At 42.6% G+C, this 101,510-nt stretch overlaps 5 protein-coding genes and 1 long non-coding RNA gene across 18 annotated transcripts; 4 read left to right on the top strand and 2 right to left on the bottom strand.

Moving 5' to 3' along the window:
• The first annotated feature begins 268 nt into the window (after window positions 1–268).
• On the top strand, window positions 269–31,877 carry LOC111856781 (rho GTPase-activating protein 27-like). Of its 7 annotated transcripts, XM_072712399.1 has the most exons (20): window positions 269–708; window positions 2,375–2,405; window positions 3,192–4,138; window positions 20,788–21,228; window positions 22,587–22,781; window positions 23,879–23,959; window positions 24,210–24,329; window positions 24,755–24,844; window positions 25,001–25,063; window positions 26,453–26,514; window positions 26,720–26,807; window positions 27,533–27,634; window positions 27,855–27,953; window positions 28,260–28,308; window positions 28,473–28,592; window positions 28,883–28,981; window positions 29,258–29,335; window positions 29,749–29,880; window positions 30,527–30,632; window positions 30,830–31,877. In XM_072712399.1, exons 3-20 carry the CDS (start codon window positions 3,245–3,247, stop codon window positions 30,996–30,998), a joined length of 2,988 nt encoding a protein of 995 aa, XP_072568500.1. In that variant the 5' UTR covers window positions 269–708; window positions 2,375–2,405; window positions 3,192–3,244; the 3' UTR covers window positions 30,999–31,877. The 7 variants fall into 7 exon arrangements, with proteins under 7 accessions (XP_072568500.1, XP_023692765.1, XP_072568502.1 ...); XM_023836997.2 differs by lacking the exon at window positions 2,375–2,405 and having other exon boundaries at window positions 270–708; XM_072712400.1 differs by lacking the exon at window positions 2,375–2,405 and having other exon boundaries at window positions 271–708; window positions 24,758–24,844.
• Window positions 31,878–35,860: 3,983 nt separating this feature from the next.
• LOC111856791 (cytochrome c oxidase assembly factor 3 homolog, mitochondrial) lies at window positions 35,861–37,701 on the top strand. 3 transcript variants are annotated; one of them, XM_023837034.2, is made up of 3 exons: window positions 35,861–36,052; window positions 36,643–36,841; window positions 37,155–37,701. In XM_023837034.2, exons 2-3 carry the CDS (start codon window positions 36,643–36,645, stop codon window positions 37,256–37,258), a joined length of 303 nt encoding a protein of 100 aa, XP_023692802.1. In that variant the 5' UTR covers window positions 35,861–36,052; the 3' UTR covers window positions 37,259–37,701. The 3 variants fall into 3 exon arrangements, with proteins under 3 accessions (XP_023692802.1, XP_023692800.1, XP_023692801.1); XM_023837032.2 differs by lacking the exon at window positions 35,861–36,052 and adding an exon at window positions 36,078–36,243; XM_023837033.2 differs by lacking the exon at window positions 35,861–36,052 and having other exon boundaries at window positions 36,551–36,841.
• Window positions 37,702–38,495: 794 nt separating this feature from the next.
• wnk4a (WNK lysine deficient protein kinase 4a) lies at window positions 38,496–88,411 on the bottom strand. Of its 5 annotated transcripts, XM_023837028.2 has the most exons (20): window positions 86,097–87,326; window positions 66,077–66,249; window positions 64,692–64,912; window positions 64,151–64,308; window positions 56,913–57,001; window positions 56,005–56,224; window positions 53,269–53,644; window positions 52,286–52,440; window positions 51,710–51,777; window positions 49,796–49,931; window positions 49,098–49,214; window positions 47,978–48,142; window positions 46,309–46,363; window positions 45,898–46,029; window positions 43,760–44,526; window positions 43,446–43,539; window positions 41,870–42,344; window positions 41,431–41,636; window positions 40,753–40,847; window positions 38,496–40,615 (listed from the first exon to the last, which is right to left on the bottom strand). In XM_023837028.2, the coding sequence occupies exons 1-20, from the start codon at window positions 86,685–86,687 to the stop codon at window positions 40,613–40,615; spliced, it is 4,296 nt and encodes a 1,431-aa protein (XP_023692796.2). In that variant the 5' UTR covers window positions 86,688–87,326; the 3' UTR covers window positions 38,496–40,612. The 5 variants fall into 5 exon arrangements, with proteins under 5 accessions (XP_023692796.2, XP_072568506.1, XP_023692795.2 ...); XM_072712405.1 differs by lacking the exon at window positions 86,097–87,326 and adding an exon at window positions 88,086–88,411 and having other exon boundaries at window positions 38,496–40,847; XM_023837027.2 differs by having other exon boundaries at window positions 38,496–40,847; window positions 45,898–46,026.
• On the top strand, window positions 87,303–90,382 carry LOC111856792 (uncharacterized). Its single transcript, XR_002841228.2, has 3 exons — window positions 87,303–87,426; window positions 88,954–89,032; window positions 90,019–90,382. It is a non-coding gene; the product is annotated as an uncharacterized lncRNA (long non-coding RNA).
• A 1,171-nt stretch (window positions 90,383–91,553) lies between these two features.
• On the bottom strand, window positions 91,554–95,912 carry vps25 (vacuolar protein sorting 25 homolog). Its single transcript, XM_023837031.1, has 6 exons — window positions 95,758–95,912; window positions 95,096–95,241; window positions 94,245–94,298; window positions 93,957–94,045; window positions 92,422–92,497; window positions 91,554–92,195 (listed from the first exon to the last, which is right to left on the bottom strand). The coding sequence occupies exons 1-6, from the start codon at window positions 95,802–95,804 to the stop codon at window positions 92,083–92,085; spliced, it is 525 nt and encodes a 174-aa protein (XP_023692799.1). The 5' UTR covers window positions 95,805–95,912; the 3' UTR covers window positions 91,554–92,082.
• A 42-nt stretch (window positions 95,913–95,954) lies between these two features.
• Window positions 95,955–99,319, top strand: cntd1 (cyclin N-terminal domain containing 1). The gene is made up of 7 exons (XM_023837030.2): window positions 95,955–96,307; window positions 96,486–96,561; window positions 96,693–96,846; window positions 96,957–97,119; window positions 98,133–98,277; window positions 98,393–98,489; window positions 98,944–99,319. The coding sequence occupies exons 1-7, from the start codon at window positions 96,103–96,105 to the stop codon at window positions 99,076–99,078; spliced, it is 975 nt and encodes a 324-aa protein (XP_023692798.2). The 5' UTR covers window positions 95,955–96,102; the 3' UTR covers window positions 99,079–99,319.
• Window positions 99,320–101,510: the final 2,191 nt, after the last annotated feature.

Consider the following 101,510-nt stretch of genomic DNA (forward strand, 5'->3'; position numbering starts at 1 on the left):
GATTCCATGAAAGGCTTGTAAAGTCCTTCCAGAACACTAGTAACATATAAAAATAGACGCACGGAGGCTCTCCATTACTTACTAACACTGTCACAGATCCCCTCACCGTATTTTATAATATTGAAATAATTGCTCTGGTTACCAATTATGCCGTTTAAGAATTAGTCAATAGGAAAGACTGGGAAACGCAAGCGGATAGAACCTGCTTGGGCTGTAGTCACCTTCCGTTCCCTCCTAAGTCCCATGTGTGTCTCTTTGCCCTGCCGTTGCTGTGGTCTGAAGCCTCTCTCCACACATGAGAACAGGAAATGAGCGCAGTGTCAGGCAGGCAGGCTCAAACGTGCGCTCACACCAGACACCGGCAAGAAAACAACCGTGTACATCAGCACACGGGCCCTGAAAGAGTCACCACGGCAGATCAGTGAGTTTGGGTGGATGGGGGGGGGGGAGATAAAGAAAGGAAATAAAGAAGAAGAGAAAGAATCAAGGAAACAGGAATGTAGTTAGTCAAGGGAGAAGGTACTGAGAGAGAGAGAAGAGAGAGAGAGAGAGAGAGAGAGAGGAACCAGTGGCAGTACTCTGGGATTCTATTACAAAACTGGCAAGAGACCCTACACTGCAATGATAGAGCAGTCACCTCGCTCAAGATTCCAGACACACTACTCCGGTTGCTCCATGTACCTCCTATTTACCTCCTCTGTTCTCCAGGTAGCTATTTACTTTACTCTTTCTCTCACATTTGTTGTCTGTTGGATTTGCTGAATATGTTATGTTTATAATTACACGCATTCCTTGCAGTATAGCAAAGGTTCAATTGACAGCACTATTGTCCCAAACAGACAAGCGATATACTAAAGAGTGATTATGGGGGGGCTTTTCAGAAGGAGCGCAGCTGTGATGGATGTGATCTGCAGCGTTGCTGTTGACATTCTGTGACTATGGTCCCTCTGCTGGATTTGAAAGGCAGACATTTAGCTCCATAACACACCACTGTTCTCATCTACCATCTGTGGCAAGCCTTGTGAAACTGGTACTGTCAGTTATATTGAGGTTTAGGACAGATTCTTTGACAGATACAGAAAAGCAGTGACCAGGCCTCTTGATGTCTGTCAAACCACCCTGTATTTTGTCAGACCAGAAGGATGCCATGATTAAAAAAATGGAATGACTGAAAGACTGTGGGTATAAATTAGAGGGGAAAAAAGAGAAGTCATGAAAAGAGAACAAATTGTGGACCTATTATATGTTGACACTATTCTGTAATTCAGTTTCAGATAATTATTAAATTGTTATGTTTCCATTAAAATGGGTTGTCTTGCTCACATTCTGATTGAATTGTAAGAATTTAAATTTAAAAATACAAAAGTATACTCTGCTTAATCAGACATCTGATTTCTTGCAGCTGGGTTACTGATTTCACAGGGACTAAACTGATGTTCAGTGTTAAAAGAAAACTCAGTTTCCCTTGCTGTGGTACGATTTGTTCAGAGTGCTTTTTCAAGGCTTCGACAGATGGAAGCCTTAGAGTGCAATCACAACCCGTTTCTAATCACGGATGTCCTGTCAGGAAAACAGACAGCAAAGATTAAAAGTTCAAAAGAGGAGGGAAAAGTGTTTTCTATATCCAAATAGTGTGAGACGAATCATGGCCCTCACTTTGCTGATTTTCAACTTGGAGTTAAAAAAACTAAAACTGACTTAAATGAGACCTATTTAAGCTTGTAGCAGGTGTGGCATTTTCTGGAAGGGTTATATTGGAATGATATTTGAATACTGATGTTTCATCGCATGAGAAGTACAGTTTTGTCCAGCTGTGGGAAAAAGACCTGGGTCTATTTTGACTATGTTCATTGCATTGGTACCTGAGGAAAGTTCCCTTGATATCATCTTTAACTGACAAACTGCAGCAGACGTATCAGCTCAGCATGGCCCCTTCACCACAGTTTTACATTTCCAGCTGCTCTTCTTCGAACAGAATCAAACAGTTCCATCTTTTATTATCCTTAATGCGATGAGCTCCCCGGTCTTTACTGAAATCAGTCGTTCACAGGCTGTTTTGGCAGGAGGAGAAAAACAATAAATGATGGAAAAGAGGATGAGATATGTACATATAGCACATTTATATGTGTAACGGCATTTTCATTTTTAAAATCAATGTTCATCCATTGAAACATAACCATATGGCATGGCATGAAATCCATGACGAAAGGGGCCCAGTTTAGTCTCAAAGTCAAAACCCAAATGTTCGTAATATAAGCTTACACCGCGCTAGCGTTATGCTAATATTATGCTCTTGGTGAAGGTTTGTTGCAAAATCATAACAGAGCCTTGCCTATTGGCTGAGATGTCTATCTGCCATGTTCTTCTCTTGCAGAAGGCCATATATGGAGAACTGAGATTACAGGGTGAGACAGAAGCGATGTTCACCTCAGAATTGACAGGGGCTTCCTGTGCCCTGGGTTTTTCTTTATTTTTTGAGCCTCCCGTCTTTTCCGCGCTTGCTTGTGCAGTGGCCTATGAGGCTGTGTTGCTTCCTGCCACAGCCGACATACACACACATAAAACCGACCCAGACATAAGAAGGCCAGACTTAGCTGAGAAACACACAAATCAGTTCTGGGGAATCACTGAAATGGCGCAAGTGCCAGTTAAGTAGATCATAGGTGGTCTTGACATACTGCATAACTCTGAAGCACGTCTGAATAGATGCATCTTACTAACTACGCATTTCAACAGATGTTGAGTTAATTCAGTTCTCGGTATTGAGATTCATTGGTGGTTTTACAGAGTTGACATGGAATTGCCGAGGAATGGAAGAGCTTGATTGGTTTGCTCATTAATCATTTTAATAATATTATGTCACTGTAACCCTGTCAACAAGCATTTCATGATACTCAGTAATGACAATGTAACAAATTAATCAGGCATAAAGGAGAAGGTGCAGAAGTCACCAGCAGTACAGGACAGTCATTTTACTGGGCTCATGGATGACAAATTGCCATAAGTCAGAAATTCCAAGCTAAACAGGGCCATCTATCTGCCATATAGGGTCACTGCAAGTTATTTTCTTTAGCCGGTTGAGTGGATTCTAACGTTATAAACACAGCATTTAAAGTGTGATTAGGGAAGGAACATAGCTATTTTTTGGCACAGGGCAGCTTCTCACGTTGTTTTTCCTCTTTAATTTACAGCTATGACGTGTCTGAAGCCGTGATTGTTTCAAGGCAATATCATAGTGGGCAAAATGTCCACTACATCCAGCCAGGAACTGGTGCTGGTGGAATATGAGTATGAATATACAGCCAGAGATGGCACGGTAGTATCCATCAGGCCAAACGAGCGATACATCTTACTTTGCAAAACCAGCAACCACTGGTGGCAGGTTTGCAAGGACAAGAACACCAAACCCTTCTATGTCCCAGCCCAGTATGTCAAGGAGATCCCCTCCAGCCTTCCATCACCACTGGACAGTACCCCCTTTGCTGGCCGGGTAACCCAGGAGGAAAAGAAGATGCATGCGGATGGGCTTGAGTGGAAGCTTAATGACGTCAGTATGCGAGTACACCCGTCTACAGACTCCGGCGTGAAACCCGAGATACGCATGTCAACGTTTGGCATCCCCCAAGATATCCATGACTTAGCACGCAGTCTTAAAGACCCCAGGGTCAGTGAGAGAGGAGCCGCAATCTCCTCTAAAGACAGTCTGCAGCACACGAAGAGACATAGTTTCACCCTGGATGTTTTACCCGGCTCCCAGCCAGCGGCAGATGACTGTCGGAATCTTCCCCTAAAGCCCCGGGTGCCCAGTTTCAACCCAGCAGACCCAGTTGTAAGATTCATACAGGCAAATCTGCCAGATCCAACCATTTGTAAAGATGCTGAGCAGAAAGGACATGAGAAGCAGACAGAATCGCCAGCAGAGGACAGCCAACGGTCTGATTTATGGCAGAACACTGAGAATGTTTATGAATCAATAATGGACTCTGTGGGCCCTGAATTAAAGACCCCAAAGCAGACTGAAAAGGACCCTCCTGCAACTCCCAGCCCAGCGTCTGATCCAGTTTCCATTCCAGCTTTGATTCCAGTTTCTGCTCCCGTTTCAGCTCTCTTACAAGTTCCAGGCCCTGCTTTTGCACAGGTAAAGCCCATCGATCTGTTTTCACCAGCTGCTTGCCTAATAAGTGTAAAAAACACATGCATCTTTCTGTTTGCCACAGAGTGTCTGCTATTAACAGGTACAGGCAGGGCTGTCATTCAGTCAAAGTGCAAGTACAGAAATGAGAATATTAGCCTGCTGGCTAGTAAAAAATTGCACGACAGACTGCATTTTTTTACTGAACCGGTCCAGTTAGCTAGCCCAAGGGCGTAACTTTGGCTGGAACATTGTGGGGGTTGAGGTCTCCACCCATTACGGGGGAAACATGATTATTGGGGGGGCTGTATTAGCTGGTTTTGATTTATTGGGGGGGCTACAACCCCCCCCCCCCCCCCATCCCCCCAATAATTTACGCCCATGAGCTAGCCCAGTTAGCGAACAGCAAAAGTTCACTCAATATAGGTATAGAAACATTTCCTTAGGAGAAAAACAACCCGTTGTATCTGTGAGACAGGCTACCATGTTTGTCACAATGCTAAGGCACCAGAGAAGAAGCAGACCAAACAGTGACCTTGGGGGTTCAGGCAGGACAACATTTGCAGCATATCTACCGGTTCAAAAATAAGGCTGAGAGCTTGTATACCTGCTGATATACAGACAAACGTGTCAATGGCAAGACTTTTCTGTGACAAAATGTTTTGATCTAGGAAAAAAAACTAAATAGGCTACATTTTTAAATACAATGCTTATGGAAAAATATATATTTTGCTTAGAATGTCTATCAAAATTCACCATGGTGCTGAGCCTTGCTTGTGTTAACTGGTTTCATTCTCACCTCATAATTTCTTTATATATACCAGTCTTTCCCAATCCGGTCCTTAAGGACCCACAGATGGTCCACATATTTGCTCCCTCCCAGGTTCCAGTAGGAGCAAAAAAGTGGACTGTCTGTGGGTCCCTGAATACCGGCTTGGGAAACACTGCAATAAACAGTAAATCATTAACTTCTAATAACAGGCGAAGTTTAAGAGGGTATAACAATGTGTCATCGTCCCGGGGGGTGTACCCCAGCCCCGCCCCCAACCCCCCATCCCCCCCCCCCCCCCCCGACCCTGTCAGGTTGGAAGATGGATGTATAGATGGATCACAGCGTGTGTATGTAGACATGTAACAAAATTACTGCAGGTTTAAAACAGACATAAGAGTCATTCAATTACACTTGAATGTTCTTCTGTTGTACACAGGAGGGCGCTGTTTGCCTTTTTTTTAGAAAAGTGTACTTCCTTAACGGAAGATTAGCGATTATCTTAGATCACATTCAGTTTAGTTGTCATTGCGCCAAGTACTTCGAGAACGAAATGGAGTTTGGCATGCAATCCGAAAGTGTAAAATAGTGCAAAATTCCTATAAACTGCTGTACAATATATACATGCGTGATAAGTAAATAGAAATATAAACATCTAGGCAGCGGCATACACGGTGTGGTATGAGTGAGTTTGGATTAAGGTGAGATATATCATGAACTGAATTATTATATTAATATATACTAACTGCTTATAATCAATCAGGCCTGCCCACAGTCATTACAGCAATAATTATATGCACATCATGCTCGCATTTGTATACATAGCATGGGTGCGACGATTCTCCAAATCCACGGTTCGGTTCATACCTCATTTTTTTGTCTTTTTGGGGGTGAGGTGGGGTGGGTGAATGAGAAAACAACAGTGAAAAAATTAAATGAACGGGATCCTGAAACAGGGCAAACTCGACCGTATCGCTTTATTAAACAGGTGTAGTGTGGAGACAGACAAGAGAGAGAACAGGAACAAGTTAGAAACAAGCGACTACACTGAAAAACCATAAAAACTGTTGTTTGTTCAAAGTGTTTCGTCTCATTCCAATAGTTTAAAATTATTAGTTTAAATGTAACTCTCTTATTTATGTTTATCGTTGAACCTTTTTTACAGGTTAAACTGAATAAATTATTTACATTGGGGTAAAAAAGTATTTTGTGTAATCGATAAATGTAAATATTTTAACATTTTTTTCCGTGTACAAATATTTGTAATCGACTGTACATAAAACAAGTCCGAAGTCACATAGAACCGCAAAAACAAAGCATTTTCACATAATAATAATACATTTTCTTTCTCTTCCCCCGTTAGCCAGCCTTATTATTGGGTGGGCCAGACCCACCGTGGCCAGATCGATGTAATGTGTAATATTTACAAAATATACAGCTTCCCCGAACTTTAAATAGAATAATAATTTCGTGACTTACATGTGTTATAGTGTTAATTGTGAAATGAAAATGGGAAATAATGGGAGCTCACCAGGATGCACACTTGGGATTGGGTTGGGGGGTATTGCGCATGCGTCTTCTCGAACCACTATATGAGATGGTAAACGTTTATATCGTGGTCTTTGAACTCGGTTTCTGAACTGATACATCTTTAGTATATAGGTCTGGACCATTCTAGAGTCAGGTACCTTAATTATCTCTCCATTTTTGACATAAGGCACAGGCTACATCATGCTGAAAGATGGCTGCCCCGTCAGGAAATGTAACGATGAAATTTCATACATATATGGTGATGTAACTACAGCCCATTGAAAACGTGACTAATGAAAGGATATTGTTGGCTTTCCGCAATGAAACTGAAAATCAGATTCTAAAAAAATGACTACTTTTTTCAATTAATTTGCACAAGGGTGTACAGTAACAGTTATTGACAACTAGCATGCAATTGTTTTACATCTGCAGAGATGCATCTGATGGATTGCAAAATGCATGCAAAATGCATACACTGTTCAGCCATAACATCAAAACCATGGACAGATGAAGTTAATAACATTTGATTAGCTTGTTACAATGGCACCTGTCAAGGTGTCATAAAGTAAGGGAACAGGCAGTACTTGAAGTTGATGTGTTGAAAGCAAGAAAAATAGTCAAATGTAAGGATCTAAGCGACTCTGACAAGGGCCAAATTGTGATGGCTAGATGACTGGGTCAGAATATCTCCAAAACGGCAGGTATTGTGGGGTGTTTCCAGTATGCAGTGGTCAGTACCTACCAGAAGTGGTCCAAGGTTCATTGATGCATCTGGGGAGTGAGGGCTCGCCTGTCTGGTCCGATACCACAGGAGAGCTACTGTAGCACAAATTGCTGAAGAAGTTAATACTGACTACAATATAAAGGTGTCAGAGCACACAATGCATTGCAGCTTGCTGTGTATGAGGCTGCGTAGCTGCAGACTGGTCAGAGGGTCCATGCTGACCCCTGTCCTCCACCAAAAGTGCCAACAATGGGCATGTGACCATCAGAACTGGACCATGGAGCAATGGGAGAAGGTGGCCTGGTCTTATGAATGACATTTTATGTTATATAATGTGGATGACCAGGTGTGTGTACGTCGTTTACCTGGGGAGGAGGTGGCACCAGGATAGATTATGGGAAGATGGCAGGCTGGCAGGGGCAGTGTGATGCTCTGGGCAATGTTCTGCTGAGAAACCTTGGTTTCTGGCATTCATGTGGATGTCACTTTGGCATGTATCACCTACCTAAACATTGTTGCAGACCAAGTGCGCCTCTTCATGGCAACAATATCCCTCGACAGCAGGACCCTTTTTTAGCAGGATAATGTCAACAATGTTCATGAATGGTTTGATCGAGCATCTGTGGGATGTGCTGGACTAACAAGTCCTTGCGACCTTCAGCAGGATCTGCTGTTAGCATCTTGGTGCCAAACACCACAGGACACCTTCAGAGGTCTTGTGGAGTCCATGCCTTGACAGATCAGAGCTGTTTTGGCAGCACAAGAGGGGCCTACACAATATTATGCAGGGGGTTTTAATGATATGGCTGATGTATGGTGTATGTACTTTTAATCTCCATTTGAAACCTTCAGTTCTCTGCTGAAATTACTTGTGTGGTTAGGAAGCAGTCTTTATAATTTTCCTGTTAGGCAGAAAATTTGATTAGATGAATAGATAGGGGTGAGCAAAGGCATAGGTTTGGTTGCAACATTGGTAGGGACCAAATAGACCCCAAACCCCTGGGTACCTGCCCTGTTTCCTAGGAGAGGTTCACTGGGACTGGTAATATACAATACCAATTAAAAGTGTGGACACACCTACCCATAGAAATGTTTATTTGTACTATTCTCTACATTTTAGAATAATTTTAAAGACATCAAAATATATAAAATATCATATATGGAATTATGTATTGACCAAAAATATATTTGTTAGGGGAGGTGGGGGCAGCTCTGTGAGATGGGACTGAGAAGGTTGCTGGTTCAAATCCCTGGGTCGGCAGAGTGATTTCACGACTGTGCCCTTGAGCAAGGCCCTTAACCCCAATTACTCCAGGGACTGGCTGACCCTATTGTCTCCCCTACGCCGGTTCCATGAGGTGGCCTCCTGGGATGCTTTCCCAGTGGTCCTGAAGGAGTTCCCGCACATGCTGAGCACTCATTGGCCGCTTTTCTTTCAGTGTCTGGTCAAACTCCTCCAAAACCACTTCTACTGTGACCACGTCATGTGATGTCACTCTATCACTCCTTCGTAGGCACCTTGGCACTGCCAAATAAATAAACAAACAAACAAATGCAGAAATAAATAGTTCATATTATTATTATTATTATTATTATTATTATGTGGCAGACAAAACAGTAAGTCTTCTAGAGGGGTACCTGTCCACTGCTACACTGGCCACAATTTTCATTCTGGCTGCAACTAGAGCTCTGCCAGTTTGTATGAATCACTTTAGTCAAATAGTTTTATACTTAAAGCAAATCAACCCTCTTGCTTCCTTTGGGTCAAGGAGGAGTCACAAGAAACGGTGGTCCTGTTCTTGCAGCGTGCCTGAACATCATGCAGACACTTCAGAGATAACCATGGCAATTCAGAAAATGAGCAGTCAGATACTATTTACTTAAAAGAAGCAGTTCTTTTTCTCCTACAACCAAAACCCTTCTAAACAAACATCTACTGAATGTTCCTGTTTAGGGGCGGGTTTATATCACAGTCCAATGTCTCTACAGGGCTCTTATCCTTGAGATGGATCTGAAGGGGTCCGGGCTGCAGGGGAAACAAGTCAAGGCTCAATTAAAATGTTTACTGGCAGGTTCTTGTCTCAGAGAGAACACTCTAATATGCTAGACGGTCCAGGAAGACAGGAAGGAAAACCAGGCAAAGCTTTAATTGGTCACCAAATTGTCCCTGGCTCTCTTGTGCTGAAGTTATAGAGACGCTGAGAAGTGACATGGATAATCTGTGTCTTATTGATAATATGCAGTCCATGGATTTTATTAATTCTGCTTGTGCCTGGGCCGTGGTCATCGCTAAGGAATGATTCAGGGTGAGTCTTCTGATCTTGCATTGTATCCCGTTGACTGCACACCTCTCCTGGAACAGGAATCTAGTGAGGTAGAACAACTGAATCTCCTCTCATGATTGTAACTGACAGGTCCTTATAATACATTCAACTGCATTCTTAAGTGGAGGCATTTTTTGTGTTTTTCGTAGGCCAGTATGGATTCCAGGGGTATTGTATTACACCACCAGATCAGTAAGAGGAGAACTAAAGTATATACAGACAAAATAGACAATAAATACAGAAAATTAAATCCCATTCCCATTAAAATCTTATTTTCTGATTACTGTTGATAATGATAAAAATTCAAATACATGAATAAATAAGCACAGGCATGCTCTGTGCAAGGACAAGCTCAGGGTAACCAGCCTCACAAAGGTCTACGGGCCTTGAGTTCACAATCGAGAATGAAGCCATGAGGTTTGTGTATCAGGATCAGTGAAACAATGCAATTGCTGACACCAAATATTAGCCCGGGACGTTGTTGCATAGAATTTATTGTCCACTGACAGTCCTAATGCACAATCCGGATGATTGTGAATATCAGCCTTCTGGGAGGCCTCCCTTCAAATGAATGTATCAACAAGTAGCTCCTAGTGGATATGAAATGACAAGCAAAATGTGTTTTGGTGATATATTACAGGAGTGCATAAAATACTCCTTCAGCAATGCAGTGTATTAAGCAAATCCTGGTTTAAATATGCAATGGACAACTCCTGTCTGAACTGTATCCTCTTCAGACACCATTTTCAATGCTTGTGAATGTATAATCTACAAAGGGTTAGTAATGGATTATGTCTAAGGATGCACTGAACATAATAAAACCATACTCATTATATTGTTTGTAATGAGAGGAAGCTACATTTCCTCACTGACCTGGCATAATGTACAAATGTAATTTCTAAGAAGTCTCTTTTAAGTGCTAAGCCTGTATGAGTTGTGTTTTTGTCACACTTTGTCTAGTGTTTCTAAAGGCTCTTTCTGGTGACTGCATAACTGCAGACTGTCCTTCATGGTCTCCTTGGGCTGTCTGAAAGTATAGTGCGGTTCTGCCATAGATATTTTAATGACTTCCTGCCAAACTTTTCCTGTGAAAAGGCGTAGTGTGACTGCACTACCAAACGAGTGTTAGACCTTTGACCTTTCTCTAATTTAAAATGTAAAATGTAGTTAAATTTTAAACACAAGTCAAGAAGTATCCCCACAAAGCCCTTTCTGTTCCTCGTGTATGTTTCATTACCGTAAAATAGTGAAATCCGCCTATATATTTTGAACTGATAACTTCCTTATTTCAGTCACCCTGAGATGAAGACCTTCAGTGTTTACAAAATGTGCCACTTGTTATTGTTATGTACAGTTACATTTATTGTTCTTCATTTGTTATATGTTTATGGTTAGATACTGTATAAGAACGCCTTTGTGTGTCAAGTTATTCCTGTCGACCAACAAGTGTGTATGGCATCTACATGAGGTTATAGCAGTAGTCTAAATAAATTTCTGCATTTCCTTAATTGGAAAATAGTAAAGCAAATAATGTTCTGAATTATTCCGCGATGTTCAGAGCCCTTTACAACAGGGCTTGGACCCCCCCCCCCCCATTTTTTTGTTGCTTTTCTCGTGAATCGTTATTAAAATGGGATACTTTCTTAAAAAAATGTTTTATGGAAAAATTTGCGGAATCTTCTGTCTTGGATCCCAACTCGATAGCATTAGAAATACATTAACGCTCCTTGAAAACTATATAGAAGAGAAAATAAAGCATTACTAAACACATACAGTAGGCTAACTGCAAAGGTTAACTGTCCCATTTTGCCAGGTGTCCCATTTTAAGAATACTCACCATACCAGTGACATCGTTGGGTGTACATTACACTGGGCGTCTAGCATAATTGCGCATTCAGGTTTCCCTCTTCCTTAAAAAGGGCAAATATTAATTACAAATGATGAATTGTATGTTAAGTGTGACAAACACAGGCAGAACTGTGTTGTTGGACGACGAGCACCAGGGAGGTAATGAGTTAACGCGGCCGCGAAGCGCATAACCACTCCCAAAAGGTTCACATACACCAAGTACCTGGTGAGCAAGACGCGGCGTAGGGAATAAGTCCGGCGCAGTATCGGTTTCCTTTTTGGGTCCTTGGTCCCAGCAAGTTTGATCGCGACTGCAGCCGGACTTGGACTCAGATGGACACTGCTAGCATTCAGAGAAGCACAACTGTACTTATCCCAAAAGGTAGGACACCGCTTCAACTTCTCATAAATCAGAATGTAAAGAAAGGCACAGAAGGACATAATCGTGCGTAGAAATGACACCTGTTGCAGTTACTCTACTTGTGTAATACACCAGTATCGGAACGCCGTAACTTTAGGTAACTTTGAAATGCGTTGTTTTGATTTGTTTTACTGTTTAAGGGGATTCATTTATACCTACTCTAGTCTTCCGGCCAAATCACTGGGGACGCGTTAAAGAATGTGAAACAAAACTTAGGATTGTCTTAAAGTAAATTTGCGTTTTTAATTATACTTCACCGATTTCTGTTCCATTTCTATTTAAATTTACTTTCAATATCCACACAGCCCAATGTAAAGGACAGTCCATTTAATGTAATACCATATTAGAGATCAGAGTAGGTTCTTAAATGCATTATATATATATTATATATATATATATATATATAATAATATATATATAATAATATATATATAATATATATATAATAAATATATATATATTATATATATATATATATATATATATATATATAGCTTTAACGTTGAAGGTGAGGATCAGTGATGTAAATTAATATGTAAATTATGAAAATGATTTTAGGCACATCTTTAAACATAAATCATATCAGTTTTGCACGTTAAATAATTGCCATTATGTCAGTGTAAAAGAATGTCACTGCTGAATTACTGTTTATGGATTAGTTTGGAATGTTTCATTAGATGTGGTGTATGGGTGAGTGAAATTTACTACCTTAGGCATAGATTTTTTTGGAAGGGGGGGGGGGGGTGATAGTGAGGAGTGACAAGTCCCCATGAATACTGAGAGCCTATTAAGTTACATATATGTGGGTGAGGCAGCCAGCACATCTTCGATATTCATATGAAACCTGTACACACATTCAGTACCATGAACCAGACGTGTACAGTCATTCTGTCTTAGTGGTAGTTTGGTGACCCACAGGAGGCGGCGGAAGACAGCCATCCTGCGGGGAACATCCACCATCGTTCATATGCTGCCAGCCCCCCATCTTTAGTTGCTGTTGACTATACTCCGAACGACCTGTCTTTTGTGTGCCGACAGGAAGTGACACATCCAGGATTTCTGCTCTGCGTCCTTGCTGATATAGGTGTGTTTTCATATTGCTGCCATATACCGTAGATATAATTATTAGTTTTATTTCGAGTACCACTTTCAGTAATGGCTCCGTTCAAATAATTACGCCCACATTATCATGACAGACACCTCCGTTTTGTTTGGACATGGCCTGTGATAGCCAGAGGCTGCCCCACAGCCTAAGTGGGTGGAGAAGATGGGCAGTCCATGTTTTGCCTGCGTCACAGTCACAGCACTGATTTATCTAGGAGCAGGGATCGACCTCCGGCCCCGCCGGCTGGCCGACTTCTCCCAGGAGTCCAAGAGCTTCGCTCCTTTTCCGACACCGCAGAACAAACAAAATACCAGAGAACTGCCCTGACTGGTAGTGCGGGCCATTCACATCACTCCTCTGTTCCTGCTCCGGGGAGGGCGTGCCCTGGGAACCTGCTGATGTCAGGTGGAGCCACCGGGTGATGCGTCACACTGCGTTTCCACTCTGGCATGTGTGCTCCCTTCCACGACAGCATACAGCCCATACCAGTCCAACAACAATTTGTTTATTTTTAATTAGCTGTTGCATTGAGGAATTTATGACATTAGTTGACCCGCTTAGTGTTTTCTAGTGTACTATGTACCGCATACACATTCTTTTAGAAATCATTAGCATTTTGGTTCAAAGAGGCTGGTCGAAGCTGATTTGGCAATTCGGAGGTTGGTCTAGACGCGGCTCAGTGGGTGTGGAGTCTTTGTTTGGTGTTAGTGCTTTTATAGAAGCAAGGCCACTATTCTTATCCTTCTGGTTGCGTAGTCAGGAGGAAGACCTTTGTGAAGTGCTGTGAAGGAGAACGCCAAACCGCAATTTGGTTAGCAAAAAACCTTCATGGAACTACATCGATGTAGTGGTGAATGTGCAGAAACACTTTCACTACTCAATAACAGGCTGCAAATAAATATATTTATCTCCTTGGCAGATAAATAAAGTGACCTGTTATGTACATCATCACTAGGAAGACCAGTCCTGGATCTGTGAATCAGGCGTGCATCTGTAGACATTAATTTGCATTTAGATAAGACCATTTAAACAGAGAATAGTGAAAGGTTGCTTATTCTGCATCTGCGGCTTATTATCTGCCCCAAAGATTCTATTGAATATATTCAGTCTAGCGAAAGACGTCTCTGATGAGGTTCAGACTCTTCAAATAAAAGATACTGCAATCAGCCTGTCACATCTTTTAAGTTTTGTTGATGATTGACAAGAACAGTCCCTAGTTTGATGCATGTTCTTTTATTATTGGCATTTAACAGCATGTTTTTTTACTGTGCATGTCAAAAAAGGGCATAATACAAGGAGGTGATGTCATACGAATCTTCTTTTTTAAGGAACAGGTTGTCTTTTTTGTATAAGCATTCTGTTCTATGTCGTGTTCTAACAGCTGGGATACAATGATATCTGGAATTTTGTTTCATGTAAACTGTACTCAAGTTTTTGGTTTTTTTTTGTGGACTTAGTAGACTGTTCCGGTGCAAATCATCAATTAAAATGTAACTGCAGGCACATGAGCAAACTGGCTGCGCTGATCAGACAAATTTTGTTGATGTAGAAACATAAAATTAAAGTGGAACGACTGAAATGCAAAATTCAGGAAGCACACATGTTCTGAGCCTGCAAGCAAAGACTTAGTGCAGCTTCGCTTTCGCACCTATCAGGCGGCGACTTGCAGGAAGCTGGCGGCTAGTCAGCTGACCGGCAGAGCCATCACTGGCCCCTGGACAAGACGGCCGGACACATGGGAACTGCAGGCATCCTCAGCAATGCCGACCCATCAGATACTTGGGAATTCAAAGCCACGGGGATGATGTCATAGCGGGGAGATTCAGAGCTGGTCAAAGAGCCGACTGTCTGCTCCATGGCGTGATTCTGGCCCCATTTAGCTCACTTGTTTGCTGGGTGGTGGTGAATGCGGTTATGTAACAAAGCACGCGGCTGGTCCGAGACCCTGGTGCCAGCATCGAGGGCCCAGGCTGCTCGCACTCTGTCTCCTCTCCGGTCCCACACCCGCCGAGGCTCGGGGCAGGAGGGGGTTAACATCTGGGTACCCCCGCGCTGCCTTGCTATGCTCCTCACGCATGCCTCACCACTCTCTTGTGGCTCTCCCATTTAAGCACAGCTGTTGTTCACAGAGAAAAGGAGGGGGGGGGGGGAAGTGGACCCTGCACTTTCATTATCAGAGAAATGGTGGTTCCCAGACTTCTTTGCTCTTAGAACTTTTTCTTTTTTGTTGGTTCTTCACCAGAGGGAGAAGTAAAATTCAGACATAAACGGTCAAAAATGCAAAATACACCCGAAGGGGAATTAAATTAGTTCATGGGTAGGGCTGTGCTACGGCTAATGTATATCTAGGGTTACTGGGCTGTAAACGTAAAAATAATGCATGAGGGCTGTTAAACATGTAATCCAGGTCAAACAAAAACACACAATTTCCTATATATCTGGCATAACAACCGCAAATGAACAAAACAAAACACTCTGACCATACTGACAATGATCTAGCCTACATAAAACAAAGAGAGGCTGCTTGGACCTCTAACAGAGGTGGTTCTCTCTCTGAGCGTGTGGTGCAATAATTAAAACAGACAGAGGGAGGGTCTGTCCAAAAGGCCAGAATCAGCACGGAGTCCCTTAATATGCCCCCATCTTCAGTTTGTTCAACCAGGACACACTAGTAGAGACAAAATCGTGAAAAGAAATTTTAGTAAAGAACATTACCTGTCCATGCAAACTTAACTTAAACAGGCATGTAAGTCAGTTAGAAGCTTAGCCAAATGCTGCTTTAGTGAATGAAATCATCTGTATAGAATGGTGGTGAAATATATATGTGTGAGGTATGTTGCAAAACTATGTGTGTGTGTGTGTGCGTGTGTGTGTGTGTGTGTGTGTGTGTGTGGTGGCTTGTGGTACAATTCTGGCATCCTGTTCATTGGACAGGACCGGCTAGACTGGTAATGCCGTGCAACTTACGGCATGATGTCTGCCAGCCTGGTGACACTTACAGGAGGTCTAACGGAACCACTCGGAGCAGCTTGCTGCAGGGTCTTAATGACCTGGCCACGAATAGTTCGGTAAAGCATAACGTCTGCATCACAGCAGCAGCAACATCTATCTGCCGCCCCCTGTTGGTGATTAAAGCTGCGTCCTCAGAAGTGGCACTTCCTGGTTTGTGTGGGTGTGTCAGCGTGATAACCGGAGAATTTTGCAGCCATCTTTGTAACTCCAGTCAGACTGTACTGTTAGGTTGGTCCTCCTTCTTGAGACAGATGAGAAGTTTCAATTGAGAAACACATGCTCCACCCACCGAACGCTTCCGGTACTGACAAACCTGAATTCCAAAATCTTACCCTGGCTACATCTCAGGTTTTAGACATTTTTCCTGTATGCAACCGATAAGAGCCTAATGGAAGAATGTATGTTTTGTGCTAGTTTGTAGTATCTATACTCCACAACCTGAATAGTAAAATCAGCCATCATCTTTAATACCAGTATTTTAATCTGAGAGTTTGGCATTACTGAGACTTAACACCTTCATGTACATTCAGATGGGTTATGAAAGAAGTCTAGGCACCAAAGAGTTTTCAGGCTGGTTAAATGAAAGGTGATTTCTGCACATTAGTTTTGGCAAATTATAAATAAAACAAAGTAAACAAAAAGCTTTTTCCTCCAATTCTGCAGCAAACACTAATTAATTTGTCATTTAGGTAAATAACATCCTAAAAGGTTAGTTTCAATATCAGCACTTCCTTTTGCACAGCTTGCAGGAAATATAGATGACCTGTCCTCTCTTTCTCTTGCCGTGTCACTCCCTCTTACGCTTGTTTGTGATCTAACCAAGGAGGCAGTTCTCTTTTTTCTGTTTATACCAGCGGATGCCACTATTGGCTGGGAGCTGAGGACGCTGCTGACTGTGTGAGGCTGTGTCTGTGCGAGGTGGCGAGGGCTCAGTGGGGTTACTTTTGTTCGCGGTCGGCTGTCTCTCCAGGACAGCATGGTCGACGTGATGTTTGGGGATCATGGTGGTTTCAGGCCCAGAGCCATGACCCTTCCTGTGAGTAACCAGGTATGTTCAGTCCTGTCTCTCTCTTTCAAAACTGCAGGTTCTTGTGTAGGTTGGCTCCGAGGTGCAGTGCTTTTCAGTTAGCCGTGTTGTGAATGGGTTTTCTCTTGTGATTTCGGAAACTTCACTTCCTGGTGTATCAGCTGGACCAATAAACGCCTATTAATGTGCAAAATACATGTCGTGATATGTCACTTGCATGTGATGGCGGGTGTGATCGTCCTGCAACTTATTTATGGTTCACATGCACTTCATACGTGAAGGCTGCATGTTGCCTGTTTTCGCAGTTTCCTTCCTCTGTGCTAAAGAGCACGGAGGAATGTGATGACTCAAAACCTGTGACATCTTTCAGGCTCTGAAGCTTGTGGTGTTTCGTAGTAATAAACGAGCTATAGAGGGATCAGCAGAACATTGTCACATCTCAGTTTGTCGTATGAAACAGCTCGACGGCACATCCGTTTATAACATTTATAGTTGCACTCAGCCCTCCATGGTGGGAGGGGGGGTGCCTAATTAGTGTTGTTATTTTTACATATTAGTTGCAGGTCTGTGTAAGTTGATTACACCTTTGGAACTGTCTGTTGAGGTCCAGGTATGACTTATGATGACCGTCCTAGTGAGTTAAAGAGCATAAGAGCATTAATGATTAATTAATGATTAACCAACAACTACACATGTTGTAAAAATTTCCAGTACTTTAAAAATGCCTGGTCTGTATACAGTAGCTCATTACCCTGGTAAATCACTAAAGAATAAGCGCCGCAGCCTATTATCTGCATTTTGTCTCCCGCATTGCCTGCCGTGCCTCCTCTCATCCCTCATCCCCAGAGCAGCAGCTAGACCATAGAAGATCACAGTCATAATTAAAGGCGCAAAATGCTCAACGCAGCTGAACCAGTTGAACGCCGGTACTGAAGCCAGGTGAAACAAACAGATGAGAGCAGAATAGGGGAGATTCAGCCACTGGGGGGAGGCAGAGGGGGAGGGGGGGGGGCATTCCTTTCTGAACGTTTTTTAACAATATTTCGGGGACTTTCCTTTGCACGGTGCTTCCACCTGCACAGGCCTCACATGTTTCAGTGCCGCTTCAAAAACATCGCATTGCGTTAACGGTAAATGGAGAAGCCGCGGGTAAATGTTAGCTTCAGCTGTCAGTGAGTCCACCTTCCTCATCTGACCGTAATTGTTTTTGGTTGCCAAACAAAAGGTTTGATCAGCATGATACTGACATCAGAAAAATAAAAATAAATTTGAAAGACCCTGTACTATGGGAACTGGGCTTGATCTTTGCTAACCTTTTCACTGTCTGGTGCTTCTAGAGGGAAGTGGAGGAAGAGGGGTAGTTCTTAAAATAGCATTAGAGCTACAGCCTATAACTCATCTGGTTTCAACTTTATTTTCATGTGCCTTGTGAAATTGCTTGATAACCATCCATTAACTTAAGTAACCCTTGTTATCATTTTACATCCTTCTACACTCAGAGAAAATGGTAAAAATTCTTACCTTTGCTTGTCACTGGGTGCATTTCTGTACCTTAAAAGGTACAATTACCTACAACTAAGGGTACAAGGAGCAAATCCTTGAGGGTATAGCCCTATTGACAAGCAAAGATACAATTTTTTACGCTTCTTTCTGAGAGTGTACCTGTTTATCTGTCTGTCTGTCCATCTATTTATTTATTTGAGACCTTCTATTTCATCCACAATTTCCCTGCCAATTGTATTGGGGGCAATATGTAATTGGGGGCAATATGTAATTGGGGGCAATATGTAATTGGGGGCAGTGTGTGGCTCAGTGGGCTAAGCCTGTGTGCTTTTAATCACAAGGTCGCCAGTCCAAACCCAGCCTCAGCATGTCTGCAGGTCCTTGAGCAAGGCCCTTAACCCCCACTCCCTGGGTGCCCCAACAGGTGGCTGCCCTTCACAGACAGCTTGTTCTACAAAGAGCAAGTTGATGGAGGCATAAAAAGAATTTCCCCATGAGGGACAATAAAGGTTCAACTATTTATTATTATTATTATTATTTAGGTTTTCTTTGACTTGACATTTGTGGCATTTATTTTTTTCTTTATTTGTGGTTGAACTTTGTTATTTTTGGATGAAGTTTAAAGAGGGCTACCCTCTGCGTTCCGCTGTTTTTAATACCAATTCACGGTGTCAAAGGTGGTGGTGGGTTTATCGTGCACGTTTGGCACTTCTGTATGATTTGCATTGCCGTCATTTGCCGTCATTTGCTGTGCGTCCATGGAGTCACTGCTGGGAGAGATATGCGTGGCGGACGAGCAAAATGAAGGAGAGGCAGGGGTCTCTGACTGCGCTCTGGGCGTCCTGATGTTTCTCTGTGTCTGTCTGTCTGTCTCTCTCTTCATTTCCTGAACTGGCACTGCACCGGAAGCTCTGGCGGAGAGACGTGTCTATAAATGCTTCCCCAGAGACACGAATGGGCAGGCGGTCGCTCCTCTCAGCATCTCACAGCGGTCCTTTTTTAAGCTCTTAACTTCAAGACTTGGCCAGTGGGTGACAGTCACCCTAAAAATATCCCTTTTATGTTTATGAACACGCGTGAGTTTGTAACATGCTCAGTGCACCGCTGCTTCAGCAGCTCATTAAAGGTGGATGTGGGTATGATGCTGTATTTGCGCAATCGTACAGATATACGCTCGTCTATCTTCTATAATCACTTAAGCAGGGTCTCATTAACATTGTATTAGTTTCCTTCTATCATATAGGATTTTTACAAAAGGATACTAGGAATAATTCACGAGTAAATTCCTCACTTGGAAATTTGTTAAGCTTCTGAAGACTAGCCCGATTTTATGCAGTTTGGTTTTCAGTGAAAGGCCTGCTGTTTAAGTCCTTTAGTCAATACAACAATAAAAGTTTACTCAGAGTGACAACTTACTGTTCAACAATGGTTCTGTTGACTCACAGACATGGAGGGGATGAGGTGGCTCTAATCTCAGGGCATGCAGAGCACTTTTACCATTGGGCCCTTTAGCGAGGCCCTTAGCCTCCGGTAGTTCCAGAGACCGTCTGACCCTGCTTTTTTAAAAAATGCATCTCACTGTTGATAAAAGTGTAAGCTAAATAAATAAATTGCAAATTTACAGCACTGTGCAAAAGTCTTAGGTAGCCAAGGGAAACGTTTAAAGCTGTTAATCTGGGTAGTAGGTGTGTATGTGCTCAGAACAAAAACACAGTTTAGCATTAGAACATATCCGAACAAAAAGAAACAACCAAAACCAGTAAGAACTGTTCTCCAAAAAGTCTCTGATATCTAGTTGGATGGCGAGATGAACGCCGCTTCAGTCCCCAAACCTCTCCTCAGGGGCACCTCAGCCATTTCATATGCTTGCTAAATTTCACCACCAGCTCACTTAAGTACTTTATTTGATTAATTGAAAAAGTAAATGAAGTACTGATTAGCGAAATGAGGTGTGCCAGTGGTTGAGTCAAGAGATATGTGGATGTATTGAATGATGGCAGGAAATACTGTGGTGATTTTAGGAGAGGTTTCTAAATAACCAAGCTGACACTCTGACTGACTTAATGTCATATTTTTACATCAACAGGAAGATCATATAAGCATAATTTTCTTACACTGCCTAAGACTTGTGCACAATACTGTATATTTTAGCTGCTGATTTTGCTCAGACCTTGACTACCCAAGGAGATGAACAAAGTTAAAGGGCTGACAGAGAAGCAGCCACTTTGAACTAGACTAGGTTTTGCTGCACAGAGGAAAACTACATGGTGATGTGTAAAGCCAGTTTATATCCTAATAAACAAAAAACATTAACAACTGTGAGCTTTGGTCCAGATTTCTGAACACTTGGTGCTGCCATCACTGACCCTTGATTCTCTGGATTCTCCCTCAGGCTAATGCCGAGTGCTCAGAGACTGCAGTTTACGTCAACATAGAGGCGCTCCGGAAGAACATCCACCAATCGCCGCCCGCAATCGCCGTGTCTCGACACCGGTCCCTGGACTCCCAGGAATGGGAGGTACACACTGACCAGGAGAGCGGACAAGAATATTATTACAACCCTGTAACTAGACAGACCACCTGGGAAAATCCCTTTGCCCCTCACACGGACCCCGAGTTCTCTCAGGAGGATCTTCCCCCGCCCTCGCCGACCTACTCCCCTCCCTCAGCCGATTTGGTGGACTCCGACTGGGAGAAGTTATTTGATGAGAGCAGTGGTTGCCACTATTTCTACAACCACGTGACTAAGGAGACGTCTTGGGATCCCCCAGAAGAGCTTCCTTCTCCTCCCATGGAGCCTCTGGATACACAAGCGTTCAGGCTGGATGGGCCCGTAAGCGCATCTCACTTGTTTACTATATTTTACCTGACTGCTTGTCAGGTAAACGGTCCCTCATGAGGAGTCTTCATGGCACCTCCGTCGTCTGTGCAGTGTCTGCAAATGTTGACGTGACACTGAAGGCCCAAGTGTGCCTGAAGGTCAGGTGCTCAGCCTTGCGTATTTAAGGGATATCGAGCAATGAAAGGTCGAAGGTCAAAGGTCGCTCACGCAGGCGGTGTTATTGTTTTTGTGGAACGTTTTGTAGGTGTGATGCATAGTTTGGCATAGTTAGTGTTATGAATGTCTTCTGTCAGACCTTTCATAGAAAGTATGAAGTTTTACTCATAAACAGGATGTCACATGGTTCACAACCTAAACTGAGCCTAACAAAAAAATAGATATATATGGATGAATTTTGGATAAGAAGCTTGTTGTTTGGTGCAAGTGATTCTAATAAACACACCCATCCTTAAATATCCTCAAATTATTTATGGGACGATGAACTGTGGGTGCCGATAGTAACCTAGTGTTAGTTAAGTGTCAGCTGTAATAAGGATGCATGTCCACTGGCTGAAAAACTTTCAGGCAGTTCACAAAAGAGTGATCTTTGTTAGGGACTCAAGGAAGAGTGTCCTTACAATGTCTCACTGCAGGTTTGGATGTTCAGTGAGTAAATCCAGCAACTCTGGATAACAGTCCTATAGTTCCACGGAAGAGAGATTCTTACTCGCGTGTTTCATAAAGAGTGAGAAGGAACTGTATGTCTTAAAATGTGAACGGTGTAAATTAGGACTTTGCCATCCTGTTCATTTGGCTTCCTTTGTGGCCTTAAATAGTTGGCCCCCCCTTTGAGTCTGGTTCCTCCCAAGGTTTCTTCCTTCTAGGGGGTTTTTCCTTGTCACTGTTGCCTCTGGCTTGCTCACTGGGGGCTTTGGGTGAGGATAATGTAAAGCGCTTTGAGGCAATGTGTTGTTGTGAAAAAGCATTATACAAGTAAAACTGATTGATTGATTTATTGATGCAATGCAGACAAAGACACTATGAACGATAAATCACACAAAACAACAGAAAAATCATACTGTGAATTTTGATGATAGATAATGTGTGCAAATGACCAGATTACTCTGCAGTGCACTTATAACCTTTTGTCCTGTAGGTAGAAACGGTTCCTGATCTCTGTGGTTGCAGTGCTGCTGTTTTTGTACTATATGCTAGAAGGGGTGAGGGTGAAAAGTGGCCGTGTCTTGTCATTATATGGAAACAGTGGAAAGACAAAACTCAGGTTTCACAGTTCACTTTTTTAAAGTGAAATGGGAGCCACTCACCATCTGTTGAAAGCCACAGTCATTCTCCCTATATTCCGTGTGCAGCCCCCGCTACCTGAGGAGGATTATCTTGACAGTCCCCAGGAGACTGAGCTGATGTTGACCTTTGCTAAAGAAAGCCATTTCACCCGGACTGTCATCCCACGAGCCAGCTTGGACCCTGGCACTCCTCCGGGCTGGACGCAGTCTATGGACCCAGACGGCCTGCTGGTCTTCACCAGCGATATCACGCAGGAACAGGTAAATGAGGAGGTGGGGGGTGGGGAGTGGGCAACGTGACTCATCTGTTTATATAAGGATTTACATCAGAATACAGGCGGTTACAATGGGGTGACGTTCTGATAATCCTATTGTAAGTGAAAAATATCGTAAGGCGAAAATGCATTTTAATACAGTACACCTAACCCAACAAACATTATAGCCTAACTTGGCCTACCTTAAACATGCTTAGAACACTTACATTAGCCTACAGCTGGGCAAAGTCATTAGCACAAAGCCTGTTTTATAATAAAATGTTGAATATCTCATGTAATTTATTGAATAATACCCGTTGCAAAGTTGAAATATCGTAACGCGAACCATCATAACCCCAGGAGTGTCTGTATATGAGATACATGTTATCGTGCCACTTGTGTTATTATGAAGTGGTTAGAACATGAACTTGACAGCGAAAGGGAGCAATTCCCATGGAACCAAAGACTGGGTGATACATGATGCATATTGTGGTAGGAATTCCACAATTAATTCTAAGTCTGAATAAGCTCAATATGGGAAGTATGCTAGATATGACAGTTGAACGCTGCATTATGAAAGTTACACTGTTTCTATAATTAATGATGATGTTTTAATAGCATGCAAATCATTTTGCCACCACATGCTTGTTGGAGCAGCTCATCGCATAGTACATAGCACATAGTACATAGCACATAGTACATAGTACATAGTACATAGTACATAGCACATAGTACATAGCACATAGTACATAGTACATAGTACATAGTACATGTCCCTGCTTGGCATCTCTTCTTCCTTCACCTCTGAGATCTCGCAATTTGGCGTAATGCCATCCTAACTACCATTCTGTGCAGGAACAGAATAATTCTTCTATCAGCCAAATACTGCAGTCTCTCTAGTTTCTTTTTCCCTTTATTTTCATCTTTTCCCCAGAGTGACTCTTTTGTAGTAGTGTTATCCGTCTGTATACATTTGTAAATAATATTTTGACTGCATGATAAAGCTTCATATTGTAAGACAATAGCTCAGATGTAAATGTAGAGGTAGATTTGAAAACATCCATTTCTACAGAATTTAGCGTAGCTTTTTTTTTGTGCTTACAGTGGATCAAGTCTGTGGATGACAGGGGACAGACCTACTACTACCTAAGGGATGGATCCAAATCTCAATGGAACTTGCCAGAGGTAATGTGGTGCATTAAATACACCATTTATGTTGTTAAAGGACATTTTGGGGAACAGTTGTCTCTGTAGTCAAATTCACCATGTTACTTTGCATGCCATTTTCAATGTTAAAATTAGCTGTAGGCTGTCAGTAAACCGTCTCGTCCTGGATGAGTAATCAGTTTTAGGCTCTTCCTGAAAAGAAGCATAAGTGATGTGTTATTCTGGTATATGGTACTAAATTCCTTTATTGATTTCCACTGTCCTGCAGATTTCGGTGACCAGCCAGCCCAGGATGGGGAATGGCGTGAACCAGGAGGGTGCGTCAATGTTCAAGAACTGGAGGCACACCATGAGCCCATCCCAGTTCAGCTCACCGCATGACGACTTGGTACGTGTCAGTGAAGGCTGGTGGGTCTCCAAGCAAGCCAGGAAGGAGGGGTCACAAAGCACAGAAAGGGGCACTAGGCTTTTGGCTTCCTCAGCACAGCTCTCACAGCAGTGCAGTCATGTGCACCTAGACTAAGGGAAGCGTCAGACCTTGACAAAGCCTGATCCTGCGTCCTTCACTTCGTCTCCCCCTTGCTTTTGTGATGCCAGTTCCTGAACATGAGGAAACACCTGGGTCGGGCTGTTTTTTGTGAAGGCACACATGCAAATTGCCTCCTAGGTAACAAATGCAAAACCGAAAATGAATCACCCTCGCCCGTCCCTTTTCTGCAACATCTGACGACGGGCTATGGGTCCCCCGTTCACAGCCTTCCCAGGTTACTGACTAAAGAAGCAACAACATGTTATTCCTCTCCTCATCTTCAGCAGAAGTTCTTCCCAACTCACAAGAGGAACGTCTCTGATCATGGCAGCGATGTGTCCAGCTCAGGAAATTCCCCCGAGCTGCAGCATCATGTAAGAGCATTTCTCTTATCCGGCTGTCTGGAGATGAAGATTAAGCCTGACGATGGGAGTCCTACATGCAACTCAGCATCTGAGTACCCCAAGTCAAATTTTGCCCTCATCAAAACCATGTCCTGTGTGTCTTTTCTCCCCCCATTCCCCTCGAAGCCGTATAGGTTCAGGCATCGGAGGAATCCCTCCGTTCAGAGCTATGAGCTTCAGCAGCACAATGTGGGTTTTCATGACTACCCTGACCTGGGAAGTTGCATGGTTCACTCTGAGAGCTTGGGCTTTCTGCTCAGGGTGTAACAACCGATGAAGCAGTGAAGACCGCATGACTCCTTACTAACACAGCTAGCAAATAAGGGAAGCAGTGCTTCACGCATTGTCGTTCTTCATAATGGGAGCTTCCGAGACATTGCTATCATCTGCGTCTTTCTGTTTCAGCTGGCGACTAAGCCTCGTACTACGTTCTGTTCAGGATATTCAAATGATCAATTTGCTCTGTCAGTTTCTCCTTGCATAAACATTCAGTTGCATGCAGTGCAGCCCAGTGTTTTTATTTATTTTATTTTTTTATGTGTGACAGCATTGTTAGAGCAACAGGCTGAGGTGTAAACACAGCACACTCCCACAAGTGAGAAATATCAATGCCCTGTGCAACAGGGAAAAAGAAATAACAAACAAACATGGCACTCAACAGCAAAAAGTGTCACACATGGATAACACCTGGGTGGGAGGAAGGACAATTCTTGCACATTCACCGCCCACCCTCCCGACCGCAGTTTTACATCCCTGTTCATCACATTTCAAGAGCTGATGCTTTCAAGCACATTAATAAAATCTAAGATGGTGGAAACCCAAACAGAATTTTATGCCTCATCAAATCATGTTCTGTAGTAGGAAACCAAGGGCTTATTTGGTTTTCAGAAATATTTAAATCAATTATTTTTTTCTGGCTTTCAGGGTCGTGGCTTACAGTCACTCCTTAAGAGTTGGTAGCATACAGTTGTCAATTAGTACATATCTACCATGTTGCCTTTACCATATCACTATGATTCAAGGTGCAGTATACAGTGCCTTGAATAGAGCTTTTCCTTTGCATACATCAACCAATATCTGATGATGAAACAAATGAGATTCACACTTTGAGATTTTTTTATATTATTTGTGGCTGGAGTCAAATGAAATTTACACCATACTGTCCGCTTGGTGTTATTTTCATTTCCAAATGTATTTTATATTAAAAATTCCTTCACCATTATGCAAATAGCAAATAATTTCATTTATATAGTGAAACTAACCTCTGGTCTTATAGTATATCTTGGCATTTTGAATCTGTTGTCCTGAACAGGCATAGTTCACAGTTACAATATATTTCTGTCTGTTTGCTAACAAGGTTTGCATCATCAGATGCCAACTACATTTTCTGAGCTTGATCGATCTTGATCACTCTTGGAGTTGTTTGTTGTCTCTAATTAGCCTTTTTCCTGTTAAGAGGGTCACACTAACAGGGAAATGCTTTTTGGTGCTTGGGGGGGGAGTGCATGCTAAATGAAGATTTCACCATGTTTTACCTGGAGTTGAAGCAATACCCTCAATACTTCATTTGTCTTTCAGATTTTAGAAAAGGCTGGAATTCTCAACAAAACCAAGGTCTCTGAGAATGGGAAAAAGTTACGGTAAGTTTAGACTTGTTTAGATTTTGATGAAATTGTGTGGCAAACATAAAGGTCTAAAGCAACTGGCACCTTTAGAATGAGGGCGACTGAAGTGCACTTTTAATGTAATGAGAGTGGCAAATCCAAGTGGTCCATCTTTTTCACTTTTTATGAGTCCAAACAACGCTTGTCTGTAGTGTCTCTTCAGTTAGTATGATTTTTGCAGGAAAAACTGGACTCAGTCTTGGACTGTACTCCATGGGGGAATTCTGACTTTTCACAAAGACCCCAAATCTGTCCCAGCAGGATCCTCGGTAAGAATCACCCTTGACCACCCAAATCCTGTCAATGAATGACTCTGTAGTTTTCATCTTGGGGATTCTGTTGCTCACAAACATTTCTCAAGCACTGAATTATACCAAATCTCATGATGAATTTTAGTATTCCTGAAGAAAGGCACATGTTACTTTGCCTAATGCAGGGGTGACTAATCTTATCCAGAAGGGCCATTGTTTTTGCAGGTTTTGCCGCAGCTAGATTACTGATTAGAGGACTGATTGGCTGAAGAGTCCTCACACTTCAAGTTCAAGTTCAAGTTTATTTATAAAGCACTTTAAAAACAACAATAACAGCTGACCAAAGTGCTGGACAAGCATGGAAATACGACCTAGGAGACAAATGGAGAGGGAAGCACAACATAAAACATGAAACAAAATACAAAAATAAATAAATAAATGAAATTACTGGTAATTAAATTACTTGGGTTTGAACAGCTGACCTAAAAGTTATCCCAAAAACCTGCATACACACCGACCCTTTGCGGATAAGATGGTCTAACACAGTTTGACATTATCTAAAAAATTCCACCAATTTCAATGAATGAATTTATTTTAAGGAAATAATCATTCAGTGGTGATGTTATGACCAGTCGTTTATGATTATTGCAGGTTGTATCATGTGCATCATGAGATAAGTCTGATTGTTGAGAACAAACTGTCAGGGCTCCACAACTTTGTAGCAAATGTCTTCATGTACGCAGAACAAGATAAATCAAATAGCCCCAGAGTTCACCGTGGAGCTACGAGGGGCGACGATAACCTGGGCTTCAAGAGACAAATCCAGCAAGAAAAATGTCCTGGAGGTACAATAGTTTCCTCCATTCAGTGTAGCTTGGAGAACATAATCCTGACCATAGATATAAATCAATTCATGTTTCTGTAAACATTATATTTAAGAAAACGTTTTTGTGCATTTGTATGGTTATGTTGGAAAAATATCTTTGTTATTCAATATGCTGGTCCTTTGCGTATTTTGGACCCCAGGTCTTCCTTTAACACTGTGACTATCTTGACTGCTTTCAGCTGAAAACACGGACGGGGGCTGAGTTTCTGATGCAGTATGACACCGAAAGCACCATAAGCGACTGGCATAGGGCAATCACAGAAACAATTCAACAGCTGGTGAGTCCTGCCTTTAGAACTATTTTGACCTGAGTGACGTATTATGAAGATGAAAACCAGATAGGAAAATATCAACACTGATTAATTGCTAACTGAATAGGTTAGCAACATGAATTGGTTGTTTGGCTGCTAAGTTTTGTTGGTAATATTATTGTGTAATTGTGTAAGTTACAAAAGTTTGACATTAGACTTGTTCTTCCTTCTAACAGCTTCACTCATTTTCTTTGGTTATGGAATGAATCTTAATTAGTAGCCTCACTCAGCTGGCTAACAGTTTGCTGTTTTGCTCTGTAATTTTGTAAAAAGGAGCTGCACTCCTGTGAAGAAGAGGACGGGGATAGCTTGAGAAAGTCTAGTAAGTAATCATGTTAATATATTTTTATATGATAATATTTGCCATCACTGCATCTGTGGTTAACGCGATGATGTTGCCATCCTGATGGGATCGGCATCTGCAGCCTTTTCTGCCAGCTCCCTGGCTTTCCTTTTGTGCTAGTCGCTCTGTTCCTTCACCTCCAGCCAACAAGCCAGGTGCTCTGGTCACAGACCCAGAGCAGAAGAAAGTGCGCACAAAACTCCTCAAATTCTTGCAGAAACGACCCACGCTGCAGTCCGTCAAGGAAAAGGGCTACATCAAAGGTAAAAGTAGCACAAGGCTGTAATTGTAATATATACTTGGGGGGGCATCCCCCCAATATTCAGATGTGCTCACAATGTCCACCCAATATGCATTATAATATATGTTATAATTACGGCCATGGCCCACGTTGCCAATGTTGACTCCATGACTATGGCCTTGAACTAGCATCAGTCTATTACCTGTGTATATAACACTGGGCATCGCTTTTGTGCCGTAAGATCTATCAAGGTCTTCATTCTGTGTTGCCTGCTTCATTTTCCTTTTTTTTCTTTTCTTTTTTTTTATAAAGATAATGTGTTTGGATGCCCTTTGGTAACACTGTGTGCCCAGGAGAGAACCACTATACCCAGATTTGTAGAAAAGTGCATCAATGCGGTGGAAAAAAGAGGTGCGTGGCACTGGCTTTCATTTTACAATAGCTGAACAGATGTTAATGAGCACTTTATGTTTTTTTTTTTTTTAACTATGACAACAATGGCTAACAGTACAATTGTTAAGAATGAGTGCCCCTTCTACTCAGTTAAAGAAAATGCTGGAGAGTAATACCAAGTAACATTATTATCCTTACCTAGAGTTATTTTTTGGGTAAAAAACCTTTATAAATAGAACCATTTCCAGCAGGCTCATAAATGACTACATAATCACTAAATTTTCGCTTATGTAGGTTTGGACATTGATGGAATTTATCGAGTTAGCGGGAACCTCGCTGTCATTCAGAAGCTGCGACACAAGGCAGATCACGGTAACATTACTTGAAAAATCCCCTGAAATGCCCAGCTTCGCATTTGAAATGCTTAATGAGGTGAAACTGTTATTTAGAAAGTCACGTGTAACAACAAGGTCATATAGTTTGTGGATTCCTAATTAATGCCAAAATACCATGATGCGTCTATTCACTGCTGGCCTTTTGCGGGTGATTTCACTAATTGACTTTTGCCTTAAAAGCAGTAGCATGTGGATCATTTGTCTTAGTTGCTGAACTGTTGCCAAATGGACCCCAGCAATCACGACTCTTTGAAAGTCTCACCCAAGAGATGCAATGGAACGTTTCATTGTCTCGTTGCTTGCATGCAGCATGTTAATGGTTTGGTGTCTTACTGTATGCAAAGGTGTCTCTATTGTTGTTACAAGACTTGAGTTTTTTTCCCCTCCCAGACGAACTGGACCTGGAGGATGGGCAGTGGGAAGACGTTCATGTCATCACTGGCGCTCTGAAGCTCTTCTTCCGAGAGCTGCCTGAGCCGCTCTTCCCTTACAGTCATTTTAACAACTTCATCGCAGCCATCAGTAAGTTTGGCCATCTTCACAGTGCCACCAAGAGGAAGAGGTCGCACCAAGAGGAACTCTTCACTTCCTATAATAATTTTGCAGAACATTTTTGAATTACCCTCAGCAGAATTAGTTTCACAGGCAGCACACTATGAATAACTGTTCTTCAACATGCTACATATTATCATTTTTGGTAAAACTTCTAGCGTTGCATAGATCCTGTCAGAACTATTTGATGAAGTAGGAAGTGGAAGGAAAGTTGATCAGGTGACCTGCAGAATCAGCTGACCTTAACCCCGCTGATCTGGGATGAAATGCAGAAAAAAGGTCAAGACTAGACTGGTCAGCTAATGCAGACATATGTGGCCACTTCTCCAGCATTGTTGCAGTGAACTTTCATTAAAATACCTTTAGTCTTTAATAAAATGTCTGGGATTTGTTCAGTTGTAATAATAATAAAATTTAGCTATTTTTGAGAAGCCCAAGAATTAAACTATTTATTATTACATAGGTGATGTTCATTACTTAGGGTTTCCTAATTAAGCAGCACGGTATATGTGCCTAAACTAATGAAATATAAGAATCACCAAAGATTCAAAAACTGTCGACTAGCAGTTTGTAATATAATTATGAATTTAAACACCATTTCTACCTGCCTTCCCAGAAATTTCTGATTACAACGAGAAGGTGGCCTACATGTCTAAGCTAGTGAAGTCTCTCCCTGCACCCAACCATGACACAATGGAGCTTCTCTTTAGTCATTTACGCAGGTAAGCAGTTTCTGCTTCACTTGCATTAGCATTTTGTAATGATAAGTTCAATGCTGTTACTTAATGACTGTTGTGCAAAGGAACAGTACATTTCCAATAATTTGGTATTTCATCATAAAGCTGCAAGATAATTAATGTTGGCTTCTCCCACCAGCACGTGTGACTTGTGCTCTGATACTTCTGCATTTTTTCCTCAGAGTTATTGACTTTGGGGAGGCGAACCGCATGTCAGTTCAGAACGTGGCCATCGTCTTCGGACCCACGTTGCTGAAACCTGAGACGGAGTCTGCCAACATCACGATGTACATGGTATTCCAGAACCAGATTGTGGAACTTATCTTGAACGAGTACAACAATATCTTTTAAGCACACGGAATTCCTTCCTCCCCTCAACTTCAGCAACTTTGATGATGTTAATAAGGGTCGCCAAGACAACGATTGGAAGCTTGTTTAGAGACTGCAGAGGCTGGGGGGTCTGTATTGAGGAGGTCAGGCGCTGTGCAACAGCACTGTGATTCCAGCACTTGGTCCTGTAATCTTATCTTCACCTTTATATATTTGGTTTTGAGCCAGAACTTTCTGTGACAAACTACATCAAGCGGTAGCAGTCCCTTCCTCCCTACCTCACTGTCAGTTCATATGCTATTAACTGCATGGATTTTGTTTTTGAATGAGTTGTATACTTTCAGCTGTCATCTTTAGCCCATTTCTTGCTGGTGAGTCTCCACCAGCTGAAGATGCTGTGATATTTCAGATCATTATGCAGGAAGCGCCATTTCTTAAAATGCTGAGGTTTTTAGGAACATGCTAAAACAGACATTCAGTACAAGCTATTGAACAGTTTTTGTGTAGTTTTATCTATATTGTAACTACATTAAAGAATTCATTTTATTTTCCACCACAGTATAGAAAGGATTGTGTAAATTACATTTTTATCATTTTTTTTTATGTAAACAGGCGGCTGTACAGTTGTGCCTAATTAAATTTTAAAGCAGTGTTTATGCTGTTAATGACCACAATCTTGTTTGTAATATTTAAATAATATATTAATTGTGAACGAAGAGCAGAATATAGATGTACAGTTTGCTAGCATTAATGTTATGGAAGTTTTGAAGAGTCAAAATCGGTGCAAGTTAAAGGCTAGTTAATGTTACAAGGATGGAATCATTGTAAATAAATATTTACTTTGTATAAGAACTGTAATGTATGTTTTGTCTTTTTAATTAAAAATGACCCTATAATGAATATCAAATGTTTCAATTCTTTGGTTCCTTTTCTACATCACATTTCACATTCCCATACTGCTTTCCCTTCTATATACCTATTGGCATCATTCTATCCTGGCCACCCCACCCAGGAGGAGGGGAGAAAGAAAATTTATTTTTCTTACTTCAGATTAATCTGGTTTGTGTGTCTTTTTCATAATATCCTCTGCTTGTCACAGTTTAATGGTCTAATCAGAGCTTACACACTACATTGCCAGTACTGTATTTGCTAGAGTGAAAATGTGCACCATTTAGCAGAGTAAATACTAGATGAGATGTACAGTAACGTAGTAAAAGTTATGGAGGATGATCCATTAATATTTACATCCATAAATTTAGTGCAAGGGCTATTTTGAGGAGTCTAATATTTGCTTCTGTTGGTTGTTGTAATATTTGATATTATAGCGCCGTGCGGACCGAGGAGAAAAAGACAAAAAGACTCGCTTGTCGAGGAAAACACGCTCTTTAATCACAGTCCTGAACAGGATTAGAACACACACCCAACGAGCACCGAACCAAATACACAGCGGAAACACAAGGTGGTCAGACGCCGACCTGTAAATCGTACACACGATGGGAGAATTACAGAGGCTAAGGACAAGCTAACAACGGACAGGGTACACGCAAGACACGGGCAAACACACGCGCGACTATAGGGAAATGAAACCATTAACATTAACACCAACAACAAGGGTTATATACAATTACACACGGGCTATTTATAGTTGCATGCGGGGCATGCTGGGACATGCACCCCGCCGGCGTTACTTGATTTTCCTTTTACTATAAAGTAACAGAGCAAGTTTCATTCATTAAAAGCAGGTGTGCTCCAACTTTTGACTGGTACTATATAAAATTAAATTTTCACAATATTCGGGAAATAATTGCTGCACTTAAAATTTTTAGAAAAACGTTAATTATTATAAATCTATCAGTGATAATCATAATTTAACTAGGCCACGTGATTAGTGAGATCAGTGGATCTCAAACTATGGTAAGTGGGCTCCCTCTAGTGATATGCGAAGGTATCGGTGCGTTTAATTAAGCGACAGTCATAACGGTGGTACGCGGCAAAGGGTGTGGTTTTAAGTGACCGTCTGCTGCTCCTACCCCAGTCGACAGCTTTGCTGCTGGTAGGCAGAGAACGTAATATTTTCTGGAGTGGAATGCAATGGTTTAAGAACCACTGAAGAAGATGAAGTAATAACAGAAGACATAAGAAGGAATTAAGGAGCATTTACTTTTGTTCACTCTTAGTCATTTACCAAGAAAAACACAGAACAGCTGTCATTCATGATTAAACGTCTTATTACTTAAATAAGAAACAGTCGTTCCATTCTATTACTATTCATGTCTCCTTACAATAACCTTTGATATAGAAATCTAAGCCTTAACTTTACCCTAGTCATAGACAAAAGGACAAAGTCGTCAGGCCGCTTCTGCCATCAATTTAAATTAAACAAATGAGACAAATCAAAGTTCCATCTAGACTCAAGGTGTTCTCATATGTGGTTCCCCAATGATGGAATAAGCTGTCAAACTACAACTGGTCATCAGATTCCTTCTCAACCTTCAAGAAATGCCTCAAGAATCATCAGTACTGTGAACACCTCTACTAGCATAAACTACTTTATGTTCCTTTTGCTGGTCTCTTGTGTTCCCAGAATGCAATTGAATGAATTGTATAGTTCTTGCTCTAATAATACACTTGTTTCAAGACATTCACTGAAAGATCAGTTTAGCTACACTTATGCCTAATTGATTCCTTGACAGCTCAATGTTTGTGATGTATGTGTCTCAGCTGTGTCTGCAAAATAAAATAAAAAATAAATATGAGGAAGCCCTCAAGCAGAAGAGGGGGAATTATGAAGGCCTAGTCAATGACTGCCACAGGCAATGATGTAGGGCAAGGTGCATGCTTCTGCTCAGTGGGGTGCAGAGGCTTTGCAGGGCACTCTGCCTGCAAGAAAGCACTCTGCATTACTAGCTCAGTGGTGCCAACTTTGGTCGCTGGCTGGCGTGAAATTTTCAATTCGTGACAAGTCTGCACAAACATTTACATGTATGCAAGTGTTTTGGTACCTTGTAAGTAGTCTGGAGGGTTTGCAAACTGCCCCAATGCTTTTGTTGTAGTTAGTTTTAGGTTTATAATACAATAATATAGATTTGGCGTAAGATTTCTTGCTTGAGCATGGCAGTCAACAAGCCTGAATGTCACACCCATGCGTGAGCGTTGGCAATCCTGTCAACTTTAGCATCAGTAGACTACAGCTTTTCACATCCCAAATTTGGCTCAAGGACTGTAGTCTTGTTTTGGAATATACACTCACCTAAAGGATTATTAGGAACACCATACTAATACGGTGTTTGACCCCCTTTCACCTTCAGAACTGCCTTAATTCTACGTGGCATTGATTCAACAAGGTGCTGAAAGCATTCTTTAGAAATGTTGGCCCATATTGATAGGATAGCATCTTGCAGTTGATGGAGATTTGTGGGATGCACATCCAGGGCACGAAGCTCCCATTCCACCACATCCCAAAGATGCTCTATTGGGTTGAGATCTGGTGACTATGGGGGCCATTTTAGTACAGTGAACTCATTGTCATGTTCAAGAAACCAATTTGAAATGATTCGAGCTTTGTGACATGGTGCATTATCCTGCTGGAAGTAGCCATCAGAGGATGGGTACATGGTGGTCATAAAGGGATGGACATGGTCAGAAACAATGCTCAGGTAGGCCGTGGCATTTAAACGATGCCCAATTGGCACTAAGGGGCCTAAAGTGTGCCAAGAAAACATCCCCCACACCATTACACCACCACCACCAGCCTGCACAGTGGTAACAAGGCATGATGGATCCATGTTCTCATTCTGTTTACGCCAAATTCTGACTCTACCATTTGAATGTCTCAACAGAAATCGAGACTCATCAGACCAAGCAACATATTTCCAGTCTTCAACTGTCCAATTTTGGTGAGCTCGTGCAAACTGTAGCCTCTTTTTCTTATTTGTAGTGGAGATGAGTGGTACCCGGTGGGGTCTTCTGCTGTTGTAGCCCATCCGCCTCAAGGTTGTGCGTGTTGTGGCTTCACAAATGCTTTGCTGCATACCTCGGTTGTAACGAGTGGTTATTTCAGTCAAAGTTGCTCTTCTATCAGCTTGAATCAGTCGGCCCATTCTCCTCTGACCTCAAGCATCAAAAAGGCATTTTCGCCCACAGGACTGCCACATACTGGATGTTTTTCCCTTTGCACACCATTCTTTGTAAACCCTAGAAATGGTTGTGCGTGAAAATCCCAGTAACTGAGCAGATTGTGAAATACTCAGACCGGCCCGTCTGGCACCAACAACCATGCCACGCTCAAAATTGCTTAAATCACCTTTCTTTCCCATTCTGACATTCAGTTTGGAGTTCAGGAGATTGTCTTGACCAGGACCACACCCCTAAATGCATTGAAGCAACTGCCATGTGATTGGTTGATTAGATAATTGCATTAATGAGAAATTGAACAGGTGTTCCTAATAATCTTTTAGGTGAGTGTAGAATGAACCCGTTGGTCAATTTACTACGCTAAGTGACAATAGGAAGAAAACAATTCTTGTGTACGTGTGTGTAATAAAAACTTTAAATTACTATCATTTGCAACTGCAATATCTTAGCAAGTTTTAAGCAGGTGCCCAGTTTGTTAGCAGAATCATCTGCCATCCATACAAATTTCACTTTAACGTGCTGCTAGGACGAAATATACGATAACTTATTTCTCGTTACCGACGCCACGTTCTTTGTTGACATTCAGTACAATTTTAAATGCCGGATGGCATTAAAACCGAAACTGCACTGTTTTCCTTACCGAAACTGTAATGGGGCGGACTGCAGTAGCTCTTACGTCACAGTTTACGCAGAGCTGGCACCATATTCAGAGATGTACTCAGCCATGGCTACACACAGGCTGTCTCAGGGGCTGCATCCTTTCGGCTGCGTTCGAAGGTCGAATGCATCACAGCGGTGTAATAAGGCTGCCCCATTTCGCAGCCCCCTTCAAATGCGGTCAAGAAAGGACGGAGCACCCGACATATCCCACGATTCACTGCGCAGACGTAAAGTGGGTGTGTCCCGGCTAGGCAATAGGAGCGGCGCTTCATGAATCAAGGGTAAGGGCGGGAACACCTGGTGATGCAAATAGGAAATTATCCGTAGGCCAGACAGTCCCATTTGTCAACGCTTTCTGTTTGACCTTCGAGGAACGCAGCCTACAAACGCTACACCTTCGTATACCGCATCCTTCGAAGGATGCAGTCTCTGAATTCGGACACAGCCTCAGTGACTACTGCTGTATATTAAGGTGATTTCTACATATAGATGGAAATGTATGAAAACTACGGTTGTTTATTTTCATTTAGAAGCAGTGCTTAAAATAATGCTAGAGGAAGTGTTCGATAAGTTAATGCGGACTGTTTGCAAAACGCGTTACGAAATACACGTCACGACCAGGTATCGACATTTTTCTTACGTGTTGTAAAAGTTATAAATATAATTTCAGTGCATTGGCTGTTAACCACGACATATACATAGATACAAAGACTTCCGGGTTATTCTGTAGCGTTGGTCTGTTGCGCATGCGTATAAGCTCTAATACGTCAGGCGTATAACGTCAAGACGGTTGCTTGGCGACCAGGTCGAAGTTGAAAGTTTATCACTGTCATCGTCCGTTCCGCCCCTTTTGCACTCTCACATTGTAAAGATGGCCGACAAGGGGGCTAAAGGGGAGTCTGAAGCAGCCTTCGCCAAGAGGATCGATCCCAAGAAAGAACATTTGACTCCGGAGCAGAAGCAGTTTATCCAGAGGGTGGAAATGGAGCAGTGGAAGAAGAACATGCAGAAACTTCGGGGCCGGAACATATTAACTGGCCTAGCAATTGGAGCCATGGTGATTGGCATCTGTATCCTTATTCGGTTCACCGTGTTTTGTGACGTATATGAAAATAAAAGGCAAGGCGTTCATAATAATGCGGTCTGTGTTTCCGTGTAAAATAAATGTTGTGGAATTTTAGTTAATGGTTATAAACAATCACTAGATTGTAGATAGTTATTGATCGTCTCATGTAACCTTGATATTCTTGATTTGAAGCGTGTGATTGCCTTTCAGTGCACCCTCACCGACTCGCTGCATGTAGCGAAGAAACTTAAAGAATCCCGATTTATTAACTGTATAAATATTTAAAGAGGGGTTCCTTAACTGTCTCCTAAATTCAGATAGCTACACGTTTTATTCGGTGTCACAGGAGAGGATCATGGATGAAATTGACAAGGAGGCCAGCGTTGCCCAGATGAATAGGGAGAAGACTGCATCCAACTAACGTGGATCTTCACGTGGACTGTTTCCCCTGGCGCAGCTTGTACAGATTGATGCTGGCCGGCCAAGCATTGTCCTGTTTCCACTGGGGTCTTTCCCATGTGTTACTATGGCCAGGAGATGCTGCTTAACGGGATGTTATGTGTTGTGCCCTTAAATTGACAATTTCTTTATACATGTATAGCTTTTTCTGATTTCATCAGAGTGCTGTTTGTCCAAATTTAAATACATGTCTGACACATTGTGATTGCATAAATTCAAGGGATGTACTTTCAAGTCAAACTTATACTTCTTTGATTTCCATGATATTTTTCATGCATCAAGTGTGAAGGTCTGATGTACTTTGTGTGGATATTGAGAGGCTCTTCAGTGTGTTTATTTAAACTACTGCGCTGAGAAATATTTTTCCTCTTGCTTTTTGAGGTTCAATAAATTGGGTAAAAATAATCTCCTAACTCATTTTCACACCTCTTTTCCTGATGAGGGTAATGGTAGCAGCAAGTCAGACCAGATATTGTTCCATGGCCAGAATGTGAATATGAAACAGTCATTTTTCTTTGACATTCCCAAAGCAACTGGGATAAATGGTCCCAGAGCAGCTCTTTCGAGAGCCATCCAGGTCGCAGCCTTATGTCCTTATCCTGAACCACCTTGGCTAACCCTTCTCCATCTAAAGGAGCACTGGTTCCTTTTTGAAGTCCCTCCAGATTTCTGAACTTGACATCATGGAGAATCAGTCTGGTAGGAGATACCTTATTTTTGTCACTTGCATTTGACAATTCGACAACACATTATGTAATAATGTCACAACTTGTCATAATGTAACAAATTGAATGATGATAATTGGGTAAAGTTGTAATATAAAATTATAATGTAGTCTATATATTTGTAACATTTTATTACAGAATGCATCGTTACATTCTTCTGATCCTTAGCCACTGTATGAGTGAAGTTAGTATACCATTACTACAAAAGTTTAGCACAATAACCAAAACTGAACTTCAGTATTTGTAAAAGGATGTTTCTGTAATTTTTAAGTGATCAGGAAAATGGGGCTCAAAACCCAAGGAATACTAACCCACAAGAAACTACCAGCACTCTCTCTCTAAAATGATTGGTGAGTAAAGCCTAACTGTCCTCACTCTGGAATTTGACATCACCATTTTGTTTTAAACATTTGAAATATCTTCTGGTTGTGAATTTACTGAAATGACTCAAATAAATGTGACAAGAGAACAGGCTAAGAAAAAATATTTTTAATCCATTTTTACAAATGATTTAAGGAAAAATATACTAAACTTAAGGGACAACATGGAAAAGAAAGACAAAAGGCACAGATTCAGCATGGCAGTACAACATTGTGTTACCAACACTATTGGCAAATATTTCACAACATATTGAATATGGTGTGTAAGACTAAATTCCTAGGAAGGAGTTTTTCAAGAAATGCTGTAGTTTATAGCACTAGTCCAGAAAAAAGAAAAGTCACAAATTGTAATAATCTGTGAATGGAAGCATCCAGAAAAGGAGAATAAACAGATGCTTACTTCCAGGATCGTATTTGATAACTCTGGCCCGGACTATTTTTTCATACCAATAAATGAATAAAAATTCACTTGATCTGTAATACCTGTACATGATTTCTCAATGTTCATAATGTAAGGCATTAGTTTAAAATTCACAGTTTAAAATACAATATATATATATATTTTTTAAAAAAATATACAGTGCTAAACAAAACATGCAGGCTGGTGTCTTTAGAAGAGGCTGCTCACAATGCCAGTCTGTTACTGTACACTGTGAACATCCCCAGTCTAGAGGGTGGAGGTGTCTGTCATCTTAGCTAATTTTCACTGATTTTCACTGGACTAAATCATCCCACAATTCAGAGGCATTTTTTAATGTTTACTCTTGCTGCATGAACATGGAAATATTACGCAGGGCTGTGAATTACTCCTATTTTTGTTTGTTTTTAAGATTTCTTCCGCATTGTTTATGATTAACTGGGAAAATCTAAGGTTGGATTTAACTTGAAGTTTTCATGATTCTGGGGACAGGGTGGCCATCCATCTGCATCCATAAGCCTTGGTCTCTGCAGAATGTATCCCATTCAATCTATGTGAGCAAGTGGCGATCAGCTTCAGTAATTACTGACCTAATTGTGCCTGTTTAGTTTTCTGTCTCAGTGGCCTACAGACCCGGAAACCCTGCATGCTGTGTAGTAATGGGGATGAGAATCCTGGTGCAGCCTGAACAAACAGGGCTTTCAGAGAAATGCTGATGTTATGGATACATCATTGGACTTTTTAGGTAAACATACCAAGTATTAAGAGCCAGTCTTCAAAAATGTATTTTGCCCCCCAGAGTTAAACACGCAGATTTTGGAATCTATATTTCCCATGTACTCTGTCATTGCTAACATTATTTCAACTAAACTCTCAAACTCCATGATTTAGCTGAGATCAGTCAGTTATGTTCAGGAATACCGTACAATCATCTTCAGAATTAATGAAACAGTTTAAAAACCAGTAATAATCTCTCACTATCCTTGATCTGGAGGTTTCGCCAAAGATGAAACAGGACATAAATGAAGAGCTTTAGTTTGCCATCAAAAGTCTGACCACTATCAGTGACAATTAACAATTTGAGCTGAAAGTGTTGTGTACGAGTGCATTGTGAGAAAACAGACAGGCAAAAATTTGGAAACAGTCCACCTGTCCAAAAGGAGTGAATCACGACGCAGAAAAAGGCCGGAAACATACTCAGCAGTAATATTACTTTTTCTTACAGCAGAAAGCATATGAAACGGCACAGCCCAGTGCGCGTGCCTGCTCCCGCAGCCAGGGGGTGCTGTGGCTACATCTGGTCTGTTGTGGCTTTAAAGTGCAAAATCATAAGGGAGAGAGTAGCAGAGGACTGACTGCAGATGCAGTGTTACACAGAGCAGTACAGTGTGTCTCTCACAAGGCTCCGTGCCGGCTGCCTCACACATCATGTCTGGAAAAGAGCGTTCCACTTTATACCTGGAACGGGCAAGCGGACTTCTTCTAAGGAGGGCTGAGATAACACCCTCTCCCGTAAGCAAGATCAAGCCATTTCCAGCTATAATGGAGCGTCTGAATTATTGCCGTTACAGTATCTCCTCCAAATAGTAATTGCCTGGTCATGTCGAAGGCTGCATTAGCCAGGCAGACCGGACTAGAAAGCACAGCACGTTTAAGAGAACTCTGCCGAGTTGGACGCGATTCCCACAGAGTCCTACGACCCTCGTCTTTTCAGACTGTGGGTCGCTACATCCTTGAAGAACGAGCCACACTGCAGCTGAGGTAGTCCTGAAAGGTCCCACTGCAGAGGCTCATCACTGGGAAGGAACACAGTGCGGACATTAGGCTGGATGTCTAACGAACAGCTTTTGCTGCATTTCCTGCCTGGTAGTACATGTGCTGTATGTGCAGCATTGCAGGTAGATTTGCCCATTGCAGAGGACAGGACGCTCACCATTCGCGTATAGTCTGTAGCGAAGGTCACGCCTTTGCTCGACCTGTCCTGGGAGCCGCTGCTGCTCCCGCTGAATGAACTCTTCCTCATGATTCCTTTGGGGATCAGCAACATCGTCAGGGCATTATATAAGGGCAGCATTTATTATTCGTGTTTGGTTTCTTGTCAAGCTTTCTGAGCACTTGCACGGGATCACTGATTAACATCTACACCTGTGTTCACTGCTGCTTTTTAGAAGTCGTGATTTGCTGCATATATATGAACTAGACTGTAAACCCAGACCTTAGCTTAGGCGATACATCATGTACATTGCAGTCCCCTTAGCTTCTATTCACTTCTATTCCTCCCTTTTCCAAGACTTTTTCATTGTTCCACCAACCAGGAAGCAGAACATAACAGCTTAGCAATTCTTATTCCATAGACTTTCAAGTGATGGCCAGTGAGCAGCGAGGGGCCAGGAGGGAGTCATTCACCAGCAGGCCTTAAGGACCATAGGGTGTGGTCAAAGGAGCCGCATCCCACCTACGAATGGCTTTATCATTGGTCGGTTTTTGTGGTGCACTATGATTGGTCAGTTGTTTCAAGGTAAGGCTGTTAACCTGTAGGCCTGTGCTGCCCCCCTCTAGGCTCATTTCTGTTTTGCATGGAATATGGGGGAGGGGTATGTTGTTCGGTTACCTGCAGGGGGCAGGATTTCAAGCCTCTGTAGGCTGTTCCTTCGGGATGGTGGGCATGCCCCGCTTTTGGATAGGCGCCTCTGGCGGCTGGACAGCATGGCGGCTGGAGAGACAATGCCGGCAGGGGGCATCTTGCCCATCTTCTCGTATAACTCTTCGATCTCCCGTTTCTGAGCAGCCTGTAGGGCCTGCACTTCCGACAGGTGTCTAAAGGGGGCACCAAAGGGGTAGAAAAGGGGAGGAGAAGGGGGTGAGAAGGGGGGAAAAAAGAATAAAATCTGACTATTTTATTGGTACATAAAAATGAATGATTTAACTTTTTCAAATAATATGTAGCCTCTAATATATGAAATAATTTAGCATATTATTCTGCTTGTGCTACTTGTGGCTGAACAGGGTGAACGGAAAGCAGACAAACGAGAAAGAGGCGAGACCCTCACTTCTCACGGAGCTCCTGCAGCTCCTCCCACATGTTCTCGTCCTCGCTCTCTGTGTCATCGCTGCTCAGGTAGGAGGAGCTGCGGTTGCAACCCACCCAGAGGTGCTGCGTTCCTGCTGCCCCCTCCCAATGCCGCCCATCCGGCTCCTGGGGCGTCACCGACAGGTTGCTGATCACCGCGGTGCCTGGGAAACTGAGGCAGCGCTCCAGGGTGCTCTTCTTGTGCTCAGTGTGCTGCTCCGCCTCCTCCCCTTTCGCCTCGCCACCTTTCGCTCCCCCCTCCACCCCTGTGGTGTTCTGCGGTGGGGTGGCTGTGAGCGAGGTGCTGAGGCTGGCCTCAGACACAGCCTGCTCCTCTGTGCTGCTGCCCGTGCCGCTCCTGGGGTGGCATGCGGCAGTGGGGGACGGGGCAGGAGTGACAGGGGGGGAGCCAGCCATGGGGGGGTCCTTACTGGGTGTCACGTGGAAACGGCCCACTGAAACAACAGAAAGATCATTTAATATCCCTGACGGTCAATGATATATAAAAAGACAGATGCAACTAAACATTTTTAATAAAAAGCTTATTGGCAGCACAGGGTCAACTAGGTTCCAGAGTGCAAGGCAGGGAATAACTCGGGATGGGTCACCAACCCGTCACAAGGCAGGGAATAACTCAGGATGGGTCACAAACCCGTCACAAGGCAGGGAATAACTCAGGATGGGTCACCAACCCGTCACAAGGCAGGGAATAACTCAGGATGGGTCACAAACCCGTCACAAGGCAGGGAATAACTCAGGATGGGTCACAAACCCGTCACAAGGCAGGGAATAACTCAGGATGGGTCACCAACCCGTCACAAGGCAGGGAATAACTCGGGATGGGTCACAAACCCGTCACAAGGCAGGGAATAACTCGGGATGGGTCACAAACCCGTCACAAGGCAGGGAATAACTCGGGATGGGTCACAAACCCGTCACAAGGCAGGGAATAACTCAGGATGGGTCACCAATCCGTCACAAGGCAGACTCATTAATTGACGGGCAATTTGACAATGTCAGTTCACCTTAACATGTGTTTGGACTGTGAGGGGAAATTGGAGAACCTAAAGGTAACCCCATGAGAACATGCAAACTCTGCCTACAAGGAGCAGGGGCGGAGACCGGAACCCTAGTCACAGAGGCGAGGCAACAGTGCTAACCACTGCATCACCCTATATTAAATACCTTAGTACTATTATTAATTGTTGTAGTTATCACCACCACCACAACTGAATCAGTTACAGTAGTAATAGTTCACCTCATCTGCAGTGCTACATTCTGCCACTAGATGGCAGACAGTTCTGTTTGAATAGAGTTACATTATTTTCGAGGAGTGACTTCTGAGTGTGGAGTTCGTACAGGATTACACAAAAACAAGCAGCAGTGCCGAATGCTGTAGTCACTACACACTAAGCAAAGCATTCTACTGATATGAGAACAGGACAGGAAATCTAAACGCAAGGCTTTGGGATACAAAGGTTTCAGTCAGGCGGGTTGTGTTTGTAAGCCACAGAGAAGCGAGTTAGTGAGTAGAGCTGAGCAGCACTGGGTCTTACCATTGTAAATGGGGGAGTGTCGGACCTCTGTGGCACCCCCAGCGGTGTGCTTTTTCAGTGGCGGAGACAACGACCCTGTGCTGGGCGATGACACCTTCAGAAGGAAAAATAATGCATTACATATTATTCCTACATCTAGTTTCTTCGTTCCCACTGGTGCCACACAGGACCATCTAAAAGCGGGACCATTTAGCATCGGGCTACACAACGGCGTCCTGCTGACACTAAACAGATGAGTAATATTTGCACAGCTGAGAATGTTACCATAACACCGGGAGACCGCTGGGCGTGAGAGATCGCTATCTGCCACTCACCGTGCTCTGAGGACTGTCTGAGCGTGATGAGGACGAAGAGGAAGACAAGGAAGAGGCCAAGCGACCGGGCTGGTCCTGAGACAGCGTTCCGAAGGCTGGGTCGCGCTGCGGCGTGCAAAAGGGTGAAGAACCAGATTGCTGAGTTGGCTGATTAAAAGACTCAGTCGGGGTGGGAGGCCAGGCTGAGCTCACATGTGAGGCATTGGGGAGTCCTGGCTGGAGGGGCACATCACCCTCCAGTGGGCGAGAGTAGGCCTCGAGGTTCTGATAATAGTCTGGATGACCTGCCGCTGCCCCCTGGTGGTAGGAGGAATCCCCAGGCATTGTCTGGTAGTGGGGGCTGAAGGCAGGGTAAGTGGCCTGGGGTGCCACGTGGGGGGGCATCTGAGGAGGGTAGGGAGGTGGTGGCATGAAGTGTGCCATGCTCATGGCCATGGAAAGCATGTTGGCTAGGGAGATGAGGGGCTGGTTCTGGGCCTGCCAAACACCGGGGTGCGGGGTCAGCGGGGGCAAGGGGGCGCCATCGCCGCCCACGGAGGAGGACGAGAAGCTGGGACTGCTCGAGGTGCGGGTGACAGGCTGGTGGGCCAGAGGCGACTTGGGAGCGCCGGGGGTCACCGGGTACGGGAAGGGGAAGCGGCTCGTGGTCACGTAGGGAGACCCGGGGTACTGCTGCAGGTGTGCCAGGGCAGGGTGCGACAGGCCGAGGTCTGGCGTGGAGACAGGGGAATACCACAGGTTTGGGGGCTGGTACTGCTGCGGAGAGGCTGAGAGACAGAGGAGAGCGCAGAGTCACTCACACTGACACACGCCGGACACTGCATTCCACTGCAGAGCGGGCTGCTCATGAAAGAGTAGCTTTTATACAAGTCAGTTACCTAGGAAACTAAGACCATTTGATCTTAAACACGGAAGAGTGCTCAGGACGGATTTTCACATGCTGAAATTAAAATTGTCCTAGATCAGCTAATTAATTTAAAATATATAAATATATCATAGTTGGTATCACATTCATTAAAACTGGGATATCTGTACAACTGACATCAAAGGATCTGTCAACTGAATTAATTCTCTACAAATACTGATGGTAACACAGAATGCAATCATACCTAGAACCATCGTTAGAAATGACGCACTGACATCATCATCATACATCTGTGGACACCTTTGCTTTCACTCACCAAAGAACCCACAGGAAGGAAATAATGTCCCTGTCACCCTGCCTTCATGGGTGACAACATTCTGTCATTGAGTGCCCCGCTGCCAGTGCCATGAGATTATTAAGACTAAAATCCCTAAAACTGAATACAAGCTGGTTTCCATGGCAAACAGTGACTTTTTGTCTTCTGTAACATTACTGCGGTTTATAAAAGCAGAAAATTATGTATGATGTCATTACATGACTAACCAATAGTGGCAAACCAAGCCTCAGCCAAGAACACACAATGAACGGTGATAGTGCAAGTGGTTCCAGTTATAGGACAATTTCAAAACAAGAATTAAACCCTTTTTTTGCAGCACCTTAGGCTATAGGCTATTTATCAGTCACATGCTTGTTTCACCAACTGCATTTCAATGACACCCCTCCAACCGGTGGATCAGATTGGCAGCTCTGCTGCCTCAGACAGTAACGCTCCCTCTGCCAGGCGCTGTGCAAACGTCACGCACAGATGAGTGCTGAGCACACCGGGATCCTCACAAAATGTACACTGTTCTGCACAAATAACGGGCCTCAGTGAAGAGGGCTGTTGAGCGGCCGGCGCCGGTGTCCTCCCTGCTTCCCTCTCTGTTCTGCTGGAATAAGGTGGGCCTGACAGCTGGCAAATGCTGCACACAGAGTGGAAGCAGTTCATACATGGCTCACACTCAACAGTGATACCATTCAAGGTTGAAAAGCACCCTTCAGGTGAGGTAATTACCCAAGAGGCCCTGCAGCGGGGCCAATACAGACCCCGGCTTTGAGGTGCTATTAAAGTGGCCGGCGCTGCACCGGCCACTAGGGACAACATCCCTGAGAACTAGCGTCAGACGGGAACAGCGTTGGGTCCTTCACCTTGGTCAGTCGCTAGGGAGAGTCATCACTCAGAGGTGTCAACACGCGAGACGCACGGGGGTGGGGGGGGGGGGGCATGCGCTACCTGGAGCGTTGTTAAAGGAGCGCGAGCGCGAGATATGGCGTCCCGGTGAGGTAACGTCTGGATCGAAGACGGAGTCCGAAGCCGACACCAAGCCTCGGCTCACGTGGCTGGGGCTGGACATGTTGAAGTCTGCTGGGACACGCACACACAGCCCTGGCATCAGTCGGGCACCGGGACAGGCTACCGACACGGGCATCACGCAGCATGTTTGGATAGCCTATGGCGGCTCAGGCTCCTGAGCTCGGTGTACCGGCTCGGTAAACATACTGTGCCGTAAAATGCAAATGTAACAAAACCACAGACAGAAGCTGCCAGCACCAGCCTGTAAGACACACAGTCAAGCTGGCTGTACCGACTGCGGCTCAGACAGGAGGCTTTGTCTTGGTTTTAATGTGCTAACAAGAGTCCTACCAGGCAACGATGAGGACGAGCTGGTTCGAGCCAGGCTGTGCGCGTGCAAATTCGGCTGGAAGATAAAACAAAAATAAAAATTAGAGATAACTCCAGATTTAATTAATGTGATGACATACTCTATAATTAGTAAAAATTTTATATCTTCTAACAAACTATTCAATTTGAATTCCTTTTTTAGATTTTAGTTTCTTTACTCTTGACAGAGCATGATTTTCCCAATGAAGAGAGATATTAGGCATTGCTGGTGCATGTTATTGCTTCACAAAACACAAATAAAATGATAAACAGATCCCCAGGGATCACAAAATCAGGGATCACATACATCCAACTATGTTATGCTTATGATTGCTTAATCTTCTCACAAAGACCCAGAACTGGACAGAGATGTCTGATCTTGAGGGTACTTGAAACCAAATTCAGCAGCTTCAAGGTTTCTATGATGGTGAATCAACCAGCAGAGACAACACCAAACATGTCCTGAAGTCATTCAAAAACACTGTTTAAAAAGATATGTGATCCACAGATCTGGAGCATCTTCTTCACCTGCTTGCCTATCTCTCAATCCTACCCACAATGCACTGAAGAATACGGCTAGTCTACAGCGGCAAGCTGGCCAGGACAGGCCGTTCAGGCACCCGGGAGGCCGGGGGGGTCTCCAGGATGTGCTGGAGAGCCTGGTTTCAATCAGGTCCTGGGAGGGTGCCAGGAAAGAGATGTCCCCTACGGCCAGGAGTGACTGGGAAGCGCTTCTGGAGTCAGGATATGGCTTTACCGTCCTGCATGAAGCCACTCATTGTTCTGCACTCTGGTACTCATCAACAGCTAAGCCCTCTACCAAAGAGCAAAGGAAAACTGTGATCTCTGTAATACAGATGACAGACATGGCGGCGTGGTGGAAACGATTCCTGAGCCTTACTGGCCAGTCAGATGGTCCAGGCACACTGTGGCTAATGTACGCGAAGTTAAGGCAAGAGGAAACTGCTACGCTAAACAGATACCGGAAAGAACTATTCCACATAGAAAGTCACTTTTCAATACCTCTTCCATTCTTGCATTTGCAGTCACTTTGAGCAGCTATCCCCTCTATCCAAGTGTTGCTATAAAACTTCATTTATCTTAACCTTAAACATGTACGTGAATATAAACTCCAAATATGACCAAAGTAATCTACTGTGGAAAAAAATGAACTCTTCAAATGAATGTCCTTCTAGCCTGAAAGCACGGGGTTCAGATAAACATGGTTTATACCTTTACATGATTAACATCTAACTTGAAGCTGGCATTGTGTTACGCCATGTGACAGAGAGCTTGTGTAATCTTTTCAAGAGCTGAAGGCAACGGGTGCCGTAGGAAGTACGAGAATAAGGACACACCCATTACCTCACTGCCGCGCAGGAAGGCACACATGGCCCAACTTATCTACCCAATTACACTGGAGGAAGACAAATCCTCCCTGAAATAATGAAGTACAGGCCAGCGGCAAATAATTACATAAACAATATGGACGTGTTCTCTAGCCAAGTGTTTTATGTAGTGATAGAAAGGGCTTGTGCCATGTTCTGTCAAAACGTGAGAGTTGAGCAAAGGGCTGAGTTGTATCATGCATCCCTGAACACACCAAGATGCCCTTGAGGGAGTGTCCATGCATGGAAGGTTTGGCACCGACCTGTGACGCAAATAGCGAGCTGGCCCCCCCAAGACAGGGTGGCCGAGGCCCCCCTGTGGCCTCCGCGGGCTCCTTGGCCATCAACGACTCCGCCCGCTTGATGATGTCACGCATGCGGTGGATGAAGCCCTCCTTCTCTGAGGGGAGGATGAACTCCTTGAGTACCTGCAGACAGCATGGAGACGAGTCGCGTTATGCGAACCCTGGCGCTGACACCACCCACGGACGCCGGCACGTGTGCGGAGCGAGTCCCGGCTGGGCTCTGCGCCCATGTGCCGCGAGTGGCTAGGCGTGGTTAATGGCTCCTGTCAGCATGTTTTAATTCAGTTCATATCCCTGGCTAATAAAGGCAGCCGCTTACGAGGCCTCGTGCCACTCTGCCAAGCAGCCTCAGGATAAACAACGGCTGACTGTGACACGCGGCGGGGCAGCGGGAGCCGCTCTGGCCCAATCACACGTCGAGGAGGGAGGGTGGGGCGCGCCGTCGCCAAGGCTGCGCCTCCCGCATGCCGCTGCTGCTCTCAGGCCGCATGCTGCGCAGCGCAGAGGGAGCCGCACGCTTACCGCACGTAAAAATCCCAGGATTAAATAGTATTTATGATCCCTGATTCCTCTTCCATCTACAGTGAAGGATTAGCTAGTTGCTACAACAAGACGAGGACAAAATGCTTATACTGAACTGTGAGACAGCAGCATGTGACATTAGGATTAGGTGCCATTTCTGGGTTAATCAGTACAGACCCCCCCTCCCCAGCAGTATGTGGAAATGTTAGTAAGCAGTGTATGTCATGTACATATATACACATTAATAGAGTTACGTATTAGCATTTATGTTCTCTAATATTCTTGGCAGCTAAAATCCGATCCAGAGTCTTTTTGGTGGGGGTAGTGGCATCTGCAGAAAATGCTGACTGGGGTGGCCATCGGGGGCCCGATTGGTCTATGTTGGTGGCCAGGGGTGGGTTTGTGGTTTGTGGGGCTCCATAGTTGAAAGGGCGGCAAGAGAGAATTTAAAAAATGTAACGTTAATAATCTGCTAAGCAGCATGTGGGGTAAAAGTTGCCACCCTTGGCCTCCCCTTAGCTCCGCCCCCTGGGTGGGTGGTGGGGGCGTGTCTCACCATGACCGCTGCGATGTCCTCTGGATTGTCCCCGTCCAGGTCAAACTTAAAGGTCACCATCTTGTTGTTGTGCGTCTGAAGCTGACACTCCACCACTCTGTCCACCTTGTCGGAGAGCTGCGGGTGCAGACAGCACTGTTTGCAGTCAGTGTGTAAACGAAGTAGAACAGTTTACAGGAGGCTGTCTGCCCGTCTCCAGCAGCCGTCCTGAATGGGAGGGATGTTGTTTGTATAATTCTAGCTGGCGTGTTCCTAGCACAGTGACCCAAATTTATTTTGAGCCGGTGCCTGGAACGCAACGCATCATTTCATTTCCATACGTCTGTGTTTGACTGCATCGAGAGTTACTGTAGCAACCAGTCATGAAGCGCCAGGGACGAAAAGCAACACAACCGTGTAGGAGACACCACTATAGACCAGGAGGAGGTGAGTTACTAACATTGAGGAAGCGAATCACTAACAAGGAGTCGGTGAGTTACTAACACAGAGGTGGTGAGTTACTAACACAGAGGTGGTGAGTTACTAACACAGAGGTGGTGAGTTGCTAACAAGGAGGAGGTGATTAAATACATATCCGGAGTAGGCGATGTGCGAAAGTTGCAAAATTCAAGTAATACAAATCATCAGTCAGGAGAAGAACGAGACGTCTGATGAGCAGACAAACTGGAGGAACGCTCTTCCGAGCGGCGAGCGCGTACCCCCGTAATGCGCAGGCGGGAGCGCGCCCTCCTCCGGAACAGCTTCCCAGAGCTGCGCTTGACGGGGGACTTGGCGCTCTTCTCAGACAGGCCCTCGTACCCATCGCTCAGGCCTGATGTTACGTCGGAGGCGTAGCTGCAGGGAGTTATAATGGCTACGATTAGCCTAGCCTTAACCAGTACACCTTCACCCACCCGCCAGTCCCCAGCACGGCTAACGGCTCACACGGCACCCTCCGCGACCGCACCTTCCCGCTTCATTACAACCATTACTTTATCTCTGATATTATGCTGTATGCTTCTGCTTCCATGTGGTAAGTCAATAAAATTAACAAATCTTAAAATAGTCCATCCATCCATTTTCTATACCCGCTTGGCCTATACGGTGTAGCGGGGGTCTGCAGCCTATCATGGAAGGAATGGTTTGAGGCTAAATCAATAGGCAAACAAAATAAAATGAAATGTGAATTTGGAGAAATCCCAGGAAGGGCCCGTGAGCAGAGCATTTAAAGTGAATACCCTGATAAAAGCTTCAGATAATCAATTAAATTTAAAAGTAACATAATACTCCATTGGTGTTCCATCATGCCATCATACTTGCTTTTGTTTCAGTATTTACTGTAAGCTGCATGTTGTATTCATGAAGGAATTTTATGTATTTATGTATCTAGCCATCTTTTAACCCCTTATCCTGGTCAGGGTAGGGAGAAGCGCCTGGAGCCAATCCCAGAATGCACAGGGCAAAAGCACGCCAGGCCATCGCAGGCTTATCGTTTTATAGATTTCAAAAATAATTATACATATTTTTAAATAAAATACTTTAAAATGGTATTCAGGTCTTTTGGGTATCAGCAGGAGTCACAGCCTCTTAGAATAAAATCAAGTGACAACCAGCACAGAAATTTTTAGAAAGTTTTATTTTAGAGGAACTGTAAGTGGGCTGGCTCTTAACTGGAGGATTTTACTGGCATCCCTGTCACTTGATTACAGCAGTCATCACTACTGTAGTTTAGACATTTGCTGAGGACTACATCAGCTAAATATTTGACATCATTTTAAATCATACTGATATATTGATTTGAATTTCGTTCTGCAGAGTCTATATTATGGAATGCTCTATATATGTAGCATCCTGAGATATAAATAAATCTATAAATCTTTCATTTATAATCTAACTTTAGTTATCCTTTACAGGCTATAAAACACTTGGATGGGGCATTGTCAGGCCGTCAGCTATCAGTAAGTACATACGATCAGTTTGTGTAACGAACACAAACTATTAAAACGCAAACGTACTTCAAAGAGCCATAAATCATGTTCTGTTATCCATCATTAAAACACTGATCATAAACTAGTCAGCTGTCCCTTTATATCACAGTCAGTTCTTTTCCTTCCCCTCTAAAACCCCAGCGCCATGCTAGTTGTGTACAGGGCTGTTGTTTTGTATGCAGTCCTGCCATTGCTCTTTAATAGCTGTGGCCTGCATTGTGCTCCCCCACCAGCTCATGTCCCAGGGCCCCTTGGGTATTTACATGGGCCCTGCTTGAGAGAAAGCAACCTGATTACTGGATCTTAAGCTGCACTCTCCCCAGGGAAAATCTGGCTGATGAAATTCCATTAAGCATTAAGAGGGATTCCAAATAAAGGAATGGGAATCATCTTCCTGAATTTAATGGTTTGAGCTCTAGCAAAGACAGAAATCTCGTTTTGGAGTGGTGGGACAGATGGTTGCCCCCAAGCAGAGAATTTATATAATTCCTTAGGAATTAAACCTATAAGGTCAACTGACATAATTAAGTGAAAACATATACTGTAATACGATGTTGCAGATATCACATGAAGGCGGATAATGGGGCTGGATATTGACACTGTAGTGCTGTGTTGCACGGAAATAATTAAATGCTGAATGATCACCTGTCAACAGGAGAGGAGAAGCCGCTGGCAGGACCGGACTGGCCACTGTTAGGGGACACGGCGATGCTCTGCAAAGAGGAGGACACCAATGAAACGGGCCTGATGGAGCATCATCACCTCAGCACAAAGCTCTCAGAAGTACTGATCACGGTATTGGGAAACTAAATGTGTTTGCCATTATTTGTGAGTAACTTTCATTTCTTTCCATATGGCATAAAACCAAAAAGCCATTTGCACAGGCACATTAGAATGCTTCTCTTGTCCCATCTAGCTCTTCTTTGAGACACACACGCAGTTGAGAGCAATGCTTGGGGTCCGAGTGCAAGGTCAGATCACTTCTCTGCTACTCCTGGAGCACTATGGGTAGTAAAGGGCCTTGCTCAAGGGCCCCATAAAAACGTCACTTTTGCTTAATCATTTATAATGAAGAGGACCAACAACCTTCTGATCACAAGCACAGAGGCTTAGCAACGTGAGTGGCACAGTGGGTTATGTTAGCATAAACTTACATGAAGACCAACTAGACATGGGCTGTTGGATGTTCTCTTAGCTTGGCCTCATACATCATCGACTCACCGAGGGGAATCTGAGGGCCGGCATCGGATTATGGCCGGGAATCTCGATGGCGGCCGTTGCCGCGGGCGATGACGGCATGCTGACCACTGGGGTTACACCTTCCGGAGTTTCCTGCAGGCCGGATGAGCTTAAGTATCCATCCGTCTCGCAGTCAGCTGCCATGACAACGTGGCAAGAGACACTGCCATTAGCACACAGTTGTGGGGGTGGGAGACAGCGGACAGCCAGTGCTTTGGTGTGGATTAGCATCAGCCCGGAAAAACCACAGCAAAACAGCCAGAGCGAGTGAAGAGAAACAGAATCAAATATATTACACAGCATGAACTCAGGGTGATGAGTTTGGGGCCAACGGATAAAGTTACAGCCCCTTGGCACTGCATGGTTTTATTTTATTCATCCTCAGATACAGATAGACCAGGGGCGGCCAAACTTATCCGCAAAGGACCGCTGTGTATGCAGGTTTTTGGGATAACCTGTAGGTCAGCAGTTCAAACCCAGGTGTGAGGACTCTTCAGCCAATCAGTCCTCTAATTAGTAATCTAATTAGGGAGTTGCAGTGAAAACCTGCAGTTTGGCCACCCCTGAGTTACAGGCAAAAGCCTGGGACACAGCCATGAATGAATAATTCAGTTCATCACTACTGTTTCCATTCAGCAGAAATGCTCCATCAAACGAGTAAATAAGCCCTTTTGTATAGCATCATTAGTTAGTATATGATCTTTCATTAGAGCAGTGATTCCCAATCCGGTCCTCTAGGACCCACAGCCGGTCCATGTTTTTGTTCCCTCTGAGCTCCCTGCCAGTCAGTCCACATTTTGCTCCCACTCAGCCCCTGGGAGGGAGCAAAAAAGTGGACTGGCTGTGGGTCCCCAAGGACCGGATTGGGAATCGCTGCATTAAAGCAGTATCATTTCCCCAGGATATTGTTGAACCACAAAAGGCTGCTCTGGACAGTGTGTCTCACGGTGCATGTGGGGGCTCACAGGTGGCAGAAGAGCAGCTGGTATGTCGGATGTGGTAGTGCTGGTGCTGGTCTGCCTCTGGTTCATCGGGCTCAGCCGTGAAGCTGGCGTTGATGCCAGAGTCCACCGAGCCATTCACTGGGGAAGGGGCGGGGCATGGAGAGGTGGTGGTAGGCGGAGTCTGAGCTGCAGATCTCTGCGCGGCCTGCTGGTTCAGCACCGGGGAAGGTGGCCCCGGGTCGATCTCCTCCTCTTCCACTTCCTCCTGCTTCTTCTTCCTCAACTCCTCCGTCTGCCGCCGGTGCTTCTCACGCTGGCGCTTGATGGCCGTCACACGGTCACGGATGGCTTTGGCCACGGGCTTGTAATCGGCCTCGCACACGAAACCCAGCACCACCTGGAAGGGCGCGTGTGGTGTCAGAAAAGGCACGCTGCACGCATCAGCACACGCATGCGCTGGGTCACCGGTGCACGGTTGCCATGGCAAAGCCGTGCAAGTGGTGCCACACTTTCATGGGACTTCCTGTTTTTTGTGATAAGCATTCCATGGAGAGAACATGCCTTCTCAGATATGACAGGGTTAATTCATGAAAAATTATTTAAATGATAATGCCCAGATAATAAAATACTCAATAAAATACCCATATCACACTTCATAAACAGGACACTGACATCTGAGTCCACAGTCATGTCAAAGTAAAGATGACCCAAACTAACAGAGGTGTGGCTTTCTGTGAGGGCTATCAACAAAACAGAGATGTGGCTTACTGCGAGGGCTATCAACAACGTTCCTCACACTATTCATTTACTTTTCAGAATAACTATGAGATGGACAGATAACAGCTGTCAGTGTGTCTGTCTGCCTGCCTCCAGATCCATTCTCACTTTCAGGTCACAAATAAAAACAGCCAGGTATTAAATATGTTCTTCTTAAGGAAAAAAGGGGAAGTATAAAGAGAATCATTGTGGAATTCTCATTAAAAGTGGCCTTGAATTAAACTGAAGGGCATGAGTACTGTTCTGTAATTAGTCTCGGTGCCATTATATAAACGCAGAGGCTGATCTTCGCTTCCTAAGCTCTCAAATTCCCCTCTACCAGCTGCACACAGAAGGTATAACCTTGACCCCAGGTCACAGTGAAACTACAACCATAGTCATACAGGCAAATTATACTTAAATGCTGTTCTTTCCCACCGTAGTTTTATTTTAACAATTTAATTTGTCAATATAATGTATCTGTTATTGTTCTTACGTTATTATGTTTTCTTTTGCATTATCTGTGTATTGTTTTTAACCGTAAATGACACCATAATAAATCTAGTTAAAAGACCATTGTTTCCCAAAAGCTGGCTCCTTAACTCCCATAAATATGACAGCGAATGATTTAGCGATGTGTGCAGTGAGTTACCCGCACAGCAGAACGCCCAGCTCAGTAAACGTTGCAAAGCTCTAGGGACCTTATTGCTTCAGTCTTTTCATTTATTTTAATGCGATGTCCTCTGCGGTCAATTTGGCAGCCCTGAGTGTATTCCAACCTCATTGTAACTCACAAAAGTAGTTCTCATCCAACAAAAAGTGTGGCACTATAACCACATTTTGTCTGTAGCTCGTTTTTTTATTTTATTTTATTTTCAACAGTAGTGTAACCACAGTAACGGCTGTAAACCTTCTCCTGACTTTGGACACGTTAAAAATAAAACGGCTCTCAGTGGGGTAAACACTCCAAGAAGGCCAGCACGCGTAGGAAATTTCACAATGTTGACATCTGTCTGCTAGCTCCCTTTCGTTTCGATTTTCCCCCCAAAAGTCGTGTTTGAAATGTCCACTCCTTCACTCACTCACTCAGCCATTCACTCACTCACTATATAGTGTTGGCTACATAGAGCACTCCCTAGGGGATGAGGACAGACAGCGGCTGATACATTTCAGACACCAGGCAGATGCTGAGCTGATACATAATTATGTGCCAGATATTTGCAATTATTTGTCGCATAAACAAACACCAGAACATCCCATCCATAGATAAACCATAATGTTGAAAAATTGACTTTTTTTCATATTTTGTGTTAATGTTAGGACTTGTTCATTACTGTAATTAAAAAAACTTTACACTTAACTTTTTTTATAACAAATTTGACTGTACTGTATATACCTACGCAGGCATGATGGGACTGCAGCTGTAACTATGGTATTTTAAACTAATCTTCAATACTCTGTATAAACTGTGTATTAATGTAACCCATGTAAAGCAATCAAATGCTGTAAAATAACCTTTTGTTTTTAGCTGCAGTAGCCCTGGTGCTGTTGTTACAGCTGACATCCACGTATCCCATAAGCCAGCTTATTGACAACACTTAACAGTTACAGTTCAGCCTGAGCAAAGTCTCTATAACATGGTTCCGACACTCACATGACAGGCCGCAATGCATGATGGTCTAAGTCGACAGATGTAGGGTACGGCTTCTGTGCACTACATTTTTGTGTGCCTCATGCTGATTTGTAGTGCACTATTTAGTGGATGAAATTTACATTTGAGAATTTAAGCAACACTAAAAAATGGCCAATTCATTATATAGTGGACTATACAGTGGGCAAAAGTACATTTCGAACACAGCCAGAGAAAATTGGCTGTGTTCGAAACTGTTGTAATTTAATAACAAACAAACTAATTGGTTAAAATGGCAGCCTATAACAAGAAGGACCAATGGTAGTTCAGATTGGGACCTAAACCCATTGCGTTGAGAGGGTGATGCCTACCATTTCTTGTGCCACCTCCTCCGGCACGTCCTTGTAGAGCTCGAAAAGGAACTCAATGGCATCGTTGTCCTTGTACTTGCCATGCAGCTTCTTAGTGTCATCCATACGCAGCCATAACTTGAGACCTGACTTAACCATGTCATCCTCCTCGGCCAGCTCTACATGGACACCATTGTCCTCCTGGAAGAAGGTGTGCTCCAGAAGGTCCTGGATGGTGTACCTGTGCGACAAACACAGAGAAGGCCACTGAAAATTTTATACAAGTGTCCATGATGGAAGCATGCCTGAAAACACCAGGTTAATGTAATTATGTTCTTACTCTACGCTTGTCAAATGAAAAGATACTGTACCCACATATAGGCATTTTGCTGACACGTTGTTTGAGGTGTAAGTTACGGATTTTAACTCAGGAATGCAGTCAATTATTCAGAGCCACTACATAATTTCTCAAACAAAGTGAATTTTAAAATTAATTGCAGCATTTTCTTTCGACCCAATCTTCTGACAGTTACCTAGGACTTACTTGCTAGTGACTATGCCTTGAATAATAATGCTGCATTAATATCAGCACTAAATGATAATGCAGTCTTGTTTCCTCTCCAAACAGAGTGGGACACCATTGCAAACCTAATTTCCCCACAACCGCACACATGACAAACATTTATCAGTGGGCCATAGTCACAGCTGATACAGTGCATATTATTTATAATATAATACACATAGTAAATATAGTATAGTATACACAGTATATATGGCCTAATCTTAGCAAGAAATAACTGTAAATTGGTAAACCCATTGTTCAATGCCTATTTATTTATAACAGGAACATTACGTTTACCAGTGCACAAATAAAACATAGTGTATTTACTTAATCATCAGTTAGACAGTCGAATGTGCTTCACAGTTACCTTTCATCTTTGTTCATGCGAATGCATCCCTCAATAATTTCTTTGAGCTCAGGGACTTGTACTTTGAAGAAGCTGTCTGGCTTAATTCCCTGCAAACAAGAAAGAGAAAGAAAGAGAAAAAATTACAGACACAAAAAAGTAAAAAACACGAGGGAAAAAAACAGAGATGACAGAAGATGTCATTTTAATGAGTGGCAGAAGCAAGGTCTTGCGTCTGTAAACTTCCGTTGAGGAACTGCGCTCACGCCGCTCAGGCAATGTTGTGCTTGGTGCCTAACACCTGTCTCAGATCTCCGGGGTTGTGGTTCTAATTTGAACCCGACACCCTGTGTGTGGAGTTTCCATGTTTTCCTCTTGTGATGTAGCTTTGGATGAGAAGCTGGTTAGCTGCCTTCACACTGTCCAGGCAATCACACTTTATAAATTCATGCACAAAACACCTTGTCAGGCAGAGTCTTACAGGGCAGAAAGGAAGGCAAAGACGTCCTGGTTTGTCTTTAGGCTGCCTTTCAATAACTATACTGTGTTGCATGAATTATTTTGCTGTATATTTGGTTAAGGTTAGGTAGCTGGTAGCGTATGCAGTGATGCATGGTTGACATTTTTATTTTTGACATTAATTATGCCTGTAATTAATACCAAATATCTCAACTGGAAAAAGTGGTTATGGAAATGTATGGATGGATTATATTAGCAGAATTATTTAACTTTTATATTGGGATATCTTGCAAATGACATGACAGAGAACATCACTTAAGTAGGCGTTTGCTTCTCCCTGTGGCTGTAAGTGTTACGCTAACGAAGGAAAGGTGGCGATGCCAAGCGATGCATGACAAAGACGCGCAGTCCCAGGATCTGGGTCACTGTTTAGAGATAATGGTTGTGGGGAGGGTGGGTTGTGGGACCAGCATCAACCAGGTAGGTAAAGAAGAACAAAAGCTCAAAATATTACATGCAAAATGTGATCAGGATTTGTTTCATGCATGAGAAAATAAACAACAGAAAAACCAAATTCAGTAAATGGGGAGTGCAGGATTACAGAAAATAACATCTGACTGCTAGCAAGAGAAGCGATCTAGTGTGGAAACTGGCACACGAGGACGTGACGTAACTCCTGTGGAACATTCACGGGAAGTACAAAGGACCCATTTACTTACAAAATGCGGTAAAAATAAGAAATAAAAGAACAAGTAGGAATATACGGGTCTTGTTATAACACGTGCTGGCATATTTATGTTTTAAACATGTCTGCATAATGCGACCAAGAGAAAAGCAAGCATTTTGGTCACACTTTTCTTCAGGCTTATAATAATAGCTCAAATAAATGTCAAATGCACAAGTCAACATTAGCATGACGCTAGTGAAGCACTTCCCCCGTTTCTCAGAAGGCACATTTAAGGCAAGGCTGAGGAAGTTGGCTTCCACAGGACTGGCAGCATAAGCTGTAAGTTTACCTGATTCCATAGCTCTTGCTGAAAACGTGACAGTGAAAAGGTACAGAGAGCCAACGACAATGACCTGAAAAACGAAAAAGCTATAAAGCGCTTCTCAGCCCGGATTCAGATGAAGCTCCTACCAGCCTCTTAGGAAGCCAAACTCACTCTTAGAACGAACAGGACAAGAAGTGAGACAGCTATACTGTCCCAAAGGCCTTCTGCATACATGAAGCAGCCTGCTGTCCAAAGGGGAACACCAAGGCCGATCGTCTATTATAGCTAAGCCACAGTCTATCAGTGGAAACATATGCTGGCACCTCACCATAAAGCAGCAGCACAAAATCTCCACCAGTATTGCCAGATGTGTCTGTCATGCCGAAAATAATTTCAGTACAGCAGCACTGGTATTAATTTTAGGACTTTTTCACAGCACCAGATCATAATCTGAGTGAATGCAAATCCAGCACCCAGAGTAAAGCATTCATTTGCAGTTCTCTGGAATTCATTCAGTCAGATAAACAATTCACATAATTCTGTGAAGGAAAAATTACACTTGATCACAAACGTGTAACATGTTTCATCCTCTCTTAATTCCTGGATCCTGTTGCATTGTTTGAGTTCTCCTAATTTCATTAATGCACAGTAAAGGAATTAAGTAATGAACAATTCCTTTTCTGCCAAAAATCTAGGTGATTACGTTTTCCAATAAACAAACAGAAGGCCAGCAGAGCAGGTCGGCTAGCAAAGGCGTCTTTGTGGAACACGACCTGTCAGACAGGCACAGTCCACAGTTTGACGTTCAGACACTGTATCTGCTAATTGTGATCAGCAGTTCTACAGTGAATGAACACAGCCATCACTGTTCTACCACAGGGCAAGAAGGATTGAGTCCACCAAAGTACAAATGAACTGCCCTCAGTCCTGACTGCATTAAAGTTGGCTCTCTTACAGTGTCATGTGACCAGTAGTGGGCAAGGGGAAAAAAAATCAAGCTAGGATACTGGCAAATAGCCTGCCTCTGAAGAATCCATGGGATAAAAAGGCACAATGTGAAATCAAATCTAATGCAGAACTGGTTCTGAAAACTTAACTGGGATGAAATTCCCCCATAAAAAACAACCTAAGACCTCATGCAATGAGACTGGGTGTTAAGCAAACTGCACAGAGAATTTGTACTTCTATGCAACACATCATGTACAAATGTCTCACTTGAAAATTGGCCTGGAGTTGAATTCAATAAAAGAACAAAAAAGGTCTTAAAACCAGCATAATCCTGTTTACTTTCATGACTGAACAATAGACTGAATCATATTACATATTGTAGAATACATAATCCAAGCAAGCGCGAGACATATTTTGTTTCAAGCGGCTAACGTCAAAAACAACATGCAATTCCGATGCACTAATGCACGCTACACACCCACGTTTCCCAGTTTCATTTCAATGTGCCCTGTGCTGATAAGGGAGGCCCAGAGTTACGTTCTCTTCAGCGTTACTAATTGCTAATTATAGCATGTTGATCACAGATACAGAAACATCGCCTTTCAGCTAGGGCAGTGAAATGGTGCCAGCACAGGCCTGAGTGGTGATGGTGGAATGCTCTGCTTTCGCCACTCATTCAGCTCTCAATAGACGAACAACTGAAGCTCAAGGCTTCTTCATTCATAACTCCCCTACACAATGCTTGGGGCTCACAATGAGTTGGGCCACATGCCATTGGCATTATGCTTGCAACACCTGAGAAGCAGGACCAGATTGCGCTGTGATGACAGTCCTTGGCAGGAAGTATCACACTGTTGTTCACACGCACGCTTTCACGTTACTGCGCTTCTCAGATCAGAGGCCGGCACCAAAACTGCACACTGCCCTGGCAACTGTGAGGCTTTTGAAATATGCAATGGCGATGTTAAGGCACACACACGGTCTGAGCTCTTAACCTCTACGAGGAATGCAGAGACAGCTTTATAATAAATAAAGCTTCCTCAGGGCAAGCTCACAGCGGCTTCTTGCAAAGTTTTATTGGGTAAAATGTCTTGAGAACACAGCTGTGTTACTATCCTTTGTTGCCCGTGGTGACGGGCTCAGCAGTCATGCAAGGGACAAACGTGCCAGTGCTCACAAAAACAGACTATCTGCCGCAAGAGTCAAACTCCTCTCCTTTGGATACGCAGATAACAGGACAGGAAGAGCCATCCCCTCACGTTCAGAAAACAAGGTCGGCTTATCCGCTGACCCACAGCTGTCCAGCGCCCAGAAGGCACTTTGACCAGCAAGCTAATCACGTTTTTAAGATTGAGGGAGGAAAGTTAACTTCGGTTGCAGTCGTGTCATTACCTCCCCCCAGGGATTCACATGGACAGTAGCTAAAATAAGTAGGACCCCAAGAATGCAGTGGGTATAAGGCTTGTGGCCTTACATTCATTTACTTGAGGCTATACTAGCCTTGAGAGTATACTATCCTTGAGGCTATACTAGCCTTGAAAACATACTAACCTTGAGGCTATACTAGCCTTGAGAGTATACTAGTAGAAGAGTACACTCTCCAGCCTGATGACTCTTTACCTTCCATAAATATTCTTATGTTTATTAGGTTCTTGCTTTGTTAGAAGTTATTCTGTATCTCCTACTCCATTCCTGCTTACGCTTGTACCTGGGCTTTCCCTGGAAGCTCAGCCTAGCTGCAGAGGACTCCTTATGCCCAGAGGACTCCTTATGCCCAGAGGACTCCTTCGCAGCCTGCATGCAATGTGCTATCTGCGTCACTTGAACGTCGCTTTGGACAAAAGAGACTGCGAAATGTGTCAACCATAAATGACAATAGGTTAAGGTGGATTCATAAAGGTCTGCATTTCCACTGCTTCTCATCGACAGCCTTCCCCCATCTTCATGTCGTAGCCATTTAACGGAAGGAAAGGACAAGCAGCGAAGGACGTGTGTGGGGCATAGTAACACCAGGAGTCACGTATTGCAGCTCATTTACTGTAAGCGGGCTGCCTGGTAAACAAAACACTCATAAGTCATTACGACAGGCCTGCCCCAAAGATGCCGATAAAGCGGCCAAAACCAGGACATAATAGCAACAACAAAGCACTCTCAAATTGCCGTAAAAGTCACAGGGAGCCAGCTATCACACTGATGGTGCACTCAGGCTCATCTGAATTATACATCTGGCTTGTGACCAGCAACGATGACAGAAATCCACAAGAAGATCGAAAACAACCTGGTTTATTAATCAGGGCAGTCTTTTGGTCCTTTATATTATTGCGGTGGACTGTAATATCATGTTTATTATCTGCATTGGTTAAATTGCCTGTGATTAGACTCCCATTTTCTGTCTGCTGAAAGCGAGAGATATCCTGGATAAAGACATCAGCTAAGTAAAGGAAAACAATGATGCAGAACAGCCAGATAACAGACGAAACCTGACATGTAGCACCAGTCACTTTTTAGTACTGGCCCCCATTGAATGGTTCGAAAAAGGCCAACAAATTGAGCATGTATCCTACTGCTTTGTGAGTAGCCTCAGAAGACATCATCAATGTTCATGCATTATTAAAAGTGCTTCTCTATATAACTTTGGGGGGGGGGATTTTACAGTTTTTACTGTATTTTAGAAATAATTACGATAATGTTTTTGTATGAGCTGCTAAACTAGTACCTCAAAGCCAAGAGTACTGGAAGTGTGTACAATATCACTAACAATGCAAAATGCTTGTAATTACTATACGCAAATGGCAGGCTGTTTAAACAATGCCCACTTCAATGGAAGCAGATCAACAGTATCAGAAAAAAAGCTGCAATCTGTAAAATGATATAAGGCTCAGTAAATTGTGTAATGAAGTCCATGTATTTCTAACCGCTTATCTTTGTCAGGACCATGGGGCAATAAAGAAGTGTTTACGCTAAATGATTCTGGCTGGTAGTGTCGTTTATTACAATTCGCCAGTGGGAGCTGAGTCATAAAGTCAGCACAGAGCTAAGTGAGCAAGTACAGAGTGCCCAATGTAGCCCGCTAATGCTCATTAGCATCAATATGAAGATATCTGATTAAGGAACTCCCCCACTACACTCTAATAAATGTCACTTACACAAACCTCTAATATCCAGAAATGATGAGCTTATGTTATATGCCTTGGAAAAGCACTTTAATTTCACTTACCAGATTTAAGCTTAGAACAAGGCTTATTCAGACGCAGCAGTCCCAAAACGCAATTCGTCAACCACAATCATGAAATGACTACTACACATAATTTTCCTCAAGTGTTTATAAGAAAAAAACAAGTCTTTAAAAAATGAATCCAAAACAAGCATTAAACTTAGTACATAAAAAGTGAACTGCATATTAAAATATGCAATAAAGCTGGAGAATGTAGGTAGCTTAAGTGTTTACAGGAATCGTACCCAAATCACAGTTTGCACATTTTTTCAGCTTGCAAATAGCCACATTCCACAAATTCACATATGAATATATGCAGTTAATCAACTTTAGATTACTTGGTTATGATAAATAACCTAACAAAAAGATTAAATTCGATTAAATATTTCGAATTGTACGACTCAAATTTCTCTATTGCCTCTATTGCTATATGCATCACAGGGAAGGGAAATGATTTGTTATCAGAACATCAAATAATAATACAGACGTCCAGCCTACCCTGCCACGTGTCCTGCGCTGCCACAGCCAGCCGGCTGGCCTCCTCTTACAGCCTTTGACTGAAGTAGTTATTTGTGTTAAGGTGACACACGACATTCTTGCCATAAACAGCGCTCAGTGTCGCCATCTCTTTTTAGAACGTTCTCTGCACGACTACCAGAGGGATTTTCTATGAGTCATTTAAGCTCGTGGTCCCTTCAGCTGGCACTCGTCATTTTACTCTCAAGCTCAGGTTTTTATTGTTGCATACAGAATGAGCGGCGTTTATACAGCTCTCAGATGGCAGGCAGACATCATTTCCAAAAGCAGATTTCTACCATTACTTGAACGGAGCCTCAACAGGACACCACTTTAATTTCACTTTACACAACACTGCTCTGTTGTATGTAGCAACTCATGGTGTCCACTGGAGAGAGGTAGTCCAATTTTAAATATTTCATTCTTTGGAAAATGTTACAATTTAGCTACTGTAATAAAGTTAAAATCCAACTCCCGATTAATCAAATTTTAGTCATATTTTTTAAACCTACAATGTTACTCTGTAAGAATCAGCTGTAATGGCTGTAAAAATCCATTTAAATAAAATTAGAAAGAAAAAATATTAACTAATTTTAATGACATTCTAAACAGAATCATCAGTTTTAAACAACAAGCTTGCTTTTTCCTTGCTGTCAGACACGCCTATGTATAATTTACACAGTCTGAAAGAATCATTCATAACCTCTTAAACCCTGCTGGTCAGGATTAAACCAGCAGTGGAAAAAACGATCAGTTTCAGAGCACCGAGGATTCGATACACACAGCCGATCACCATGATATTACGAGATCCAAAGACTAGTATACTTTCTTTGCTAAACCAGATATGTGAAATGCCCAAGTTTAAAAAGCTACATTGAATTACTGCTAAATGGCAAATAAAGCACCTAAAAAGAGTAAACAGTCATGCACATTTAATCAAGTTAAGAGCCCAAGTTTAATGTCATCAAGCAAGACATTCACGTGGTAGAACCTGGGATCCAGCCATTCCTGTTGCTGGAGGTTAAACTGTAAACATCTACCTTGAGTGTTGGTGGAGATGTGGGTCAGTAGGTATTAATAAGAATGAAACACATGTGTTGACTGCATCCTTAGTTGAAATGATCACTCACGCTAGTGACTTTGCGGTAGATCTGGGCTGCATTTTGGCACTCTGAGTAGGGGTATTCGGACGTGGTCATCTCCAGGATGCACATCCCGAAGGCGTAGACGTCCACCGCCTCGTCATACTTCTCCTCGTACATCTCCGGAGCCATAAACTCCGGCGTCCCTGTAATGGTACACGCAGGACGACCCGCACAGATTCACTTCCCACAATGCAGCCATGTGCCGTGCAAACACAGATAAGGGGACCCAGAGTTACTGACGTCAGAGACAAATTGCTTGCATGTGTCCAAGAAGGACGAATAAATAAATAAGGCAGTCAATTAAGACCCATGACGGATGTTCTGACATTAGAGACGTGCCCATGACTTCATCTTTAAGGTTGAAAAGCAATGTGCCAGCAGTGAGAGAGAAATGTATAACTAAAAGATTCTGTCCATTTGCAGTCCGTGGGTCTATTGAACCAGCAGACCGTGGGTCTATTGAACCAACAGGAATTCCTGTTGAAACCACAGTGAAAGAGAAGGATGAGGGTATCAGAGCACTCACCAATGACGCTCTTAGCGAAAGAGGCACTCTTCAGAGTGGCCAGCCCCAGGTCACCGATCTTAACGGAACCTGTGGGCCCTGTGATGAAGATGTTATCGCACTTCAGGTCGCGGTGAATGATGGGTGGGGTGCGCGTATGCAGGAAGTGCAGGCCCTTCAGGATCTGATGACTCCACCTCTGAAGCAGCTTCAGCTTCATTTCCTTGAACCTTTTAAGGTACCTGTAGGGAGAACATGAGCTGAACATTCATCCATCCTTCCCACTCAATGGGAGGGGTTAGATTCAAGGACCCAGAATTTCCTATTCGATTTACCTTCATATGACATGATATATAACTGAGTACTATGCAGCCTGCTGTAGTCGTCCATTCTGGGAAAAGCTTCGAGACCATCCCTCAACTAAAAAAAGGTTTATCTTGAAAGCATGTATGGCTTAGACTTACATATCAATGGTGTGAACAGAGAGAGGACTAGTGTCCAATATAGTAGAGAAAATCCATTCTTCTAAAGGCAGACTGCATGTGTTATGGATTATCTTGGGATTATAGCTGTTCCAGGTGATAGTACTTGACACTTCCGTGATAAAGGCATCTGACTTTTGAAACAGCATCCTAGTACTGAATGCCTACAATCATATCTGTCATTGCCTTTAAAAACAGACTCTTTCAACCTCTGGTTGTTTTTCCCAGGTTACAAAATCCCACCATTTCTTGAAAAAAAAAACACTCAAAAAGCACCCAAATTGTGTTTATTATGCTAATTATGGGTATATATTCAGTCACATGAGAAGTAGTACAGAGAGACTCTGAGGTGCCCATTTTTAGTACAAGCAATGGACTCTTTCACATGGGTCTGTTGGTTTAGATTGGACCCTTACTCATGGTTCAAATCTGGAATGGGTCAATCACCGACTGTGACCTACAAGCCCTGGCACTGTTCTGCCAGGAATGGCAAGGCTAAAATTGGCAGAGTATCTGAGCTGTGAACAGACAAGTCGCCCCATTTGTCAGGTGCTTGGAACTCATGGGTTTTTATGGCGAGGTCATCCAATCACAATTAAGCGGCCTGGGGCTGGACCAAGTAAATAATTGCATGGCACGGAGAGTGTGGAGCGACTTGATTAGTTTTTATTGTTCTAGTTATTTTACCATATCATGTATTTTATTAGTTTATTGAATGCACAGACCACAGAGTTGTGTTTTGGAGACAAGCAGCTGCACATACCCACTGGAGGGTTTCCTGTTAGAACCGCACGCAGCCAGCTGCGGGTTTGCCAGCCACAGTGGTGCCCAGGAATGCAAACCCTATGGCTGGGGGGGGGGGGGGTCACGGCATTCAGAGAGGCTGCCTGCTTCAGTGGTGGGGAGTCGGTGGGGGGCACTCACGTCTTGAGAGTCCCTGATGTCATCAGCTCTGTGACCAGGATGATGCACTTGTGGCCCTTCATGGTGGACTTCCAGGAGTCGTAGAAGCGCACAATGTTGGGATGCTGCAGACCTTTTAGCATCTCCACCTCCTCGCTGAACCTCTGCCTCTCGGCCTTCGTCAGCTTCCGCGTCTGGAGCAAGTGAATGAGTAACAGCCATAAATTTAACTTCACTTTAAGCAGCATAAAAATCCTTCAAACTTCATTCAACATGGAGAACATACACACCTCTAAATAAGCATTCCCCGTACTTTAAAAATCCAGAGAAAACACTGTTACATGTGTGGAAAACACAGGCAGACTGTGTATGTTTTCGCTTCTAGAAATTCTGAGAAATTTAACTACTCATCAGTAACCTGTCAAAAGACTGGTGACTTTCATGAAGTATGCAACATGAATGACACTATTTAGGGCATGCAGGCAGGCCTGGAAGGCTCAGAGGAGCCTGACGCTGTGTATCTAACTACCTGTGTTTGTGCAGAATGGACCGGCATGTGCTGCAGGCCGCTCAACAAATGCAGAGGTTCTCCATAAGCACGGGATGGTTTGATCTCCTACCACATTCCTGCCTAATGACGAGATCAGAAGCACTCCGAGCATCTCACATTTAGGGACCCATGGGTTTGTACAATGCTGCCCCTGAGGCTCATTGTTGCTCCAATGAGAAAAATAATTTCAGGGCAGGCGAGCAAACGCCGCAAACACAGCAATATCCTGTGTTTGGCAAAACAAAAACAAAATAGAAACCATTCTCATCATAGCTTCAAAATAAGTCAAAAGTTCCTTTAGGGGTGTCATATAAGCAGCAAAAGTTGACATCAATGACCTAAACACAATAAAAACACTATGAAATACTGCGACCAAATGGACAAGAGATGCTGAATTCCTCGGTTAATAATTTTTGAACATCTAAGACCTCCTGGCTTGCAGGTCACAATCCATTTAAGGTGAGGAATGCATATCTGTTTAACTAAATGACATGCACATCAAGCACAGTGGTGCTTCTGTAACAAAAATTCAATTCCGTCTCTCTTTGTATCCTGAAGATCACAAGGCCTGGGCAGGTTTCACCATTGAACAACATCAAGTATACCAAGCAGTGTGGTTCTACAGTATATCTGTCCCAACTAAAAAGGACTGCAGTATGCTAGCTCAAAACTTTTTTGAGGAACGACTCCAGCCATTGAGCAGTCATGACTTGTGACATTGTTTCTGAAGCCTTTTCACAGTGTGGTAAATGAGTACTCCACCCAAATCCATTAAAAACCTGTTTTGTAAAAACAAATCGCAGCCTGCATGTATTTTAAAAACATATAAAGATGATTTTTACTACTTTACAATCTGGAATAGTATAATGTGTTTTTCCTCGTTGAACAAAGCACAACTGATCATTTGTCATTAGAACCATTAACGCATAAAAAAACAAACCATTTATTATGAAGCAAGAGAGAGCTGACATCAAATAATTTAATGGGTTGTTTAGGATTTAGGAAAGACAAGTTACAACCTTAAAAATGACTTATACAGAACTACATAGAAACATCTGTTTCAGATGTCTCTGGGAAAATTAACGTCTCCAATGTAGGGAGTGACATTGTGCTATACTTGTAACATACATGGGGTAGGCATGTTGACTCCTGTACAAAAAGTACTTGCTTGCAAGTCCTAGAACAAGAAAATTACTGTACTGCGGTGCAGCAAAGCTTGTGTATTTTTTTTTTCCTGCACAAAAATGGCAGGAAGTTTTTGGAAAATGCTGAGGCCTTCTTGGAAAGAACTAGGTTGTGGGCACTAGCCCCATAAGAGCCAGCAAGTGTGGCAATACAGGAAACAGAAACGTGGACTCGGGGCTCTTTGAAAGCGGAGCTTGGGAAGCACTTCCCCCCAGCCCTGACAGGGGGGCAGCGGCGAGCTCGCGTTTCCATAGCTGCTTATTGTTCCGCTTCTATCATGTCACGTTTTCCCCGCGGTGCGGCGTACAGTGACCCCCGAGGCCATTTTGAAAGTAAGTGGAAAAACACAACAGGCCAAATCCCCTAAATGCCCTATGACATTTCTCAGCAAGGTAAGCTCCCATAATCCTTGGCTATAATGCTCAGGCTTGCCCTTGTTCCTAGCAGGTTTTAAACAAAAAGAGAAGATCATACACATATAAAAACTTTTTTCCATGCTGACTTCAGCTAAAGTTTAACTTTATTTTTTACAGGCATGAATAAGGATGCTGGACATAGATCCTCGACACAGACAATCGTAACAGGCATAAAGACTAGCTACAGTCAAGATGGTTCAGTTCCATACTGCCGTGTGATAGACTGTACTGCTGGAGCACGTATTGGCTAAATTAGGACACTTCCTACATGGAAGTAGGTCTAACTATGGAAACATAATAAGGTAGAGGAAATAAAGGCAACCACGTTACTAAAGCATATCAATACTACAGCTCCTTGTAATTTAGTTCTGATTTGCAAATAAATTGTCCCATTGCAAATCCAGGACCACAGACTATTGAAATGGGCACGAAACAGAAGACAATCCAGATGACCCTGAATTCTTCTCCTTTTTCTCAAACTTAACTCTGTATCGGTGGGCTCTCCAAGACTCAATGCATGAGAATGTGTTATCACAACAAACATTTACATTATCATCCATCCGTCCATCCCTTGCATCTTAATTAATGCCATTGTTAAAGCTAGTATTGCTGTCCAAGGACTCCTTCCTAGTTCTCCCTGCAGGGTGGAACAGTGGAGGCTGCAATCGCTGCATATTCACAACATCGGTCACACGTCACGGACACCTTGTGAGAGTTTAAAATTAGCATTTGGTAATGTGTCCTGGCATCACGTGCTTGCCTCCCCTGAATAACAGGACACTGCATTTTCCCTCTATAACATTTGACGATTTATTCTTAGCCATGGGCTCCTAGAAGCAGCCAGGCCTGGGACTGGGACGGACAACGGGGCTGGAAATACTCAGACCAGTAGCCTCATGCCCAGACTTGCGTAATCGGCCCTTACAGTGAGCGGGAGGCGCCACATGTCAGCTCTGAGGGCTCCCGGCTCTGTCAGAAGGACAGCAGAGGGACCACAGACGCCTCCGCATCTAGAACACCTCTCTCTATCTGACAGCATCATGGCTGCCTGGCAACGCTCCGAGATGCTGCCCGGGTCCTGCTTTGCTAACAGCACATCGCACAGGGCAGCTGGGCCAATCAGATTGCTCCAGTACCTCCTCTTTGTTCCCTTTCTTCCTTTTTTTCTGCCTACCACCACCCCCCCCCCCCCCCTTATATCTATAAATTACTCTAAAAAGTAATAATAATAATGATATTGATCGCACAACCTCATATCTGCCCATTCTTGTATGTGCAAGTGTAGGTGTGAACTGAATTGTTATTGGATGTGCTGGTAGTTGATGCCGTCGGGGGGCGTGACACAAAGTCACAAAAAGATGGTTAAAGGACCAGATTAAATCCTGAGATACCTAGCACAGTCAGAGGAGCTGGTCTGGGACATTCTCTTAAACAGAAGTGGAGAGTTCAAGTCCAACCAATTGAGTACTCTGTAACTGAGCCTGGTCAGTTGAAACAAAATCTTGGTCTGAATTTTTATTTTCTGGCCATGAACTATCCATCTGTACTTCTTAACTGAAGCAGAAATGTTCCTCTGACATTTGCATGGACAGAACTACTGGTTTCTGAAATATAGGGTCACGTCATGTTTTATGATGCACCTAATGCTGTGTGACATCATCACGAACTGATGCACATTCAGGGATGTGGGTCCCATACATAAAAAAAAAAATGTGCGAGTACTAGAACATCAGCAAGTCTACATATCAAACTACAGCAGGACACCAACTCCAATTCGCGCAAAATAAAAAATCCATTAATTTTTTAAAAAATGTAATGATTGGAGGAACTATTTCACAGTGGATTTTTGTTTCAAAATATTTCAATTTTCAACAATGTTGGTGTGGTCTGATTCAAAGCTGCTGGGCAGCCCCTGGGAGGCACCATGCTGCTTGCAGCAGATGTACAGCAGATGCAGTCCATTAAATAATTAGAGACAGCGGCTCCCTCCACTAGGAAGCGAACGGGCATGGTGAGAAAGGTCTGCTGCAGGTTTTCACCAGCATCCGAAACCATTATAGCAGCAGAAAAGGGGATCCCTTCATTAACATAAGCCAGAGCGCTCTCTCCAAGAGGATGGCACATGAGATCTATTGTCCACTTTAACTTAGCTTTACTGAGTCTCAGGCCTACCTTGGTCTGCACGTTCTGATGAGGTCTGGAGCCTACACGCATGACCGGAAGCGTGACCACATTTCTGACATTCATCTTCAGAACAGGACGTGAAGGCATGTTATCAGGACAATGGCGTTAATATTCCATATACTATACGGAATTCCTTTGGGGGTTGTTGCGACATACTGGCTGCTTAGATTCTTTTTACATTCAGAACAAAGTCAACTGCCTGGTCAAGAAAACAAAGCCAACACAGGAGCTGACATGGACACTATTTGCAGTCACAAGGTGCGTATAAATAAATCAGAGAAGGTTGATGCCACCCAGTCTGCACACTGATTCAGCTCCCAATGCCCTTTGAGAAACCTTCACAATGCATGGCTCTACCAAGCCACTTTGTAAAAGGGGTTGGAACCGTAAAACAAGATCAGACTTCAATTGCTCAGCCACTTAACACATTTCTGGTCCTCAGCCAGAAATCAATGGGAAAATTCTGGCATGACAACCGCACAGCCTCACCTGAGGCTGTGTCAAACGGAATAACGCGACTCAGAGAACAGGAAAAAAGTGCCCCTCAGCTTAGAAAAGGTCAGTAGTAATTAAATAAGCAGCTGAGGCTCTGGCCCCAGTGCAGCCCCTCGGACTTCACAGAGCCCAACACACGCATCACCCATGTCTGCGTCTCTGCACCCCCCCCCCAAGATTTACCACCCCATTTTCTCAGCTACCTGCTGTCATCATAGACCAATGTATGTGACCAAACAGCCTTGATCTACCATACATCAAGTTAGTGTTAATAGTTAACATCAAGTTAGATGTAACTGCCAGACACTGCAAAAGCTTCTTTCCTCAAGCAGTCAGAGCTCTCAACTCACTGCCACCAAAGGAATGTTAAACCCACAACACAGAAACACTACAAACTGGACTTTCACACATGCTTATTTGCACACCTCAATTGAATATCTGCGAAACATGTCGACCTCATGTCAAATTTTGCACTTGTTATAACTGGCACGTCTTTTTCATTTGCACTGTAATTGCACATGACCACTTTGTATTCTATTCAGAAAAGTTTAGTTAGAATTTATTATTTATGTGAAATTTCTGTTTTATTTTATTATTTTTTATTTATTATTTTATTTTATCTTTATAACGCACCATGGGGGAACTGTGAGGAACGACATTTCAATACACTATATACTGTATATAATGTTGTATTGACAATAAACAGATCTTCAGCCTTGAATGTTTTATTATTATTATTTAGTTCCTTGTAGTATTGATAAGCCTTTTACATTAATACTTCCATATCCTACCCACATCCCTTCTCACTGAGCATCAGTGCCAAAAAATGCTGTTCCTCTGACTCAACCTGCTAAATACTTGATTAGTGAACACTCTGCTAGGAGTGTATACAATGACCTCAATGAATTTGTATCTCCTTAACAAGAAACACCAATAACTTGCTCAAGGAAGTCAATCTGTTACCATTTTCTTTTTCATTGTTTCTATCTCCTTCGCTCCTGATGTGCTTCACCTCACCTCCAGGATGTGGTGACCATTCTGGCACATGAAGAAACCAGACTGATTGTCTCTAATGAAACTTCAGGCTGTGGTTACAGGTTAGCTAAGTGCTCTCAGGTGTTAGACGGGCTCAATACATCATCCAAACAGATGCGAAGAGGTCAAGAAATTAAATAAAATTAAATTATTAAATACAATTAAAAACAGACTGCCCTCTTCCTGTCACCTTATGTTCATTATTATCGGTTACAGTCATTTTAAAATTGCCTTCGTCTGGTTCAATTAATTATTTTTACAGAAGCCTGGGGTTCTTAAAATTTCAAAATAAAAAATTAAAAGCTGACAAGGAGCAGAACTTTTGAATGTAATTTGTGAGCTGAAGGGGAACTCGGGGGCGCTCTCAATCGTGTCCCACAATGACAGCGTGAACAGCAGCAAGTCATGAAGCTCCAGGCTGTTAAGGAACACGAACAGAACGGGCATGAGGCCAAATACTCAAGCTGCCCCTGCAGGTCGCTCCAAGGCCGTCGGCTGCGCTGTGCGGGGGCGCATTGCCGTGACGATCATACCTCGCCATGGTAACAGAGTCCAGTGTAGAACTGCGAAGCATCACCTGCCACCAGCACACCAGCTGGAGAGAGATGGAACCAACCACAGACAGACTGGGCTAAATTAGCCCATTTATTCTGGCTCAATGAGTCCTGCAAGGGTAATAACATGATGACGTGGCCCGATTAAAGAAGAATGAGACCACACTCCTTTCACAGGTTCCATATTTACATACGGTCTGTCTAGTTAGTCTGTGTCCTACACGTGATGATGCTGATTTACACTCCCTATACCAAACCCCCCACAAAAGAATCAGACAAAACACCACCAAAATACAGTATTAAGCACAAATTAAGTAAACAATGTCCACAATGATGATGTCAGCATAATAGTTTTGATCTTCCCAATTCAGTTATTCGAGCTTTAGAAAAATTCAAATAACACTTTGAAATTGATTTTTTTCCCCATTTCTTAAACACGGGAGATCTGCGGCTCAGTGTTTTTTATTACATTTCTAATACTACCCACAAACTGCTATTTCCTGCCTATGGCTACCTGTCTAAAATATTCTTTCCATAAAGGAAAGTCAGTGTGTTTGACTTCAATACTGGCAATGGAACCTTCTTCAGATCTCGGCACCGTTTCGGGTCAGCGCACCGTGCTCCTTCCCGACACATTTTCACATACAGTACAGCTGATACTGAGCTACTCTGTAGGATGTCACGCTGCGTTCTTTAAGCGAGGAAGTCACAATTGCAAAGTTCCTAGTCAGAAATTTCAGATGGAACACCCCCTGAAGTCGGAGTTTTGTCTCAGAAAGTCAGAGGAACCTCTACAACCCCAACCTCAGAATTCATGGACATGTTGCTACAGGGTTTGTATGCACAAAATACAACATAATGCGTTATCGTCAACTGGTATTGCTAACAACAGCTAACAATGAATGTGGCTAGAACTGTATTGCTCAATGGCTTTTTGACTTCTTGTATTCCAACGCTGTTGTTAACTCGCGTGTGACGTCATTCCCAGCTCCAACTTCCGACCTCCAAGGTAAATGGAACGCAGCCTTACAGCTTCCACATACTTAATTAAACAGTTGATGACAATACTGGCAAACCCCATCTGACACACTTCCATTAAGGCCTTAAATTGCACCGTATTGCGCCATTTGCCTGGTCACTGCAAAGCCAAGAATCAGCAAATGGGCCAAAGGAAATGATCAGCGTTGGGACAAATGGAACCTAGACTAGCACATGTGTCAGGAGCTTGAATGGAATGTAGAACACTCTACAGGCCTTGCTCCACTTGACGTCTACATAACCGTCATTATCATGAATGCAAGTGACAGATACAAGTGGCATTCAACTTGCGATAAAGGTTCAGGACCACAACACTGGCTTCTCAGGCTCCATTCAGATACTCTGGAGCTGCTGGGAGACATCAGACCAATTCCTGGTGAATCATAATCACTCAACACCACGACCTGCAATAGAACTGGCCCAAGATGCAACGGACTGTCCCATTGCATAGAATAGAATAGTGGTACTTTATTCATCCGTCTCAGTAAATTTGGTAATTTTCACATATTGTATCCTTCTCTCCATAAGATTCACAGACACGCATGTACAGCGCTGAGAGAAAGTCTTGGGACACTTGCTTAATTCTGTAAAAATGTTGCAAATGTATTGGTTTCATAACAAAAATCCATTGACAAGCAAAGTTTAACATATCTGCACACACCTCCTGCACAGGCATATTCTTTTTATTAAGTGTCATAATTTTTTGACTGACTCATTCAGTTCTGTTCTTGCCATTTTATTATTAATTGCAACTGCAGTCATTGGCTCCCAAAGGGATACTAAACACAAATGTTTTGTGTTTTATGTTGCTGCAAAGGTGTTAGTAATTAAAAAGCTCCCAATGAGGCCTGTCAATGAACGTTTTAACTCAGAACAGCTCCTTTAGAACTATAATTTGTGTTCAATTTATTACTCCTTGAAATGCATGTTTTACTTAAAACTACTGGTTGTTTCTAATGTGGTATATATTTTTTTGCAAACAAATGAATAAAGTAATGATGTTTGTTCTAAAACCAATACACTGCATTTTTACTGAATTAAGCAAGCGTACCAAGACTTTCTGAGAGCAATGCAAACACAGATAAGTACAACTTCAGGGTTAGGGCACAGGGTCAGCTAGCAGATGGGCTTAATGGCCTTGTTCAAAGGCCCAAATGTGACATGATTAGCATAGGGTTTGACCCCATGACCCTGCGGACACACCCTACCCCACTGAGCTACACATCGTTTTCAATAATAATAGGGAGTAGAGTGCTTAGCGTTAGCCATTAGCATGACATCACTGCCTTCCCCTGCCAGTTCTACAGCAGTGCAGATTTACTTTAATGCTAGAAGTTTTAGCATATTAAACCAGGCCTAAAAAATATCCTAACAAGCTCAATAAAACGTGCAGACCAGGGTGCAAAGCAGGGTAATAGAGCTTTGTTATGATCAATATGATTTATGTACTTCATATATATATTACAGATTTCAATGGATGTTTGTGTTTTGAACTCTAGTGATGCAAATACTTGAATTAAAAAAATAAGTGTTTTATTGCAAATAGACTATTTCTTCTTGGAAAAGGACAACTAATGGCTATTTTCTTTCTTGACAGAAAATGATCTGTATGCTTAAGGCTTATCAAAAGCACTGATTAAACCAGCCATTGAATAAAGACCATCCGCATCTGCAGTCTGAGCGAGACACTATCCAAACAGTAAGTCTCTCCCCGCAGATCCCACTGAAATATGTGTTTGTCTCCAGCAGCTGATCATCTCTTATGTCATTCCTGGAAAGGAGAAAAGCATGTACTGTATGTCCCATCTCTCCTCATGACCACTTTCATAACACCAGAATCCCGAAGGGACGCTCAGATATGCTGAAGTTTGTATATCTGTGATTGATGCATGATTCAATCACAGATTTACGAACTTCAGCATATCTGAATACGTTTCATTGGTTTTCACTGCAGTTCAGTTATTGATTCCCAACCCAACAAAACACTCAAATTGGTAACAAACAAAATGCCCTGGCACTAAAAAAAGCAAAGTTTTTGCTGTCTCTCATCATTTCTGGGAATTCTGATCTTTGCGGGTATGATCCCTCCGCACGAGTCCCCTATGGACACACTGAAAAACACGCAAACCACCTTTCCACTATTACGTGGGTAAACAGCCAGACTGGTGCTCTTGCTTTGGTCAGCTGGCTGGAGTGAAATTTACCATTTGAGACAAGTCTCACATGGAAATGCACATAAACAGGAGCAAACTACCCCAACACTTTTGATGTGGTTAATTTTAAGTTTATAATGGAACACTACAGATTTGACATCAGATTTCAGATTTGAGAGCGTGAAATTAAGGCTGAAAGCGTGAGTATCACACCAGATGTGTGAGAATTGGCAACCCTGTTCACGTGCGATTTCCTATGTGGCCTCAGCCTGACCTCAGCGCCTTTCCATGATCGGCAGGGGTGCCGGTTGACCACTTAACTGTGAGGAACTCACAGGACCACAGATACAGCCACAGAGCCCCTCAAACATGCCTCTGCAACAGAAGGCCCTCTTATCAGCTTCACAAGGCAGTTAAAGGAGAGGGCACTACCGCTTCAGGCTTCCTCCTCAGCTGCCAACTCTGAGTTCCTAGAGAGAGGGTCGGATTTATTAAAGGGGGTACTTAGGTGCCTGTGGGCTAAGGACCACTCTCCTGTTTTTTTTCCCCACATGGTGGTATACAAACACCCAGTGTCCATTAGCACATTTCACATTTCTCAACCTTTGAACGTGCCTGTTTAAATGTGAGAGCATATAATACTTCCTTGAGCTACAGAAGGACATCTCTTTATTGGCAACATGTTTTGCTATATGTGGAAGAAAAGAACACACTTCCACATAAAGAGGGAAATGGGGGTGAATTTCCAGACTGGTGATTACTCTGACCAGCAGATCCAGCAGAGAACGCATCTACAGGACACATGAGTTCTGGAAGATGGAATAGGTGAGCAAAGAAATTGACTACAAAATAACAATTTTGCTCATCAGTAACCAAAAACCAGGTCTACATCACCTCAAATTAAAACCTACTTTACACAACTGCCAACAGATTACCATAGTTCAGCTACTTATCCACCAACCTCGTCCCTTCCCTGAAAAATCCACACCCTCCCCTCATCTTCTAGACATTTATTAACAACACTGCACCTCTAGTTGAACACATGCAGAACAAATTATTATGTTCTCTTAGACAAAGCTAATTCTATTGACAACAACTGCTGTCCTTTGTTTATAAAGTCGTGCCCTATCAGCTCCTGCATTCATTAGCAAAACGATGTAAGAGAGCTAAAGTTTCATTGGATGAGACTGAATGGATGACTGTATTGACAACATTTACACATAAAGCAGGTACAGTACAATGGGCCATGTCATTTTGCTACTACTGTAAACCTAGAATTTGGTATCTAAGCTTGATATTACTTGAACGGTTGACAATATTATTACAGGAAACAGAGCAATCATTTATATCAGTTAATAATATTATAATAATTATAATTTTTGAAGCATAAAAGAAAAGTAATATTTATGTCATTGCCCAATTTAGAAGTTCAAGGCCAAATTTTGTTCATTCTCTTGTATCTTTTCCCCGGTACATGGCTTGTAGCACTGATAACAGCAACAAGCCATTTTTACTTCTACGTAACTTACACTCCAGTGAGCCAATGACTGTTTTTACGTATCACTTCTTATGGAGGCATATCAGCAAAAGGACCAAGACATACTTCAGTCACATATGTCCAAGGCTTAAGCAAAGTGCCCCCCCGAAAGGGGCGCTATGAACCATCTGCATGGGAGTCCTCCAGATGAATGCTCTCTGCCAGATGTTTAAGTGAATTGTTTTAATATGGAGGTGGAGATGATCTTGAGGAATGAAGACCTGGAAGTTATAGAACGGGTTCCGATGGACACCAGTCAAATGACTCGGCTTAATCTGAATTCCATCTCCCTCATGAAACTGACCTAATCTTAGTTATGTACGTAGATGAGACATATTTATGAGGTGTGAAGAACCATGTGGTGACCCAATTTTTCAAAAGCATATTTTAGGGACTGTACACAATAGATCTGGTGATCCCTTAGCTGTTCTGCCTCGAGGTTTTTCTTTTCCTCTTTGTCCCGCCCACGTTGAGAACGCATCAGCCTTTACAAAAAACAGACATTGCTTCAAGCAGAAGTGATGAGTCAGCGACAAATTTCAGATGTAAGCGAGATGACTTTTTTCATAAGTGCCAATGTGGTTTCATTACAGTGGAGAATGTCTACAATCCCCATGACTAATATGCTTATTACAAAATCACAACACCAAAAAAAAAAAAACAACAGATTTTCTGCAGTCACTCAAATTTCTAGTGTAAGTCCAGTAAGTATGGCTTTTCTGCGAAGATAACATGTGACGGGTAATTATCCTCTGTGGGAGGGGCTTTGGTGAGGAACCTGTACCGACAAGAACTATGCCTATGGTTTTCAATAGCTTACCGGGACCTAAGTGGCAGCTGAACAAGCAGTGACAATGTTATCTGTACCTCTGTTTATTCACAGGTGGGAAGCCCTGAAGCAACCACAGAGAGCGCAGACCAATGGTTTAATACATATTTACAGTAGAAGTGAGCTAAAATAACTGGGAAAAGTAGCCACAGTATGATTCTGATTGCTGTTTTTATCAGTGAGCAGTATGTATTGCCAACAGCTTATCAAGAACAACAAAGAATTCAATAATAAAATCCTTGAAGCAGTGTGGCAGATTCTGTCAAGCTTCTAGTGACCTAGGCTGACAGACACAACATGTAGTCAGTCAGTGCTGTTGTGATAGTGCTGTAAGACTCACAGCCTATGACACCCATTGCCATGTAGGTCGCCGACCAATGACTGGTCTCTATGCTTTATCTTTCACCCATATGTTAAGTCATTTCCATTCATTAAAGTTTTTTGCTGTCAGGCTGAAACACATGCACTATTTGGGTGATAACTGTTTGGGATAAATGGGTGTTTCCTGAGAATACTTTGTTACCCATAAAGGAATTAAAGTTTCTTTCATAGAAAAATCTAACAGACATCAGGGGGTGGCAGTGTGTGGCTAAGTGGGTTAAGATACTGTGCCTTTGATTGTGAGGTTGCCAGTTCAAATCCCAGGGTCAGCAGAATGAGTTCTAAGTCTCAACGCCTTCTCAATGGTATGTTGCTTGGAATAAAGTAAATGTGATGTAGATGCAGGAGCTGCTACTTCCAAACAGCTGCTTAAAACTCGTTTGAGAAAAGCATAAAGTGCATATTCCATGCATTCCACTTCACAACTTTAGCAGTTAGCTCAGTTCCACACGCTAACCAAAAGCTTTTCTGCGTGCCAGTGGAATTTTCAGGCTTCCCAGACCTCCATGCTACAAAGCACTGGGGGAGTCGTAAGAAAAACAATCGAGACGTCCTATTAAATTCTAATAAAATAACCTTGAAAGCTATGCGGTATTCAGATTCATTTCTTGTCAACAGCCCCCCCCTCCAAAACTGGCAGTACAGCTCAGCTAGTATCATGCAGGAGAGGTAGGGACAGCAGGAGGGCAGGACAGCAGGAGGGCAGGACAGCACAAACTACTGCCAACCGGGGACGTGCCAAGTGCAGCTGTTTGCAGGTCTGCAGATGTTACTGAGGTACCTTTCAAGGCTGTTACACCAAACTGCGCAGTTCTGATTGGACGTCTAGGTTTAGCTTCCTATAATGGAAAGCTTAGCCATGAGACCCAACAGACCCACTGTGCATCTTCCTGAAAGTCCATGGCCAAACTTGAAAATGTGATTCCACTGAGAGTGGTGTCAATATACGCCTACCAGTGCCAAGTGAGCAAGGAGCAAGCAAGGCTTCGAAAAGCAGGAGTCTGCAAACATCTCCACAGGTAGAGATGGGCGCAGAACCAGCAGTTGGAGATCTGTTTGTGAGAATATGTTCACTGTAGCTACATCTGTTCAGCCAATCCGTTGTTCCATTTAAGCCATTCTGGCTATAAATAAAGGTAGCTAATATTTACACTTCAACATGGCACTGCTTGCTGGAAGAGCACCGACATATTACAAGATCCATAGCATTATGCTAATGCTCAAGTCAGATAAGAGCCTTTTCATCATATATACCTTGGCCCCAGAGGAAAGGCACTGAAACCATGGCAATGCAAACACATACGCACACGCCAACCACAGATGGAGGATGTTCTATGGTAAGACTCACAGTGACCGTGTGTTTTATATTACCAGTCAGAGTCTGGGACTTAAAAAAAAATTTATTCCTGCAAGAACATCTGAAAAGAAAAAGGCTAAAGATAAAGATTTCTTGAAATCACCTACAAAACAGCATATAGGCAACTGTCAACATAAAAGAAATACCAGCATAATAGATTTAATGGCTAATTTACTATACAATATCCTTTATTGCTTACTCCACCCTTATCGGAATGTGCAGCAGACACAGTTTCTTGTAGAATCACCTTTGCCTGTGAAACACACAGCATTGTGTACTGAAGATGCAAGGACAAAGGGTCAAATGCAAAAAGCAGCCATTTCAAAAGCAGGCTCCCAGTGCCTGTAATATATTTCAGTAAATTCTGAGCTCTGGGACACTGAAAACAAGTCATTCATCAATAAAAATTCACTCTGAAAGCAATGAAAACTGGAAATACTACTGCAGCCACCCGGAACAAGCATAAACAGGCAACAAGATACAAAACAGGGCAGAAAAGATTCATCCTTTCATAAATGCTCCTAATAAGTTATACATTTTTCAATTTGTAATTCTTACCCTACTTCAGCCATGCATGGCTGGTTGTAAGCAAAAGGCAGACTGGCAAGAGACAGACCTGCTTTGCATTTAAAGGCAGAAGTTTGCAAAAAGCAGCCATACACTTCAATGAAGCTTTATGTGTAGGAAGAGAGTAAACACTAACTATGTCTATGAGGTGAGGACACCAACCCTAACAACACACAGGACTAAGGGTGCTGGTCTTCTTGTAAAAGCCTTGGTGGCTTTTTTGGCTGACATCTACTTACAGTAAAACACACTTACCTAAATATGCTACCTAAGTGTTGTCCATTGTCCTGTTACTAAGTGTCTGTCCTATGTCTTGTTGCCCAATGTTACCCAGTGTTAAATTAACCAGTCTGTAGGAAACACGCGAGTAAGCATATCTTACTGTACTCAGTACTTGTACTAGTACAAATGACAATAAACCTTTTGAATCCTTTGAGTCCTTGAATCTCTCTAAATAACACTAAACATTAAATAAAGTACGTAAAATACCAAAATACAGAAACCTAAATATCAAAACCTATTTTAGAACTGCACATTATATTGATAGCTATATGCCTGTCTATTTCTGTTTAGTAAAACTACTGTGAATGCTGGGTAGAAAATTAAAATGTAGTGCTTCGCAGAACACCAGGTCCGCTGAATACCTTTACAGGTGTCTTGTCACCTCTGCGTTCCAAACCCGTTATAAAGCAAAAGTGGTTACAGGTCGGTGTACTGAGTATTAAACATTTTCTAAGCCAGTTTTGTTATGTAATGACTAGGCAGGTGCTACATTAATCCTGAACAAAGTTTTAAAAATGCAGGGGGACAGCGTTCCAGAGAGGGTCCTCAGTCTTTTCATTAATCTATAATTAAGTAAGTCTCCATTTATGTGGGTCCTTAGAAGCCAGAGTGCAACAAACAGCCTAAAATCCCCTGATTTGCAAGCCCATTGGTGCAACAAACAGGCTGTTAATGAGATGCAGAAAAGGACCTTTGGAGTCAGTCTTTGTTTTGAGCGTCAGTGTTGAAGTCCCAATAAACAATATAGTCCTCAATAGGGAAAGAGGGTTTAAAGGTGTGAAAGGACAGGGCATTAGAGTGCACATTTGCCCACCGAGGTGCTGGCATTTTAAGTGACAAAAAATTCCACAGGAGGAGAGTGTATTATAAAAAGAAGTCGCACAGTCTGACATAACAGAAACCCTGAGAGAGACAGCTAGGGTGCTGGGGGGGAACTTGCTGAATTATGGACACTTTACTGGATTAATGCCATTTGGCTAGAAGGAGACAAGTGAAAAGGGGGCTTTTGTCTTAGTAGATAAAATAAAATGTCATTAAACGAAAGTCATCAGTCACACAATAAGCTCATGTTAACAGCTAAGACTTCCAAATTCTCATTAGTGTCTCTATTATGGAGTCAGTTAATCAAAGGAGTCCATTGGGAAGAGGCTTTATGGGGCTGAATATTGATGAAGGGTCATCATTGTTTCCCAAAAACTTGACCCTAACATTACAATATGAGCTTAACAGACCCAATGACTTAGAGATGACCTCCAACTATCGCCTCTCTATCTTAATCCAGTCTCTGAGCTCAAAGCTTGGACAGCAACCACAAACACCACCTCCTCTTCAGGTTTCAGTATTGCATTACTCTGCAGATCATCATATGCTTTTACCCAAAGTGTTACGTGCTTCACCTGCTTCATAGAGCCGGGATTCTGTGCAGAAGCTAATGATCAAAGACAAGAGATGAGCTAACGTCAGATACCAATTTCTATGAGCGCCGGAAAACCAGCTGTCACCAGCCAAGGATCCGCATCATTAGAACTGAGATTTGTAACTGCGTCATCGGTCTGTGATCATGTGGTGTTCGAGTAAACACTGAAGTTCATATGGCGAGAACAGCAGAGTTACGGCAGGGCAGGCCGAATTACAGCTCACAAAGAACTGGGCCCACAATGGCAGCAGGTCACGCCTGAATGTCATATTCTTGGACATATGTTTCATTTGGTACATAGCAGCATTAGGTCTGATTAAGTTCTTTTATAAACATGCCTATTACACAATTAGCTCCTTTTGCCAAGTGGGCGCCACATTCGATCAGGTCTGGTAGCTTCCTGTTGTTTAAATAATACCCAAGTGACACCAAGTATTGAGCTAACACTTAGCAATAGATTAATGTTCATCAGCGGGCACACTGAGGCAAACCTGGCCAAAGCTGGGGATGAACAGAATAAGGAAGATCCGGCCTGCCTTCCACTTCTACATGCTCAGTAAGACATGAGGTTTCAGCAGTGCTCTCCTGAACGGTGGCTTAAGCAGCAGCTACTAGCATCGTCCTCAGTCTCATTAGCGATGATTAGGGCTGAGTGCTGAGCGGCATTGGTTTCCGATACACAGCAATTAAGCCAAACCGCCAGAAAACCACACACAAGCTCAGCCCGCAGGTGATTTGTCAGGCTTATTAAACTAGGCATTGTGGGTAAATACTGAAGGAGTGAGGATTAGTCCATGAGAGTGGAAAAATGGAAAAAGCCATCATCACGTAAGTATGTTATTCACAGAACAAAAGTAAGCATAAACCATTAGAGGACTTGTTTGTAGAAGACTGGTCTACCTTGCTGGATACTGGCAAACACCAATAACAATCAGTTACTGTTTCTGATCTAGGCAATATTTAAATATTTACGCAGATGCTAGGGATGTGCATCTCCATCACTGAGGCGATGCGATACACATCTCGATGTACTGCCAAAAATCTGATACATTAATGAATCCGATACATATGAAGCAACAAAGCAAACAAAAAAACTAACTTTGCACGTCAGATTCTTCCTCACTTTCCCATAAACATAATGAGTTGACGATTCTTCTCCACTTCACAGACACGAAAGCAAGCTTGCTTTTGCAAGCAACAGCTTACATTCACAAATTAAACTTCAATGTACATAAAAGATGGGCAAATACAACAAAATTATACAAAAAAAAATTAAGCAGTTACTGACTTGAAAATTGAATGAGCCAGAAGTCATATCTTACCTTCACAAACACAGGAAAAAAAGAAAACTTGTTTTTGCACAAAACAAATGACAAATGCAAGCAAGTTTGCAATAAAAGGCATGCCCTTCTCCTGGCTTGGAAGCATGAAGACCCCCGTTGTGAGCTAAATAAATAATATGAAATTAATAAAGCAAAATGATTTAACTCACTATTCTAAATAACAATAGGATTTTACCGATGCAAAGATGTTGGAAACGATGCATCCCGAGTTCATCCCAAATTGTATCTGGCACACACTTTTTAAAATCGGGGCAGTCGCATCATGAACTTTTATGCTGGTGCACTGATGCGAATCGGTGAATCTTACCATCCCTAGTAGACGCGCAATAATGTCATGAACCCACACTATGATAGAGAGTAGCCCTATAGGAACTCAAAGTGGTTCTCCACAGTACTAAAAAGTGCTGCCTAACTGTTGAACAGTGTTTCCCAATCCGATTCCTGGGGTCCATATTTTTGCTCCCTCCAAGCTCCCTGCCAGACAGTCCACATTGTTGCTGGTCCCTGAGGACCAGAATGGGAAACATTGCTGTGGAGAATACAGTTTGGGCTGCATGACTATACCTTGCTCTACACTCACTATGGATATTCTCATGAAAGACAGCTGGATATCCTCTAAAGTTTATAGACATTCAGCACACTGGAGCGTCCAGAACCAGATCTTGCTCTCTTATCCTCCCTATGGAATTGTACCATAGGATAACTTTGGATGGCAGGCATGCATACTAAGAAATCACCCAGAGAGGCAGCATCTATAAAACACACAGTGTTTAAGAAGCCCACATCACTGGGGCTCAACTGCAGGTTAAAACCATCAATATATACTGGACCTCTGTTTCATTTCTGAACTGACACATCTTTTGGGGGTTTGGGCTGTGGCTTGATAGTGGTCATAAGACTTCCTGTCTACTGCAGATGTGGATTTAGTCCTGGGCTGCTAGTATCTGGAGTAAACGTGAGGACAAAGTATACGATCAAAGTGTAACACCCTGCTGGGGGGTGGGGGTGGGGCGGGGTGACACCTCCATATTCTCCTCCATATTCTCGTTTTGCTCCAACATCCAAATTTAAAATGAATAAAGGTTGTTGTTACACAAACAGGCAGCAGTATAAGCACACTAAGCACCCGGTTAGCTGCGGTCCTCCTGGGGAATAACAAAAGGAAGAAGACTAAGCTGATTTACCTGTAACCAGTAACCCTCAGACTACCATCATGACAGAAGCTTCAACAGATTCACTTCCCCTCTACTAACAGAAGGCCGTGTGATGCCCGTAACAACCGTGGCACCTCACTGAAGCTCTGAGGATGCAGGCCTAATCGCTAGAAAATAAGAAGTTAACGTTTTCCTTGGAAAACCCACTGTGTCGAGAAATGATGCAAGTCGAAGCCTCTCAAAACGAGCGGTACTATGTTGGTTCTGGCCTAACGTGAGGAAATGAGTGCTGCTGCCATCGGTTCTTAATGAAAACAGAGATTAAGCCAGATTTGTGTGTGTGACCGTTCTGCCTCAGTACTCCAGCTGTAGCACTTGCTGTTCTGACAGCCTGCTTCAAATCCAGCTGTGGTGTGCATTAGTCTCAGAATCGTCCTTCCTAGTAGATGTGGCATTCTTTGCAGCATTTATATCAGAAACAAACACAAGCAAGTTGTATAAACACAAGCCGTTCTGCACCAAATCTGGGTTGAAGCCATTCAGTGCTCAGTGAGCTGTCCAACAAGCCAACAAGTAATCAATGCACAAAAACAGTATTTAGAACAAATGAACAATGAACCAGACATCGAGTCCTGGATGCCATTCAGTTTTGCGCTGCTTCTGTGCTGTCTGCTGCTCATTTACCAACTGTAACGCACCTTAAATTAAAAACTTCTTTAGTTCTGCTCCAACCCCTCCCACATCTCCACCCACCCGTGTCCCCGCCTCCAGTCGCGGCTGCTAGGATACCAGCACCAATCAGTTTGGGATTCACAAGGACGACCCAAAGAATGTTCCGGATATCTTAACTTACTGTTAGATAAAAGCGTCTTTGGATAAAAAGTATGTGGTTATCAGAAGCAATGTCATAGGAACCTGGAGGACAGTGGAATGTGTCCCCCCCCAATATTTAATTTGCCTTCATTCATCCCTCCCAATAAACAAATCTTTGTATATAAATTATTAAGCTGTGTCCCCCACCTCATTATCAAGCTCTCTCTTACACAATTGATCAGAAGATTGCTCTTTAAGTATGTGAATATTACTGTGCATGCAAAACAGGAGCAGAAACATATTGAAAAGCAGACCATCGACTGTGTGCTAATTAAGCTCCAAGCACAGCGCCACACTTCTATATTTAAAGGTATACCAACAAATAGACTACACGTAGATTCAGCTAAAGTGACAAGTGGATGAGCAGGTCTAAGTTTACATTGTAATGACCTAAAAACGATACACTAATGTGTTCTGGAAGCAAGAACACACGTGCTGCTTAAAACAGCAGTGTTCAATACATATGCCTACCATATTTGTCCAGTTTCCCATCTTGTTGAAGTGCCAAAACAATTTTATTCATTCAAAGGCTCACAGATTAACTTCATTCTTAACTTCTTGTATTGTTCAGTTATCCTTTACATTTTGAGATATAAACGAAAGCCTTCACCTACAGTTTCTATTTTGTGTCATTTTATAACCTACTGCTAAATAAACTTCTTTGCATGCATACTGATAAATAGCTAGTTACCTGCAACTCGCACCATGCCACCTCCACTGTAGTCTCCGTGTCCAGACCTTTATAGACGGTCTTGAAGGAACCCCTTCCGATTTCTATGTTGAATTTCAGATACCTGCCGTCGGGCGAAGTGGCAACGGCTTTCGTTTCAATCTCCTCTTTTTCCTCTTGCTCCCATTTACTTTCAAATGGTGCGCTCGACAGAACAACTTTCTGGTTTTTAGTGGAGGCGAGTTCGTCTTCGGAATCCGTACTGGTATCCAGGGTGCTGGTACCGGGGACCCTGACGCCCCACTTATCATGGGATGAGACGGGCTCCGTGGTTTCTGCGCTGGGGGGGCTGCTGGGAGATGCGGGAGGCAGGGAGCCCATGTTTCCATCTTCCTTACTGCTTTCGGGGAAAATGCTGCTGGAGGACCAGGGCAGCGTCCCGTCGTACAGCTTGGGCTCCGGGCTGAGCCTGTGCAGGATGTAGGAGTTCCTGCGCGCGCTTATCGAGTGTCTCCGAAGCAGCGGCTCGATTTGGCCAGACAGGCTGTCATCCAGCCCCGCTGTTAAATTTGGAAATCCGCGCCCTCCCAAGTCAACTTCTGCATGAGACATTCTGAATATACCCCAATATATTTGATAATATTTACTTATTTAATTATTCGCAGTTTTCCTTTAAAAAAAAAAGAATTTCAGATAAGTTCTTACTTTTCGGACCTTGACATGGCCACCCCTAAATATCTCTCGTATTTCGTAAGCAACTGCGACTAAATAAATAATTAGCAGCCTATAAAAAGGTTTACATGAGCTATAAATGGTTCAGTAGGACAAGAATAGTTTTTTTGTCCTTCCTCGAGCCGTGGGTCTGCGCGTTATTTATAACCTTAAGCGACCAAAGACGTAACTTAAGCTTAGTAGCGCAGTTATTGGCTTTACCGTTGCCTATTAAAAAATAAAAGCACATAAATATCGCCGGGAAATAGCGACGTCCCAAAGCGAATCTACTTTACATTTCACCTACACTGTACTCACAGAGCGGATACATGAAGGTCGCGCTCGACGGGCTACTTGTTGCAGAGACACTTTAAACAGCCGAAAGTAGATGATCTTTACTTATAAAACACAGCAATGTCGACGCCAGGGCTGATCGGTGAATTTCCAAAGTGAAGCGTCCTAAACGCGTAGCCTCTGCAGGCATATTGACGCCGCTCCGGTGTCAGCAGCCTATGTTCTCCAGCACGCGGCTCCTCCTCCTACCTGAATCCAATGCCAATTACTGTCACGGAGCTCACGTTCATGCAGCTACGGGCCACCGCGCTGATGTTCCACATCGGACATATATAATTAAAAACACGTGAGAGTCAACCGCGAATATTTTCCTACTGCATTTAATATTTCAGTTGCACCAGATTATTACAATTTACAGTCTGACGCAGGTAAACTGTGTGTGTTCTGGTTGTAAAAACGCCTCGCAAGGATATTGAATAGATACTTGTTTTTTTTTCTGGACTGAAAATAAAATAAACAACACAAAGATAAAACTAACTGACCCGAGTACTATTTCAGTGGAAACCAGCTGACCAGAACAACCGGTTCAAAAACGACCGCTGCATTGGTCTGGATCACTCATTACCAAACAGTGTAGGCTATATTGGTAATGTAACTAATACAGAACAGTTCCTATCAATGCACCAGTTCTGCGTTACTGGTGGATAATGCAGACTACCTCTATCTGAAATATACCATAATCATAATTTCTAATGATAATTTAAGAAGTTGAAGAGAATTCTTGAAAATGTGCAGCATTCGTTTCAACATTAGAAGGAAAATTTCTGAAAAATCAAACGTGAATCCAATGAAATAGCCTAGACTTCATTCATTATATTTAATTTGTTTACTTACAGGCTTTGAAATTTGTTTTCAATTTGAACATGGATATAGCAATGCAGATTAGATACGCAAAAAACATAGATTTAGACCCATTTCAAATTGTGTCCTAAGCAAATACATCACCTTTTTCTTGAAGATCAACAAATTGAGTGTTCTGTCCTTTTGCATGTTCTATCCATTTGAGGGTTCTATCCTTTTGAGTGTTCTAAATAAATTATTAACTACTTGTGTTGCCTTAACTACCTAACAAGCAATGTGTTGAAAAAAGAAGTTCCACGTTGGGCTTAAACATAAATAATTCAAAGTATCAGCAGCTGAAACTATTGCATACACCCCATTTATGTGAGGGTAAGCTTTCACACAACGCTTGTATAATTTGCACAAGACTAAAATCGGTGCAATGTAACAGGAAATTGCAGACTTGCAGTTTCAAGAATGATCAAGCGCAACTGAAGCAAGCTTGGAAAAAGCAACTGAAATATATGGGGATTAATTGGCAGCATTTATTATTATTATTTAATTATGCCTTTTTCCCTCTAATGCTATTAACCTCTATCTTGTTCCCTCAGCGGTTTCTGTATTGTTTTACTGCCTGCATAATCTTTTGGCTATTTTACTTCTGCTGTCTCATTCTAGCTGTTTTTATTTTACTGTGTAGTGCACTGGGTATGACAAATGCACATTACAAATGAAATTTGTTATTATAATAAGTATGAAATGCTATGTTTCTTTCACAGTGTTGTTAGAATCTGCTAAATAAATATATAAATAAATAAATAAATAAATACAAATTCCTCACAATGAACTAGAACCAAGCCCAATGAATGACAGTGCATCAGGAGAGGACACTGGAGAGAGAAATGACCCAAGGTCACCCAAGCAAGCTGTAGCAAAATGGAGCCTTCAGTGAGCTACGACCCCCAGCATGAGATAAACCCCCTGAACAGAACCAAAGAATGTAATTTTCGGAATGTCCCCACTTTCCCCCCAGGCACGCCGGGATTCCAGAAGCAACTTAATATCTGTGGTCTTGACACGTGAAAGCAGGAAGAGCTCAGCTAGGCACCCGAGTGAGTACAGGTTACCCTGGTATGTCCCTCATTTTACTGCCAGCTGTCAGCCTGGCTGTCTTACCCACATCTGGCACACTTGCACTGCATTGTGGGTGTTTTGTTACCAAACACAGATTTATCCTCATCGAGCAAAGGATGTGGTGATACTCTCCCCATATGCAAACTTGTGCCTTTTTTGATTATTATTTTTTTGTACTTCAAAATAGGTTTGAAAGAAAGGTATCTAAAAAAATGTATCTAAACTAAGTTGTCGTGGTTGTTGCTATGGTCAACCACAATCATTTAACATTTGCAATCATATAAATCACACTTGAGCACTTTCAACATATTATACGTTTCATAAACATTTTAATTTAACCTGTTGTGTCATACTTCATTGTCTACTTTAATCCAAATCCATGGCATGTTATAAAACAGGTGTGGGAAAATGAAAACTTTCTGGACAATTATTTTAATTCTAGGATGCCAGTAACATTTGATGGGAGATGTAGGTACACACACACAGGTTGGGGGGGGGGGGGGGGTCAGCGGTCACTTCAGTCACCAGCAGCCCAGTACCAGGTAGAACTGGTTAAAATCAGTTTGGTCCAGATAGGTTAAAGGATTGTCCAAAAAGGCTGGCTATCTTATGGCACCCTCCCAAGATGACGAAAAAGAAGGTATTTGAGTTACGATACAGCAGGTTCCAGCCCAATGAGTTGAAACTGCATTAAAGCCCTGTTATCATCTAGGGCCACAAGGAAAACCAACCAGTCATGTTAGTACACAAGGGGTTATCTGCAAAAAACATACAACTCTCACAGCTGCCCCAGGCCCCAATAGATGTGCCACTCGATTAGGAAGCCTTCAGCATGTCAACACCCTCTTCCACAGAACTCCGTATCTAGGTCACATCAATAATATCCAGCTCCGAGTTCTTTACAGCTTTTTGTATTGGCTTTATGGTGTTTACCCTAATTTCTTTCATGATTGTCTGTCAACAGCACAACCAGCACGACTAATTGATGTCTTCGTGGCAACATGTTCTACTTATTGGAACGATACTGCTGTTCCCGTCTTACAAATGTTATGCAGCAAAAGGCTGTCAAGAGAACAGGGAAATTAATAAACTGAAGTTTTATTACTCTGTTTTGCTTAATCAATGAAAACAGGAATTTATTACTAAGCTTGACCACAGTCATATAATATATATAATCATATAAATCATGCTTCAGCACTTTCAATGTGTCACATGTTTCATAAACATTTTAATTAAACCTGTAGCATCCCCATTGTGTCATACTTCTAAAAATGAAGTCAATGACATTTAGCCTAAATTTAGCTTTGGGTCAGTGTTTGTTGGAATTTAATGAGGCACAGCAAAGTAAAACATTCCTCTAGCTAGAAATATAGCTAAAATGGCAACAATGTGAATAAGGAACAACTTCTAAATATATTCCTACAAGTTATTTGAAGCATTTATCCTGGAAAAAAACAATCTAGGAAAACATATAGGTTTGGAGTTCAATTACTAAAGAGGCAGCAAGTGTGCATTTTTGTTCTGTAGTTATATACCAAAAGCATTGATCATTTTTTCCTAAGCAACTGGATTCCAGTTGGTCAAAAATGCAACCAATTGTCTCAGGAAGACATCTGTGAATAGTTTCAAAAAGATCAAATAACTTTACAAACAAAATAATACAAGAATGCAGGTACTGTGCACACAGATGTACAATGAGTTTTGGCTCAGGATTAACTATATAGTAGGAACAGATAAGCCTTTGAGAATAAATTACAGTAATTCTGCCACCTAGTGGTAAAGAACAACTAACACTAAAACAGCAAGGAGGTAATCCACATTGTAAACTTATGTAAACCCATATGTAATGTCCATACAAGCCCATATGTAATGAATACTGCACTCCAGTTCATGACATCCAGTGAGCACCTTAAGGATGCAGGGAGAACCACATGCATTACCATTGGTTTAACTTGACAAGTTTTGAATACTATTTACACCAGGGGTGTCAAACTCCAGTCCTCGAGGGCCGGAGCCCTGCACAGGTTTTGGGTTTCCCCTCATTTAACACACCTGATTCAGCTCCTTGTGCTAATTACCACACAGCTCTTGAGCTGAATCATTTGTGGTGGAACAGGGAAAGAACTAAGCTACACTGGGCTCCGGCCCCCCCAGGTCTGCAGTTTGACGCTTCTAATATACACAGAGTCACTGCCCTGCTTGTCTGACTTCCAGTGTGTTAACATATTTTTCAGAACCTGTATGTGTAACTGGACCATTCTGCAAACAATTAACAAGTCATTTTTTAGTGATATTAAGATAAAATTTGCTCAATAAAAATCATGCAATTTTACTGAAAATAAATGAACCTATAAGTGACCATTAGCTTCCTTTATCACTGCCTTGAGTGTCACTGCACGTTGAAATACAGTTTAACAGCTGGTTGTCAGCCTTGCCCAGGTTTAGTTCATTCCCTAATAATAAATAACGCCACATAGTGAAGTAGTGCTGAAACACACCTCATTTCACTTCCTTTTTATTTTACAGCATGACGTTGATATAAAAGGAGAACAAAAAAAATGCAGAAATCAGTACAGAAGAGTAAATGGTTTCATCAGTATGCAGAAACAGGATGCCCCCTGGCTGTTACTCCGGCTCAGGAGGCCCTCCTTATGCTGTCTCTGATAGGAAATGACCCCAATCTCAGACATTTCAGAGGCTGCCTCTGGGATCCGTTAATTGCGGCAGTAACCAGAAGCATTTCTGCCTATATGATGTTTGATATGACAAAGAAAATAGTCTATGCCTAAACTATATAGAAAAGACCTCCAGAACATAAAACAAATGTCCTTAAGAAAATCAAAGTGACGGACAAATAGAACAGCTTTCCTGAAACACCCTCAGTGGTCAGTGTGACCGATGGAAGAGACAAAGAGGCCCATATCCTACTTTTTTCAGTGGAAGACACACCTTTTTCCTAGGGTCCTCCTAGCAGAGAACAATCTACACAGTCCCCCACAGCACCGGGATGCACCCCTCTTTCCCGGGTTCAGAAAAACTTGACACCCTTCCCATCATCCATGGTGATGATCTCTGCCTTGCCCTCCGCCTGTAGAGCCTGCAAAGAACGAAGCAGCATCCACTCTTCCAACCCATGGAATTCTGCGAGCAAAAAGGAAAATAGTGAATGGGTTACTGATGTAAAGTGCTTATCAACAGAGGTGTCCCTAGACTTCAGCACAGGATAGACAGGATTTCAGTGTAAGTAAATCATTTCAACAGTTTTATGAATGAAGACAGTTTTATAACTAAGATCCATATTATTTAGATATAATGATTAACATGTTACATGGGAATGGTTCCCCTCACAGTACTGCAGACTCAATACCTTCACTTTCTGTGTCATCCCCATTAGAGAGCTCGTAGAGTGTAAACACTGAATTGTTCATCCCATTTCTGGATACCTATTGAATTAAGTAGAAATAAAAATTAAAAAACTATTCCACAATGCTGCCTGATTACAAACCATGTCCCCTGACCTCACTCATGGAAAATCATCATTCTTACATATCATACTGTGTTGATCTACTGCAAGCCGTCATCTTTTTTTCCCCACAGAACAGTGACCCAGGAGGAGAAAAGACTGCTCTGTCACTTAGGCCTACTGAGCTCAACAGAGAAAACACCCAGGAGAAATTCCAGTTTCCTGCACTATAGCCCCATGACGACCAAGACCAAAGGCTGATCCGGAAGGACAATCAGACAGTTCAACTACATTTCAAAGGGGTCTACATCGTGCTTTGCTCAAACCCTTTAGGATATCCAACCCATCTGGGAAAACACTCAGCCATAATGTACCTTACTTTTATCTGCATAATAACCACAATTTTAAATATCCAAAGCTGCCTCAGTAAACAAAAGAAGGTCTATGACTCATGACATTTTTCTCTCAAAGTCATGTGTCCATTTTAGAGATCTCAAGATGCTGAACGCGATGATTATGTTTATTACGTTAATCACTACACTTTGGGGAAAAGCATGCTTCACTGCCAAAGCTCCTATCTCGCCATATGGAAGTAATTAAGCTTAGGGTTTGTGCAGTATTATGGCAACTAAAAGCCATTCGACATATAGGGCTGGTTCAGTTCCCATTAAGCATCTCCCCGCTGCCAATTATACCAGATGAACATTTGTGTGGTTGCACTGTGTGACTTGTTTGGAAGCAAGGCAATGACCAATGAGCTCTAGAGTTGAAGTGGGTGGAAGCGCTACAGCCAGTGAGGAACACAGTATGCTGTGGTCTGATTTAGTGAAACAGGATTTTAATTGTTTTTTTTTAATATATCTGGTGGCAATTATTTGGGTTGCATCACTTTAAACATTAAAAAGTAATGCTCAGAAACAGAAAGGCAACACTGTATTTAATTGAATCGAGCTTCCTCAGTCACGATGGAAAGTAGCTAAACTGTTTTGCATTGCTCTGAATGTTTCCTAAGTAACGCGATATGGGAACAAAACATTTCAGCTATTTACACATGGTATTTTCATCATAAGGACTTATTTACCTTATTGTTACAGTAGTAAAAATGAACTTTAAAAACTGACTAGTATGCAATAGTAGTAAAAGAACTGCAGCCAAAATAGCCAGGTAAGAGTAAGGACATTACTCTGTGTGAGGCACTTGCCCTAAAGGCCACTTCAATCCAAGTAAACACACACAATTGTGGAATTTGAGTCTCCAAGTCAGTAAAGAATGACCTCAGAGCCTGTTACAACGTCCTGTTCTTCAGCTTCTATATATTAAATCCCCTCTAAGGGGTGACAATGTATGATTTCTAAGGCTAATTTGTCATCTGGTATTAATTAACCTTCACCACCCCCCCCAGTAATAGAGACCCACAGAGAGCCAAGGCAGCAGCTCACCCACTGGTATATGAGCTTTCCCCATTCCTCAGGCCGCCTCCACATTATCAGGCAGCGTGTTTTGTTCTTGTCCATCCACTCCAGGTTCCCTGACATTTCAGACACATTTTGGTTTTCTATTAGTACTACAGGAAGGCGAGCAGATTAGCAAAAATTAACAGCAACAGTTCCAAATGTTAATATGGAAAACTTATGCTCAGATGGCACATTTTCAAGTTAACAGTCAAGCTGAATAATCAATTCAAAAGCATGCTTTTCCAGATAAAAGTCATTCTTTTCCAACCCCACCTTTTTTCCTTAATTCTTCAAAGACAACCTGGATGGCCTCTACTGAGAGCTTTCCTGTGTGTAACATTAAGGAATGTAAATTTTAAAAATGTATGTCATCTCTGCCCAATGAAAACTCTACTGATAGCGTTTGACATCTAATTAACTAAAAAGATGTTTTATGAAGTCATCTATTTAGCTAGTAGTCATGTTCGTACTAGTTGGACTTCATATTGCTAATTTTAATGACTTACACAGCTAGATAGCTAGTTAACTAACACTTTTGACTGAATATAAAACAAGATTATAGTTTGTATCTTGTTGACGCTGACATTCACCTCGCTGACAACAATCCACATAAATTCCTTTAAAACATTAAGCCATTCACTGATGCTTGTGTGAAGATAGGTTTCTATTTGTGGTTCAAAGGTGTCTCATTATATTTTTAGGTTTATCTTGCCAGTTAGTTTCTGGGGGGGGGGGGAGCATTACTTATAAATAATGAATTTTTGGCGATACCTATTTTTCATTGGACAACGACAATATACTTAAAACAGGTATAGAGTGTAATTAATTGGGTAGACATTCAGTCTTCTAAGATTGTGAAGAACGCATACTTTTATACTAAATTATACTTCATACTATATTTCGCATCCTTGGTCATTCGTAACACAAATAAGAGATTCCTCACAACCAGAGTTACTGTGTCATTTGTTTAAAACTTTGAGATCTTTCTCAAAAAAAATTGTCACTGTTCCAAAAATTTTCCAGGAAGACTTAATTTCACGCATGGTAATGTTGTATACATCTGCATGTATGTCTAACAGTAACCGGTGAACATATTACAGCAACACAGACAACAGGAAGGATACTTGATATTTTCTTGTTGTTGAAAACGGGGCTTTCTTGAGCCTCCATAACATCCAAGGTGTAGAGTTTACGATGTCGACAGTAAGACAACACCAGCGAGCACCACGCCGCCAGCTGTTTCTGTCTCGTGTCCACATTTGGCTGTAACCTGTCAATAATCCGATTCAGTAGCATTTTATATATACCACACTGAACACTCTCATGCATACAACAAAACTGATCACCTGTCATTGAGCTATGTCAGGAAAATTAACCCCCACAGCCTCATCATCTACTGATACGTATTAATATAATCACCCGCATGTCACTGTAGCATTGTAACTACAACAGCAGCTCATTGAAAGATTTACTCCTACTGTATTTACTTGTCGCTGACAAACTAAACGGCCAGACAACTTTCCCTTGAAAGTGCTTACCCTTACGAATAAAGCTCAGTTGCAATGGTTAGCAGTGTCATATGGTTATTAAAAATTATGATGTTGGTACAAAACATATTATAATAGTAGTACCGATCCCCCCTTTTTAGCGATTAAGCTACTTCCCTAGCCGGCTAGCTACAGAGTTTAAAAGACAACTCTCCAGGTAACAGGCAGCAAAAAAACTACAGCATTTATGCAACCCCACAACCCAAAAACGCAAAGATAAAAAAAAAAATGGCACTCACGTAAAAAAGGGAGGAAAATTATACTGCCAAGGCCACTCAAAACTCATTTCTGAGACTGACCGAATTCGCCGGAAGTGGGTACGTCAGATAAAAGGTTCCCTCCTGTCAGGATGGAGCGCTGAATCACACGGCTGCCTGACGGTTCCGTGTTTTTTCCCCCCACCCGCGTCGCCATGGCGACACCGCCGCCTGCTGGCGCTTTTTGCCAAATAGCGCGGGGTTTGCGACCGTCACGCGACTGGCTCGCGTATGTGTTATTCACACACCTTGTACTCCTGTTTAAATTTTGTCGCGGGTCTTTTTGTACTTTTACTTTAGGTTATAGTTTATAACTTGTCGTTTGCTATGGATACGAAGCACGTCGTTACCCATTCTCTTAACCAAGCTATTCCGCCAAAGTCGTTACTCGACGACTATTTCAGCTTGCAGTTTGGTCAGACCCCGTTCGATATTCTCCTGGATTCGCTCAATGATCTTAACAACAAAAACAGAGAGAACTTAAAAAATGTTTCAGAGGAGTGCGGTAGTTTTAAAGAGAGCAGCATAGTGGGTAAGCGGCTTCCACGGGTATTAAGTGACAAGTGAAAGTTACCCTAGCTAACTTAATAGGTGCTGAGTGGTGTAGCTCTTTAACATAGTAATTTGAAATTAATGTAATTTATATTACATTTTAAACAAACAAAACACAGTTTTCACATCTTTTATAATCGCCACGTTTTACTTTTTAGAGTGTGTTTTCCTTATATGTGAGGAGTTGAAGCTGGATCCGTTTGTTGGATATCAAGCCGTCGAGATACTGGAGAGGTACTGAATTTGGTTGCCCCGAAGTTAGACTACATGCCGCAGCCTTGATTTCAGTTTTTTCTTATTCATAATGCATCGTAGAATGGTACCGTGCACTTCACGTTACGCTGTGCCTTTTCCATCTTCATAAGGTTCATGGTCAAACATGTTCAAGACATGTTTCACGGCCTGGGATGTGTTAGGGGCACGGCTGAAAACGCGGTTTTTTACAAGCTGAAAGACAAAATAAATGTGTTGGTGTTCACCTGTGTTCAGCTGGCGAGCAAGATGGCGCAGCATCTCTGTGTATGTATACGGCCTTCATTATTCAGTGCGGTCTGAAATTTATAGTATGTTGAGATGTTTAGAAAACAGTTCAGCTTTGGAAAAGCAGATGACACAGGGCTTTATTTTAGGTGATTGACAGCAGCACGGCAGTGAATTTCTTGCACTCCATGGGCTTCTCCTGTTCTAAAAAGACACTTCTTGAGTTCGAGCTTCTCATCTTAGGAACCCTGGAATTCTGCATCAATGTTCCTAATCCTCTTACATATGTCGAGACACTGCTAGAAGCGCTGAGTAAGTTCTCTTAATCTGGATTAGTTTTTTCTGTTGTGCTCATACTTGAAATTGACTGAGGCATTATGAAATAACCCAAATAGTAGTTCTGGGAAAATTGATTAAATTTTGCAACCCACTGTCCTTCTGTGGATTCAGAAGGGAATGATAAATTATCAAATTATATAGAGCTCTAAACTTTGTGGTTAATGGACCCAAAAGACACATTTTTTGTCACTGAATATATGCACTGTACTTAGCAAAACTGTTCACATATCGCAGTGCTTTAGACACTTTAGTGTGCTGTATCAAGGTCTTTGATTCAACAACAACTGTTAATTTCTCTGCAGTTTTTGCGGATCTTCATGATGCTTAAGTTTATTTCCTTCAGTAATTTTGCATAAATGCATTTTTACTATTGTTTGTGATTAGGCACTAATTGGCCAATTAGGCCAGAGATGCTTTCTATGGATTTGAAAGCTCTGGTTTAGGTAATGACCAGTGTTTGGGAGTAACTAATTACCTCTAAGGGTGTTACGTACTGTAATTAAATCGCAAAACAAATGTAATTGTAATCCGTTACAATTACTGAGGACAAAAATGTAATTATTCCAGTTCCTAATCAAAATGTTAATCACAATGGGGTTATATTCGAATATATTCTTTTCAGTAAAAAGCTTGTATAGTATAACATTTATTTTGTTGCTTTGCATTTTTTGCACTGGCTGAAATGCCTTCGTTTGGCATATTTCCAAACAACACTCTCAGCAAAACCATTGGGACTTTTGAAATTTATTGTCAAGTTTAAAACATTTGTTAGAAATGTATTCAAAAAGTAATCAAATATAACAAGTTACATTACTTAGATGAAGTAATTAAAATAATTATATTACTTAATACTTTTTAAACAGGGTCAGTAGTAATGTGTATCCTATTCCATTTCAAAAGTAACCTTCCCAACACTGATAAAAGACAGTGTAGCAGGTCTATGCCAAAAATAAACCTTGATTTTTACTTTTGTTTTTCTGCACAAGATTACAATGCCACAATGTTGTCCATCCCAAACCTGTACACTCTATGCAAGCGGGTGCTGCAGTTTGTCTACTTGCAAAGAAGCCCCATTTATCACTCCTTGTTGGTGGCCACCACTGGGTGTCCCAGTCCATGCCAAGAGCAGAGGTAAACTAAACACTCCTCTGAGAGTATAAACTGTTATGTCTGATGCATACTGAATTGTATTCTTCTTTAATGGACTTGATATCTCTCCCTCCCCTGGTTTTCTCTGGATATGCAGAGTGAAATTTGTTTCCGTGAAGGAAGACTATATGCTCTTAGGCGTGGGGGTCATTGCCACAGGTGCTTTCATCCTTAACTTTGCCATTTGGACAGAGGTAACCGCCTGCTTGTCTTCTGTTTCACTCAACCCTTTTTATGTTTCATCTCTATCTGTCCATCTATAAACACATTCACACATCTTTGTGTGTGTGTATTTAATATTTGGTTTGTCCAACTTGAAACTTTGTACTACTCTCATTTAAACATTTAATCAGTGCTTTCTGACCTTCAGATCACTTCCCTAATTAGAGTTTGGGCAAATAATTTGCTTGTTAATACTCTACACATAAATACCAAAGAACTGGCAAAGAGCTCAGAGTGGGAAGCTTGCCTGTTTATGCCATTTTTCCTAGGCCAAAGAAGAACCCTAAAGTTTATTTTTATTGGTCATTTTTTAATATACTAGTAGTAAAGCAGGACATTTCTGGCAAATTTCTTTTCTCTCACTGTAAATTTAATTGGAAAATGCTGGGTAGCCTGTTTCAGATGTTTGTAATTGTTGCATCTTAGGTAGTGGAAGAACTCTGTCATATAACAGGAATTTCTGCACGGAGTATTATGGACTTCACACATATAATCTTACGGCACATTGTAAACAATGAAACTCCACAGAAATCTAAATGTGCTCCTGGTGCTTCAAGGTAAAATTACAAATTTTGTTTTATTGTTTAATAATTTTTGTATATTAATAGTTTTTAATAAGACAAGTAAACATTATCAGTAATGACCCAGCTTTTCTTTGTTTGTTTTTTGACTGGTTTGCATCACCCTTAAATCTCAAAACATTAAGAAAGAATAGCTGTAATTTTGTTTTGTTAAAGTATTCAAATGTAATCTTCAATACCATCATTCATTTTTGGAAATAAAGACCTGAAATTGACTAAAACCACATGGTATTAATTTAAATATTATAGATTCCTTACTTTTGCTTAACATTTTGTCTTTAAAAACTGTCTCTATGATGTGTGAGAGAACATGGGAAATGTGACAGTCAGGATGTTTCTCAGGTGTGTGCATTGGTTGGCCATGTTTGATACCACAGTGAGACTGGTAAGCTGCGAAATGTTGTAGTTAATATTTTTCAATGCAGAAACCAAGTATACAGGCAGCAGGAGTAGTATTGTTTTCCATGTATGTGTAATTTTCATCATGTCAGCCTGCTTAAATGTGCAAATACATTACACACAAAAAGTCTTGGAACACTTGCTAAATTCAGTAAACATATTGCAAATGTATTGGTTTTATTAGAAAAATCATTGGTTTATTCATTTGTTTACACAAAATGCATCATTTTAGAAACAACCAGTAAAACATCAATTTCAAGTAGTAGTAAATTGAAACCCAAATTATAGTTCTAAAGGAGCTGTTCTGAATTAAAAACTTCATTGACAATCAGTATCATTGGGTGCTTTTCAGTTGGTAACACCTTTGCAATAACAATATGCCAAACATTTGTGTTTAGTATCCAATGACTACAATTGCAATTAATGGCAAGAACAGAACTGAATGAGTCAGTTAAACTAATTATGACACTTAATAAAAAGAAAATGTCTGTGCAGATATGTTAAACATTGCTTGTCAGTGGACTTTTGTTATGAAACCAATAAATTTGCTACATTTTTACAGAATTAAGTGAGCATCCCAAGTCCTAACATTCCCTAAGAAATAAAGGGATCGCATTCAGTAAGGGATTCCATACTGGCCATGGAACACTGGATCAGCTCTTCACCTTCACACAGATACTGGATGGTTCATGGGAGTTTGATCACGTGTCTACTTGTGTTTTCTGGACTTGGAAAAGGCATACAATCAGGGGGTCCTATGGGGGGTGCTTCCGGAGTATGGGATGCAGGGTCTGTTGTTGCGGACCATCAGGTCCCTGTACAAACGGAGCAGTAGTTTGGTTTGCATTGCCAGCAGTAAGTCAGACTCGTTCCTGGTGAGTGGTGGAATCCATCAGGGCTGCCCTTTGTCACCGATTCTGTTCATAACTTTTATGGACAGAATTTCTAAGCGTAGCCAAGGGATGGAGGGGGTTCGGTTTGGGGGTTTGTAGCTGAGCGTGAAGCTGCCGGGATGCGGATTAGCACCTCCAAATCTGAGGCCATGGTTCTCAACCAGAAAAAGGTAGATCATTGTGTCGAGGGAGCTGAGCTGGAAGGCGAACCAGTCGATCTACGTTCCTACGCTCACCTATGGTTATGAGTTCTTGGTTCTTGGCTCCTTCGTGAGTGTCTGGGCTCAGCCTTAGAGACAGGGTGAGGAGCTCGGACATTCGGGAGGGGCTCAAAGGAGAGCCGTTGCTCCTCCACATTGAAAGGTGCCAGTTGAGGTGATTTGGGCATCTATAGAATATTTCCTGGACTGTTCCCTGGGGAGGTGTTTCGGGCATGTCCAAAGGGAGGAGGCCCGGGGGCAGACCCAGAACACGCTGGAGAGATTATATCTCTTGGTTGGCCTTGGAACACCTTTGTATTCCCCCAGAGGAGCTGGAGGAGGTAGCTTGTGAGAGGGAGATCTGGGCATCCCTGCTGAGATTGCTGCCCTCGCAACCTGACCCCGGATAAGTGGCAGAAGATGGATGGAAATTCTGACCCCTTAAAGGCCTTTAAGATAAATGATCAAATCTTACATTATCAGAGTATCTTCAGTAAGCCAATAAATGAATTTTATCCGCTGCAAGAATAGTGGGCTTATCCAGAGGCGCTGTAAGGGGGAGGGGGGGAAATTAGGACAATTCCAAGGGCCCCTGAGTGGCATTGGATTTGTTTGGTTTGGGGGCCCAATATATCCTTTCATGGAACCCAAAATCTCTAGCAGCACCCCTGTGTCTACCAGTATGTTGTGCCATGTTTAAAATAATGTTCTGGTATATTCTCTTGCAGTTAATATTAGCTGTAACCGTAGAATGTGCCGATACGTTAAGACATTTGTAAGATGTGTGTGTCCAGTGATGGACTGGCATCCTATTCATGGTGTTCCTGTGCTTTGTGCACTATGCTGACGGGGATACGCTCTAGGCCCTCCTGTGACCCTGATCAGGATAAGTGGTTTGATGAGAGGTGGATGGAATATGG

The sequence above is a fragment of the Paramormyrops kingsleyae genome, chromosome 5 (genome assembly GCF_048594095.1).
Source record: "Paramormyrops kingsleyae isolate MSU_618 chromosome 5, PKINGS_0.4, whole genome shotgun sequence".
In the NCBI taxonomy this organism is placed as follows: domain Eukaryota; kingdom Metazoa; phylum Chordata; class Actinopteri; order Osteoglossiformes; family Mormyridae; genus Paramormyrops; species Paramormyrops kingsleyae.

What these genes read in the sequence shown, in the direction of transcription:
- LOC111856781 (XM_072712399.1), top strand. Translation starts at nt 3,245, where the DNA reads ATGTCCACTACATCCAGCCAGGAACTGGTGCTGGTGGAATATGAGTAT. An exon ending in CGTTCAGGCTGGATGGGCCC is followed by an intron (nt 21,229 to 22,586) that starts GTAAGCGCATCT and finishes TTCCGTGTGCAG; the next exon opens with CCCCCGCTACCTGAGGAGGA. An exon ending in GGATAGCTTGAGAAAGTCTA is followed by an intron (nt 28,309 to 28,472) that starts GTAAGTAATCAT and finishes CTTCACCTCCAG; the next exon opens with CCAACAAGCCAGGTGCTCTG.
- LOC111856791 (XM_023837034.2), top strand. Translation starts at nt 36,643, where the DNA reads ATGGCCGACAAGGGGGCTAAAGGGGAGTCTGAAGCAGCCTTCGCCAAG. An exon ending in AGCCATGGTGATTGGCATCT is followed by an intron (nt 36,842 to 37,154) that starts GTATCCTTATTC and finishes TCCTAAATTCAG; the next exon opens with ATAGCTACACGTTTTATTCG.
- wnk4a (XM_023837026.2), bottom strand. Translation starts at nt 86,687, where the DNA reads ATGTCTCATGCAGAAGTTGACTTGGGAGGGCGCGGATTTCCAAATTTA. An exon ending in CTCGTCCTCATCGTTGCCTG is followed by an intron (nt 46,030 to 46,308) that starts GTAGGACTCTTG and finishes TGCGTGTCCCAG; the next exon opens with CAGACTTCAACATGTCCAGC. An exon ending in ACACTCCCCCATTTACAATG is followed by an intron (nt 42,345 to 43,445) that starts GTAAGACCCAGT and finishes CTGTTGTTTCAG; the next exon opens with TGGGCCGTTTCCACGTGACA.
- vps25 (XM_023837031.1), bottom strand. Translation starts at nt 95,804, where the DNA reads ATGAGTTTTGAGTGGCCTTGGCAGTATAATTTTCCTCCCTTTTTTAC. An exon ending in TGAAGAATTAAGGAAAAAAG is followed by an intron (nt 94,046 to 94,244) that starts GTGGGGTTGGAA and finishes CTGAAATGTCAG; the next exon opens with GGAACCTGGAGTGGATGGAC. An exon ending in GAAAGCTCATATACCAGTGG is followed by an intron (nt 92,498 to 93,956) that starts GTGAGCTGCTGC and finishes TTAATTCAATAG; the next exon opens with GTATCCAGAAATGGGATGAA.
- cntd1 (XM_023837030.2), top strand. Translation starts at nt 96,103, where the DNA reads ATGGATACGAAGCACGTCGTTACCCATTCTCTTAACCAAGCTATTCCG. An exon ending in GCCGTCGAGATACTGGAGAG is followed by an intron (nt 96,562 to 96,692) that starts GTACTGAATTTG and finishes CATCTTCATAAG; the next exon opens with GTTCATGGTCAAACATGTTC. An exon ending in ACTTTGCCATTTGGACAGAG is followed by an intron (nt 98,490 to 98,943) that starts GTAACCGCCTGC and finishes GTTGCATCTTAG; the next exon opens with GTAGTGGAAGAACTCTGTCA.